This window comes from Myripristis murdjan, chromosome 17 (genome assembly GCF_902150065.1).
Source record: "Myripristis murdjan chromosome 17, fMyrMur1.1, whole genome shotgun sequence".
Taxonomy (NCBI): domain Eukaryota; kingdom Metazoa; phylum Chordata; class Actinopteri; order Holocentriformes; family Holocentridae; genus Myripristis; species Myripristis murdjan.
Window position 1 is genome coordinate 28,374,847 of NC_043996.1, and position 144,179 is coordinate 28,519,025.

Sequence of the window (144,179 nt, forward strand, 5' to 3'; positions counted from 1 at the left end):
TCCAGGATTGTCCCGGTTTGTCTAGGGTTGTCTAGTTTGTCCAGGATTGTCCTGGTTTGTCCAGGGTTGTCCCGGTTTGTCCAGGATTGTCCCGGTTTGTCCAGGGTTGTCTAGTTTGTCCAGGGTTGTCCCGGTTTGTCCCGGTTTGTCCAGGATTGTCCCGGTTTGTCTAGGGTTGTCCCAGTTTGTCCAGGATTGTCCCGGTTTGTCTAGGGTTGTCTAGTTTGTCCAGGATTGTCCCGGTTTGTCCAGGATTGTCCCGGTTTGTCCAGGGTTGTCTAGTTTGTCCAGGATAGTCCCGGTTTGTCCAGGATTGTCCCAGTTTGTCCAGGATTGTCCCGGTTTGTCCAGGGTCGTCTAGTTTGTCCAGGATTGTCCTGGTTTGTCCAGGGTTGTCCCGGTTTGTCCAGGATTGTTCCGGTTGTCCAGGATTGTCCAGTTTGTCCAGGATTGTCCCGACAAATATCTGTAAAACACTAAAATGTCCTGGTTGTCAACATTCATTGCCAAATTGTCCCAGTTTTTCGCTATTCACGCCTACAATTCAAACCAAACATTCACATATTATTTACCATATTATATACCATATATACCAAAAATATTCAACATTTTCTGCTAAATCTAATGATACCAGGATTGAAGCAATCTGACCTCGACTTTTGACACTGTGAGCCCTGGAAGCCGGCAACGTCATGTTCAACACAGATTTTGCCAACAGAACCACCCACATTTTTGATCAAACATCCATGTTATACGTCAGAAAAACTCATTGTTTTCTGCTGAATCTGATGATGCCAGAGTTGGAGTGCATACATGTGCACATGCAGGAACATGCGGTGCACTTACGGATCCCAGCTAGACCCTTCTCGAAAAGGAGTGTGAACTTGTTGCTCTGACCACCAAAATGAAAAGATTTGCTGGTTCCAGTTACCATTTATCAATTTGCCCTTTAAATATGTTAAACTGAGACATGAAGAACCACAGGATGGATTTTCTGTCCCCACCTGATGACACTGAAGAGGCGGGGTTGGACAGAGTAACTACAAACTGCTACTCAGGTAGAAGTACTGTTCCTCTGCTGGTGTTTGACTGCAGTAGAAGTAGAAGTTGTGCAGTAAAAATCTACTTCAGTAAAAGTAAAAACTGTCTCATTTAAAATGTCCTGGCAGTAAAAGTGACTGAGTAACTGAAATGAGGACCCTGTAGACTCAAGTTGACTCAGTTGAGTCAAAATTCTTGCTAAAGTTTTTCATGGTGCAGCTTTCATTGTGAAATTTGGAAAATGACAAAAAGTAGAACCAGCAAAGTAGAAGCAGGTTCCCACTTCTCATCTTTGCTGACTGAGCTTTTATTGTGAAAGGCCCCACAATCTGTCACTGATCATTTGTTCTCTGTAATGGATCTGATTAAAAATGTAGTGATGGACAAAACTCAAGGAAAAAAATGTACTCAAGTAAAAATACTGACTTTAAAAAATACTAAATATAATATATTTTTATAATATATTATATTTATAATATATTTATATAATAAATATAAATGACCATAAATAAATAAATAAATGTGTGCCAAGAGAGAAATGCCAAAGTTTTCACACTACTTGGCCAACAGGGGGCGTGGTACTGGGTGTGGCGCATGATAAAATGTCAGTGGATTAAAGACACGCCACAAAATGGTGACGCAAGATTAACACACCGCTCAGGCCATGCCCACTTCCTCCCTTGACCTCCTCTCTCTCTCTTTCTCTGTCTCAGCTGAGCGGTCGGCTGCCGGGAGCAGAAGCCGCCATGAGGTCGTACGCCGGCTCCAAGATGGCCGCCGGGCGCTACCAGAGAGCCAGACAGCAGTTTGCCGCGGCTCTGCAGGACGGAGGGCTGGGAACCTGGACCAGAAAACCGCCTGAGCTGGGCCACTTCCACGTCAGCCTGTGAAAGCAAAGCACGTGTGTGAAGGACTGTGTGTGTGTGTGTGTGTGTGTGAGGCATCGCATTTGAGCAATGAAAGTGTGTGTGAGTGTGTGTGTCGACAACAGCGGTTGCAAGCAAGGCAAAGATTGTCCACTCATTATCTCTGAGCAGCAGCGCCACGTGGACGAGGCCTGACGGGACGGCTGACGACGTGACCCAGATATGCAAATTTATGCAAATGAGCACCACAGTCTTGCTGAGGGGGAAAAAAAACTTGAAGTTGTGCCCTGCAAAACTGCCAAAAGCTGATTGAAACGACGACCGTTCACACTTCACAGCTGACAAAAAAATGCAAATTAAATCAGCTGTCATGCTAATTGGATGTTTTTGTGAGCTGAGTCAGTTTTTAACAGCGCACCTGAAAAACTGTCGCTCTGTAACGTTAGCTTAAACTAGCTTTATCTCTGTTAGGCTAAACATGTAGCCTCATATTAGCTTGCTAGCCTAACCAGTCACATTTAAATAGCTGTAGCCGCTTAGCTAGCCACAGCAACTTGAATAACTCTCATGATTAAGATTAGATTTTTAATAACGTACCTTCAATGAGGGTAAAAATTAATGAGAAAATGATAAAATGCAAGCTTGACCCTTATCAGTCATGTTCAGCTGCTCAGAAAGACTGAACCTGAAACCGCCAAAATCCAGCAAAACACCCGCAACCGACCGCGACGCAACACAGAGCGCTTCGTCTGCGTGCGCCGTGAGTGCTAAAGGAACAGTTCACCCAAAATATTTACATGAAAAACATATTTTTTTTCCCACTTACTCCTCGTCCAGGCTGGCCATGCAGATAGCTGCTGTGTGATTTGGTGAGGTTTCCGCACACTGGTCATTCAGAGGTGGATGGATACAGCTGGTGTTCTCAGGCAGAAAATAGTTCCCAACTAGACTCTTAACCCCCGAGGGGTGGGGTTTATGCCGGATATCCATGCCATTGTTTTTGGAAAATAAACAACAGCAAAAAAAAAAAAAAAAAAAAAAAAATCCAGCTCCATTGTATCAAGGTGAAGAGGAACAGTGGAAACGCCGCCAAATCACACAAAAAATGAATAGATTGCACTAAGTGGGAAAAGATCTTTTTTTTTTCTTGGGTGAACTGTTCTGTTTAAATTTATGTGTGTGTGTGTGTGTGTGTGTGTGTGTGTGTGTGTGTGTGTGTGTGTGGACAGGGCTGAAGTTAGGTTTATGTGAGCGAGTGAGTGAATGTGTTTATATGTGTAAAGACAAAGTATAGGGTGTCAGATTGAGTGTGTATGAGTGTGTGTGTGTGTGTGTGTGTGTGTGTACATGCTGCCCCAATGCGAATAGCAATAGACGCCCAAAGATCATCCAGTCTCACCTTCACACTCCAAGCGCCAGTCTTTCAGTGACATCATCATCAGCCTCCTCTTCCTCTTCCTATTGAATTTCAACGGACATTTACATCCTGTTCTTAATTTTTTTCCGTTTATGCTCTCTCTCCCCTGAACCGTCTCACTAATGTACATTTGCTGTAATTGGATGTCTCGACTTTCCAGTGTTGTGTTAATTTCAACAACAGTGTTATTCTACCCTCTATCCTGCATCTGTAACAGCTTTGAAACCTGAGTGCATGAGGCTCAGTCTGATCGCACAGCACCACCTAGTGACAGAAAGCCTGCATTACATGTCTCAATATTTGACTACGAGGGGGGAGGATGTGCATTATAATTTCACCAAACCTAAATTTTGAAGAATGTAACCCCTCATTTTCACTCCTCCACATCTCTGCTCTTGTTTCTCAGCTATTAGTTTTGCTGCAAAAAGTCCTGAAGGCTGTTATTTTACCAGAAATCGTGTGTTTCCTCTTTTGTAGCCCATATCTTCTCAATGTTTCTTTCCAGATATCTCACTTTCCTGAGCTAGAAAATGTACATGAATGCAGTGACTTCAACAGTATTACTTATTACGGTGACATTTTATTAGATATGCGGAATGTATGTAGCCTATATTGGTCCTATTTTTACCATATTGGAAATAAATTTACTAATTTGTGTTACTTGTTGTGCCTCCATCTGAGTGAGACTGTCTCTGAGTGAGACTGTCTCTGAGTTCGACGGCTGCCTGCAGGATTTAATGACACCTTTCAGCAAAGATTGTCTATGTTATTAAGATGGATCACTCTCCTCCTCATCCTCATGGTCAATACCACAGTGCAACACTTATTTTTCACTCCTGACTTGGTCACTTGGTGGATTTTGTTTGGTGAAATGGATGAAGAGGATCCAAAACTTTGAAAAATTGTGAATATATCCAGACAAGGGCTGAACCATTTATTGCATCATAATTTCCACTTTCTTTGAAAAAACAAGACCTAAAATGATCAAAATGATTATGTGACTTTTGTTGTGGTATGAATCAAACCAAACCAACATGTTTATTTTTGGAGCATTTGTAGAAGAGGATGTCTCTATAGTAACACAATACGTCACTTATGCTATTCTATCATATTTTACCTAAACTCTTAATTCGCCGATCCGATCAATGATGTCATTGTTGTGTTCAAACTTTTTGCAGATGCTCCTGTTGCATTGTTTTATCTGTCTCATTTACTCCAAAGAAGTTCCACACCACCGCCATGTTAGTTTTGAGCCTTGTCACTATGTGACGGACAATCAACTTTTTTGAATCTTGAATCATTCGCTGTCGGATTCAAACAAACATGTTGGTGGTGTGGGACTTCTTCAAAGTGTCTGAGAGAGATAAACTCAAGCTCAGTAAACTGTACATAAGTATATACAGTAAATAAACAAGTTATATAAATAGACATATTGCTCCCTCATGTGATCGGTTTATTTAAACTTACTGATCGGTGATCAGCCCCAAAAATCCTGATCGTGTAAAGCCTAGCAAAAACCATCAGCTACAACGAAACTGGCACACGAGGCCCGCCCCAGGAAAGGAAGACCAAGAGTCACCTCTGCTGCTGAGGATAAGTTCATCCGAGTCACCAGCGTCAGAAATCACAAGTTAACAGCACCTCAGATTAGAGCCCAGATAAATGCCACACAGTTCTAGTGGCAGACCCATCTCTACATCAACTGTGCAGAGGAGACTGCACGAATCAGGCCTTTATGGCCAAATAGCTGCTAAGAAACCACTGCTAAGGAAAAGCAACAAGCAGAAAAGATTTGTGCTTTGGTCTGATGAGTCCAAATTTGAGATCTTTGGTTCCAACCGCCGTGTCTTTGTGAGACGCAGAAAAGGTGAACGGATGGATTCCACATGCCTGGTTCCCACTGTGAAGCATGGAGGAGGAGGTGTGATGGTGTGGGGGTGTTTTGCTGGTGACACTGTTGGGGATTTATTCAAAACTGAAGGCACACTGAACCAGCATGGCTACCACAGCATCCTGCAGCGACATGCCATCCCATCCGGTTTGTGTTTAGTTGGACCATCATTTATTTTTCAACAGGACAGTGACCCCAAACACACCTCCAGGCAGTTTTATTTTAAAAAAAAAAACAAAAAACAGGTAGAACACAGAGGTGAACTTCAGCAGGTCTGACTGCAGGACTGATTTTTTTTCTCTCAGCTGTGAGCGGTTCTTTCATTTCACTTTTCTCACCAGGACTTGACATTATTTTTTTAAATCTCAGGCTGGCCCAGCTCTTCATGAGGTCATCTCACTCAAATTAAATACTTTCAAGTACAAATTAAGGCTTTTATTTTGATAAGTACATAGAAAGATGCAGACCCCTCACAGGTTCTGGTTCAGTCCACACTGACTGTCACCCCACCATAAAGCAACACAAAGTTCATCATAACCCGAGTCTGCTGCAGAGGACCTCGACTAATTCAGACAAAAATAAATTAACAAATAAAACCAGACATGTTTCCACTGAAATTAAGACCCCATAATTCAACTTTAAGACAATCTAATTGCTTTAAAGTCCGAATATTTGTAACTTAAAACATTTGAACACTTTTTTTCTTCCAAATTTACACCTTCAGATGTAAACTTTAACTTTGTAGATGATGCGCCATTTTTTCTTCTCTTGCTAGTTTGCTGATCACCAGAAACAGTGACTTTGCGCAGATTTCAAAGGGTTAATTTATTGGCTATCACTAAGAATAAAAATTAGTTTGGACAGTTATTTTAACATCATGCTTTAGTGTCACCACTTTGAATGTATTTGACAAGCAGGTACATCACACACAGTACGACGGTGTATTCATGCTGCTATAGGGACAAAAAAATACTATTCCAAGGAAAAAAAAAAAATCAGAATTAAATCAGATTAAAGTTGTAAATTTACAACTTGATATGGTCTGAAAGACCACATCAAGGAAACCCAATAATTTACTGATATGGACCATATCAAGGAGCTGCTGATGACCACCAAGTCGCCGCTTGCTGAGCTTAACATCCTAAATAAAAAAAATAAAAGAAACTGACCACCCAAGGATGCTTTCTGCTGCAGCCATCGCTCAGTTGGGCCTGGAGGAAAGTGTAGCTGAAAGCCAACAGGGCCAAGACTACCATATTGCCGGTGTTTCAGACAAAACACTGATATCAGAGTCCGGGAAGCTGGTGTTTCTGATCGCACTTCTTGAGAGGCTCAGGGAAGAAGGTCAAAACACTCTTGTCTTTGCTCACTTCAGGAAGGTGCTTGACATCATTGAACGGGTCCTGGTAAACAGAGGGTTCAAGATAGTGAGGCTGGACGGTACAATAACTGAACTTGCCGAAAGAGAGAAGCACATCTCACAGTTTCAGACAGACAAGCAGTATTCTGTCTTCCTCCTGACCACCCAGGTAGGCGGAGTCAGCATCACCCTGACAGCAGCAAATCGAGTTGTAATCTACAACCCCAGCTGGAACCCGGCCACAGATGCTCAGGTCGTTGAACAGGTGTACCGGTGGTTTTCATCTTGTGTGCTTCGTCCAGGATGATGTAGTCCCATTTAAACTCTGGGCCGTGGTAAGATGCCACAACCTGCCAGTTGTTGAGCATTTGGTACGTGGTGATGAGCACGCCGCCTCTTTTTTTTCCCCCAAATTCCTTGTCTGCTCTGCTTTGGTGGGGCCATGAAACTCCTCAACACTCATGCCAGGAGTCCACTTGGTGAACTCTTTGGTCCAGTTTTTGATGAGTGATGTTGGCATGACAAGAAGAGTGTGCTTAACCAGCTCAGCATCATACATGCCAGAGAGGAAGGAGGTGACCTGGATGGTCTTACACAGGCCCATGTTGTCTGCCAGGATGCCCCGCTTACGGCCATCTCTGTGCAGGCTGTAGAGGAAGGCCACTCCCTCTCTCTGGTGGTCGTACAGCTTGTCATGTAAATCTCTTCAAAGCATTAAACCGCTGTTGTTGACATTCACAAACTCTTCATCCTCGCTCTCGGAGCCCTGCTGTGCCAGGAGCTCTTCAATTTTCATTATTCGGTGTTAAAGTTTCTCACTTGGGTGAACGCTGTAAGCCAACTAGAAGAACTCCAACGCTTTGGATACGTCTCCTTGTCTGGCGACGTCTTTACCATTTTAATGTGTCTGCAACAGAAATGAAACAGGATGTCAGTGGTTGAAGTAATAATACTTAAGCTGCCAAAAAAAAAAAAAAATCATTGTTGTGCATCCCTATTTGTTGGTACCTTTGTTGCTGTTCATTGAAGTCAAGTATTTTGGCACAAATTTCCCCACTGCTCTGGCCTTGTCAGTTCATTCTGATTTGAACAGAAGCAATACAACTCAGACATCAAAGGTGTTCAAGTCAATGACGGGTTGTCACTGTGATAATCCTCAACTGTTTTGAGTTGTGTAGTGGGTGGGGTCTTAAGTTTCACAAGAACCTTCAAGCAATAACAACGCTACTACTACCACTAATAATAATAATAATAATAATAATAATAATAATAATAATAATGGGTGTCCACAAAGTCTGTTTACAATTTAAAAAATGTATTACAAAAGCAATTGATGAGATATGTTAATCAGATTTGTTCTATGTACTCAGTGGTTATCAAAGTTTTTAATCACATTGCATTTGGGTCATTCCATGTCAGATCATCAAATGGGTGTCACTGTGGCGACTCAGATTTCAATGACATTAATCCCATAGTTAGAAAACTATGTTTTATGAACACTTCACATTTCACCCACTTTGGACATTTTTGACATGCATGGTATGGCAATTTGCATTTTGGCACACCTTCAATGTGTGTAACTATTTATTTTGATCCTAGAGTAGTGAAACTTTGCATATTTACTAAATGAAAGGTTTTCAGTGAATATCCTAATGTTGTATGTGCAGTAAACAACCAAATATTGTGAATGTGTTATGAAAATTGTAAATGAAAATTGCTCAAACAAGCTATAATATTGAAGTCAGCTCACTTTACCATTTAAATTAATTCATCTTCATTTTTCACTGTTAATTATTGTGTGTTGCACACTAAAGTTGAAAGCTTCTAAATTACATGAATTTTCAATATATTCAAATTATTATTTTATATATATATATATATATATATATATATATATATATATATATATATATATATATATATATTCAATATATCCAAAGTGCTGTAAAATTTACAGTTTTCATAACACATTCACAATATGTGAACATGTCATTTCATTACAGTTCTACAGAATTAAAAGATGGAAAGGGAAAACAATTAAGACCAAATGAAGACTTTGCCTTCAAACTGAAAACACATCTCCAAAGGGTCTTATTTCAAACCACACCCTCTGAGGTGGCTCACGCACTGCAAGGGCAGAACAGTTCTTTTATTTGATTGATTTGATTCATCCCAGTGAAGCTGGAATCACACAGCAGCTGAGGTTACTTCATAAATAACAAGTCATTTTCTGATTATTCAAATTATAATAAATCAGTCAATCTATTGATTACATGAAACATACTTTTATTGGAGAGCCTTTCCTGACTTTACTTGAGTTTCAACTCTATTTTAACTGTCGTTTATTGGTTTTAATTCTCATGTTTTCTTGATTTTATGACTTATTTATTGTGTTTTATTTTTTGCTGCCTTTGTAAAGCACTTCATAATGTTGATTTTGAAAAGTGCTCCAAAAATTAAGATTATTATCATTACTGACTGACTAATTGATTAGTCAATCAGCGTTGCCGATCCAGCCTCGCGAAGTCAAGCCATGTGTTTCCTCCATTAAGAAAAAGAAAGAAGAAAAACTAGTGTTCCGAGTTTTCTCGTTAATTTGTAGGGTTTAAATCTCAGAATTTGAGTTTTTGTCCCCACAAATTTGTGACTTTATGGAAGCTAGCTCCGTCTCTCACCTCTGCAGTTTCTCGCTGATCTCGTCCAGCCGTGCGTCCATGTTTTCCTGCCGGAGCCTCGTTGCTCTCTGCGGGGAGCAGCAGCAGCAGCGGCAGCCGGGGCTCTGGGTGTGTTCAGCGGCTGGGTGAAGCTGACTCGGCCGTCCTGTCGGAGCTCTCTGCGGGTTGGCCGACCTCCGCCTCCGTTGCTTTAGCTTTGAACTCGCGGTGTTTCACCTCGCCACAAAGTTCCCAGCCAATCAGAGAGCGTTTCCACCAGCTGATTTCACTGATCAGTCCCTGCTCTCTGCTTGAAGGTGAGGTAATAAAATCACCTGGTGGAGGTTTTGGTTGGAAAGAAAACCTGCAGCCTCTCGGCTCTCCATGGCACATGGTTGCCCACCCCTGTTCTACATTGTAGATACATACTGAAGACATCAAATATAAGAAGCAAGATAGGCTATATGGAATTATGTAGCAAAGAAAAAAATGTTAAATAACTCTAAATATGTTTTATATTTTAGATTCCTCAAAGTAGCCACGCTTTGCTTTGATGACAGCGCTGCAAACCTTTGGCCTTCTCTCAATTAGCTTCATGAGGTAGTCACCTGAGATGGTTTTCACTTCACAGGTGTGCCTTGTCAGGGTTCGTTTGTGAAATTTCTTGCCTTCTTAATGGGGTTGGCACCATCAGAGGCCTGTACCATAAAGCTGGATTTGGGCTTAGCGAGGTAACTTCAGGGTTAACCCTGGGTTTTCTGTACCACGAAAGTGGTTTACTCTTTATCGGGGTATGTTGCCGTGGTAACATACACTGAACACCTCACCTGCTCTGGAGCAGGTTAAGTTCAGGACAAGAGCTCAGCAGGTATAAAAGCCCCACCTACTGACCAATCAGCTCTCTTGGAAAATGGCCTGCCCATTTGATGAGAACCCAGTGGATCTAGGTTCCCTTTCTTCTTCTTCTTTTATAAAATTAATACATTTTACTTAGACTTCTTATTTTAATTGTTTGTTTTTCTCTCACATTTTTTTCAAGAAGAAGGAATTCTTCGTTTTTTTTTTTTGTTTGTTTTGTTTTTTACTCATGACTCTACAGTGTCCAACCAAAAATTGATCTTGTAGACTGATGTAATGATTTTTTTTTTTTTTTTTTTTAATTGAAAGTAAATGAGGGGAATTTAATTCAGAGGGTTAAATAAAAGTCTGATAAAATACACACCAGCCTCTGGGCTCCTTTAGGTTTCCATTAGTTTGCTCATATTTAGTCTGGGTGTCTGCCCTGAAAAGTCCACGAGAGTTGATGCCAAATGTTTTACAGTCTTTAAGTGACAGTGAAATAATATTTTAACCAGCAGAATAAACACGAGGCGTTAGATGGTTTATAAAATGAAATATCAATATCAGTTGAATCAAAGTGACGATTCTGACGAAACTCAAACTGAGGGCAGCGGTCCAGCGAGGGTCGACCCTCACTGTTAGAGAGGGCCAGTTCCTCTGCAGGAGTGTATGGCTGAGTGGGAGACACATTAATTTATTGAACACACAAACGTTACTGTAGTCAGATCTACTCGTGCCGTCATGGTGGGGAAGTAATACAATCGCACTAATTTATTGACCATATTGTACTTTCAATAATATTTAATTGTTTAGTCCTGTTTAACTGAGTTATGCTAAACTCTCCTGGCATGAGGAACTGCTTTCTGTCAGATGTCAAAATCTGTGTTCCCATAAACCCTTGAGCTGTGTGGTAATTTCCCAATTTCCTCTGGCCTGGATTAAGTTCTCATGCCAAAAAAAGAAGGATTTAGATGCATTTTTGTGCGTCTCACTGCTGTCATTCAGTGGAAGACTGTTCCCAAACAAAGTGAACTAAACATGAAATAAACCATTCTGCATTCTAAAGTCATAAATCTGACTTCTGATCAGTTGTAGGACAAATAATGTGAAGCCAGTCCACTGTCGTTTGCAGTGATGAAATAAATACACTCATAAAAAACAGTCAGTGAAAAAGAGTGAAACAGCACAAACGGTTTATTTTGATTTCACAAGCAGACGCTTGTTCCTCCATCTCACAAAACCGCTGTCGAGTCCATACATTTTATTTATTTTTTTTATAACTGCGCTGTGGTGTTCTTCGTTTCTATACACAAACCACTTCGACCACACAAAAACACCTCTAACACCAAGTAGCCACAGTTTGACAAGGCTTCAAGACGGCAGGTTTTCGGAGCGAGACGCCCGATGATCTCGTGAGATTTAACGTGAACGAGTGTTAAGCGATGAGACTGAACATTCAGGTGAAGTCTGAGGGTGGCAACACGAGGCTCAGAGGCCGCAGAAAACACACTCAGTGCAGTGACACGCGTTTGAAACTGTAACAGAATCAGCAAACGTAAGGACAGCGTTCACACACACACACACACACACACACAGCTTTTGATCTTTCCTCCTGTCAAAGTCACTTACACCAGGGATGCGGACTGCTTTGTGCATCTCACACAGATTTAACAGGAATGGATGCAAAGAAAAAGGTCCACTGTTGATATCAGAGTAAACTGACTTGGTTAAAAAAAAAAAATAGTGTAAGGTTTTTGCTGTACAAAAATTCTGCACATTTCTTATTGTCCATCTTAAAAAAATATTTAGCATACAAGGCTCTAAACATATTATTTCTGTACTGGCTATCTGCCTCCATGTTGCTTCAATACAAAGCTTCACGGTGCTGCTGCAGGAAGGGGAGGGGTTAACTTTCAAAATAAGATGTACACCATTTGATTAAAAACATAAAAGCGGCGCCTATTCTTCATGCTGATAATGAGAACCACGCAGACTCAATCATCCCATTCAAGATTATTCGATTAGTTTTCCCTCAGTTGAGTCCACATGGTCCTCACTCTTTGCATGCTGCACCTTTAAAACGAAGTGTCGCTTGTCTGCTGACATTTTTTACAGTGTATCCTGTACAATTCATTTGGACGTATTTCATCATGAGCTTGATGTAATTTTTCCCCCAAAAAAATGTTTTTTAGAGCAGTTTGGAGTGTTCAGCTGAGAAACAAAGACGAAGAAGAACAAAAACAAGTCAGCCATCCCTGGTGTGAAGGAGAAAAAAACAACACACACACACACACACGATGCCGTCCGTTTCAGAAGCGATCACACCTACTTTAAAGCAATAAAACAGACTTGCACAAAATCGATTTAAAAAAAAAAAAAGAAAAGAAAAGAGACAAAAGAAATGCAGAACCACCTCATCGTGTTATAAAGGCTAATAATAAAACGCTGCAGCTGAAATACACTATGGGCTATTTTCTTCATATATTACAATTTGTATGATACAAATGTTATGGTTTTAAAGAAAGAAAAACAGTAAGACTTCACACTGCCTTATTCCACCGTGTTAACATGTGTATCCATCTGGAGGAAAATACACAGCAGCTTTCATTCAACGTTAAAAAAAAAGGTAACTCCTACTGCCTAAACTCACAATTGCATTCATTAAAGTACACACACACACACACACACACTCCTGCTGTGTTGCCAATACCTTTCTATAGGTTAATACACATGTTAATATACAGGAATAAGACAATTATAAAGTGTTACCCAAATATATATACATATACATATCTATATACAGAAACTGTGGGCATCCACAAACAAATGTGCACTTTTCTGTTTTCTCACACACACACACACACACACACACACAGCAGGGAGAAATGTTCCTCAACACTTAATGCTGCAAAATACCACAAATGTAACGTCTGACGGTGAGAGAAGTGGTCACTTTGTAATAAACTGTGCTTGTTGTCTGTTACGTTACGGTTACACTGAATCGGCACATTTTATTCATCGACATCGATTTGAGTGACAGGCTGTGTTGCCATGACAGCAAACACAGTACAGGATCCTCTCCCATTCAGCTCAATGCAGTGTGTATGTAGTTTTGGCTGATGGCGTTCAGTGGCAGTGGGCAAGCGAGCGGGTTACAGCTATTGCATCACGACACTCCTAAGAGATTGAACTCGTTAAAGTACCATAACAAACGAGACACTGACATCATCCCTGTTAACAGTGTTTCAACACGAGAGACTAAAGGGCACTGCGAAAAGACTGGAAAACACATTTTACTACCACGTTGTGTTTTGTTACGACAGCAGGGGCTGGGCGACGCGGGAAGCACTCTGACTCCAGCGTCCCATGTTTCACATTCGACACTGGCTCCTGCGTGCCTCTTCACAGATCCCTTTTCTAGCTGAATGAAAACAGATCTTACTCTAAAGTAAAGAGTTTTCTGTGCGTTTTTACAAGCCGTGTGCTTTTCTAGATCCAGACTGGGCTCCTTTCCCCTCAGCATTCCCTACAAACGCCCTGAAATGACAACAGAACTTGCATTTCAACACTTTCTCAGACTTTAAGAAGGACTACAGCAACTTAGACGGGTTAGACCCACGTCACTTCACCCAAAATGAGAAAACTCATGGCACCGAAATCATCTCCGTGTTTCTGGAGGACAGCTCTGCCTCATGTTAGGGTTATGTACCTGGAGACAAACTGCACTGTCCATGTATTTTTACACTTTAATAATAACAGCTAATCACCTGCAATACCAGACTGTATGTTTTTGATAGAGGCTGTGCACATAGAAACAGACATGCATTTGTCACTTTGGATTAAAAAAAAATAATACTACTACTACTAATTCAAATTTGGCAATATGAATTATGTGAATTTTGTGTAAACCCTCTTGTCACATTTTGGGTAAAGTGACCAGTGGGCTAAACTCTCACTAAGTCAGAGCAGTCGCTTCAAAATCAATAATATCAAGATATTATTTGCTTTTTTTTTTTGGTACCCAGCCCTTTGAAACAGCCAGTTCAACACGTCTCGCTCAGAGTCCCAGGTTTTCATTCCCACTCACACACAGACGTTACTGAAACACTGAGGTCACAATCACACACACGTGAGTCCTTTAGATGGAGTCCTGTGCACTCGCCTGTGCATTTCAGACTCTGTCATCTACATGTTGTCTGTCAACAGAGCAGAAAATTCACTTTTATGTCTACCAAACAGCAGCTGGCGTGCTTCTAAATACAGTTTGTTTTTTTTGTTTTTTTTACCAGCTAAGTAGATTTTTTGCAACAGAACAGGACCATGAAATCCTCACAGGTTTCCTTCCAAACTGTCTGGCTGTGCAGGGGAAAAAAATTTCAGCCGCAGCCAAAACTCACCGGCGTTTGGTTTGTTGGCTTTTGGCTGGTGGGAGTTCAGCCAGCCTGTCTGTGAGGAGTGTGTTCACTATGTACAAGAGCTGCAAAGGCAATTTTTTCTTCTACAACAGCAACAAGAACAAAGTCTAACAGCTAGTGGCATTTTTTTGTTTGTTTTTTTTGTTTGTTTTTTTAAAAAAAAGGTGCGGTATTGGATCACAGAGACGCTGAACAATGAGCAGCACTGAGCCAAGTTTCATTCCAAAAGCCATTTAAAAACATGACACTTTCACTTAAAAACAAACAAAAAAACACAATGGTTGGCTCTGCAAATTACTGCAGTTTATGAGCTCTGAGGACAATAAAACAAGACAGGATTAAATGCATCAGAGACATTAAACTATGAATTTCAAGTGGGATTTTTTTTTCTAAAAACTTTGCATTTTGGAATGAAACTTGTAAAGGAAAAACCCACCCCCCCCAAAAAAAACACATTTCAACCGTGTTTAAAAACACTGTTGCTATTGGTGATTCGCTTTGCATTTGTGAACCCATTTGTTGTTTTTGGTGCATTTGAAGGTTTTCTATCTAAAGCCGTCATTTTGCACCAACTTTTAGCAATCATACAGGGAGAAATCAATCCTAGAGACACTGACACCTAAAATTAAAATGCACTGAACATCACGGATTGATGATATAAAACAGTGTAAGTATCTGAGGGAGGGTTTTTCCTTTAAATTACAGGCCTGTGCTCTACATAAAACCATGTCTCTGCTATCAGTGGCAGATGTTAGGGAGATTAGGCTCGCTCTGTTTTTGGTTAAAAATCAACGTAAAGCAGATCTGTGCAGCACTTCACTTCGCAAGTTCCTCAGTGCCAGCAAAATGCACTCAACCCTTTTTTTGGGGGGAGGAAAACAAGAAAAGTTGTTTCTTAACACTCTGTACCGTCCGTGTGCTCTTTTCATCAGCAGCAGATTCATAAAAACTAAGTGGGGGGAAAAATAAAATAAAACACGACTAATACGAAAGCAAAAGGCGTCCCTCGCATTGTGGTGACACGGCTGTAATTTTTGGGCGGGGGGTTGCAATACATGCACGCACTCGAAGGTCGTCTTAACACACACACACACACATACACACACACGAGAGGGGCTAGGTTTCATGCGTCAAATGAAAGAAAACGGTTGAGGCGAGTGCTTTTCCTGTCTGCTCCCTCCGGCCGGGTGATCAGGCGCGAGCTGCGGTGTCGCCCGGTGTCCGGTCGCGCCGGGTCGAAGGTCACTTCTCCTGCAGCAGGGCGGCGATGTTGATGTTCCAGCCGATGGCCTGCCGGTCGAAGCCGCAGCTGAACAGGTTGCAGGAGTTGTTGTCCTCGCACCAGGCCGAGCAGCACACCATGCGGCGGTGACCCTGCAGCAACAAGGACGCATGAGGAAGGAGAAGGAGAGGGAGAAGAAGGAGAAGACAGGCTGATATCTGTGATAATAGTTAGACCAGCTTTCCAAGGCCAATCCTGATATCTTTGAACTGAAGGCCTGATATCTGACATTAAACACCCATAAGGTTGACGATTTTCATGCCAATTTCATTCTTATGAGGGCAAAAGGGGATGAAATGTGTGCAGAAGCTGCGAGGGGCCAATCAGAGCGAGCCGCTCCCGCACCCACCTGTCTGTTGCTTCGTGGGAGTCGAGCGAGACGCACGCCGGACATGTCGAACAGCCGGACCTGACGATTGTCGTGAGGAAGAGCGATGATTCTTTGGTTGACCGACACGCTGATCCTGCACAGAGAGAAAACAACAACAAGGCGAGACTGCAGTTACAGCACATGCAAACATTCATGACGCAACGTGGCATTAACACTCTCGCTTTAAATAAACAAATCTTTTGCCTGTGTCACCGACTGATACAGCCTGACAGTGATTTGACACATGGGAAGTTCATGGACACCGTTACAATTTCTGTTCCACCTCATTTTAAGCCCAAAAAATTAAATAAATAATGTATTGTACACTACTATTTTGCAAATTGTGCCTCTGTGACGGTTATTAATCAGAATCATTGGTTGTGTTTTACTCCACTTTCTTCATCTCATATGATAATCTTGATGTTTTTAACAACAAGAGGTATTAAAAGTGAGTAAGTTGTGGAGAAGTGGGTAATTGTAGAATAAATACAGTAATAAATAAATACAATATAAATACTGACACAGCCAATACCATTACATTCCATATGTATTAGTGTTGCCAGTGTCAGTATCCTTCAGTTCTCCATTACAGAAGCTAAAACCACATTACACAGCTCTTCATGGATTTGCATGCAGTAGTGAAAACACCTCGAACACTGGCTAAATAAATACATTGTTATTCATCTCTTAATGAGTTTTCGTGCAGCTCGGGTCTGCAGCTCTCGCACCTGTTGACGGCGGAGTCCGTGCGGATGGTTGCTATGGGCGACCGCATGTTCTTCAGGTCCCACACTTTGACGGTTCGGTCGTCGCTCCCCGACACCACGTTGTCTCCCACCGTGAACACAGCAGACGTCACCGTGCTGAAACGGGAGATGGAAACAGCTCAGACTGGAGTGACAGCAGGGAGGGATTTTCATAACTTCCCAAGACCTGGAAGTGATCAAATACTTTCCCGCCAGACTTTCCAGGCCTGTAGAAACCCTGTTTGTTCCTACAGACCTTCCCTCCTCTTTATTTTGTTTAGTATCTGGATATAATGTCCCATCCTGCTCCTCACACACCAGCAGCTTTCAATCCATCTCACAAACCGCACTCGGTGATCCTTTAGTTCTGGTTACCGGCTTTAATGGCTAATTTTCCGTGCCAGCAGCTCGTGTGGCAGAGCACATCGAAATCTCCAATCTAAACTGACATATGGCTTAATTAGAGCCAATTAACGAGATAAAACTGGTGTGAAATTTGCTCTTCCGTGACGATGTATGGTTTTCTGAACTGGCTGTCTCTATGACTTTGAAGATGGAGAGACTGGAGGTTGTGACGTTTGTCAGTTTCTATACAGACTGAATCATATCAGTGCATCAGAGGCGGCAGCTGTGAACTGCAAAGATAAAAGTTAAAGGCTGTTTTTTTCATTACAAAGGCAAAAAGCTTTCCTGGGCTCAAAATGTTGAAATCGCACTACATCATTTGACAGTCAAATAAATGCATCAGGATTCCCACTCTATGTCAAATGAAAAACTCCCTGACTTTCCCATGTATTTCCATGACTAAAATGTTGACCATTACAAATGTAATACGAGTTTTTTTTTTTTTTTTTTTTTTTTTAACCTTGTCCAACATTTGAAACACACCTTAGATTCAGAGGTCTTAGTAAAGTTTATCATTATGTTTTATTCTGCAAGAAAGTGAATATAAAGTCAACACAATAAATAAATACTATGTTACAATACAATATTTTAACAGTGGTTTCACTCAGAAAAAAACACCTTCAGGTAGCTGTACTTTTCTATTGTTCTATCATTTTGTAGTTTGGGAGATGGGTAGGGTGTGTGTGTGTGTGTGTGTGTGAGAGACTGACTCGGTGTGTCCCTGGAAGACGTTGACAGAGTGGATGGACGGGTCTCTGAAGTCCCACAGTCTGAAGGTGGTGTCTCTGGACGAGGTGACCACCAGCCGCTGGGTGGGGTGGGTGCAGCAATGCGTCAGCTCCTGGTCGTGGCCTGCTCACACACACACACACACACCAAATCAACATGAAGGGTTAAAAAGACGAGTTTATTTGTAGCAGTTACTCTGCTCATTCTCTTAGATTCATCTCAGTCTGAAAGAAAGGAGAATAAAAGTCTCTGAAGGCTGATAACAACAATTTTGGCCTACAGCTGCTAGCTGACAACATTTTTTGTGGATCTTCAATATTGTTACATTTGACTGTCATGCCAAAAAAAATCAGTACAGTGTTTAACCTACTATTTTATTTGTGTCAAACAGTGTTCACACCAGTCAATACCCAAACCCTCCACTGAAGCCAAAGATAATACTGATACTGCTAATGATAACAATATTCATGCATGGCTGTGTGGATTTCAGTGAAGCTTTTCCATCAGAATCAGCTGAGTTGACAACCAGTGAAAAAACCGATCAATTTTACAACAAATAATGATCAAACCACTGTGTTATTATCCATCACAGCAGCAGCTGACCACACTGACTGCCTGAGATCATTTGTAATAAAAAGGCCACTACTGTCAAATTCATATTTCAGTCTAACCCTGATTAAAAGGCTCATTAAGTTGAATACACCCATATATCTCCATGAGAACCTGAGGATTTCAAACTGGCACAGAGTCTGTAGCTTATGGAATATTTTTTAATGAAAAAACAAACAAACAAACAAATACTGTGGCCAGCTGAGGTGTAACAGCGCATCTTACCAGTGAGGGAGTGGACGAGCTCGGAGGTTTCCACGTCGTACAGGTTGGCGGCTCGGTCCCAGGACGCCGTCACCACCTGCTTGCCTCCCACCAGCCAGTCGGCGGCGATGACCACGCCCTGGTGGCTGCGCAGCGTGGTGGCGGCCGTGCGAACAGACGGGCAGTCGTTGGGGCCTTCGGCGTCGCAGTCGGCCTCGTCCTTGTCTGAGAAGTCCACGTCGTCTTCGCACGGCGCCTGCTGCCGTCAGGAGGGAGGAAATCAGAGCCACAAACAGCCAAAGTCAAAAGAAATGTGTATGCACTACAGTTATGTTTCCCAAAGTGGGGTCCACAGGCCTGCTGGGGGTCACTGACAGGATGTTAAGGGGTCCTGCTGTAGGGATATTTAGATTTCCCTTCTTTCCTTTTTTTAAAATGCTTTTTTACTGCTATTCCAGTGACAAAATGTTAGTACAATGACAAAGGAAAGAGAACTGGGATTATTTCCTTACAAGGATCAGTATAGTACAACAATATCACATTTTTCTGGCATACAAAATTAGTCAAATCAAAATTTAATCTAGCCCAATATCACATAGTATGTCTCAATGGGCTGTACATGTAATAAAACAATGATGGACAACAATAGTAAAATATATATAATTGTATAAAAGTGAGATAAACAACATATAACAATAATGAGCAATATTAGTAAAATATAAAAATGTAAGAAAGTGAGAGACCACATATAAACATTATAGACAAAATATCTAAATTGTTTAAAATAAATAAAAAATGAAATAAAACACAGCACAACACAACGTGGATATATCTCCTGTGCAGTCCTACCTGAATACAAATGAAAACACATATACAAAAATTATTCAATAAAAGAACGCATATTCAAAATTATTCACAATGTTTTTAGTAAGGCACTTTGAATAAAAGGCGTCCACCAACTGTTGCACTTAATACTAATATTAGTGTTGTCATTATAACAGAAATTTCAGTCCTGCATGGATAACATCCAAGATTGGATTTGACAGTCCTCTGATGTCTTTCTACAAGGGCAAATTTATTTCAGCATCACCGCCAGCGGGTGAAAACATGCAGACTGGAATAAAGAGGAGACAGTATTGATGCAGACAGAGCTGCAGTCTGGAAGCTGCCTGCATCAAACAGCTGAGAGCAGCCGACAGCATCAAACAGTCCACCACATGTTGAACTGAATCCCGCTCCGCCTCACCTCGCTGACAAAACTGGAGCCAGAAGTGAAACGCAGAACAACTTCACTTCCACAGTCGATACAGACAAAAACACCCACAAGTTCCTACAAAGCTGTCTGAGTCAAGTCAAGCTAACACATCGCTTGATGCTTTTGTGCTGTGGAGGCGTAGTACTACTGACTTTTTAGATTTAAACTCTGTATTGAGTGGAGGTGAAAATTTGGTACCCTAGGAACACCAGTTATTATTACATGATTATTTTCACCGTTTTCTCTTTCACTGATTCGATTTCTATGATGTTAACAGTTTCTATAAATCATTCTTTTCTAAAACTCAGATCAAGTAACTCCCAACAACCAAACTCCTTAGAGAAAATCTTGTGCAGTCCTATGGAGCCTTATGTGCATCTGTCTGTCTTTAATATGACAAACACTGGGAACTCTTGCAATAATGCACCAAAATAGAATAGAACAGAGAGCTTTTAGTGTCATGACAAAATTAGGAGCGCTACTCCTGATCAGTGCGATATATATATAAATATATTTACAAGATGGATACGTATTTAAAAATACACACAAAGACATGCAAACATGAACGCAAGCGTGGCAGCATCACAGTCACACACACACACACATGAACACACAGACTGTGGATTGTAGAAAGACTTACGCTGATGTCAGCTACAGGCTGTGGTGTTGGCAGCTGCACCATGTATCTCCAGATATGAGCGGTCTGGTCTCCAGAGGCTGCAGGAAGCGGAGGCAGAGCGTCACAACCGAGACAAACCTTCCTCAAAACTTCACTTTAAAAATCCCTTTTCGGACAGGATTAGTTTCCAGGACAGCGACCCTTATTCATCAATCAACTACTGACCACATCTGGCTCATCAAGATGTGCTACAGTACGATGCCAAAATGAGAGCAGAGTACATTCCAGGAAATAACACGCAGCCACTGACTGGACACCACGTGCAAAAAGCTGTTTACATGTGAAAAACACACAATGATGTATTTTCAGTGACTCCTGGCCTGTAAAAGGAAGGCCTGGCACAACATTAAGGGCTTCTACGATCAGTAGTTGTTACCAGGCTTCACTGCACTGGTCTGAATGGTAAGTTAAGAAAGGAAGGAAGGACGTATGTATAATACAGTTATTCTGACAGACAATGGAATTGTGATGTTTCACAATTTTAGCAAGAAGAATAATTTTTACATAATGAATTTCGGTTTCACTGAAAAAAACTACTGAAATGGTCTTGATGTGATTTTTGATGAGGCTTACAGCAAACACACATATTTTAAATGGTATTTCATAATACACTTTACCTTTATCAAAAAGTTGCAGCTTCTTTGATTTGGATATTGCACTTGGCCAAAGTGCAGTTTTGATAATATTGCAATTAAACATTCAGCTCTGGTCTGTATACAGAGAAGCACACAGCATCCTCCACTCTTGCATAAAGCTCTTGGGTCTACTGAGGCATTCAGTAGGCCATTTATTCGTAATTGCGGTGCAAAAATCCACAATAAGGAACAAATATTATATTACACATCTTAATCATGATGAGAAAAATGTTCATGTCATTATTCATTGTCACAGAGCATGAGGAAATCCTTTCCATTCATAGTTTCCATCAATAACTCTAATATGCAGTCCCTGAAATAAGAATTCATATTTTCCAAGCAGAAGTGTGATTGATTATTATGCTACAACCAAGACTGAATTGATAAATAGCTACTTTTGCTGTTAAATTAGTGCACACCCCTTTAGGATTAGACTTAATTGTGCCTTAACTAGATGAATGAGGGCCAGTGTGTCTGTAAATTGACCGTTAACACAGTACAGCTGTAATGTTAATGGGCAATTTGCAGAGGCTTTTGCAGTCTGAGATTGGGTCTTACTTGGAAATTTATATCTTAAAATATGGACAAGTGTGTTGTAATTGCTATCATAAATTTTTTTTCCCGGTGCACAGATGTCATCGCATTTACATTTTTCTAGCCGCGGGGCCGTTTTCCATCTGTCAGCCACCACGGCTACAGTAAAATCATGTAAAAAGAAGTCTGGAAGTGGCGGCAGAGTCAGGGAGATTTCAGGACTTTTTAGTTTTGGATCATTACCTGTTAGAGCCATCTGCTCGGTCGGGTGGAACTTGATGGAGTTGACTGGGGAGAGAAGAAGAGGAAGATACAGCATGTTTTAAAAAAAGGATATTTTCTATGCAGTATGTTTCCTCTCCAACAGTTGTTATTTACCCTTACTTCCTATTTTTTGATGCTGGTTTCCAATTAGCTGCTATGAATGAGATTCATTTCATACTAAACAGTTTGATTAAAAGGGAATTAAGATACTTGGAACTCCTAGTAGCAAGAGAGTGTGCAAATATTAGGAGCACCTTCCAAATAGTGAGACACTGGTAAGAACTTGAGCCTTGACTTGCATTTATCTAGTCATAATGTTTATAACAGTGTTTCTCAAGCTGTGGTTCAGGAAGAGTTGCAAAATTACATCTAGAATATAAAACAAACTAATGAACCGCTTTATTATAATGCTTAAATCTATGTGATAGAAGGCTTTATTTTACGTGAAATAATGAATATTTAGCATCTTCCAATTATAATTTGGTGTTATCATCTATCTATGTGATAGAAGGCTTTATTTTACGTGAAATAATGAATATTTAGCATCTTCCGATTATAATTTGGTGTTATCATTCAAGTTTAGTTTATTATTCAAGGCTTTAGACTAGCAACAGAGATTATGTGAAGGTAGTACTTCATTTTGGCTTTTTTGTAAATAAAAAAATTAAATTGAGACTGTTCTGTAGGCTCAGTATGAGTTAATTTGATCAAATCTATTGATAAAAATGTGGATGTCCATCTGGTCATACCTGATCCCTGATGGCCCATGTACTTGAGGAGGCACTTCCCCGTCTCGATGCTCCACAGCATGGCAGTGTGATCTGTTGGGGCACATTAGGGAAACATTAACAAATAATAACAAAATCATAAACACTACTATGTCGCCTAAACATTTTGCAATGCTGGATGTGATCAGAAAGAATCTGATGGGACAAAGCTGGTGTAGCAATATGATTTTCAGGGATTTATTTCCTGGAGAGGCCTTCAGTTTCTTCCTGTGGCTGTCAGCTGATTGGTAGGTAGTTGAGATGACAGGCACAATTTAAAAAAAAGAAATATGAAAGCTCTCATTCTCAAATAAAAACAGTGACAAAAATGACTTGGGAGAAATAAGTCAAAGAAAAAGCAAGAAAAAGAGACCAAAGATACAGAAAAACTTGGCGAGAGAGTTGGAGAGAAAACGTGTAAGAAGGAAAGGAAAAGATTGAGAGAAAATAAAGAGAATAAACGAGAAGAAGACAATGGAAGAGTGTTTGAGAGTTATACAAACAAAGAATGAGAAAGACGTATTACAGGAGCAAGAGAGAAAGAGAAACAGAAAGATCAAGAGAGAGAGAGAGCTTTATACTGACTACAGAGTGCAAAAGAGAAGAGAATGAGAGTAAGACAAAAAAGATAAGGAAGCAAAGGGCAAAATGAAGAAAGCGTGAGAAAGACAGACAGATAAAGGGAAATAAAGAAATGAAGAGACAGAGGGGTGTACCTGCGGATGCGGTCCCCAGCACCACAGGCTGGCTCCTGGTGACGCTCAGGTCCCAGATGCCGTCCCGGTGGCCGACGTACTCCCTAACCAGCTGGCACACCGCCCGGGACGTGGTCGCCTTGAAACTGGAGACAATCTGACGCCAGAACACCAGCAGCATGTTAACACACCGCCCAGAGGCCACAGGGACACACCGAACAGGGTTCCTACACACTCCCCTTCGCAAAATTACACACTTTCAACTTTGTTCCTTGAGTGGTTTTCACGATTTTTTTTGACAGTATTTTGTGTGACGTGGTGTGTGCCAAAGTTCGCACACTCACAAAGATATCAAATTCAATGACTTCTCAATGACTTGTTTGGTTTGGTTCAAAGTCTCCAAATCGGCATGTTTTGGGGTAAGATACAACATTAGTCAAAATGAACTTACATGCGAGACAATTGATGCCTCAGGTTTTTACTTAGGATCTTGAAATCAAGTATGTTCATGGCCATTTATTTCAATTTTAGAAACTTTTAAGGCCTTGTTTTGAAGGCTGGCCTCAATTTCATAACGTTTCAAGGACTTTCAAGGCTTGCGGCTACTGTGGCCTGACTTTCAATTCCATCAAATCATGCTACAGATGATTCTTCTTAAATTTTTCAACATATTCCTATACTTTTCCACTCTTTTAAGTGCAACTTTTTTTCAAACCCTGGAAACAATTTTTCCAGGTTTTTCCAGGATTGTGTAGGAACCCTCGTCTGATCAGGGGAGGAAGCGGGATCAGCAGAACTGAGGATCACTGAGGAACTGGTCAGCAAGTCCCTGCAGTCGCCAAGGCTAAGAAGCTTCAGTTGACATTGGTATAATTCATATCAATCAGTCTTGGGTTCAATAGTACTCACACATAAAACTTTGATTGTGTTTGTTTTAACCCACTTGGAGCACCAGATGGGTGGGATTTTTCTTTCCTCCTCACATAGGACAATACACTGAGCTCTATAAAGTTTAAATCCTTTATAGAGCTCAGTGACTCACAACTTTTGCAACACTGAATGAATTGCCCTATTGAGGAAATCCCCACCCATCTAGTGCTCTGCAGAGATTAAAACAAACACCAGGAAACAGTGTGAAACTACTATTCAAGCCAGAACTGCTGTCAACACAAATGTAGATGCATGTATCAGTACCGTCAAACTGCTTTTTATTAAAAAGTAGATTACTGTAAATGCAAAACTGCAAAAGAAAATGCTAGAAGGGGAAGGGGGGGTAAAGAATATTAAGTTACAGTGAAACAGAAGGAAATCGAATAATAAGAGTTATCAGTGGTATCAACAGCCCGGCGGGTCGAGGTGTTTACATTAAAGATGGGGATGATACAAACTGGACTTGGGGTTCGCTTTGGACACAGACCACTAAACAAGTTCCAACTGAAAGGAAGCAGGACAGCATAGAGAAGGACGTCATACATGTGAAAATAAACCTTAATCTATACAGATGACAAAGAATATCATTTATTTTTTCCACTAAATTAGCACTGTAGCCAAAATTTATTAAAAGAAAAATGCTTTTTATCAAAATGCTACTGATGCGCCCGGTGGGACTCAGTTCTATCGGGGGATGCTGGCTGTTAGCAAGCAGCATAATTAGCTAACCTACAGCAGCTCTGAATTACCCTGCAGCAAAATGAGGGATGAGATCTGGTTAGAGAGGTGGATTCACTTATAAATCTATCATAAGATATAGATTTCAGCACTATATGAATGCTACATACTGTGGTTTTCTGTGCTATGTGAATGCAACACATTTTTGTGCAATATAAAGACAACATGAGATGATTCTGTAGTTTTGGGCTGTGGAGGTGGATGTCAAGTGGTTCATGTAATGGAGGAAAAGTAACTCCTGCAGCTCTTAGCGCCTCCTGCTGTACTTGAACATGATCAGGAATCCAGAACTTGTTCAAATGTAACACCGGTGCAGCATGTTACATTCAACAAATTAAGCAACAGGCATGGGGAAGGTTTAAGGAAATGCAAAGCATTGCAAAATAAGCTTGGAGGAACCGTCTTGGTAGTGAATGAAACGCACCCAGCAGTTAATGGGCCTGTAGTCTGCAGCTTGAATGTGCAGTCTGCTGTGACCATATCAAACTTCTGCCTATGTTTCATAACCATTATAGATGCTGAATTTTCTGAATATGTTTTTGTGAAAACAACTACGAAGGAGAACGATTTCAAAAACGAGCACTCAATTTCAATTCAATGTAAGCTTTTGTCCAAAACACTTGGCGACACACAAGCGCATGCAATTTAATCACAGACGGCCTCACATGGAAGATCTTAGTACCACACTCCGATCAAAGGGTTCCCTAACTTTTCATGCTATGAACCCCGAAATTTAAGTCTTTTTAGACAACATACTATCAATATTTTGCATCATGGACCCCCATGAGAAAAGAGATTTATAGGACGTGAGGAGATAAAAGCAGAAAGAGAGAACTATGATCATAATACATTCTCTCTCTCTGGTTTCTATGCGCTTTCTTCATACTTAGTTACAGCAAATCATAGCAAAATGAAACTAATCCTGATCTTGACGGGGACCCTCTCGTAATAAGAACTCTGGGAATAAGACCACTAACCCCTCAGTGTCGGTGTCTTGCTCTACAAACTGAGCTAAAGGTTGACAATCAATCTATTACTGTGAGTGAAGCCACTTATTAAAACATCTGTCTGATACTGCTAAGAGATATGATGTAACGTAATCTAAGCTCACTAATCTAACGTTAATGTGATACGGCCAAGCTCTTTCCAGCAGACTGCACACTCTTGCCATGATGGAGCAATGTCGATCTAAGACAGCTGACAAATGCCCTTCCACCTTGAGTCCTCATTAATCAAGGCACAAAAAGCATTTGTAAGTAACAGCTGCTGAATAGAGATGATGTCTCCATTGTGTACCATTATGTGAATGCCATCAAGTAGCTAAATTAAAACCAAGAAGGTGCAACTGAACAAAGCCTGTTAGTGAGATAAAGAATGGCCGTTTAATCTCACGTAAAAAAAAATTATAATATAAAAACTCAACTCCTACATTTGAATGACCAAGTGCCTTGGGGAGGGAGGGCTGACCCCCTGGCTGGGCTGTTCATGCATATTGGCACACGGGGAGAAATCAACAAGTTACCCATGAGTCTCCACCCCACAACTCCCAACTGGTTACGCTGAAGTTGCGGGATCCACCTACTCTGGCATGGCAAGAATTTGAACGCGGCTAAGAGCAAAAAGGTGAAAAAGACAGCAGTTCTTCTCTTTAAAATTCAAAAGTCAAGTTATCTTAACCTGAGGAGCTAGACAAGACCCAAGTCTCGGTGCAAGTTGTTACAGTAAATTATCAAATGCAAACTTACCAATACAACTGTTTCATATAATGTGTTACACCTCAAGTGTTTCATTACCAATGGTCATTGTCAACACAACATATTTTCACCAACATCCTCAACAATGCCTTCATTAAACAATACTCCATTGCTAAAATATCCGCAAGCAGACTTCAACCGAAAAATGTTTAGATTACAATAATGCAATAAAATGTTTAAAATGTATAAATAAAAAGACAATATTTACCTTGCTTGTGGATGCTTTGTAGGTTGTCTTTAATTTTTGTGACAGCTGACTTGTGCTATGACTCGCTATAAACAAAAACAACAGAGATGGACACTTTATAAGCCTATAACAAGAGGAGGAAGAAAAACAAGCACGACGACTAATATAGAGAGTCAATATAACATGTATCACTGACCACAGTCATACTTCACAGTGCTAAAATAGCAACGCCTGGGAAATATAAAAAGCCCATGACAGAAGGTGAATTAAGATTTTACAGTGTCACCTTTCGTTTTAAGTGCTCCCTTGGCCAAATCGCCCCCGTCGATAGTCTGTCCTTCCGCTGCCAGGCGATCATTCAGCGTCTCAATTTCTCTGCGTACTGAAAGTCAAACAGGTTGCACGTTTAAGGCTGATAGTCATTCAAGCACAAAATGCTGCCCTTCAGCGGCTCACCGGCTGACAGTGGAAGACTGTGGTTGTACTGAGCAGCTCCAATTATATCAGTGTGTGCAGGTGTTAAAATTTGAAGCAGAGTACTACTACAATTGCTCGATCAGCCTCCCTGATTAAAATAAAAGTTAACATGCAGAACTAATGCAGAAGGATTTGTCTAACTGTTTCTCTGATGAACTTACATTCCATGTTTTCTATGTAGAGGTTCTCAAACTCCCTCTCGATCTGACCAAACAGGTCCAGCAGATTGCTCCTCAGGGACAAAGGCAGCTTAGAGTCCTGCAAGGGAAGAGAAGAGTCCATCAAACAAAATAAAAAGGTGAGTTTACAAATGCAATGAGGCACCTGAAGGGTTTGGGAGGGATGATGGAAAAGAAGCCTGACTAACACCAGACTCTCTGAGGCTATGGCCATGTCCACACTAAACCAAGTAAATTTGAAAAAGCCACTGCTCCATCCATACTATGCCACGCGAGTGTTTAACAAAAGCCTGCTTTCCACACTAAAAAGCCCTTAAGTCGCCATTCTGACCCACAATCCTTTGGGCAGTGGACGTTACGTCGCACTGACTGAGTTGCGTGTATAAGCCACGCCCACATACTGACGACAACAAAACACACATATCGCACAAAACTCGCTCAGTGACAGCAGAAGCAACAGGAAGACAGAAGATCAGAAATATGACAGACGACAGCGCAGTATGAGACAGCACCGGCATTTTGACAACAACATTCAAATGTGGAGCTACGGACGGCAGCGGAAGTGAGCAAGAGGGTCGGAGGTCAGGGATGATGTATGTAGTGTGTCCCAATTGTATGCATACGCGTGCATATTTCATACTAAACTACATGCTTTGTAAGGGCAGCTGCAGTACATACTAAAAGTAAAAAGTAGAAGTATGCAATTTGGAACACAGGGTGAGTTTCTCTTTCCGTTGTTGTCTTCTTCTGTCTTTCAAGACAAAATGGAAATGTGAAATGCATCACTTCCTGTTGAGCAGTCCACTATCGAGCATGAACATGGCCCAAACATAAGTGATTTTAGACTGCAGACCAGATAACACGACAATCTCACATCAGCATTTTCAAAAAGCTCAGTTTTTTCCCCATTCACACTGCACCACACCAACGTCTTCAAATACACACTTTTGAGTGTGTTTCTGCAGGTGGAAAACACTGCCTTAGTGTTGACCACAGGCCAAAATGAAAAAAAAACAACAACAAAAAAAACACGTTTTCAGCTCATTACCCACACAATGGGGGGTGGCGTCCACTGCTGGTTGGATGTCACCAATTTAAGAGTAAAGAATCACAATCACAGCTGGTGGCACAGCACTTAGCAGGCAATGCACATTCATTTCCTTGGCAGGCAAGGAGCATTGCAAATCTAGCCTAAGAACCAATTAAAACCAATGTTCAAAATTTGAAGAAATGAATGGAGCCTGTCAAGACAAGTACTGAGAAGTCCTTGATGTCCCACGCAGTCAACATCAGCTGGGCTGATGAAAACCCTGAAATGCAAATAAAAGGCTGCTGATTTGAATGCCTAGACTGGCCAAGGACAAATGCCACTCTTTTTTCCCCCTCAACAAATACTGTGAAGGCTCCCCTGAACAAGCCCAACTCCATGATGTGAATGCAACTAAATGTGTGAGAAGGCAGGTGGCACTGACAAGAAAAGCATCCTGGTGAGGCAGGGGGCCTGACACACACGAAAACAGGGACATGTAGGTGTAAGAGAGACTGAAAGATCATGGGTTAGATCCCTGTAACATGTCACTGAGTCACTGGACTCCACCTGCTCAGCAGGGCTGGGTATTGCAAACAACTTCACGATACGATACCCATCACGATACACACTGATACTGAACACTGTCCCACAGAGAATTCAGTACAACAGCTATCTATTATAAACTGCATACTGGTTAAACAGAACAAGAATAATAATGGCCCACAGAGCTCTTAAAAGTAAAGTTAAATTAAGTCTTTTTCTGTGGCTTTTTCTTCTGCCTTAGTCCAACAATAATACATATTCACTTGTCTTTAAGAGCACATCATGCATAATGCATGACTCATGTCCAAATCCTGACTGTCTGACGTTGGAAAAAAAACAAACTCCCATATTTTTGCCTTCAGTGTTGCCGGCAGTGAATAGACTTTCTCCTCCTCCATGTCTGCATATCGCTTTGAACTGAGAATTGCCATGGTTAGAAGCAATGTATTTGGCCTGTCCTGCCACCTATTAGCTTTTTTGTGCACTGCGCAATGCCTGCCTTTATTTTTCAAGACTGCTATCATGGCATTTGCTGCCATATCGATGCTGGACCATCTGTATCAATGCATGCTATATCGCTGTACGTTTAAATGTAAGTGTAAATAAAAATTTAAGTCACTGTGGGGAAAAGTGTCACCTACATGCATAAAACAGAAAAGTATACCTGATCAAATGAAATGGAGTTAAAGGGAATGGGTTAACGAATCCAAATGCCGTGTATAGGGAAGCCTATAGGACTAGATATCCAGGTCTGCTTTTGCTGCCTTCAGACAATAGGGACAAACCACTGGGCCGATACAGGGCATGTTATTGGAACGAGGTGGCAGAAATCGTTCTTATCACATAATAAAATGCCTGAGGAAGGAAATAAGAGTGAACTCCTGTTTCATACCGGAAGAAAAGAAGAATCAATAAGAGGAGTACTGGCACAGAAACACTGACTCCACCAAAGCCCTGACAATGTGAGCCAAATATGGAGAGAGACTCGGCCTTGAATACAGATGCAGCCCTGTGTACAGACATAATGTCCTGCTGGTTGTTGATGCAGTGTTTTTAAAAAAGTTCAGTGAAGTGTGATGTTAGCATTCAGGGACTGATGTTAAAGTGCACACAACATATAAAAGTATACATAATACATAACATAAGCATACAGCAAAAGAACTGGTGAAGAGGCAAGGCCACAGCTCAGGGCAGAATATAGTATGAAATATGCAGGCCTAGTAGTTAGTGTTGCTTACACTGACATCCATGAAAAACAGACTGTATCTGAACATTTAACTAATGGCTCATTTCATACTTAGCACTTCTGGAGATGTTTATTGAAACTATTAAGTGTTAATTCCTTTTAGTGCAAAAACAATTAATTAAATGACCAAAAATGTATTAGGATTTCAACAATAAATCATTTTTTCTCATTTATCAAGTAAAAATCCACAAAATTTGAGGATTCACACTTCACAAAGAGCAAAAATATTGTCTTAACTTTTCTCCGTTCATGCTATTATAAATTTTGGTTTTGTTTTTTTGCCTGCTGATCAGACTAAAGAAGACATTTGAAAACATCACTTTGGGCTCTGATCACTTCAAATGAGCATTTGTCCTCATATCTGACACTTTCTAGACTAAATTTTTTATTTGCCAGGAAAGGACAACACTATTTGGCACGATGCAGCACCAAATAGCTGCACTGAAATGTTTAAAAATGTCTCCATCATCTAACAAGGGAGAGGCAACATGGTCTGATATATACTCCAACCCGTGCATAGGAAACTCCCCCCAAAAAATCACAAGGTTTTTATGGGTGTGGGGAGACTGACATTGACATCTGATAGCCAGTACTTCCTCATGCTTGTGAATCTTTGTATAATAAAAAGAGCCTACAGTGTAGTCTGGAATGATAGTCATACTCAGCTTTTTCACTACATAAGCACTAGAGGAGATAAATTACTGCCAAAAAAACATATGTCTGTCATACTTAGCCAATTTTACAAAGGCTGGAATCTGATTTGTTTTGACTTCCTCCACTGCTAAAATCTCAAAAATTGCAGGATGACGGATTAATGAAACTCAGTCTTGTGAACAAGCTACAAGTCTATCTATCTGACTCTTATTTACATGCTTGGGGTTAACTTTTAATTGGGCAGCATGAATCTAAATCAACCAAACACAGATACAACAAGGTGAACTGGCTCAGACAAAAGAAAACTAAATGCATGCTGAGTGAAAACATGGATTTGAAATATCACACCTATTTCTTTAGGGAAAAGGATAAACTGAGCACAGAAAAAAAAATCACTTTCGAGATAAATACAAATACACAATACACAACACTGATGTAACCAAGATTACAGCCAAGTAGAAATTTGGCGTGTGTGTTAAAAGGAAAGGGAAAGGGGAGGGTTGAGAGAAGGAGGGTCACTAGGGGTTGCCAGGTGGGCTCCTCCCATCACAAATACTTGGTTTGATTAGATCCACAACACCATTAGAAGGCTGAGCAGTGAAATCTGGCATCCCAGAAACACTTTCCACCACTTCCAGCTCTGATCACATCTAAACTACACTAGCATATTACTAAAGCTACACTTACACAATCTACCAAAAACTATTTTTCAGTAACACTAACGTCTGACACATTGAACACTAGACTAGACACCTGAAACTTACCTCCATTCTCAAGTAGGACTCCAGATTATCAGAGGACTAGGACCAACGGGGCCAGAGTGAAAAAACAGAGAGTCATGAGGAAGGGATTAAACCCAGAGCACCATATCCAGCTTGAAATGTCTCTTTGCAACTGGCCACATCCAGAAAAACAGAACTACAGGGTTTAACATGGTCCACTTTGGAGTAGGAGGGTACATTTAGGATATTCAAACTCAATTTCATTCAGAAAGCCAGCTGTATCCAAGAGTTGTCAGCTGATATTTAATGCAAATCACTACCTTTACCTTTAAAACACCACGAATAATCATGATTAATAAGTGTGATGTCAAAGAATAATTCAATTTATCATTTTAGACACAATCTTGCAGCCTTACATTGCTCTGTCAGAATAAAATGCCGCTACCTAACAAATGCATTGTGAAACAAAGCAGCACACAGGCTTAGCTGGTCCCTTTCCTTAATAAGGTGTTTGTCTCTGTTCTTAAGAAAGCAGCACCTCATTAATCAGCAAGGAAAGAGTTCAGGAAGTGAGATCTGTGGTTTAATCTGCTTGTTCTGCAACAGTGTGAACATTTTGGCCAGGATTAACACCTATTAAGTTTCATATACAGCACAACAGCAATTTACCACAACACTTGAGTGCTTCCTTCTATCATATCCGCGATGCAAAATGCTTGTCTTGTTGCATGATCAGACAGTTGCACGTCAGTCTGTTTTGTCACGATGCACTGCTTTAACCCTTTGAAAGCCAGGCGCCTGTGGCCAGACTCTAAACTCTTCATTCCTTTTTTGGGGGTATTTGTTGCAAATTTAATTTCCTTGTATTTTTTTTTTTTTTTTTTTTTTTAATTTTCTGTTTTTTTTTCCTGGCAACTCCTTTTTGCTGATTTTTTGGGGTCATTTCTTGCTAATTTTCTCCTAGCCTTTTCCCCGTGTTTTTGACAGGAATTAAATGAATTTGCCCTTGATTCAAAGTGTTGAATCAATTACTGTTTGTAAAAAAAAAAAAAAAAAAAAAAAGTTCTAAGTAAAAGCTGCCTCTACAGAGTGATTTGGCTTCCCTTGAACAACAAATACACACATATCATCTAATATAATTGAACCCACTTAGCCATTTGTAGATCGATAGCTCTGTTCTAATTGAAACTGTTTCACCAGAGTAGACAAAACCTTATGGCAACCTCGCAACAATAGTGGCACGCTTAGCCAGCAACAATACAACCCATTATGTGCCCTCTGCATGGGTGCATTGAAAACTAATTGGCTTAGGCTTAATACTAGAGTGCTTACAGGTACTGACAGGCAGCAGGGAAGTGGGCTAATGGTGACAGAAAGGTCAACAGCCCAGTTTGAATCTTTCAGACCAGCTGATGGAAAGTTTTTACTGGGTCGAATCAACAAGCCTTGGCTTTTGTTCTGTTCAAGCATTGTTTTAGCATTAACGTGCATATGCATGGGTCATCACCTGTCCTTCCAGCATCTCTCTCTGCAGGCCAGAGCGCTCCTGCTCGGTGCTGTTGGTCCTGCGGATGGACAAGCTGTGAGATTTCCTCTTCTGCTTGGCCTGGCGGGCGGCAGCGCTGCTCCCACTTTCTACCGGCATCCCTCCTTCCAGAGCCACACAAGCTGATGTCTGAAACTGGAAAAGGGATGAGAAATGGTAATCTGTGCCTGGAGGGACCACTCAGGTGAATCCTAATTGGGACAGGTTGCGGGGAGGTTGGGGACATCGAGCTGCCCTTCTGCAAGGCATAGCAGCTATCAGAGTGCATTTCTTACGATGAATTGGTATCTGTCAACACACTACTGGCCAGTGTCTCTTTGCCTAATCTATTTAGGTGGAAAGACACTTAAGATTTCAAACATGTCTATAAGGGATGCACTGCACTGTTCATTTCATTGCCTAAAACTATGATGAATTATCAAGACATTTTCATTGACAAATAAAAACAAGATAGAAAAAAAAAAGGCTACCTAAAATAGATTAACAATAATTAACTCCTGACCTCAGTTTGGAAGGAATCTAGTCATTAATTTTGCAAGGCACAAAGGTGCAAAGTACTGAATAACACCAGTGTGACAGAGGACACTGAGCTAATTTTAGCTGGAAGTTACCTAAACATATCTGTGCACCTGTGTCTTCACAACAGCCTGGTTTTGGGAGGACAAAAGAACAGACAGACTGGGCAGTATGGACAAACTTTAATTTTGACACCACAGGGAAAAACAATGTGAAAATGATTTATTTTTCATTGTCTAAGACCAACGTAGCTTTTGTTGACAAAAACTAGACTAAATCTAACTAAATTCAAATGACTTAAAAGTGTTTAAATGTAAAATGAATTTCACTTAAAAGACTAAGACCAAAAATGTAAACAAATTGGCTGTCAAAATTAACACTAATGCACTAACACCAGAGTAAAACAAAGTACCCATGTTGGAGAGTGTACTCAGTACCAAGGGCTAGTTAGTTAAGTTATACTTAAAAATGCAAGCTAACTGTCTTGATTTCAGTTTTGGCACACAAACACGTGTATTTCTCGGAAAGAAAAACATGGAAAGACAGATTTAATATCAATTATATTGCCTGATGATTCCAAAATAATGGTCCTTCCCTACACTGCTCAGTGTAAGTGACTGATTAGATCACTGTATATTTTAACCTTGACAGCTCCCTTTGCTCTAATTGGATGTTCCTCCTAAGTTGTCCTTGTATGTAACCTTGATGTATTTGTTTTTGCCTCTTGGCCAGGACTCTCGTGCTGCAGAGGAGATTTTAATCTTGCTGAGACTCCTACCTGGCACTGCTAAATAAACAGTAGAGGACTGACATTGTAGTGCAGAGTGCTGCTGAAGAACATAAATGCTCAGCAAATCATCAGTGGCCACATAAGAAGAGAAACTGGGAAATGTGGAAATACAAAGAACTATCTCATTTCTAATATTTACTACAGCACTGTGTGTCTTTCCCACACCAGCATTGTGTTGGTGAGAGGAGTTCAGAAGTCTAAAGTATCGAGTATATATATAATATCGAGTAGCTTTCCTGAGATTTAACTGCAAGCAAAACAAGTTTATTTGCATATCTTGTAGGGCTGGGCACTATGGACAAATTTAAATATCACAATATCTTTGACCTAGAGACATTAAAAGAGCTACAAGAGCCTAATAAGTTTAGAAAATTACATTTCTTTACTGTAATGCAGCCTTTAAAACCAGGAAAAGACATTACTTCTGCCATATCGCAATATTACAAAATCTGAAATCCCAGATATCTAGTTTCATATTAAAATATCTGTTAGACAACGATATATATTTATATATCCTCCAGCCCTAATATCTTGCAGATCACAAAAACACTATGAGTTGCTGAGAATGTTTTGATGCGTCACTACCCATTTACACAGCAGAAATCCCGGCCTAACAATTTGATTTACGGGATGACACAGAGAGGCACCGTCTCTATATAATTAATATAGCCGGCTGCATGTCAAGGAATTGAAACCAAAGCATTTTACTCTCCTATACTTCCATAATGAGATGTAACAACAGAGACTCTATAGCAGCGTGTCAGCATTGGGGGGGTGTCTCTCAGTAGGGCTGGGAGGATATGCTTATGTCCTGATTTGGTACTATCACCATACTTTGATATGTACTGCGATCCTACAAATATTGCAATTTGATCATTTCCGTTTTATTTTTTATAATCTACAGTTGTAGATGTAAGGTTTCATGGAACTGTGAATATTCTAAAGGTCATTATAGGTCATTTTATACAATGATGTTAAGCTTGAAAAAACTGTCTCACTGGAATGACACAGCTACTATGTGCGCTGGCATCATTACACATGAATAAAACAGGGCTCACTGAATCCATAAGAGTCTCAGCTTTCCAGTCAAACCCAATGTATGCAACTCCAAGACTGTTTAGGCCCCAGTATGCACAAATACAACATTTCACAATAGGTGAAAATAACACATTTATAGGCCACTGCATGCAAACAAAAAACTGCATGGTTTGTGCCCCAGACTGCATGTGATTAGCATAAGATGGGCATGTCTGCAAAGGGGAGAGCCGTGGGAGCCCAGAGAACCCATTTTCAATCTGTAATCTTGAGATCAGAGGTCAAGAGACCCCACCTTGAAAATTACCATGCCAAATTTTCCCTCGCCAAAATTCAGCCTTTCAACTTTAGAGCAACATTTAGTCTCCTTACAGTTTTAGTCCAAATCTTCTTCTAAATCTGCACATTGACAAATTTGCACATTGACCTACCTCTATGCACATTTTATACACCCATGCACACGGTTTTTTCTGGGGTTTTTTTTTTTGTTGCACATTGCTTTTTGCACACTGGGTTGTACTTAGGTTATTCTGTTGTTCTGTTGTTAGGTTATTCTTATTCTGTTATACTTAGATCTTATTCTTTATTTCTATTTTTTTATTATTATTATTTATTTACTTAATCTGTAATCTGTGGATACTGCTGAAGAAAATGTGAATTCCCTGCGGGATGAATAAAGTATCTACCTACCTACCTACCAACAACCTAGTATGGCATGCGTGGTTCCACTGGATTCCTGAAGTCGTCCAGTCTCATATCAAACAAATATCTGTCTGTGTCAGAGGAATGACAGACCTCAAGCCTGTGGATAACAAGACTGCAGGCTGCAGCTGCCTGATGAAGCCGGTGTGATAAATCATATTTGCCCTTGAGCAGACAAGGGAAGGTCTTTGTAAACAAAACTATGTATTTCACCACCTAGCTGACAACCAAAAATAAATAAATAAATAAATAAATAAATAAATAAAAATCAAGTGCGACTGTTACCTGTTTATGTCTGTCTCCCTTCTGATCATACAGAAGAAACTACAGATAGCTGCCAGTGAGATAACTTGACTGATGCTGTCACAGAAGACGTGAGAGCAATGAAGTTACCGTTAGCCTTCAGTATTAGCAGGGAAAAAAAACACCAAGTTCAGCAGAAAACAACAGCATGAATACAAGTGAACACCGACATGAGCGACACCAGACACCGTCGTCTTATTGTAGTGCGTCGCCTGATATTAGCTGCCGATCCCTCCGTTAAGCTAGCTAGTGCCAAGCATGCTAATAAGCTAGCGGCAAGACGGAATCCTCCTACTCACCAGAAAGTCTAACAATACAAGCGTCTATTCCAGGAAATTATGCAAAATGTTCCCCTTTCGACCATTTTTCTTCAATGTGCGAGAAATGTTCGCCTGGTTTTGGGTTATTATGAAGTCCGTGTTGACAGTTGCCGAGCGCCGCTACATGAGAAAAGATAACGAGGCCAATTCCGGCCGACGGCTTTCCAAAATAAAAGCACACAGACAAGTCATCTGGTCCCATTCTGTACTAGTCCAGTCATTTTATGAAAAAACCTAGGACAAATTGCAAGAGAAGCAAACTCAACTGATTTTGGATCCTCAGTTTGTCCTGAGTGAGGGGAAAAAAGTCCCAAGAAATCCCATTGGTGGAAAGTTTTGAAAACCACCTATTTATGACCATATAATACCAGAAAACACCCTTTTTAACACACAGGGGAAAGGGGTTCAAAATTTTACTTTCAGATATCACTATAAAAATTCACAAGTTGATTACACACACAAAGACAAGAAAAAAAGTCAATTACAAGTTCTTTGAATTTTTCTGTTTACACATGCATATCACACATTATCTGATTTGATATGCGCTAATAAGGAATATAAGGAATAAATGCCAGAACAGACATTTAAACAGTGAATTCAAAGGTTACTATATATATAGTAACCTTTTAATTCACTGTTATATAGTAACCTTTTAATTCAAGGTTACTATATACATAGTAACCTTTTAATTCACTGTTTAAATGTCTCCTCTGGCATTTATTCCTTATATTCCTTATAGCGCATATCAAATCAGATAATGTGTGATATGCATGTGTAAACAGAATAATTCAAAGAACTTGTAATTGACTTTTTTTCTTGTCTTTGTGTGTGTAATCAACTTGTGAATTTTTATAGTGATATCTGAAAGTCAAATGTTGAACCCCTTTCCCCTGTGTGTTAAAAAGGCTGTTTTTTGGTAATATGTGGTCATAAATAGGTGATTTTCAAAACTTTCCACCAATGGGATTTCTTGGGACTTTTTCCCCTCACTCAGGACAAACTGAGGATGCAAAATCAGTTGAGTTTGCTTCTCTTGCAATTTGTCCTAGGTTGACCCCAATTTTGGCCTAAAATTACTGGACTATACTGGTAACACGGAAGGACGCCAAACTCCATTCAAAATTTGTGAAGTTTAATCAATCTTTGCGTATTGGTACACAGTGAGTAATGGCAGAACTATTGAAGGTATTTTTCGTATCAGTAGCGTCGTCTGGTTAATTCGGCATCTTCATGATCAGTACAGTATCAGCTGACTTAAATAAAATCTTAACTTTGTGAAGTCGACTAACGTTGGACCTGCTGCCCCGACTTACATCTATTTTCGTGGTAGTGATTAGCGGAAATACCCAAAGAACCGTTTCTAAAAGGCAGATCCCTTTTTTCTAAATACACTCATAAAAAGTTAGGGATATTTGGCTTTTGGGTGAAATTTATGGAAAATATAAAAAGTTCACGCTACAGTGATATTATATCATGAAAGTAGGGCATTTAAGTAGAAGCATACACTGGTGATTTCCTCATCTCAAACAATTTCTTGAAACAAAAGCCAACAACAGTGGTGGATATACCACAACAAAAAATGTCAATGTCTCAATAACTTGTCATGTGCCCTTGAGCATCAATTACAGCTTGACAGCGACGTCTCATGCTGTTCACAAGTCGACTTATTGTCTGCTGAGGCATGGCATCCCACTCTTCTTGAAGGGCGGCCCTCAGGACATTGAGGTTCTGGGGTACAGAGCTCCGAGCCTCTACACGGTGACTCAGCTGATCCCATAGGTTTTCTATGGGATTCAGGTCTGAGAAAGTGCAGGCCACTCCATTTGAGGTACCCCAGTCTCCAGCAGCCGTTCCCTAATGATACTACCTCGATGAGCTGGAGCATCAAACACCTGATGTGAATTTTGCCGTTAAACTCCTTGTTAGAGAACAGCAACTTGTGCAAAAAGTACTGAAACATTGAACAGTTGGACATGTGCATTCAAAAGTTTACAGAAGGTCACATTAAGTTCACCTGTAAAAGTTATAATGCATTTTAGGTTCATCCTGAAATTTCACCCGAAAGCCGAATATCCCTGACTTTTTGTGGGTAGTGTATATACTTCTTGATAAATTACATGCACGGGACCCCAATGATTCGTAAATCGCAACCAGCCATGTTTTGTCAGATAACGTTAAATGCATTTGCAAATAAAACGATGCAAGATTAACTTGCAAGATTTTGAATACGGTTTGGCGTCATTATGAGCATTATTCTTAAGTACGAAACATTTACTTTGGATCAGAAGTACACGATGACGTATGATTAACACACACACACACGCACACAAAATAGTGGCAAGATTTCATAAATGTTGAGTAAAAGCAGCTGCAGATGACTGATATTTCCACCTGGCAACAAAATATGATGCTGTGTCCAAAGCTGATCAGAATGCATCCGCCCATTCCCTGCTCTGTGAATTACTTGCTTAAATTTATTTTCTTCATTTATTGTGTTTTCAGTGGCGGCTGGGTGTATAGACACTACTGTCCCTTTACAGGTCAGTCAGTGTCCAGCAGCTGCTGAAGTTTCCTTGAGCAAAGCACTGAATCACCTCTCTGCCCTGAATAAGAGCATCAGTGAAATTATTACTTTTTAAATGCAAGAGCACAGTAGATTCAATTTTAGTTGAAACATTGTGAGACAACCTGACAGATGGTATTTCAGTTCAGTTCTATTTATTTGGCTCCCATGTTAGAGAATATTTCAGAGGACAACAGCTGTAAAAGGAAGCATCATCACTTTATCATGTTTTTTTTAGTACAACAAGCATTACCTGATTCACTTCTGGACTGTAAGGCAATGAAGGTTCAATTAGCAGGCATCACTAATAGAAAACCTGCACAACTGAATTCAGACGATTTCCAGTTGTACAACTGAAAACTGTTAGACATCTCAGACTCTTTTCAAGCCTCTTCAAGTCTGATAATGGCCTTTAGAGTAAATGACAACAGTAACACAAAACTACTACAATCAGTCAGTGATAACTGGGTGTATTCATTTCTATTGACAAAAATAAGCATTTCCACAGAAGCTTTAAGGAGTTGAACACTGCCTCCACTGTGAAGAATGACTCCTGTGTTTGATAAATACTAAAACAACCAGTTTCCTGGTTAAAAAAAAAAAAAAAGGATAGATAGGTCATGTTCTGTTTTGGTGGTGTGGGAAGCTGACAGGTGAAAGTACAAAAGCCAGATCTGATTCTGGAGAGGCTCAACAACGCTGAGGCCTCGTGCTCTGAGGCAAATGTCCAGGTCACAACAGTCCAGACGGGGCGGTTTATCTGCGGTCGGTGGTGCCAGACTTCCTCTTCCCGGCCAGCAGGTGTTTGGGTTTGAGGTCGAACACGTGCCTGTCGGACTCGCCCTTCTTGCCCTGCCGGTTCATGTCTTTCTGGGAGTTCTTCATCATCTTCTTCGCCTTCTTTGCCATCTGAGGAAATAGAAAATAAAACAAAATGAAGATACTTCACCATGAATCATTCTCCAGAGACAAGGGTTCATTTCATGGATCAATTTCTTGTTTGTGCAGCTAAACTGTGCACCGCTCCATTGAAATGACTACTGACTGTATAAATGTAGGCTGATATTTATGGTGATTTGTCCATGGTAGGGATTCAATAATCAATTATCCACTAATTATAAGCAGCTGATAGACGCTTTAAATGGGTCGTCACTCATCCGCTGTGCACCGTTTCAACAGCCCTGTCACATGATGGATCTCAATGTATTATTTATCTTCATACACATTTAGACAGGGATTAAATGTTTTTATTCCATACAGTCTTTATAAAGCCTTGTTTTCAATTTCAGAGAGAAAAACTTGCTCCTTTCATTTCATGCTTTTCTGAGCAGAATGGCTTGACGGTGTGAGATTATGGTATCAATTTGTTATTTTCAGCTTTTACAGGCTGATGAAACCCTCAATCCTTTATGGGAGGAAAGCATCGTCGCATTGATACCAAAAGTGATGCAGCACTGTTGAATGTGCAAAATTACATCACTGCAGCAAGGCATTTCTGACACTGGGATAGCCTGTGTCAATGACAAATAGTTGTGCTACCTCCAAAATAAGAGCCACAGTAACATGTAACAGGCATGCTTGGATATAAGCTTTACAGGGTTAAACCACTAATGTCATGCTGCATAAGACCAATCTGTTAAACATATTACTTCACTGAAATTATACTGTTAATACTCAAAGTGCATGTATACTGTAATATAAACATATATATAATATGGCAATTTTGGAATAGTCATGGCAAAATGCAATTATTAATTGGCAAATTAATAGGAATGAGCCTAAAGAATTAACCCTCGGTCGTTTAGATGTGATCATTCTGCCATGATTCCATATGCTACTAATAAATGCTATGAAATTCTTAAGTTCTGGTTGGTTTCTGTGCCAGTGACAACAAAAAATCCTGCAAATTTACTGTAATTTGCAAAGAATTCTGACATCAGGATTGACCAAAAACCAACCAACCAAAAAACCCAAGCCTGTACTGGCTTTCCTCTAAACTCTGTCTTTATGAAATCCTGGACCAGCAGCACAGCAGGAGCAGACGCCGTGTCACGTACCTTTGCGTCTCGTAAGCCGGACTGGTCTCGGGGCGGCCGGGAGGCGCTCTGGCTGCGGGTTCTGGAAGTGGGCGGAGCTGAAACCTCGCGCTTGCGCTTCCTGGTGACGCTGCGGGAGCGTCGGGACTGCTGCACGTAGTGACTCTGAAAGCACACAGCAGACCAACGCTTATGAAGATGGACTTATGAAGACAATTTAAGTGTACTTTCCCACATTCACTTGGACATCAAATTCAAAGCGTTAAAAGAACATGAAGGTGTCTGATGAAATTCAATGACTCAAAATTAGCAGTGGCCTCAATTTTTAATATCAGTAAGTTGTTTAATAACAGCTAACCCACATCCCCCTAATTTATCCTTCATCCCACATTATCAAATATTAACACAGCCATATATTAACTAGGTGTGGAAATCACTGGGCAACTTGTCACACAATACTATCACAATATTTTACCCACAATAACAATGATATCATAGCACAGGCGATTCTGCATTACGCAATATACTGTAAGATAATCAGCAGTGATACATCATGATATCTGTAACTAAAGAAGAAAAAATACTGTGGAAAAGGCACAACTATTTTTCAATAAGCAGGAACCAATCATGTTTTTCAGTGGCTTAATATGCATAGTCACTGCAACGTTACCATGTAAAATACATAAAGGCAGTGAACAAATACGTTTCTGTGCAAATGACATGGAAAACTCAAATAAAACTCACAGAAGGAAGCATTGCGATACATTGTTTCATCAATGTATTGTTTCATACCCAATATTAAGACACCATATAAAAAGAGGAGAGCTTACCTCGTCCTTGCCGGTCATGTCCAGGCCGAGGTCGCTCATCTCCTTCTCCAGCGTCTTTCTCTCCACCTGTGAACATCAGACACACATCAGCTGATCAGCGGAGACGACACAGATCCAATCATGTGGGCTACAGGTGTGACGTTCACTGACATACACACGCCGAAAATACACGATACAAAAAAGTCATTACATAGAGCAGAAATTATGGATGTAATTGTAGGTAAGTAAGAATGCTAATCTACAATTAATTTCAAGTCATGTGCTGAGAAAAGTAAAAGTGCACACTTAACAGAGTACAGTGCCCTGATATGTTTATGTATCTACTTGTCATTTAGGCTTCATTCAGACTGCCAACTTCCATGCTCTGTTGTAAACTGTTGCTCATATCTGACTTTTTTAGACTATAGTTCATATTTCTGCTTGGATGTAACTCATTTAAAATTCAAGATTGCTTTATTGTCATTTCTCGTGCACTTACATACATAAAAAATGAAATATTGTCCCCCCCGGCCTCTGTCAGTACCACAGAAAAGACATCAATAAACAGCTAGACAAAATAAAACTAAAATAAAAATAACAGTAAAATTTGATGAAAATGACAGACAGAAAATTGGAGCCTGAGCACAATATGTTAGAGTAGCTCCATATAAATAAATAAGACACCACATCTCACCTTGGTGGCGGTCCTGGGCATGCGAGGCCCGTGGATGTCTTTCTCCTTGGAGGCGACGATCTTGAGCTGCTTCTTCTCGCGGATCTGTTTGGCCAGCATGCGGATCTCCTGCATCTCCTCGTCCTCGCTCTCCTCGTCGGAGTCGTACTCGCCCGCCCGCTCCTTCAGCTCCTCCTCCTTCTCCAGGTCCTCCAGTTTCTGTGGAGAGGGATAAAAACTTTACATACTATTTTACAAGAAACAGGAAAAAAAAAGTCCTTTCCGTTTTTCTCTCCTTCTTTCTTGTTCTTTATATTGTTTCATCGTCACTCAAATATTGTATGGAACAAAACTGTAAAATAAAATTATGTTAATTAAAATGTGTTTTCGACTTCTTAACAAACAGGTTTACTGAACAAGACAGAGGGATGGAGGCATAAACTGTTAATACTAAACAAATACTTCAAACATCTATATCATCCTTAAAATACACTTACATTTGATTTTTAGCATTGCATAAGTTTAAATTTATCAAACCTTTTTGGAAAAATAAATCAATAAACATTGATACACTGAAACACTGATCACTAAATTCTTTATCAGCCAATGTTTCCCAGTGAGGACATTTCTTTTTGTTGTTGTTTTGTTTGTCCTTTTTTACTCTATTTCTATTTTAAATCAGTGGATTTAACAGTGTAATTCTGTAAAACCTGTGGCCTTAAGGAGCTGTTAACCCACTTCAAAAAACTGTTTTTAATGGTTTTCAGTTGAGTCGTGGCTTCACATGATGGTCAAAACGCCATTTCACATTTGGATATAGATTTTTTTTTCACCCTGACAAAATTTAAAATGCTGAATCTTAACTTAAAAAAACATAAAAACTGCAAGACAACAGTCAAATTAAAACTTTTGTTGACCAGCAGCACCTTCAGTCAAGAAAAGCCTTCAAAAACAAGGATCAGTCAGATGCCACAACACACCTGGGGGGTAAATATTCCAACATGAATCTGAAATGTAAAGTTGCACTCACAGTCTCTGAAAATCTGTGCTAACCAGCTGCCAATATCATTCAAGTAACTATCAGCTTTTGTAAGGGGAACATGGGCGTCCATGTCTCCTCCCTCCCTGAAGGTGAGTGGGTTGTGTTTTACAACCTGCCAGCTGGAAAATTACCACTTCAGGCTGTGAATGAGACGCAGGATGAGACTGACCTTCATGATGTCAGGATCGATGTAATCTGCGATGTTGTGGCCCTCCCAGACCTCAGGGATCTTGTCGTTCTTCTCCTCGCTGTTCATCAGATCCCAGTATTCTGAAAGAGCAAAAGAACAGGCCTCAGTGTTTTGTTTTGTTTTTTTTTTCCTTCTGTGCGTAAAACAGAGGCGGCCTGAACGTGGAAATGAACACAGCTGCTTACTCTGCAGGTCCAGGATGTAATCGTCCCCAAGCTCCAACTCCAGATCTCTCTCCTGGGGAAAGTGAAAGGGGGGAAATTATCATACGGGTCTCTACCAAGAGCTGTTAAAATGTGTCAAGTCTCAGTTTCACAGTGAATTTCAACTGAATTCGCGTCCCTTTCGGCTCTGCAGCTGGGAAACGCAGGACGTACCAGTTTGCGTTTGGGTGTGTCCACATCCATGGCTTTCCTGCGCATCAAGGCTCCCTCTGGGATGAACGGCGGCCGCTCCTGGTGATGATCCAACAATCAATAAATCCATCAGACTTTATTTATATAGCACTTTTCATACAAATACATGTAACGCAAAGTGCTTCAAACAGTAAAACAAAGACAATAAAAACAGGAGGTGAGGAAACGCTGTCATAAATCTCATCAACTTGCAATGAGGAAACATCAGAGACCAATAAGAAATAGGTTAAACTCAAAACAGTAAAATAAAACGAGTAAACTATGACAAGCAGAAAACAAATACATAAATCAGCAAATAAATAAGGATATAGAAACTCAAAACAGTTAACAGTAAGTGAATGGTTAAGAGCGCAAAATAAAAAATAATAAAATAGTAGAAGAGAAGACATGGATAGAAGTTAGTAAAACCAGAATACCAGGGGTACTGAAACAAAACAACTGAGAGAATAAATGGATAGACCCAGAAAACAGGCTTAGATACATAAATGAATATATAAATAATTAATCAAGATGCAATTAAATTTTTTAAAAAATTAATTAAAAAAAATGTTTTTTAACAACATGGGACGTGTTGCTTATGAACCAAAATTTGAAATGCAAGTAAATGAGAAGTTTGATTCCACAACTAGACATGTACTGATGGGAGGACAAAGTGATAATATGTGCTCAATATGTACAATATATACACATCAATGTGATCAACAAAAAATGAAGGAAAAAAATGATGTGAGGGTGGCTGGTAACTTTTTTTTGGCAACTGTACTCGAGTAATTAACACCGTGTTCACAAGCAGCGTTTTTGCCTCAGCTGCCGCCGTCTGTATTTACACAAAATCCTGTTGGGAAGCGGCTGTGAAACATTCAGACAGCGGCCGTGCTTTGAAAGAAAACGAAAAACAGTTTGCGACATCAACTGCATTTTTTACCCCTTATAGTTCGATCAGTCACAGCGCTGACTGGGCGGTTGATGCTGCATGAATCTTCTGTAATCGGCCAAAACAAGGACATTGAATAGACAAGTGTTCCTACATATTTACCATTTAAAAATCCCAGACTCTTCCGGACGTACATATCACCGAGATCACCAAGATCACCGTGCTTTTCCCCTTCCATGATGCCTCATCCGTGTTGGAGATGTCAAATTTTTTATTTTATTTTTATTTAACCTTTATTTAACCAGGAATATCCCATTGAGATTAAAAACCTCTTTTTCAAGGGAGTCCTGGCCAAGAGGCAGCAAAAAGTTACATTTCCAGTTTCAACACAATTAAAATGACATACAAATTAGATAAAACAGTTACAAATTATTTCATAAACAGTTTGTGCTGGGCTATTTTCTCTGCAATTTCCCGTCTTGTGGTCTCAAGATGCAGCGGCCACCGTTGATATTTGCGCGCTGCAGTACGGAGGTGCTTTGAATCGCTCTGCCCCGCTCGCTCAAAAGAAAACATTCAGCTCACTGCTCCAAATTTCAGCAAAATCAAGATGTGCTGCTTGTATTATTCATTTATAAATGTAATTTCTGAATTGTGCTTTTTGGAAAATGCAAGCAATAATCTGGAAACACATTTTCCAGATAGTGTAGGAACCCTGAAACTTGAAAGTTATGACTTCCTAGTTCCAACATGAATAACAACAACAACAACAATAAATTAATGGGGTTTTTTTTTACCTTCTGGTCTCTCTTGGCGGGCACGGCCAGGTGCAGCCTGTTGAGAACATCATGGACCTTCTTGCCCTTCATCTTGGTGTCGACACGGTGGCTGAGGAGCCGGTCGCAGGCCTGAGAGACACACACAGAGAAACAAGAATCACACCAGGACACGAGGGAAAGATACAAACCCAGGTGACAAAAACACATTTGTGACCTGATCAGGTTAGTAAACTTATTTTTCCCTAAGTCACCTCACAGAATCAAAAATTAACTGTAAAACCTTATCTAAATCTAACCATTTTAAAGAGGAAAAATGCAGTAATATCTGTATTCAGCTATGTAAAGCCAGTTGATGCTAACAGGTGACATTTGTTAAAGCCTCCATTCACTGACTGTGCCTCTCACCTCAGTTTTAACCTGCATGACTCCCTCCTCAGTCAGGGTGCTCGTCTCGATGACGGGGATCCCCTCGGCCAAGATGTCGGCAAAGATTTTCTGGACGGAGCAAACAGAAAATCACAAACTTGTGAGCAGCATGAGAGCTGATGAACCCAGTGTGGCCGGGAAAGACCTTCTAAAGCTTGATGTTCGACAGTCAAGCTCTTGTTTTGACAGTTGTTATTCGTTTGACTTCCTTTAGCTGTGGGAAAATGTTGCTTTGGTTTATGTGGGTTTTCACCAGGGAACTGAAGCTCTCAGGCTAAACCAACCATTAACCTCACTGTCAGGTGAAAAAATAACACACAGGATTAGACTTTTTGACGAGATTTAAAAAGGTTTTAGGCAGACAGAGCCCAGACTGAGATGGATTTTACATCATCACCCACCTGGTTCTCCTCAGACAGCTCGCTGATCTTCTTCACGTCACACTTGTTGGCCACGACGATCAGAGGCTGCAGGGAGAGAGACAACACTTTCATTTCAGATTCACCTTTTCTAATCCTTTATTAATCCATGCAGTTTTTGTTGGCTATGCATGCTGATTGTGAGCCCAGGTTGATCATCAGGTGTCGACCTCTGACCTTGTTGGCGAACAGCGGCCGGATGTTGTTGAAGAGCTCGAGCTGCTGCTGCAGGGTGTGTCCGCACTGCTCCGACACGTCCATGACGTACAGCACCGCCGAGCGCAGGTGAGCCAGCGCCGTGATCGCCTGCATCTCGATGGTGTTCCTCTCCTCCAGGGGGTGGTCCAGGATCCCCGGGGTGTCCACCACCTGCACACACACACAAACACACACACACCAAAGTCAAACCTACATAAGTATATTAGCCAGTGAGACAGAGTTTATTTCTCACTAAAGAAGAATCGCTGATCAAAAAACATTTAGTCTCCAAAATCATATTTACAATTTAAAAACTGTATTCTGGTAGACTTCAAAGACAAAATTCTGCTTAACATTTTTTTAAGTAACATGAATTCATTTTCACCGTAATGGAGGCATTTATTTTCATTTCTGCACTTTAGAAAGAGATAAACCACTGTAATCCATTTTCACACTTTGCAAGAACCTGCTGTCACCTTGTGGATATAAATAACATTTTGTTTGGATATGCGTTCATACAGCTTAAGATAGATTATGATATCAGCGTGAATGCTGTCCCCAAACACAAACTCTTATCGTGAATAAACTGAATAACACTTTAAGGATACTGGTACTGTTGAGACACCGTGGTGAAACATAAAAACTCTAGACAGCAGTGTATCTGTGTGGCCAAACTTAACTGATAATACAGACAAATATGAAGAAGACATGTTTGTGGTGCAGGCGGCGCTCCAGTAAACCCTGACATGATGTCCAACAGCGTCAGAAGCAGCACGTTACCTGCCAGCGGAGGTACTTGTAGTCCATGTGACCCACAAACAGAGACTTGGTGGTGAACGCATACGGCTGCACATCAACATCTGCTCTGGTCACCTGCAGGCAGAAAAAAAAAAACAGTTTATACAGAGTCAGGGGCTTTAAAATGAGCTGCAACATGTCTTATGAGGGCCTGAGCGAAAAAATTACTGAGCAACAGGTTCATGAGAAATGGAGTCTCAATTCTGACAGACACTAATAATAATGATAATAATAGATTTATTTATGTAACAGTTTAAGCAATATGCACAATGTGCTTAACAAGGTGAGAAATTTCAAAACAATAGCAACATAAAAGAATACTTGCAACAGCTAAACTCATGTACATACACGCAAATTAAAAAGATAAACAATGTTAGGGATAGTTGCAAGAGGTAAAAAATGAAACATGCATACACACACGAACTTGGATTTAGTGTACATCCACACACATACATATAAAAGGTAAGAGGGCAAAAAAAAAAAAAAAAAAAGACACGATAGCTGTTGAACCAGGAAAGTAAATCCTATCAGTTGTTAGGAAAACAATAATAACAGCAATATCACTGATGAGACAGAGGGTGACAATAATCCCAACCATGATCTGATTTATTTACAACAGCGCTGCAACTAATCTATCATTTTTTTTAATAATCAAGTAATCGTGTAATCTATAAAGTATAAAAAGTTTTTCCCCCATCAGTGAGGTCAGAATTAATGACTTGTCGGGGGAACACACCGCCTGTTAATCTCAGGTGAGCTGTGTATTCAAATGCTGCGCTTGTTATGTGTCATCCTTCCCATTTGATAGATTATGCAGGACCCCGTGGAGCTTGTTGTAATTTTTTTTTTTCCCCAAAGGTCACTGGAGGGGAATCAAAGCTCTTCCAGGTGAAGGATATGCATTTCAGTTCCAGCTGCCCCGTGTACAATCTGGTTTCAGGACTCAATCTTATCAATTTACAAAAGCATTTCACTGGAGAACACAAACTGAACAAGGAGTGGCACCTGACTGCACACACACACACACGCAGTGTCATGTGTTTACCTTGTTGATGAAGCTGGACTTGCCCACGTTGGGGTATCCACACAGCAGCAGGGTCCTGGTGTTCGGGTCGATGGTGGGCAGACGGGACAGATGCTGACGCACTGAGAGAGAGAGAGAGAGAGAGAGAGAGAGAGAGAGAGAGAGAGAGAGAGAGAGAGAGAGAGAGAGAGAGACAGAGAGACAGAGAGAGAGAGAGAGAAAGAGAGAGAGAGAGAGAAGAGAGAGAAAGACAGAGAAAGACCGTGGCCAGTTATTTTCTCATAATGACAGACACACTAAGAAACTATAATATAAGGAAAACTGGTGATAAATAAGGCTAAGTTCAATTAACCGATTTTCCAATTTGAATTGATCATCATAATAATGATCTGATAAAGAGTCATAGAGTCATTTAAACCCTGAATCAACTGTTTCATATGCTTTTTTTCCCCATGGATGTATGAAACATTACAGACATATGGGGGCGTTACACAGGCATTAATGAGCAGCATGAGTGTGAGAGCTAATAACTCACTATGTATGCCTCTCTCTCTAAGTGTATGTGTGGTGTGTGTGTGTGTGTGTGTGTGTGTGTGTGTGTGTTATTGGAAACCCTGTTAGCCGTTGTATACACGTGAGTAGAGCGGGCCACAACAGACTACATCTCAGTAGGAATAACACTTTTCCACTGAAGCCACCACCAGCAAGCCTCAACGTTCGAGGATAATTACGGTATTTTTCAACCTGGGGTCCTATTTTTCCACCTTTTGAGGTCCAAATGACTGACAGAGACAAATTTCCTTTTGGAATTAGTCGAGAATTGAGACGGATCGCTTCAGCCGGGAGCCGCGAAACAGGTTGAAATGTAATCACACAGGACATTTGCAGCTGTCAAATGACATTCACTGTCAGGCTCAGACTGTTCTGTTAAGTATCGGACAACATTTCAACCTGTGGAGGAAACACCGACTTCTGAAAACCTCTCAGCTCTTTAAGAAAAAAAAAAAAACATACTGAAACTACAGCAGACTAAAACCAGCATGACGATGCTGATAAAACATGATATTATTACAAAAATCATATTCATTCATACATACAAGAGGACATTTGGCCCGTTTGAGTGCAGACAACTGTAATACTGTAATGTCCTTGCAAATCGCCTGTGTGATATCCATGAGCTCGCCTTTTACATCTGGTTTAAACCTGAAATATTGCCATGCAGACAATGTCACATTTCTCTTCGGCACCAACTCCATCTTTGCTCCCAAAATGATGGATTATGACTCGTATCTCTGGCACATCATTTCCCATGATAATAAAAAGACAGAGAGGTACAGTCCATTCTCATTTTGGTGGCAATCTCAGCCCGAGCAGACAAACATCTGGCTGCCGAGTCTCTACCGAGTTTGACTCAGCACATCAGAATCAGAAATACTTTACTGATACCCGAGCAGAGATGGGGTCAGCTGCAGATTCTCCAATTCTCAAGAGAAAAATACATTACAAGCATGAGTGAAATTGTAAGAAATAGAAGGTGAAAAAAAAGAAATAAAGTTGTGCATTAGAAAATGTATTTAAAAGCTGTGTATTATGTATAAATAGGTGTTTTCATCCTAGTTGTAAAATCATAACTGCTTTATGTGCATTGTGTATAAATATGTGCATGAAACCTACAAAAATACAGGGTGGCCTACAGTCCCAACCCTAGTGTTTACTACAGTTAATATGTAAACCAAAGTGCATCATATCAGAGGGAGACAACGTAAACCAGACTTGATCGGACTTTTTAAAAAAAGGCCTGAAATATCTAGCCTAATGCCCAGTGTTTCCTGGTGAAAACACCTGCGCACACACACACACACACACACACACACACACAAAGCAGCATTTAGTGTGTCACCTTGCTCCAGATATTCCAGACTCTGTTTCTGGCGCTTCAGGATGGTGCACATGCGGCCGAGAGCTGCTCTCTTCAGCTGCTTGCAGCGGTACAGAGAGTCTCCGTACTTCATCAGCCGCACGTAATCTTTGGCAACACTGAGCGGGACAGAAAAAGTCACATCAATTCTTTTGGTTCTTTAAAAGGAAAATACCTCTTCTGGACACCTGCATTGCATTCCAGTCTGTGTGTATCTCTACAAAAAGAAGGCCTCGCTTTTTGATTCGGAGGTACTGACATCTCTGAAACTTTTTCTGGTAAAGAAATTTTGTCGTAGCTTATGGAGAAATTTGAACATGATGTCGCCTTTATTACTGCTGGCCAGTTACCCACATGAAGAACTATAAAAACTACTAAATGAAATATAAAATCAACTATGCAATGTTTATTACCAATAGGTGTTTCTAGTAATGTTGGTGTTTTGGGGTGAGTTCTTCATTAAAAAGTTTAAATCCACAACATTTCCATTCCCTGTGAGTATATTTCACTGAGACTTACTTATCGATCAAATTCTTGGCGATGTTTATCTGTCCCAAAGCCAGTTTGTAATGGTCTTTGTCGTACAGCACGTTCATTAAATCGGCGTAGAATGGATGGATGTCCTGAAGAAAACAAGACATTAATCCGTTTAAGAAAGCGATCACACAAACAGCACATAAAAGATGATGCAAAACTTCCTTGTTGAAACAATTTTTACATTATAAAAAAGGGTTTTCATGTAAACATACAGTTCAAGTTAACTGCCCTGCTGAAAAAATTGTCCTTTACAATGCGTTTTCTTATATTGACTGGTGAAGTTTTGTGGATCATGACTTACGTCCAGCTTGGGGAAGTCGGTGAGGATCTGGGTGAGCCTGTCATGGTAGTTCTGCTGGGTGAACTTCACCTTTCTCATGTAAAAGTGTCGGATACGGTGGATCTGGTAATGCTTGTGTATCACCGTCGGGGTTTTCCTTTGAGTTTTGGATAAAGTGATATCGATGAAATCCTGTGAGGGGGGAAAAACAGCACACCAGTCAGGGGGTTTGTATGAGACAAGAGTGAAGAGGATTTCAAACAAAGGTTCATCAAATATGAATGAGGTCCAATAAAGTCCAATCATTATAATCCATCATTAGCTAAATAATCACCAGTAAAAACTAAAATTCTATTATCTTTTTAGCAAACTAACAGCCGGTAGAGTCATTTCACACTTACTTCTGGCAGGTTGACCTTAAAGACGTATTACATTGCCATTTATTGCCATACAGTTGTTAGTTTGTCATGATGATCATCAGTAACACAGCATGTGCTAAAAGTGGTATTTTGAATTCATACATGTTTAGCTTACAATAAAACACCAGCGTTTTTACACAGGTGGAAATAAGCCACTGACTCACAATTGATAATGTTTTTTCCCCATCAAATATGTTTACATCGAACAAGTCCAATAAACAGAGATTGACCTACGACACTCCAATCAAAAATCTGGCATTTTAATATATCCTTGATTAATCGCTAATACAAACACAATTGCAACAAGACGAAGTCCATTTAACAAGTCGACATGCTCTTCTGGATAAATCGGCGTAGAAACGATCACCCAAACAGCGTTTATTTTCATAAAAACTCTTTTTTTATATACTTGGTTCACATAACTCACTACGGCCCACGACTGGCTATTTTGGTGGGCCAAGGCTGGGATACTGACCGAAGAAAGCGTTTAAGTTGTATTTAAAAGTGATGTTTGGTATTATAGATGCATGCCGGATTGAAGACTGGATCCGAGTGACACATAAAAACTAAAAAGTCATGTCCTACCAGCAATGCACCTGCGTCGATAAGCGAAGGAGGCAAAGTTGGCAGATTTTTTAACAAAAGTTTGGCCAGCGCGTTCTTTACAAACAAGAAAGCGGTGCTGTCCAAACTTCGGGTATCACATTCAACAAAATGCGCCTCTATCGCACTCTTTCTTTACTGACCGAGGCTCATCTGCCATTTGCAGGTTAAAATGTGCTTTTCTGGGGCCACATATCACAAGTCACACAGCGGTTAGACGGAAAGCTCACGGCGTCCCTTTACAGCCGCACGACACGTGTTTTCTTCCCAGCAGATTCCCACCGTGTTTTCCAATCTTCCTCCGTCGCTCGGAGCACAACAACCGAGCGGTTTCCTTACATACCGTTTAAAAACTCAAAAGAAGAGAGTAAAACTCACCTTGGCGGTGGGAACCACCATAATCTTCTTGAAATTATAAAGTGCCATTTTGTCCGGACACGTTGAGGTCCGCTGACAGCACGGGGAAAGGAAAGCTCGCTGTTACGGAAGAGCCGCTGAGAAACTGGGAGGCGTTTTACCCACACTGCCCCCTGATGGCCGTATTGACACATTGCATTAATAATAGGTCGGCAACATCACAGAAAAAAGTATCATAAGTATTGCTACTCATCAAAGAAATTTCTGTTACTCATTAAAAAAAAAAACTAATTTAAGCCTTTGAAACGCATGAGCCTGCGGGAGGGCTTTTATTTTGAAAGCTGTTGTCTAACCTTCTGAATAAAACTCATTTATGTGGGATTTTTTTGGTGATTTTCTTTTAGTTGATCATCTTTGATAACTGAATGGCAAGTTTATGTGAATTTTTTGGGGTTACTTTTCTTGTATTATTTGTTATTAATTTTCGATTTGGTAATCATTTTTTCCCTCATATTTGCTGAGTTTGTCAATTTGCTTGAGATTCAAATGGGTCAGGCTGCTTTTTATATCCTTTTTATCATTGTGCAACTCTAAAAATATGCAGGGGCAGAGTTGGTTTGTGTGCTGCCCGCGGCGAGGTGACACATGCCAACTGGATAGATTATAAGTACAGCCTATCTACCTGACATTACAGAGGACATTACACATATCACACAATACAGCACACCTGTCTACTTGGAGAAACAAAACAACCAAAAAAAAGTCGGCCAATAAAAAAAATCACCCTCAGTGTTTTTGTTTATTATCCTATAGAGGAATCTGCATTTACAACATGCAACAGCTATTTCCGTGGAAGTTGCACTGGGTAACATTGGCCTTGGAATTTCAGGTGTTTGCATCTGGTCACTTTGGAAATAAAAGTTATGCAGATGTGCATTCAATTTCTATAGTATCAACTTAAACCTTCAACACAGCCTATAGTAAAAAAAAAAAAAAAAAAAAAAAAAAAACACATTCAGTCCACTACCCTCCCGTACAGGCTTCACTTTATTTTGAAGTGTGAAAAATGAACTAGACCCAGCTCTTGTAGAGAAAAGGTTCAATTTCCCTCCATCAGTGTCTGTGCTCATCTCGTCCCTTGCTGCCAGTCTGCTTGTAGAGGACCATCGAAACCACCATGGCTGCAGCCTGAAAGACAAAGGGTCATGTGATCATTATCCATGAAGCTGAGACACAGCCTATAGGCTCTTTATTGTAAGAACTGGGCAATTATACGATTTATTTTTTCTGTGATGTGTCAAAACTGCCATATTTTAACCTTTATTATGTAGGCTAATATATGCACAAATGTAAGTAGAATAATGCATAACTGAAAAATAATCATTGAAACCTCACATCACATGCACATGCACTTCCTCAGCCTGCTGCCTTCACATCCATCCACACACACACACACACACACACACACACACACACACACACACACACACACACACACACTGTGATCGCTGGAGCTAGTGAGTTTCTCCTGGAAAAAGATCACATGGTGTTGCAGGTTCACTCTGCTGTCCCACTGTTTTGAGGCCTAGCATGTCCAGGACTATGCCCACATTTTACTCTGCAGAAACATCGGTTCAAATCACAGCTCCTGAGCTCTGAGGGGAGAGAGGAGGATCGCAGGAAGTGGAGATCTGAGACTCGGAGCCAGATGTTCATCAAGTCTCCTCTGTCAGGAGATGAGCTCTGCTTCAAAATTACAATGGAAGGAGTCTGTGTCCATCTGTCTGTCCGCTGATTTTCTCCACAACCGTTCATCCAATCAACTTCACAACTTGCCAGTGTATTGCTGAGGACCTAAAGGAAGTGCACTGTGGAGTGTACACACACACACAGACACACACACATGGACAGAAATGCACAAACACATATACATGCACACTTTCTGTCTGTCCTTTGCTGTTCTCCACATCCATTCTTAAATCAGTCACTTTGCCAGTGTTGTCAAGGACCCAATGAATGTGAATTGTCGAGTGTACAAGCATGCACACACACACACACACACACACAAATGCACAAACACACATACATGTACATTGTCTGTCTGTCCTCTGATTTTCTCCACAACTGTTCATCCAATCAACCTCACTCAAACTTTGCCAGTGTATTGATGATGACCCAAAGGAAGCTCATTGTCAAGTGCACACACACACACACACACACACACACAAATATGCACAATCACACACACACACTCTCTGACTGTCTGTCCTTCGATTTTCTCCACAACCTTTCATCCAAACGACTTCACACTTTGCCGGTGTATTGCTGAGGACTCAAAGTAAGTGCATTGTCGAGTGTAAACACATGCACACACACATACACACATACACACACATTGCTAAGGACCCAAGGACTTGCAGTGTTAAGTGTGTTTGAATGATGTTTAGTGCGAGTTTATGTTGCTGCCATCAGGGCGCAGATATATTCTGCCGCGATGCAGAACAAACAGACTGAAAAGGTAATTTATTCCTGCTGCTATCACCATCGTGAATGCAACTTTGTAACCAGTCTGTGTTGATGTCTGTGTGATGTATTTGATGGGATGTTTATGTTATTGTTGTTCTTCTGTTTTTATCTGCTGCTGGCTGTAAACCAAATTGCCCTACGAGGATAATAAAAGTTACCTTGAACCTTGAATCTTGCATCAATGCCCAGTCTAAACAGGCACGTTTTGAACGGGCACTACACTACATATTTAAATAAGCAATAATAGATGAAATAAATCAGTACATTAAATAAACAACAATCCATGAAATAAACCACTACATTAAACACAAAAGCAGAGTTTAGCAGTGGTCGAATATGGACTACATTAGGGCAGTTATAATCTAATTGCGTATTTTAACAAATTCCAGTGGGCTATTGTGGTGCAAAAAGCAAGAATATGAGTACATCAAATGATGAATGACAACAAAAAATGAAGTAAGAGACATTTGGGCAGGGGCGTCGTAGTGGGGGGAAAATCGGGACTGATTACCCAGGGCCACAATGGGGGAGGGGGCCCTCGAAAGGCCTGAAATAAAAAGGTTTGCCTATTGGCCGGCAATAAAGGGGCCCAATAAGATTTCTTTTCATGGGGCCCAACTGCACCGGCACCGTAAGAGTCCAAATGGCAAAGAAAACTTCCAGGCTACAGCAGCGCACTGACATAGATTGTCTAACAAAGTGAAGAGTTGCCACTCCGCTCTATTTTCACTGGCTAACAGCAGCACACTGACAGCTTAGCTTGTCTATTCAGAGAGGAGGTATCACTTCGGCTTATTTTTCATATTCAATCTATGTTATCACAGGCATACTACTGCTCATTCATTGGTAGTTGAATTGTTAGGTCTGTTTCATAAGTAATTTACATTTTTAAAACAAACAATAATTTAACGTATTGTTAAATTATTGGAGTCAAGCTTACTGGTAAACATCTACTCCTTCAAGGTAATTTATTATGTTCTACAACTCATAAACATACACTAACACTACATTAAACTAACACTAACTAAAAATACAAAAATGTATATATTTGGAACTGTTATTGGAACCGGTAGGAACCGGAATCGTTAAGAGGGAATCATTAAGGAATTGGAATTGTTAAAATCCAAACAGGTCCCAACCCTAGTGAACTGTAGGGCTGAGAAGATTAAAAATCCCTCTATGCTGATGATAATGTCCTTTCTGCTCCTCAAGAGCAGTGATCGCAGCGATGTCCCTGTCTCAGCTGCAGCATTTTCTAAAAAAACACTCATCAATCACCTGACAGAGGAACACCAGCTTTTATTGAAGGTTAAGGGAATGGATTCAATACTTTATTGTTGATTTAAACTGAGTAGTTCCGGTCCTTGATTGTGATTGGCTGAGTCACTCTCGAAGCTGTTGCAAAATACTTAATAATACCCTGTGACCTCATTACTGTTTCAGTAGTAAGGCGCCAAACAGTCTCCAGAAGTATGCAACACTGTCACTCAAGAAATGCACAAAAAACAATAAAGCTGCCAGCAAAAAAAAAAAAAAAAAAAAAAAAAAAAAAGACAGCCTACGGGGATTCATGTTTGATGGAACCGACTGTGTCCCATCACTTCGTCTGAGAAACACCACTCATTGCTGCGGCTCAATCCACCAGCCTTTTACCTGGACAAACTGGACCAATGATCTGTGGTCACTTAACGATGCAACTTTAAGAACCTTGCCTGTTTTTATTTGTATCCTGTCATGGTCAATGTCCTCTATGCAATATGCCATTTGCAAGCGATATCAGTTTTTTACAGTGTAGCTTGGCATCTTGGCAAGTCACCAGACTGCACTGCAATAACAATGATATCGATGGCAAGTGGCAACAGCTCAGGGAAAGTGGGCATAAATAGTTGCCGTTGTCAGACACATATGTGGTTATAACATGACTGCAACGTGATGGGAACATTTTCCTTCTTCCTAGAGGCAAGAGAAGATGCTGGAGCAATATACCTGTTTCTGGCACTTGGCGGTTAAAACACACCTGTCCAGAGTCAAACATCCCTGTACCGGCAAAGAGGAGTGCTACTTTAATTGAACACAACTTCAATAATTGCACAGTTAATAACAATATCCAGATAAATGTTAATAATCACCCCAGTTTTTAAGCATGCGTACCACCACGGCCACACACACTGCTAGTGGCTTGTAAGTGATGATTGACAGGGATTATTTCTGTATGACTCTATGCAGTGTTTTTTAGGAAAATCCTCCTCACTCTGCCTTTGACCAATAAGCCAAAATGACAAAACAAAATGTGAAAAATCCCATTGCCTACTAGTTTTTGTTGCTGTTGTTGTTGTTGTTGTTGTTGTTTTCGCAAGGCAACAGAATTTCTAATTGACTTACATTCATTCATGCCTTGCTTTCCCCAACCTTAATCATAACCGTCTTCTGTTCAGCCCTAACCCTTAACCATAACCCTAACTATAACAAATAAGCCATAGTTTAGCTATAAGACTGTGAAAATATGAATTTACAAAGATTACACACCCAAATGTCATGCAGGTGATGTCAACTTTCTCTGCATGTCACACTGAGCCCTGCATTTATTTATTTACTGAAAATGCTTTTATTTAAACCTCACGGTCAACCAGATGTGTTTAAAAGACATTGGAAAGAGCAGAAACAAGATACAGTTTCTGTTCTGTGTGTTTGGGTTCAGATGTGAATCAAAATTCAAAGTGAAACCGGAGATTCTTCTTCGCTTTGGGGTTAAAAGGTACCAGGATTTAGGGTGAACACACCTAAACTTATTTCACCTAACTCTATATTGCCAGAATGGATTTTAACCACCACTGCTTTGGACAGACATTAAAATATATGACATTAATTCATAGTAAACATCATGGCAGGTCATATCAAATGAAACATTACATGAGGACAGGCTCTTGGATTAAATGAATTAATGCTTCTCTGAAAAGATAAAGGGACACCAAATCCTGCCAATATTTTAGATAATGATTTTTCTTTTTTGTTACAAATGTAGATGCTGGAAATATCTCAAAACACAATGTTATGTCACACTGTCTACATTTGGCCAGGTAATTGCATTGAAAATATGCACACCACATGCCACAAAATATAGATCCAGAAAAGGTGTTGTGTTTTAGGACAAATTCTTCTTTTATTGCAGCATTTCTCAGAAGAAAGGTTGATTTTTTAGCCTGTAAATTCATTTTTTTTTTAATGGCATTGCAGCAGCCCCACAACACAAATGTAGCTTTTATGTATTTTTTTTAAAATTATTATTCTTGCTATTATAAACCTTTTACTGAACCTCAAAATATAAAGTGAGGTAGAAAGTGTTTTTTTTTTTTTTTTCCAGTTCTAGCAGCAGTGGGAATCCCTTCACTCCCCTCACTTCCGGGTTGGAGCTCCACTCTGCCGCCGCAGACATATTTGTTGTGGTATACGCAGTGGTCGAGGATCAGCCAATCAGAGGCCGCCGTTGTCTCCGGGACACACCCACCCCGCCGATCACGAGTGGATCCGCGTGCGCCCGCTGTGAGCGTCGACCAATCAGGACGGCCCGCTGTGAGAGCGAGGGAGTGGGAGGAGGCGGGGGAGGAGGGAGGGGGGGCCGTGACAGCTCCGGGTTCACTGCTGCACCAGAGAGGGGCTTAACACGAAGAGCTCCCACTCTGCACGCACTGTGTGCGGCTCATTGATGTGTGCCAGGAGGAATGGTGTTTCACTGCTTTGGGTGATGTCCACATTATGAGATGAGTGCAGTTGTGCTGCAACATGGACCCACAAATAGGTCAAGGGATAAAAAAAAGAATATTTAACAACTATTAAGCACATTAGTTTTGCTTTCTCTTGCATTAACCTTTCGAAAATATTGTCCCTTTGCAAAACCCATGAATCCCAACTTGTGTCACACTTTGCTAGGCATTCCCTCACATGTGGGCTGTTTCCTACATTTTGAACACATGTATGATCAAATCAGTGTAATTACATGGCATGCATCTAATGGCCTTCGCCTACTAAAAAAAAAGGTAATTGCTCATTTAGTGCATAAAACATCAGCAGTTCAACATATGAGCTTCAGTGTGGAGGTGATGCTGGGCGTTGTTTTCTAATCTCAGACCGCTGGCTGCTTCAAGCTGCAGTAAAAAGAATGCAAAACATCATGCTCAGTGAGTGTGCCCAAAACGACTGCAAAGGAACACAAAACATTTATTTATTTATGTATTTGTTTTACAAATTTATAAGGCACTTATTTCTTTTTCTGTTTCTTAGAATTTAATTCTTCTTTTGAGAATTTGAGCAACTGCAGCAAACTCAATTTCTCCTCAGGGATCAGTAAAATATCTCTTACTCTGAAAACAATTACAGAATGGTTCCCTATTTAGTGTTAAAGGCACCATACAACCAAAAGTGGAAAGGTCTTGTGAAATTTAAGGTTTGGGTCTTATGGGAAAAGGGTGGACTAGAAAGCATGGAGGCATGTTTGTAAAAGTCAGTCAGTTTTAAAAGAGAGAGGCTGGCAGATCCACCGGACGACTGCTCCCAACACTCAGCAGCTGCAGCACTGTAGACACAAAGTGGACCACAGCACGGTGACAGGCACAGCAGACGATACACAGAATAAAACAATAACACACACAGCATCCACCAGTAAAGTACAAGTGTTGCATAAAGCGCTGCATGCAACAGCTTCAAATACATGCTTTCATTGTATTTTCACATCTTAAAAGGAGAGTGAGTGGAATTAGTCGTCTGTCACAGTTTGTAAACACAACATAACACACACTCCATAAGTGATGACTGAGAGCGATTATTTTTGTATGAGTCTATACAAAGTTTTTGTTTGTTGTTGTTGTTTTTTGTTCGAGAAAATCCTACTCATTCTTTAATTATCTTACTTCAGTCCATTTCGTCATACCCATGACAGTTTGCATTTGTAATTTTCTGGTAATATTAAAAAAAAAAAAAAAAAAAAAATTTAGCAGTTGTGTAGTAATTTTCTTGCAAGTTTTTATTTTTATTTTAAAACAAATTTTCAGTTAATTTTGTGCATTACACACACACATATGTGAATGTATATTTAAGTGGCTCTATAGATAGATAGATAGATATTAGGGGTGTAGAGGCAAATCCTTAAAAAAAATCAAACCATTTGGTAGACAATAGACACTACAAAGTGCAGTGTTTCAAACACATCCACTGTAGAGAGACATCTATATATCTATATACGTCTATATCTATAGCTAATCCAATGTTTAGCTATATCTATACATCTATCTATCAATCTATATATATACACACGTTTACATATATACACATGTATACATATATTGTGTATACACGCACATAATTATATAAACACCTATATATTTCTATATCTATGTCTATACACACATAGGTGTATTGATATTATATTTGTTCATTAAGTTTTCCACCACACATCAGAGCCTTGATCCAATCCAATCCAATCCACTTTATTTATATAGCACAATTTAACAAACACAAGGTTTTCCAAAGTGCTGCACAGCAAGATAAAACACCACAAAATAACACAACAAAAGCAGAATAAAAAGGTAAAAAAACACAGTAGGATAACACGATAAAATACGATAAGATCAATTAAAATAAAATCAGATAAAGTAAATAATAATAATAATAAAATAATAAAACAAAATAGGGTAGAATAAATAAAATATATTAAAATATTAAAATAAAATAATAAATAAAAATAAAGTAAAGTAATAATACAATTATAATTTTAATAGAATAAAATAATGTAAAATGCACTGCCCGCACAGCATAAAAGAAAAACATGCACATATAAATCATAAAATCATAAATCCTACATGCTATCAAAAGCTAAAGAAAAGAAGTGGGTTTTGATCTTCTGCGGGCAGCACGCGCTCGTTCGGTTTTTTTTCTGTGGCTGATTTTGACGCTGAAACATAGACGATCTTTGTGCTGCACACGAAAGGGAAAGGAAACGGCGAGCTCTCCATTCCGAAGCCCCTGACTGTCTGTCTCTCATCTTAACGGAACCGAGTGTGACACCGATCGGAAGCTCTGAGACGAACAACGTTCACTTCTCGATTTTCACGAGTTTCGCTGTCCAGTTTTATTTTTTACTCCTCCTCCTCCGCCGAGCTTCCTGGCCGTTGAGGGAATTTGCTTTCGGGTGAAATCCAAGGAGAATCCAGATTCATCTTATCGAGCCCGACTGCACAAAGTTGATCGGCAAGCTAGCTAGCTAGCCACCTAGCTAACACTCAGCTAGCTTACTTGCTAACTAGCTTGCACGGCTCGTTTTTGGGAAGCCCATTTTTTTTTATCCCAGCAGTTCAGTTTTGGGCGTCGTTTTTTTTGCCATTGCGCGGCAGCTGGCTGTGGTCCATTTCTCACACGGCTGTTTTGCGGCGAGGTTTTGCTAGTTGGCGGCGAACCGGGTTGTTGTTAGCTAGCGTGCTCGATATAGCCTGCTAGCTAATACCCTGCGTATTTAGCCTGGAAGCCAGTTCAAGGCCTCAGTCCAGCTCCACCATTAGCTGCCCCTACAGTCTTTGCATTGCCGTGCAGTGAGAGTTGACAGGTGAGTACGAAACCATATTCACACCACTTTGCTCCAACAGGCAGCGGATGTCCGTACGCAGGGGCTCTCGTCCTGTAAACAATCAGATTAGCTTGCTTGCTAGCTGCTCGCTAACGCCAGCCTGATTCAAAACGATGGGGGTTGGGGGAATCCGCGAAATCACGCCGGAGGTCGCCATCTTTCATTGGATGCTGCTGCAAGCCAGCTAGACTTTGGCTGCTACTTTTTTTTTTCTAGCGTGAGTCAACTTCGGTGCAGCTGTTTTGCACGCCGCTGTGTTTGGTGGCAGTCAGAGTTTGCTTTTTATTGCGGTTTGTTTGTCTGGACTTAGCGTGGATTTGTCCCTCTGGCTCAGTGTTGGCTACTTGTCGCTGTGCCTGGCCTTTGCCATGGGCATGGCATGTGAGCTGCAGTCTTCCTCGGCTGTGTCAGCTACTAAACACGTCTGCATTGCGTCTTTTAGTAGAAGTTACACCCATTAACTAGTAAGCTGACATAACCAAATGTATTTGAAGAGTGCAACAGACAAGTTTGGGGAAGGTTATATAGGTACAACCCCTCAATAACGGGCTGTCAAGATGCTGGCGAGCCATCCATCCTCCTCTTCCAGTGGTATCCGACTTGCTAAAAATAAGCAGTCGTTGGCCCACTGTTAAGTTCTTCATGTTTGAGGCTGAACCTCGGGTTTATTTTTGCACAGCAGAATGGTTTCAGCAGTGTAAATCATGTCTTTTGTTTGTGCTGTTGTGCAAACTGTGTGTGTGTTGTGGTCCACTGTTGTCTTGTCTAGACTTTTATGATTGACTGAGACAGTGCATCTGCTGAAGACTTGGACATGTACTGTGACCTGACCTGACTCAGGGGTTTTCTGTTTTTATGGGAGAGATCAGGGCAAAGTCTGGCAGGAGTCCTGTATAAACCTGCAGGGTAGCATATAAATACCAAGGCCAAGTTACATGCTAAACAGTTTTTTGTAACAAGACAAGGGGAATACATGTTTGTCAAGTTGACTGTGGATTCACTAACAATTTGTAAAATCTTTTAAGTCATGATTTAAGTTATGATACATAATTGTACCCTTCCAGATATTAGGCCTGGGATGAAAAGTTTATCTCCCAATTCAGTACTATCACAATAGTTGCACACTGATTTGATATGCATTGAGATTCTTAAGTTTAGCGATTTGATATTATGATTTATTGTGATCTTTGTTTCTTGAACTGGACTCTATCCTTTATGTATGTAAAGTTTCAAGAGGCTGTGATCATCCTAAAGATCACAATAGGTCATTTTATACAGTGATGTCAACTTACCAAAAATTGTTTCACTACAATAGAATGGTTACTATTGGGGTTATTGAATCCACAATAGTCTCAGCTTTCCAGTCAAACCTAATTTATACAACTCCAAGACAGTTTAGGCCTCAGTATGCAGAAATACAATATTTTAGAATATGTGGAAAAAAAATAACACATTTAAAGGCTACTGCATGCAAAAAATCTGCATGGTTTTGCCCCAGACTACATGGCATTAGCATAAGGTGGGCATGTCTGCAAAGGGGAGACCTGTGGGTCCTCATAGAACCCATTTTCAATCTGATAGCTTGAGGTCAGAGGTCAAGGGACCCCGCTGAGAATGCCAGTTTTTCCCTTTCCCCCTTCCCGATAATGTAACTTGACATGCTTGGTATCAAAGGATTCCTATATTGATACCAATATATTTACTTTAAATCGTTTCAGTTATAAAAAATCCATTTAAAAACATTAAAAAAGAATCAATACATAAGTGAATCGATTTTCTTTTTTTTTCTCTCCCACCTCTAGTGACCTGACTCAGGCTTTTTTATGGGAGAGATTAGGGCAAACTCCATTGCATTGTCTGGCAGGCGTCCTGTATAAACCTGCAGGGTAGCATATGAATACCAAGGCTAAGTTACATGCTAAACAGCTTGTGTTTTGTTTTGTTTTGTTTTGTAACAAGACAAGTGGAATACATGTTTGTCAAGTTTACCGTGGACTCATAACTATTCAGAAAAGCTCCCAAGTCATAATTTCAGTTATGATACGTGATTATGCCCTGCCAGATATCCCACACAGCAACTGCTAGGCTTTTGAGTTTTTTAACCAAACATGACAGAAACAGGTTGTTTGCTCAGTTGGCTTATGAATGACAAACTCAACAAAAGTGTTGGGTGACAGACTCAAGCCTACAATCTTAAAGTGTTTATACAGGGGACAATGTGAATAATCATATTTATGTAACCTATCACTTCGCCTTCAGTATTCATATTGTTTGCTGTCGTGGTGTGTGCAGAGCTCTCAGGACTGTAAAAGCACACACACACACACACACACAGTTGGATACATCTCCTAAATCTGCTGTTTCTGTCACTTGCTACAGCTGTTTTGATAGCTCGACTAAGTTTGATGGAAAGCATCTGCGTTCGGCTCCATTCATCACAGCGGCGTGACACACTCACACACGCTCCGTCTATGGGAATCAGTATGTGGATCAAAGGTCACCAGCTTTACAGCCATGCCATTCTTTTTCTGCTTTGTATGCAAACACAGCGAGGGCCCATGTCAGAGACAGGCACTCGATTGTTGGGGGGGATTATCACTGCTTTACAAATGGCTCCCAACAGCACAGAAAAAGAGGTGTTTCCAGTGCTGTTTGGAGTCTGTTTGGTCATTTTTTCCCCCTCTGCTCATGTGATGTTTAGGTCAAATGTGGCAGCTGCAGTCCACCGGTCAGACTGCTGATTTTGAACTGTAGTAGTTGGAGATGAAAAAAAGTGACCCAGAACTGTGTGTGAGGACTCAGGTTGGACCGTGACAACAACATAGCCACATTTCTTGCTTTACTTGTTCAAAGAAAGTAGTGGCGTGGTGAAAATTATTCCTGTCTGCCTATGCTAATGTGGAACTGAATGAAAGTCAATGGTTGTATGTTATTTTCTGCCTCTTAGCAGTGTGAGGGTCAGATCCTTGTTGAATATACAGTCTACAATGAATTTGATGCTTAAAATCTAAAACATTTACAAATTAAATAAGACTTTAAGACATGGTGTCCATGGAGCCTTAAAAAGTCTTACATGCTGCAAAATAAGGCCTTAATTCGCATTAAAATGTCTTGAATCCATTCATCTAATGCCCTTAAAATGCCACAGACAATTAAAAAGTAAGTTTAAGGCTTTATTTTCAGATGTTGCATAGTTAAATCTCAGATAAGTATGGGTAACTGGAGGTTTTGGGATTTATAGCATCCCACATATTGGAATGGGCAGAACCACCAGCAGTGAGATCAGATTTGCAGGGAGAGCCCACAACTTAGCTTTAGCTTCATAGTTTCAGAGACGTTCAAATTCAACCGAAAATCAGTTGGATAAACCCAATTTCGTGACTTTGTCACAAGGAAATGTTCAGTTTTTTTTCACTCCTATGTAAAATGTAATATTGTACATCTGTAATGTGAGCATCAGCCAAAGCATCAAAATCAATGAACAGGTTGCATTCAGAATAATTCTCTTCTGAGTCAGCAGCGGAAAAAAAGACATAGATGGTCCCTGCAAAACCGTTTATTTCAAGCAATTTAAGGCAATAAAGACTGTGGCCAGGTTATTTATCTCAATCGCAGCAGAAAATTGTGCACCTGAAGAGGATGATGTTTGCTCAAAACTGAACTAAATGGAGAGTGAAACTCACATTTGTGAGACGGAGAACCTGTCCTGCCACCTGATGTTGTCGTGCGTCATTTATAATTGATTGGACAACGTGTAAAATTTGGATTTCAAACAACCCCATTATTATCCAGGTGTTTTTATTTATTTGCAATAGTTGACAATTCTCATTTCAATGTGGACCAGTCCTGCCTCCAGATATCACCTCAAACCCCAAGACCTGCCACAATCACTTTGTTTGAATAATATAAATGCAGAGAAATTTATTGACATTGGTTGCTCGGTTATTCTCACCGGGGACATTAAATTAATGTGTTTAATCTCATTTACATGGATGTTCCAACAGAGACTGCCGTTAGATGCTGTTCATTTCACTTGAATGTCCCTTCTGTGCTCCTGTAGTTTCCTTGCTGACACAGAGACTCGCTCACAGACTCGCTCATTTGAACATAATAGATCTTTATTTCATCCAGAGTTGCTGCACTGCAGTTAAATCTGACATAAAACTTAAACGTAGCCAGTTAAATCAAATTTTATTCATCTCTTCTACCGCGGATTGAAATTCCCACTGGCCAAATACCAGTAAAAGTTGTCTGTGGATGACTTGGTTATAGTCGCCCTCCTCCACGCTGTCTGCCAACTTTGTGAGACAATAATGTGTGAATGCTTCGCTTCATATTCTCTGTTTAATCTTTTTCTGTTGAAATAACCTTGTAATTTGAATTCTGTAGCATTTAATAGTGACATTAACTTGATCCAGGGTGTAAGAGAGGGAGCAAGTTGTAGGTTAAAACTCAAAATCTATTGTCTTTTTATTTCTATTGTTTCCCACATTGAAACACTCAATTTGTATGCATGACGGTATTAAAAAAAATAGCTGACATCTCTATGAAAAATATCCATTACTTATTTTCATTTGTAATTTTTATTGTTGGCAGGCAGTATTGGAGCTGAAAGGTTTATTTCTGTCAATGCGTGCTACAGGAAAATGTTTGTATAGGCTGCAGTTACACGTCTTTGTCCATGCCCTGATCTGATCTTGTTTGTCCCCTCTCCCCTCCTGTAGCTTACTTGGTGACACAGAGACTTCTCCCTGAGGAGCCAAGAAGCAGACGGCTCATGACTTCTGACCAGGACACGAAAGTTGTAGCTGAACCACAGGTGCAGCAAGTACAAGAGGCAAAAGAGAACTCTCATTTGGTAGGCACCACATCCACATACACCAATATACATATACACATACATACATACATGGTTTATCACTCTTTAAAGGGGCAGTAACCTTTTAGCCTGTTGTCCTGCAATTTGCATTGATTTCCTTGATTCTACAGAACTCACCTCTTATGTTAGTTTAAATTGGGATAATCTTAAAGTGATTTATGAATATTAGGGCAGTAGTCTCCCGGTCGGTTGATTGATTGGTTGGTCGATACGCTCATGTCGGACAATCATTGGTGTTTCCGTCATAAGCAGAAGCGTGTTCCCTTGCAGCGTAGCTCCCCTAACTAATAATGGGATTAATCCGGCGGGAGGGATGTATGTTTATGTGCCTCTCCCTTTATATCTGTATGTGACGTGAGCTTGTGATGTAATCGTTTTCGAGAAGCGTGGCTTAGATGGCCTCTGTATGGACCACAAACAAAAAGTTTCTAAAGTTGAGTCTCAGACGATGACAGTGGCCGACGACCTGAGCGAGGGGAGGGACATCGAAGCCGAGGTCAGCGGTTACTTTTCAGATGAAAACAACACTGAGTTAGAAGATTCAGACCCAGATTGAGATTATGATGTAACTGCTGACCCGCCAGCCGAGGCTCAGTGGGTGAGACATGTTTGAGGAGGATGAGTTGTGTTTTATCCCACGCCACAAGAGCGAGTATCGCTGCAAGTCATCCTATCGGTATAAAGTAATTAGGTTAAATATGATCTGATACACTACTTCTTGCTTTTTGTGTTTTATATTTATGTTTAGCTATAATTCATTTAGTCTGCCAGGTCGGCGGAGATTTTTTTCCACCAATCGTCCAGTCGATTAGTTGAGGAGTAGGTCGAATTTCAGTCAACCAAGACATTATTTGGTTGACTACAGAACAAATAAATATTTCTGGCAAGTTATTCTCAAGTGTCCCTCTCCAGCCTAAATAGTTACAAACACTTTGGGGGACATTTCTAGTCTTTTTTTTTTTTTTTTTTTTTTCTGAAAATGACCAGGAACGCTAGGGGACACGTCTGAAATGTAAGATTGTTTGACTCTGTCGCCTCTGTTCTGATTGGCCTGTTTGGAGGTTCCAGGCGTTTTCATCTAAATGCAACTTTAGCACAACTTTGTGTTTTCCCTGTGAACAAGGAGCATTCCAGCGTGTAAAACCTATGAAAACATCAGATTGTTAATCTCTAAAAATGTTTCGACTGTGTTTTTGGAGCCAGATGACAACATATGCTGATTTGCATATTGATGGCATCAGCCAAATACACATTGAAGTCTGCCTGCAAGTACCAACAAGTTAATTGTAAGATTTGTCGACATGTATATAATGGCAATTCAAATGGAAAATGAAAAGTTTTTGCCACTGAAACAAACACATGAATATGTCCTGTCAGCACGGGTCTACACGACTAGGTGGATTTCTCATTATGTACACTACACTACACTCGACCACTACAACTGAATTCTCAATTTAATGTCTGTATTTCAGAGCACACAGTGAGACTTACGGGAGCTGCAGATATCCTGATTGCTTTTGGATTCAACCTATTATCATTTATTCCCCTGAGATTAGAGAACAATGTTGTTTGTTGCCTTTGAGAAAGTCACTTAGGAAGTTTAAATCCACTGATAAAGTTGGGAAGAGTTTGTTTTTAGTTAAATAAGCTGCGTAGTGGGAGGTCTCCTCTGCCCAACAATGAGACGTCTGCTGCTCTTTCCTCTTTTTAGCCAATTAGCACTTCTGTTGTTATTAATGTACGCCATCTGTTGGTCGGATGACTATGTTGCACCAAAATTTGAAGCAGTTTTTCCCCTCTTCTTTTTCACACTGAAGGAAAACGCTTTGATGGCTGCCAAATATATCCCTTCCTGGGAATGGCCCCACATGCAGACACACAGAGGATTATTTTGCATTACATTAACGCTCAGATTTTCGTCATTCGGCTGGCATTTTTACACAGATTGAATGAATTAACGAGCGCATCAGTGAGACCGGGAAGTTGTAGCTTAACTACAGCTGCGGCACATACTGTTCTGATTTGATGGGATCTACCTAAATCCTTGTGGCACTTACACCTATCACAGGTCTTAGCTGGTGTTTATTGATCACTATTTCCTAAAGGCAAGTGATTACATGCTCTGATATGTTGCGGTTTTCTGAGCAGGACTACTGCAGAAGGCATTAGTTGCATAAATTGTTTCCTGGTCGTGCTAAAAATCATTTTGTGAGATAGGGGATGTCAGCTGTTGATGTGAAACTCAAGTTCAGTTGTTGGTTCATTTGTATGTTACGTGTTGCATCCCCAGCATTTGGCTAACAGTGCTGTCCAGACTGGTGTGAAATAAATGCAGCATTAGTTTCAGTTCCCACATCACAAGCAGCCAGTATTAAAGCACACTAAGTAACAAAAAGTAGATACATCACATATTTCTTTGACCTCCGAGCAGGGTAAATGTGTTCAAACCAGGAGAAGCTTTGTTTTGTTGATTGTCCACAGTGGCCGAGAAGTTAAAAAGTCACCACTAAAAAAAAAAAAAAAAAGAAAAAGACATTTACCTGGCAAAGTGGCTTTTAGAGTAGAAATCATTCCAGCCACGGCTCAAGCTGATTTCCCACACTGATTATGTATAATGGAGAAGTGCTAGTTGAGGAAATATGAGCCAAAAAAGACGGAGAGAGGACCAGCTGTTCTTGTAACCAAATAACCATGACCTGTTTTTGTTTTTATTTTTTATTCTTTTTCCCTTTTCATAAGTGTCAGTATCGGCCTTATTGATCATAAGCTTGACATTTTCCTCCTCCTTGGACCGTGAAGGCCAGGGCTGAAAATAGAGCTGTAGATTTCAGGTGCAGCGGCGCGACACAAGCTGAGATTTGAACCCATGCATTGGCATGTGACCTCAGGGCATGATGCAGTGTGCTGACCAGAGCAGGACTTTAACTAGTGGGTTTTCAAAATGGGGTCCTTGGACCTCCAGGGGTCCTTTACGGGTGTCCATGGGGTCCTTAGCAAAATGACGAGTAGTTTAATTTCACTTAAATGTAATTCACTAGAAATTGTTAAAATGCAGAAACTGTACAAGGGATTGTTTTAAGATTTTCTTATCCCACCACAATTTGTTTGTGTTCAAGTATAAGATTTTATAACAACAGCTAACAACAAAATATCACAAACAAAAATATGTGTTGATATAAGCGTCTGTATAAGGCAAAATCACTTCATATGGGGGGTCCACAGCTTATTGGCAGTCATCTTCGGGATCCAGATCATGAAAAAGTTAAAAAAACAAAAAAAAACACCTTTTTCTTAAACTGCTGATCGAAAGAATTTGTGCTGTGGAAAAAAAAAAACAAGCTTAGGGGTCCATTATTGCTCCTGAATGGGTCTGTCCCACACCAGATTTGTTTGTGGGTATATATCTTAAACCCATGGCAGATCCTTTTTGTTTCCTCGCTGTTTTCTATCTCCCCATCTCTGTAGAAAAAAAATTAATGTTTTCTCATCACTTTGCAGTCCTCTGTTGCTCCTTGAATTGCTTCCTGGCTCATCAAAGCAAATTCTGATCTAACTTGCTTCTTTTAAAAAAAAGTGCTTTATAAATAAATCAGACTCGACAGAAACGCTATACTCGGTTAGTTCAAGGAAACGTCCCAGAAATGTTCAAGAAATCCTATACTGTTGACCCGCGCTACGCCAATAGGATCGATGTAGGTTAAAGTCTGGGGGTGGCTAATGCTGCTCCGCTGGGGGACCAGCTTTTAAAGAAATGCAGGAAAAACAATGCAGTGACTCCTGTTGTGAGAACATAAGCACAGAAATACCTCTTATTAATATCTTATTAGTATGCTTCCCTCCTAATGCCAGGTTACTACTGCAGTTAATTTTTTTTTTTTTTTTTTTTTAGCAGGGGACGTTGCTGTCAGACCTTTTCTTTTTTTTTCTCCCATGTGGTGATCAGGGATATCATTAAAACAGATCCATAACCTTGTTATGTGATTTAGGACTAGATTTAGGTTGATTGAAGTGAGGACTACTTTGGCTCAAACGATACAAGAAAAAAAAAAAAAAAACATGACATAAGCACATATTTTCCTGTTTTCTCTCAGCTGAGTCTAAATGATGCTCACTTAAGCCAACCCTCGGCAATTTTGTGCACTGCACCTTTAACTAACCACCACACAGATGCCAGTAAATAATGTTTTTCTGTCCTTTTCACCGCTTTGCCAGGCAAGTTGTTTGCTAAGTTGTTGCTGTTAAAGAAATTAGTTGGGCTGTTTTTATATCACTTTGGTGACACTATACAGAAAAAAGCACGCCTGTTTTCTCTGTGTTCTAGCAGAGATGAGGCATTTAAAGTCACAGCGAAAAGGCATTTTGAGAATGTCTTTTTTTTTTCTCTTAATTTGTTGTATTTACTGTTGAAACAGGATATTGTGGCAGAGCGTAACAGGAAGAGGCAATAGGTGATCAGTTAGGGAGAGAAAGGCAGTTTTATTTGAGGGAAGGGATGTGACATTTTATTGGTTGAAAATTTTCATTCATGTCTACAGGTTAAGCAGGAGGTCACTATTGAAGAATTCTTTACAATACTTTTGCATTTATTGTTAAACAGGTGAACCTCTGACATGGACAACTGTACTGTAATTTTAAAAAAGCCACTTTTTTACATTATGTTGCTTAAACTGGCATGCGCCTTTACTGTTTATTTAAGCATTTCATATTATTTGTTTTTAGTATTTCTCCTTTATCTGATTTATGGCAGACATCAGCGACTGAAAATACATTCTTCCGCATGACACCTGCTTATTTAGGTAGCTGTAACAGACAAAACAATGTGTTCAGGGCGTGGCGGGAATAGAGTGCTATTTTTAGGTTGGTAGGTAACAATCTGACACCAAGTCAAGTTGTGCTCGTTGGGTGAGCCGGTTCAGTGTTGCCACACGTGTTGATCAACTAAAGTGAAACCACTTGGGGCTCCCAACGGTGAGCAGTCATGCAGCACACCAGGGATAATGTTAATGCATCTGTTTGGAGATGGTTTCTAACTGATGGGCGTGTCTGGAAATTGAGTTGTTTCACCACAGGGTTTCAGGCACCATCAGCTTTGGCAAGGCCAGATTTAATGATAATGGAAAGTAAAGAATTTTTTTTTTTTTTTTTTTTTTTGAAGGCACATCTCAAGCAGACACATAGGGGAAATATTCAGGACCCACATTTCCTTCATGCTAATAGTTTTATGATGTCTAAATGATGACTTTAACCAAGTAATACCAAGTCATCATTTGTTGCTCAACCTCTTCCCCCAAATTTAAGTTGACATAAGTGGGTCAGTTGAAGTGGGTTGTGGTGGCAAAGGATGGATACACCAGCAGTGTCCAAAACAAACCCATTTGTTCAGAGAGATATTCCTTCCTGGCCAAAATAATGACTACAGATTTGTCACCCTAACCATCTCAGTGCAGTTCTGTATGTGGAAATAGGCTTTGTGTGAAACATTCAGTGAGGACACAAGCAGATTTAGACTTGATATTTAAGTTGGCCCCCTCACTGACACACCAGCGCTTGTTTTGTTGTTGGTTTTTGTCTTGGTCCTCATGTTTCGCTTTTCAGCGGCCTCACACCTGCAAAGTGTCACCACATGGGAATAATGTGAACTTTCAGCTAACGTTCTGCGACCCAGCCATCCAGACAGCGGGTAAACACAAGTGTAGAGTTTGCCGCCAGCCTCCTGCACAGCCGCTTGCTCTCTTCAGGCGCTGGTCAAGCGCAGGAAATGCAGATGTGATCAAGTCAAAAAATATTGCTGCATGTGCACTGCACCGCGATGAGGATGTTGCTGCTTTGTGTAGAGCGTAATATGTGACATGTTTCTTGAGTAATTATGTGATGAGGTTTTGGAATTTACCTTTTTGGTTAACCCCCTTTCCCACAGTCTGGCTCATTTACATCTACCTCAGTCACTGATTACCTATACTCCCAGAATGCCTTTTGACAACATGCACAGAACAGGCCTGGGCTTTTTTCATGCATTTGGGTTTTATGTGACAGTGGAGAGAGGGAGGATGATGACTAGCAGCCAGTGAGTGAGAGTTTGAGTAGCACCACTTTACTGAAAACACACATCTTGATGCTGCAGCATTACATTCTGGTCTATCTGCCGATCCTTTCTGTTCTCTTCTACGTTGGATTTCTCCCTGTATGGTTGTTCAACACAGATGCAAAATGGCGACTCTAGAAAGAAGATCTCGCTGTTTGATTGTGAGGAACGCTAAGAACCGACTTTTACCGTCAGTGTTTTAGATCGCTGAAACATTTCCTGACTTCAGACTCCATTGTAGCTGCTGGAAAAACCTCAGTGTGATGTCATATATCACTGTTAAAGCAAGTGGATTCTTCCATTTCTTCTTTTTTAATTTTTTCCTCTTTTTTTTTTTTTTAAATTCAGTGAACCGACGGCCCTTAGGCGCCGCCACAAGCTGTGTACGGAGGAAGCTCAGTTCATAGTGATTATTCCTCTGCGGATCTACTTATAGACTTCCTGCCTGCCTGGGTAATCCTGCGTGTTCTCCCCTCACACTTCTCAGTTCGTTTGCGCGATCCGTGCGGCTCGTGGGTGTCCGGGGGCGCTCCAGAGCCCCTGCACAGCTTTTGATTGATGGTAGCACATGTGACACTTCAGCCGCCCCGACTCGGAGGGGCTATATGCGGTCACCAGGGTGGGGATATCACACTAAACACAAGCCAGATACTGGCAAACCTGCTTCAGCTGATCAGATTCTCTCCTCCAGGGCTCCTGCAGGTCCTGGAACTTCTGGAAAGCCATGGAAAGCAGTGGAAATATTCCAGACAGGGAATGTCAGAGGGGTTATTTAATTCTTCGGGGACAAGTCATGGGATATCATGAAATTTTGTGAGCCTCAATTTAAAAAGTGAGAAGTAGTTATTTAACAAATACAGTAGTCATTTTCTATTGGGTTCATGTTCATGTACACTTTCTCCCACAGAATAATAAACTCAGATAAGATCTCTGAATCCAAAGTGTGTTTAAAATTTACACTCGGATTAAAGAGATGTCACGTTACGTTGATAAAGGTCATGGAAATTCAACATTTTAGTCACGGAAAAGTCAGGAAATTTTTAGAGAGTGGGAACCCTGCAAATCCAATTTTGAAAACAAGCACTACTTCTCCAGTCTTATGCAGTGCTGGTGCTTCAGGGTAATATTAGTTCTGGTTTGCACATCCTTTTGTTTTGATCCCAGTTATGTTTCTCGTCCAGGCTGCAGTGCTTTAAAAAAAAAAAAATCATTGTTCCTCAGATACTTAGCCGTAGGAAAAACCCTGAATTGCAAACATCAGTGCCGTGCTGCTATGTGTTGTTAGTGGAAAATTTGTCTAGATTACACTGTTACTTTAATTTCACGTGCTTTCCAGCAGTGGCGGCAATTTTTTCGTTGCGCTAGAGCACGACTGCCACATGAATACAGAGGAAATGCAGGGAAAATGAATCAGGGAACGAGCTTGCCTGTAAAACAGCAAGCGTGGGGAAGTGTCTCCATCATCTTCCCCCAATCAGCCTCTTTGAGTAGTTGGAAAGAATGTAGAATTAAGGAAATGGTAGGAAGTGAATGGATGGCCTTGAGGCAAAGAAAGAAGGAGAGAGAGAGAGAGATGGAGAGAAAATCTTATTTCCCTGAGAGCGCCAAAGCTAGAAAACGGAAAGAGCCTGTCGTCTTTTTCCAGTGTCATTTACACGTGCGCGAGATTGGAAACAAGATTGTCAGTGAAGGAGAAAAGGGTCAAATTCAGCGACGAACTGTAATTCTTCAGGATATCGGTGTCACACCAAGCAGGGAAACTGATTATAAAACCGCAGATGATCAGACCGCATCAGAATCAAGTTTAATTGTCACTTCCAAAATATACATTACAGCGTATGTCGGAGTGAGATACCGATCATGGTGTTTTTGTCCTGTTGTAGAAACATAAAAACACAGACACATTTCAAAAGACAAGACACCTCAGATCTAAAAAGAGCAGCAGGTCGGAGCTCTTTGGATAAATTCAGAATCCTCAGCAAAATCCGAGTATGACTGAAGGAAGATTCTCCAGGTTTGGGAAAGTTAAAAAAAAAATGCATAAAAGTTATAATCCAGTGCAGGTATCCTCATGCACTGCAGCATTTTGTTACCCTGTCCCTGTCACGCGTACATCACACTTAAACACACCAAAACCTTTAATCCTGTTGAGACATCTCGGGCTGTAAAGTTATGTAATTTGAAAATGAAAGTTGTGTGGGAACCAGAGAAGTGAAGCGGCAACCCACATAATAATAATAATAATAATACTAATAATGAAAAAGGTTTTTGTCCTCGGTGTTTTCCTCATAGTTTAGATAGAAGAATCTGTTATTTGGCACACACATGCAATCATTGAACATTGTCTTTACCGCAGTATTGAAATATTTTGTTGCACGTAGAGAACCTGTTGAATCTGGAAAAAAAAAAATCAAATAACATGATTCACCATTAAAGGAGACTGAGGATTGTGAGTAGTAATCACACAAATTGATTGGGATTCTCATTTTAAGCAGTCATGTAGAAATCCATGGGAACAGAGGCCGCACCACTCTCTCCATCTCATTCTTTATTAACCCTCCACCCCCACCACACACACACACACACACACACACATGCACACACACTGAAAGCGATGCACCATATGCCTTGTACATATGTCTACAAACAGATCATAAATTGCACATGACCTATTTATAGCTGTGTGTGTAAAATTGTATCAGTGACGCACAAAAGCAGGATAGAAGGGAATTTCAAAACCGACTGCAGCACACATCCATTTCTTGTTCAGGAAGCTTGTAGAGCAGGCGGGCAGAGGATTGGCAGGTGGTGTCATTTGGCCCTTTTTCATCGGACTGTAAGGCAGTGATTTGATCAGGTTTTTAACTCCTCTGTGAGAAGTGAGCCTTGAATTTGTCTGTCCTCGCTGAATTTAGGTGTGTTAAGAGGATGGTAAACATATCATATTAGAGACACACCCGCCTGCAGCTGCCCGACATGTTCGTCATTTTAATGAAAACTCAAACCTACATCTGCATGAACTCCTTTGCATAATGCTAGGAGGAGCACAGGATGGGGAGAAATGAGCTAATTTAACAAAGAATATCCTTCTTTACTATTGTTTTAGTCATTTCATATTTTGCGACACTGCCCCCAAGTGAATTTCTTTACACAAAATCCAGGAAAAAGACGTGAACATGTCTGAATGACACTCATGTGCACATTCAGTGACGTGCTCTCTGGATTGTTGAAAAATGGCAGGTTCAAACCCTAGCTCACATGAGAAACACTGTATTGCTAATGTGTTTTTATCACCGTCACCCGGTTTTGTTTGTAGGAAAAGTGCCCACAGGTAGGCGTGGGCGCTGTGGACAAAGCATTTTCAAGGCGTCCTGTGTGCTCAGCAGTTGTCTGGCTGTCTGTTTGAGTCCTGTAGCTGTCAGAGGAGAGGAGCCTCAGGCCTGCGCACACACAGATCAGTCCAAATTCAGCTGTTTTGATTCCTCCCTCCTGAAGGACTCTTGTGCGTCTGCCGTCTCTGTCTTTCCTGTCTGCTGCTGACGGGCCCATCAGACGGAGCAGAGCAATAAACCCACGCTACGCCGGCTGCCCTCCGATGACACCGACAATAACTCGTCTCTGTCCGCAGCCCGCGATGAATCACATCCTCTCGTCTCCTCCCAAAATACTCCCTCAAATCGGGGAAGCGGCAGACCTCTTCCTCCTCTGTAAAGGAAGGGAACTTTTTTAAATTTCGAAAGGTCAAATGGACCCGGAGTGAGCGCAGCCGGTGATGTCAGCAGTGGTTTCTATGGCAGCCAGGTCGGATGCAAGTGGGAGAGGGTTTTACATGAGCGCAGGCCTGGATTATTGGGGTGTGCGTGTGTGTGTGTGTGTGTGTGTGTGTGTCTCTGGCCAGACGCATCCGAAATGATCTGGTAATGCAGCGTTTGTGAAATACGACCCAGGAACGCTGTCTGTCACTGCTCATCGTGTATCATGTCAGCCTTATCCCCCGTTCCTTTTACTCTCTCTCCCTTAATCTCTCTTGCTTTATTCATCTCTCTCCCTCTCTCTCTCTCTCTCCCTCTCTCTCTCTCTCGTGCTCTGTCTCTGTCTCTCCCTCCAACTTGCTTCTTCTTGGGTGACACACTTGCAGGGTACCAGAAGCAGATTTTCCCAGGAAAGCCTTTGTCGTTTTCTTCTATTTTTTTCCTCTTTCCTCTTTTACCTCGGCGACTCAGCTCGTTAGCAGTATAATCTATTAAAATCAAGGCACAGGAGAGCTGAATTAATTTGGGTGATGCCACGGGGCTTATTTAGCATGTGGGTGATGGAGTGCAGACTGTAGCTGAGCCGAGCTCAGGTGCGGCTTCAACTCTGCCAAAACCTTCAGAGGCCTCGGAGCTTCGCAACAGGAATGACTCAGTGCGGCGACGACTGAACAAAAGCAGAGAGGGCCGATTAACAGAAGCAAAGGCAGCCAGTCAGCTTCTGCCACGTCAGCCTGCTTCCCCGGGGGAGGGGAGCCTCAGCGGTGTCATCATATTTGTCGACTCCACGGCGACCCAGCAGCTCGAGTTTGATGGGCCAGACAGGGCGCATCGGCATCGGCGGTGGCGGCTGAGGTTTGACGGGAACAGCAATGACTTGGAGAAGCGTCGAGGCTTGAAGCAGAAAATGTTGGCCAGGAGTTTTCTTCTTCCCCCCCTGTGGAGATACTTAAACAGTGTTTGAGTGTGTGTGTGTGTCTGTGTGTGTGTTAATCATGGACTGGATGCACTGGAGCTTCCTCCCACCGCCTGCAGGGAGCAGCAGGCCCACGATGCCTCAGGACTTTCAGGAAACGCTGGCGCTCACTACAGCCCTGGGTTACAGTCTGTTAGCCTGCGAGACGTGCATGCTGAACCGTCGCTTTGATCCTGTGAGTATGACCGGCGGCAGAAAGGCTTCCTGCTGCCTGTCAGGTCGAGGTAGCGTCTCTGAGCTCTGAAGCAGCTGCTGTCAGATGCTGTTGGGCCGAGGAGGCGTGCTGGCACATGGGGCTGGAGGGGGGGCACAACACCTGACTGATGGGTGTCTGTTATTGGATGTTTGTTGCTCAGGCTTGTAAAATTTGGGTTGCGCTGGTAGCATTGCTTTGGGTGATCCCGACTGACTTTTTTTTTTTTTTTTTTGTAAGCCAGACTTGCCGATACTGTCCCCAACCTGATTTTCTTACATACAAGATAATTAACAGCCTTTTAATAATTTTGCTTTTCAAGTTTTAAACTTTACTTTGTCACATTAAAACAAATCTTTTCTTATCAAATAAAACTTGTAACAGTAATCATGTGCACAAAAATACATTGACAAACTCAAAAATCAGATGTAATGTTATGTGATTTGTGTCACATAATGGGCATGTCATGTTGCGTTAGTTTTTCTATTTTGGACCTCAAAAGTCCTTGTTAAAAATACAAGTGATTGTATATAGTCAAATATCAAACCCTTTTTTTTTTTTTTTTTTTAATTTTTTAATATTATTTAGTATTTTTTGCAAAAAGCAGACAGGTTACTGGCCAGTTGATGATTTTTTATGTTTTACTGTATAATTGAATTATTTTGTGACAAATTGGTGATAAACCACAATAATGAAAGAGTGACTTTATTGCAAAGGTCCATCTAAAGTTTCATAAAGGCAGTTTTTGTTTTAGAGCATTCTGCAAAAGTGGGACTCACCACCCTCAGATATTTTGTCCTGTAACACCTGTAAAAGATGACCAAATTACACCTCAGTTAGTGTGCCTTGTCCGGTTTAAATGTGTTTGAGCCTTCTCTTGGCTGAGTTGTTCAGTTTGCACACAGGTTGTTGGACGCCCAACACAGCCACACTGCCCTGTCACACATCTCTGATGCAAATCACCAGCTCACCTTTTTCTGCAGTGACTTCACTGAAGATGAACAAACTGCACTACATGATAGTCGTATTAGTTGTCTGGCTTGCAGCTAACACTATGGAGAAATGCCAATAATGTGCTTGGGTTCTCCTTAAAATTAGTCACTGTTGCATCCCTCACTGCGGTGATAACAAATAAGCACAGACACACTGTCACTGCTAAAATATTTATAATTCAGGGAGACTCCTCGCCCAGCAGGAGGTTGCTGCCTGACGGCCTGACTGAGGGAAGAGAAATCCTGTCTTGCTAATGAGCGTTTCATTCTCCATTTGGTTCACATTTTGGGGCGGGGGTGGGAGAATGTTTGCAAAAACACTTTTTACTGATAACTGCACTCGAAAGCACAAGCTAAACTGGCCTCGCCACAGTTTTACTGACTGAAAACAAATGAGAGAGCAGAGGGGGCTGCACTCGCTGCCTCTTGGGAACTATGTGAAAGCTGGAGGGGTGTGTGTGTGTGAGAGAGAGCTGTAGGGCTGTGTGTGTGTGTGTGTGTGTGTGTGTGTGTGTGTGTGTGTGTGTGTGTGTGTGTGTGTGTGTACCGTCTGTTTTCCTCTGCTGAGCGTTGTTCTCAGTGACTCTTATTCAACGATTTTGTTGTTGTGGTTAATGGCTACATCGCGAAAGCAAAATGTCGTTTCCAAAACATTATAGGGATGAAAATTAGTCACATCATCACTGACACAGACAGTGGACATTGATGTTGTGTGAAGTTGTTCAATGGTACATTGGGAGTTTACTCTGAATTTAGTGAAAAGGCAGATTGTTCAAAGAATAAAGAGTGGTCTTAAAAGCACGGAGAAAAATGACATTTCTGTAGGTGACATAAAAATGGGGCTTGTTGAAGTAAGATGTGACAAAATAAATAAAGTTGAAACCAAGCAGGTCATAAAATCACGGTGCATCTGTCCGATTTGATCAGCCGCATGAAAACAGCAGATTTGACAACAGACCTCGCTCCGCACCATAAGCTGCGTTCCTGTGACTTTCACTTGGCGACAACAAGGTGCCCGGGTGGCTCGAGGATGTCCTGTAACCAAACAGCGACAGGTGTAATTGCAGAATGCGCTGGCATGTCCGTCAGCAGCTCGGTGTCCTGTCGAACCGTCATTGAGCAAAAAACACCGAACCACAACATGCTCATCGATTGAGTGAGTCGGTGTGGGTAAGAAGGTGCCAGTTCAATGCCTGAAGTGTGAAATACAAAAAAAAAAAAAATTAAAATAAAAGCCTTGAATCACAGCTGAGTCCCATCCAAGACGGAAGCAGATGGAAAGCAGGAAAGATGTGTCACTGGAGTTGAAGTGAATTGCTATTGTTTTTGGTTTGTGTTTAGTATTTGTGGGCAAGACTGTGCAGTGAAATCTGTTGTATTTTCCTGTTTTTGGATGTGTTTTCATCTTTTTTTCTTATGAGGTTTTAATCAAAAAGTCAGCTGTTGTGTTAGCATTTATGCTCCACTGATGTCAAATTTGTCATATGCCCAATCCTGTTGATTGAACTTATCATTTATTCAGATTTGATTGACTGGAATCCTCGTTGATTTTTCTTTATAAAAATGTAGTCATATTGGTCTTGTATATCTAAACGGGTAGAGCATGAAACATAAAACCAGGCTAAAACATAGGAACACCTGCTCATTCATAATAATATTTCTTATTTTCATTAATCAGAACCACATGAACCACCGAGTACAGTGAATTTCACAATATCTGTGTGAGCTAAAATCTACATTCAAGATACATGCTGATGAGTCTGCCTGAACTCTGTTGTGTTCCCAGGAATCCGCCAAGGTTTCAGACCTCAACCCCAATGCGAAAGCATGGGCCAACCACATGTTTAGCCTGGACCCCAGTGGGAGCGCCGACACCACACCTGCTGCCCTCCAGCCATGGAAGGAAGGCTCCGATAGTTCGGCCGACCCCGGCCCAGAAGGTCAGCCTGTCAGGACAGGAAACTCACTGACACACTTGGCATCAGCCTGCAATTCTTGGTGATGGGAATATGTTTGGATAGAGAAAAAAATAAAGCACAAAGCCCAGTGAAGATCTGATCGCCCGGTCCATCTGGCAGTCTTAGACGTTTGACTGTGTTAAGCAGCCAAAGTGTAAATGCATTGCTTATCCACATGGAAGTACACACTGTATAAGCACTAGTAGCCCATTTTGACTACCAAACTAACCCAGAATTTTCCATATGTTTGAACTGTACAGAGTCCATGAAAGTTAAGGGGCTTGCTTGTGTTTCCATTTGACTGTATGAACAACCAAATGCGAATTGTGCGATGTTGAGCCATAAACACTGCAAAAAACACTGGGAAATGTTTAAATACAGTTTCCATTTCTCCTAGCCAAATCAAACTTCTTGATTCTCCTGAACATCTTATAAGTGCATGCTCCTCACCATTTGTCCAATTTGTAGTTTACATCGTTTTGCTGTTAGTTTAGTGTAAGTTTGTTGTTTGCTGCTCTCTGCGTTGTGTTGTAGTCCTATAACGATGAGTCACGTTTACAGAAGTGTCAACACATCAGTGCTTGACCAGTGCAGATCAACAGGCGGGGGTTTTCCTCCTAAAGATTTTTGTATTAATTGCCTGAACAGGTCCAGAATTAGGTCTGGAGAACTTTACTTGGAACCGTACCTGGAACCAGCATGCCTCATGTAGCTAATTTCCAACACTGGTACAGAGCTTTGAGAAGAAATCTTAAATTAATTTGATCTAACCAGGAAGCACAAACAAATCAATTGGAAAGCTTGGGCAATAACATAGTTACTAAAAAGGTATTGCGAGGTCATGATTTGCAACGACTGGAAAGCAGAGTAGGTGCTCACCACCAGGTCTACTTAATGATTACTTTATGGACATTTTTTTTTTTTTAGCACAAACCACATTTTATTCCTAGATGTAAGGACAAGAATTTTTCTTTTTTGTCAACCTAGCCACAGTGACTGATCAATACCAAAATGTGTCAGCTACCTAAACTAAAATGTCTTGATCCAAATAGGAAAAAATACAGATGATTATGTATGGGAGTGGACAAATGGACTCTGAGCTCTCAATGGCACATGGTCGACTATCCCTGAACTAGTGGAATGAAACTGGATGGAAATTGTCTAGCAATGCTCTTTTTATTTTAACCACTTTTTCTTCAACCTTTATTTTTCCAGGTCAAACGATATCGAATTAAACCACAGTTCAGCCTTGTATTCATGCAGTTATATACATTCTCAATGTGTGTAACCACAGCTCCACTGGAGAAATTTGGGGGGTTTCTGTGCTTTGCTCAAGGGCACCTCAGTCTTAACTGTTGGCAGAAAGGAGAACGTTACTCGTTGTCACTTCCTTTGTCTTGGTTTTTCCTGCTGGCTCTGAGATTTCGACTCTTGACCTCGCAGACTCACAGACCCCTCTCTTACCTCGTGGGCTGCCACCGTCAATTCTTGTCGGTTCCCTCGTCACACCGAGACACCTCTTTAATCATTCATACTCAATTTAGCATGAGCTATGAATATTCCACCCACAGCCACTGTTCCCTCCACACAAATGAGCGTAATCACTCATTTTAATGTGCCCAGGACTCAGCCAAGTATAGCCGTTGTAGAGGCAACAAGGATGTGGCGGCGAAACAGAAATTATTGATTAGTCTACGTTTTGGATCGGACTGACGTCTCTACGTATTTCGGCTCCTACGTCTGTGAGGATATTTATGGAAAAAGTGTTGCAGAAGGCTTAATATAGTCTGGTGATTCTCATAGTGGCCTCTATTTGATGCCAGGGAAGGAAACTTCACTTTTTTCAAAAATTCCACCAGCTTTAGTAGCTGTGTGCTGCCGCCTCGAACTTAAGTTTTTAAGCGAGAAGAGGACTGGACCTCCGCATGATGGTTTTCAGTTTTCACGCCCTGGTGGATGTTGTTTCCTGTAGAGGTTAGCTTAGATCTGACCAGTGTTGAGAGTTTACACAGGAGGTGGTTTAAGGATGACGGAATTAACTGCTCAACATTGTGAAGGCGTTATAGGTTTAATTCAACCACACGTTTGTAATGGAAACTGCCCACATCTTCACCTCAGTAGCATTCGTTGATTTCCTGTAACACCCAAACCAGGCTGGGATTAGTTGTGTTCACCAGAAAGTGAAGTTGATAATTCTCTTGTAGATTTCTGTTTTACTTTATTTATTCTTTTCTCTTTTTTTTGTCTCATCAGTGGTGTTTTTGCACCTCAAAAGCGATCTCACCTGTTGACAACCACTCTAAAATAACTTTCCACAGCAGCTCAGTAAGTTAGCCATCAGCAGACAAATTAGTCAAGTCAACTTTGTTTGCAGATGGAGACAGATCAGTAAACATGGGTATGAAGCTTTCTCCAAATGTTAATACACCTGTGGATTGTGTTCACACTCCCTTCATGTTTTTTTTTTTTTTTTTTTTTTTTTTTGTACGCTGCACGGTTTCCACTTCAGTGGGTGCACCAGTATGGCAGCTGACCCACTTCCAGAGCCTACTGCCTTACTGGATGATTTATTATTATGTTATCCATCCACAGTATGTTTTACATTAGATCTCATCTGATGCTAACTATCCAGTTTTTCCTCTTCTGCTTATTCCAAACAAAATAAAAACATTTAAATGGATCACTTACTGTGCAGCTTAAGATTTTTCCCTGGAAAGAGCTGCCTTACACAGATTGTTAAAAACAGCAAATGGAAAAGCTTTCATAAAACGGCTGTAGCTTGAATCATTATTATTGTGTTTCATCAATCATTAATAGTACCTAAATAGGCATTTATTGATATCAAAATGTTTTGGGGTGTTACTTTAATTATTGCATAATAAATTGGAAGTGAAACACTCACACACTTTACTTCTCCATGCAGGCTATGAAGCCAGTGAAGACAAGGCTTTCAAGGAGCCTCTACTAGCCGACCCGGATGAGCCTCCACCGGTCCCAGTGATGCTGGCCGACCCGGCCCCCGACGCCTCCGTCACCCTGGAGTGCCCCGAGCCAGCCTACACAGAATACCCCGAGCCTGGGCAGGATGCCGCGCACACAGGTGGGCCGGGCGGTGGTCAGGTGGAAGAGAACAGCATAGAAATGAGGCGAGGCCTGAGAGTCTGCATGTTTTCATTCCAGCCAAACACAACAGCGGCAGCCGCACACAAAACTCATTCAGCTAGAGAGAGAGAGAGGAACATAGTCAGTGTGCTCACCTGGTTTAGTGATTGTTTGGAATGGAAACCTGCAGGCTCTTCGGCCTTGATGGCACATAGCTGATGATTTTCATTTTAAAAGGACAGGGCTGGAAACTTTCCTCTCCACCAGCCACAGTCGCTGCCTTGTTCAAAAATGCATTCAGTTTTACATTTTTCTCAGGCAAGTTTTCAGAATAGAATAGAACAGAATAGAAATGCCAGATGATGGTCTTGTATCTGCGGAAATGACTAGAAGAGCAGACTGAACAATTGGAGATTATTTCTCCCAAGGTAAAAGAATAATTCAACTGACTTCACAATTGAACAATTCTTGACGGTGAAAGTCATCTCAAGGCTGAGGCAAATTGCACTCGGTTTCCTTTTTGTTGGCACGACTGCTTCTAAGGAAATGGGGGGAAAAGTAAAATTTAAAGTGAGTAAACTCTGTAACACTGTTAGTGTTTGGTGAAGCTGCTGCTGAGTGATGCTTGCAATATTGTGTCTTTACTTGACCTTTTAAGTCTTGACTGTTGGAAGGTAAATTGCATCATGTCGTTAAGAGCTGCACTCTGTCCAGAGTGGCATAACTCACCATCTGGAGGCTTGGAGCGACTGTTAAGGACTTATTTGTTATTTGCAATGTGCTTTTTTTCATTGCAGTATTAAAGTTTCATTGACTTTAGCCAAGCACTATCTCTGACAGCACATCGATCTCTTAATATTCTCCTCCTAAAAGCAATGCTAGACAAATAAGACAGCTGCAGGTACGGTTAGTAGCTGTAGAAATGCATAACCAGACTTTCTCAGGCTGGACTTTCCATCACGCTGAGGTGAAATGAGGCAGGTGAAATGATGGATTTAATTTTCATTTGTTAGCTATGGCACTAAATACTAAATATCTGGATTTTCAGTCAGTTGTTTTAAGTAGTAATTAAATTAATTAGTAGTGAATTTGTTGCTATTATTTCTCTCTCTCTTTTTACATTGTTTGGGAAATTGGTGGTGCAGCACCTTCAACTTTTGGGAGATCTGCTTGTTTTTTCTTTTTTTTTAAATTTACCAATTAATTCAGCACAGATATCCAGATATTTTCCCATAAAACTCAGCAATTATTCAAATATCTTAATATTCAGTACATTGATTTGATGGCAGTGGAACTGTAGAGGTTACAGAAGTAGATTTGTGATCAGAACGTTGCTGTTTCACACCCTGTATCATCCAGGAAAAAATTGAGAGCAACAGCCTCAACTGCTGTCAAGGTGCCTTCGAGCATTGTGCAGTGTCATGTTTGTGATTGTGAAGCAAAATGTTGCTGAGAATGAACATTAATGTCCAGTCAGCTCTCCCTGGATAAATAAACTTACAGTACTAAAATAACAAGCAAGCTTTTTATGAGGAAATGACAGCGGTCAAGATGTTTTGGAACATTTTTATATTTAATAATCCAGGGAATATTTCTGAGAACCCACTTTTTTTTTTTTCAGCAACATCCTGCATCATGTACGGCTCATTTTGTTGAGCCAAACATTTCAGTGGTCTGAGCAGCCTGTCACTAAGGGTCAGGGATAATTCGGGTTGTACTCTAATTTACCAAGACAGCGTTTCCTCTCTGTGTCAGCAGGCAGCGACCCCCAGCCGGAGAATCCCCAGGAGGGCCTGAGGGAGCATCTGAAGAAGACGCTGGAGTTCTGTCTTTCCCGGTGAGCTCAACATGATAGTGTGACGCCCCAAACAGGAAAGTGCCGGGGTGCTGGGTTAATGACCTCACAAAGAGTGGGTTTATTCAGTGTTTTCAACAAACAGGTTTCTTGCAAAGTGAATTGCCAAAGTCAGAAGACACAAAATGGTGAAATATATCGTTCAGTATCTCTACAGTACAGAGGAAGTACAGAAGATTAGAGCCCTGTTGACTTGTCACTTTGTTGCTTAAATGATCTGCTGTCGTTTAAAATATACTAAAATAAATTTTAATTTTGTTTTATTAAGCATTTTGTTTAAATTTTACAATCAGTTTTACGAAAAATAGTTTTTTCCCCCCAAATTCTTCTCATAAAATCTCTTGGCCCAATCCTAGTCGTAGGCAACTATTTTTTTATTTTCATTTTTCAATTTCATGTTTATTTGATTTTTCCTCTTCAGTAAGTATGTAATATTAATGTTTTAGTAAGTTTCTATCCCATATGGATTAACAAGACACAAAGCAATAGTAACCTTCAAATGGTGAATATTTCACTTTGAAACAAAATTCTGCAAATGTTTTCTTGAACAGTGTGACACTGAAGGGGAAGAACAAGCAACTAAAACTTAAAATGTGCAGGTATCCCTGTAAAGCACCGCAGCAACAGGCGAGATACACACTAATCTGGCCGTCCCCATCTCTCCACCTCCCAAGGTCCACTGCTCAGCAGCTGTTCCACACTTGTTAATGGAAAAGAAGCACTTTAAATGCAGCACAGACAAGAAAAATAGTTGCTTTTAACAGGTCATTAAAGAAAGCCAAGACCAGGGAAGAAAACTTGTGGATGACTCAGTGGAATCCCAACTCCATTTGTTCTGCTATCCTGGTTACTGTTGATCCAGGTTTTTAACCGCAGCACCTTGGGCTTCAGGAGCTGCAGTTACTATGTTCATGATGCCGAGAAACAAACACTGTCACACATGGACTCGTACACCACACAGTCAGACACTGTTCGACTGTGTGGTGTCCAACTGTGTGGTGGACATTTTTCTTTTTATGTGCAATAAAAAAATTTCAGCGAAGAGAGTAATTGAAAAGTATTCAGTCTGAGTCAACAATACTTCTTCCATACTTCATTATATGACTGCCATTATATGTAAATTGTAAGGAGCCTACAGGATTTGCAAGATGATTTGTTGCAGTGTGAAACGTGAGGAAATTACACTAAATGTGCCAAACATTCAGAGTCACTGGTATGGTCCTTTAGGCTGCTAGTATGTTGGTAATGTCATCTGTTAAAAAATTCACTAAACCTTGGAGGCCATGCAGCCTACTGTCAGTGTATTCTCCTTAGAAAAGATGGAGGCAAGTAATTAACCAGGGAGCCAGAGAGCTGAGATCACATTAAAATAAATTGATCAGTAATTAGAAGTTGTTATCATGAATCTGTCACAGGACTGTACAGAATCTGTTCTTGTTTTTGATTGTGGATGATGCTGATCAAGCATTGCCCATGTCGCAACGTGCTGAAATATGTGTGGTATCATCTCTCTGTCTCTCTCTCTCTCTCTGTCTCTCTCTCTCACTTACTCTCTGTGGGCGTCAGGCGTGGTCTGAATGAAAGCCTTATTTCATACTGACAAGAATGCCTTTGCGGTGGCGGCGGTTTAGCTGCTGTTTTGGAGGGAATCAAGGCCTCAGAGTTGATTTTTCTTCTCTGCTCGTGTTGATCTACTTGGAGGCATCATAGAGTGCACACATTACCGTCTGTTTCTATCACTTACTTGTCCTATGTCGTCGTTTTGGACAGAGGCCAGGAGGTTGAAGAAACTGGCTTATGACCAGAAAGCTTGACTACCAGAACTGCTAAGGAAAATCCGTCTGGGGAAAGTGAAAGAAAAAACACTTTGCTCCTCTTTCACAGTGGGCTTGAGCTTCTGACATGGAGCTGCTCGGTGCTCATTAGTTGCAGACTTGTGGTTTTACTTGGAATCTCCCAGGTGTGAACACGTGTAATTGTACGGCTGGGATCCAGGAAGGTGCTTTCAGGTTACTCTGGATAAATAAACGCTGAAATTTCACCGCCACACAGTTGCAAGGATGCAAATTGCCAGGAAGTGTCACTAGCCACCTCAGCCTCCTCCCTTCCTCAGTTTTCTCCTCCTTCCGTCCTCCATAGGGAGAATCTGGCCAGCGACATGTACCTCATCTCCCAGATGGACAGCGACCAGTACGTGCCAATCGTGACGGTGGCCAACCTGGACCACGTCAAGAAGCTCAGCACCGACGTGGAGCTGATCGTGGACATTTTGCGATGTGAGTAACGCCTCATTCTGTGGCGTAAAACTAACTTAATGACAATAATGTGACGTGTTCCAGCCAAGGTAGGAGGCTGAATCGTTGTCCAGTGCCTGCAGTAGCCACTTTACACTGTTGTACAAGCCAGCTACATAGAAAGATATGAAATGAGTTTCTGGTTTAGTAGAGAAAGCAAACTTACCAGCCACAGTGAATTTGTATCAGCATGTGGCTGGTGCTAATTTCCCATGAGAAGCTGTTAAAGTGCTTCCAGCAGAGCTTTACCTGCTTGTTTGGTTGATTTATTGGTACCTACTTAATTCACTACAGTGTCCACATCAATTAATCTTTCTTGGATGGATGGATTCTGCAGTCTTATTTTATGGTCCAGTGATGTCTGTGATGCCAAGGTTTTAAATATGATGCTGGCCAAGACTCTGGAAGAGATCATAACTTACTTATTTGTACATTTATTAGGCCATGTGTATTGCTGTTTTACCGTTCTCAGTTAGATTTTATGCAATGATTGAGAATTAAAATAGGCAAAAAATAAAAGGGAGTTGAGGTGTAAGGCTACAGTGCCTGGACAATAGGTGCTGTTGTTTCGTGTCTTGATTTTGATTTTCTTTAGCAGAAAGAGCAGCTGTGGACTAAATACTTGGAACTTTGTACATTTTATGATTGTATTATACTTTTCTTGCCAATCTGTTGTTTGTTCAACACTATTGTTAGCACTTTATAACTCGCTTAGCACTTTATAACTATTTTTTGAAAAGTGCTCTATAAAGTTACTCTTAATATTCTTATTATTTGAATTGCTAGCTAAAGACAAAGAAGCCAGTTGAGAAGAGTCTTTTTTTAAAATTATGGTTTAAAGAGAAAAAAAAAGATAACAATGAATGCAAGGCACGCATCAAACTTTGAAAAGATGCCCGGTGCATGGATGCCTTCTTCTCCATTCTTGGAAATGCGCCCATGAATTTATAACTTTGGAGCCAGAGAAGCCCTTTTCATTTATTTGTTTATTTACTTTTTCATTTTTGAAGCTCACCTCTCCATATCTGTCTCCAGCTCTGCCATTGGTCCAGGTGGATGAGAAGGGGGAAAAGGTGCGGCCCAACCAGAACCGCTGCATCGTCATCCTCAGAGAGGTTCCTGAGAGCACGCCCATCGAGGTCAGTACCGCTGCCCCAGAGATGGAAAGCTGGAATCAGACAGTGTTTGGTATTGTTATCGGATAAGGTACAAAACCAAAATGATTATCACAACTACAACTGAATAACTTTATGTCAGTTAATTGCAATTGACTGTAATTAATTGATTAATCCAGTGGTTTTCAGCATGTGGCTTGGAGACCAACAGGTGAAATCAAAGAGTGAAATCCTTCTGAATTTCACTCTTTGATTTTTTTTTTTTTTTTTTTTAAGTGTCATTATTTATTTGAACAATATGTTTTAATCTCACCACTTTGGATCTGTTGGCGTTTAGATATGGCATGTAAACAACTTATGACTGAACACAAACCAAAATATATTTTCACTCGGAGGTCTGGAACATGACAAAGTTCAGAAACCTGCTGGTTTTTGATCATGCATATGGCTGATGAAGGCCACCTGTCATCCAAAAGTTGCTAAATAAATCATTCCAATTTTACGAGGCATAAATTTTGCTCTAATGCCATCCCACGCTGCAGCACCATGTGTGGAGTTTGAATTTGTGTCCATTAAAGATAAACCCTGCTGATCAGAGCCCCACCAAACACTGAGCCCTGAGCACACAGGAAGTAGAAACACGGACAGGATGGCTCTGATTCCAGTAACACAATTACCTGCTTCAGCATGACAGGGCATCATCTGAGCAGCTGACTCAGGGCAACAGGAGGTTATCACAGCATTACGTGATCACAACAGTACACCATCAACTCCAGGGTCTCATTGTAACAAGAACATCTTGTACGTGTCTAGACTAAATAATGATATCAAGGCATCACGTTGTCTCATCATTAAAGAACCTGACTTCTTTTTGGAACAAAATGCCATTATGATGTTGATTTTTAGCTGCACTCTCTGGTCTTTACTGATTTGGGTCTTGAGAAAACATCTGTGGATCTGCAGCTACAGACCCTGGATGATGTCTTCAGCACTTTGTTGGGCTGCTAGTCTTCTTTCAGTTCTCCGTTATGCCGCGCAAGATTGAATGTTTTTCATGCCCTGCAGCTTGACAACCTCAAATCACCCCGCTTTTCAAACCAAAACTGAAACGACGCCGTGTTCCCTCACCATCTTTGTTGCTCTGCTCCCTAAAAATAAGAGTGACAGTCATGTTTTCAAAAGTCTGAGCGGCATGCTCAATTCAAAACCAATGAAATCATCAAAGCATGAGGGGGAAGAGACGCATTTTTTTTTGTCTGTCAACAACACAGCCTGCCACATCCTTAAATGTGTCTGCCACTTCAACTTGTTTAGAGCCAAGTTATTCATTTCAAATGTGACTTCCATATTATCATAAACTTGCGTGATGCTTTACAAAAAAGTTTCAAAGTGTCTGTTGACCTGCGAAATTGGTTTCTGGATTGTCCCAGTCTGCTGCCCAGTTTAAACCACAGTTTGGCTGGTGTTAATTTCCCAGGCTGGTTGTGATTCGTCAGAAGGTTTAGTCTGATGTTTATTGGCTGTGGCAAATAAGCTTGTGGGTTTAAAAGGAAAGAGTTTGGGGGAAAAAAGCTCTAACAAGGCTGCTTTATTCAGGCGACATTCATCTAAATTTCTCGAGTTTACCGATGCACTCATGTCAGGAATATTGGGCCTGTAAGACATTTAAAAAAAGCATATCTGTATCAGAGAATTCCCCAGGTATTGAAATTTTCCATGGAAAGCTGCTTGTAACACAACAGAAATCAAAGCTAAGCCATTTGATCTGCTCATGCACAGAAAGATTAATAATGTTTAATGATCGCTCTTAATTGTGCATGTTTGGTTTAATGAGTAAAAAATGATGGATCAGACTTCTTGTTTTCCTTTTTTTTTTAAGTATCCTTACTTGGTATGATGCTGGTCTTATCTGAGAGTGGTTTTGCTGAATCCCCAGTGTAACTCCTTTATCCACTCACTTCTTCTGTTTTTTTTTTTTTGTTTTTTTTCTCCCAGGAGGTTGAGGCTCTTTTTAAAGGGGACAACCTACCCAAGTTCATCAATTGTGAGTTTGCCTACAACGACAACTGGTTCATCACCTTTGAATCAGAAGCAGATGCACAGCAGGTATGAAAACATCTGGAAAGTTAATATTTTATTTTCTCACCTTGAAATCTCTGTACCTTTCCCCCAGTTTCTCTTCTGTGTATCAGATCATGCCCGTCTTTCACAAAATCTTTTCTCCTCGACTGTTTTTCCCCTGTTGCACCTCAAACTTTTTATTGTATGCTGGTGTTGTCAGTTTGCTACTTGTTTTTGTGTTGTTGTTTTTTTTTTTAATGAGATTTAAATTCAGACTGTATCTAATGTTCTGTTTTAACCTCCTCTTGTTAAAGGCATATCAGTATCTCCGTGAGGAGGTGAAGACCTTCCAAGGGAAGCCGATTAAGGTAGGTCGTCCAGCAAAAACAGATACTGACTTTCTAATGGTGTCATACAGAATGATTCTGAGCCTTATGGTACTTTGCAAAGCTCAGTTGCATCAAATACTGTTGTAATTTTATATTTAGTTGCTTTATTTGCACTTATTTCAGTATCATTCAGTTTTGACAGCATTGTAAATGAAGGTGGTTATCTCTGTGTGTTTAACAGAATCAAATTACTAAAACTAAAAGTCAGACAGATAAAATCTGTATCAACAAAAACCTCTACCAAACTAGACTATCCACTTCCTGTGTTAACAGTACTTGTTGCTGGACAGGAGAGGAAATTTTGATATTTTCAAGGGCTGGATGATGGCACTGATTTTCGATTTCAGTTTGTTTTATTTACCCAAAGTGTCGTGTCTTCTGGTCAAATAACATATAGCAAAAAATCGTTGTAGATCCACTGAGAAAAGGCACAGATTAAAAGATTAGTTTGGGGATTTTAAGAATAGATTTTGGATCATTCAAATGAAGATTGGTCCTTACCAGAAAATTTATATTTTACCCAGCCGTGTTACTTTCCCAGCGTTGCTACTTTAAACAGTTAAAACTTTTTCTCCTTGTAGGACAGTATTGAAGACAGGTCATATGCAAACTCAGAGCTTCATGTAGTGTTATAGTCAACACAGAGAGACGCCCGTCACCACAGGCTAAATCAAACACACTGAAGTTCTCCTTTATGCCCTAAACCTGCTTAACTCTGGAGGATCAGGTCTCCAGCTCCCAGCTCCGTTTTCCTGTGTGTTCGGTCTGCTTTTTTCTGTTCCACCTAATGTGTTTGTTTCGAACAATTATCTTTTTGTTTGTTGTGATTATGCCTTGATCCAAGCCAAACACCCCATTAGCAGCAAAGTCTTAAACACTGAATTTATTAATGAGGAACAGGATAAGGATATCCTTCCTCATACATAATTTAACGCAGTGTCTCCTAGAAGAAGAAAACCCACAGAGCTCCCAGGTAGAGGAATCATGCAAATCTGCACGTAAGGAGTTCGTTTAGAGGTTATGTGACATCACACTTTTTAAGTAGTCCCACTAATTTATGGAAATCTTCTTTTAGCGGCACTTAAGAAATCGCCTCGCCTGCCAGGGCTCCTTCATGTCTTTTCTCACCTTTTTGAATGCCATCCTGCCTGATCGCACACAGATGGAGGAAGTTGAAAGCCAAAGTGTTTGCATGTGATCGTCTCCCTGCAGTGTGTGTGACTCCCCGACGTCACTGTGCCATTTATGTTAATTATGCACTATAACTGCATGTGGTTGAGCCTGACCGATAATCACTTTTACCAACATCTGTTGGTAGGTGGAGTGAGTGTGAACAGAAAGAGACGAGATCTTTTGTTCAATATTTATAGGACAGTTTATGAAACAGGATTTTTGTCTGTCACCTACACAAATATGACCAAAGGTACCCTCTCTCCACCAGTGTGTCTGCAATATGTATATGTAATTTTTTAATTTTGTATTTTATATATCTTGCTGTTTGTTTATGTATAAAATTTCATTAGTTACTGTAGTTTTTTGGCAACTAAAATAAGATTTTATTTTTTTTAAAAACAAACGATGCAGAATCAAAATGCCTTATGCTTTGTTTTTAAATGCTTTAAAAACAATATTGGTATCAATCCAATATTTTAATGTTTCTGAAACTGGCGTCTGGCCTTTTTTTAAAAAAAAAAAAAAAAAAACTTAATTTCATACAAACTTGTCTGAAAAGCTTGACCTGTTTTGCCTTGTATTAAACTATTTTTTTGGGACGCCTCTGTTGCAGTAAGTGAAGATAACTTTTGTTTGCAGGCCACATGGTCTGGTGCATTTTAAAACTAAGCAGCTGCTTTCACTGATATAGCCTATCGGCCTCATACGCTTTCACAATATAACGGGATCTCAGAGTCGTGGCTGCCAAGCGTCCACAAGGGAAGACAAATGTACACAAGCTGCCACCAAAATGTATTAACTTGTGGCTCAAATCAAACCAAGAGCTTTAATAAAACTCTTTGAATCAACAGCTTCGACACACAGCGAATATTGACAAACAAACGGCACAAATACAGATGAAACCGACGCCGTAAAACAAAGACGGCGACGCAGAACTAGCACACGACAGACTCTGAGAGACTCCGTTCTTCTTCCCTCCAGGCGCGGATAAAGGCGAAGGCAATCGCTATCAACACTTTCATGCCAAAGAACGGTTACCGGCCGGTGGAGGTGAACCCGTACGCCCAGCAGCGCTACACGTCCTACTACATCCCGCCGGTGTACAGCCCGCAGCAGCAGTTCCCCCTGTACAGCCTCATCACGCCGCAGGCCTGGTCAGCCACACACAGCTTCATCGACCCCACGCTGGTAAGGACCGCCGGCAGCCTCTCACCGCCACGAGCAAGAAATCTGTTTAGCACCAGCTTTACCAGGCTGGTAGAGCCTCGTGCTTGTAATTCAGATTTTAGTCTTTCAAAACCATGGAAATGTCATCATTAAAACTCAGACACATCAAAGGAGTTTGGACTAATTCTGAAATTAGCAGTCAATTAATTCACCAGTCGATGGACAGTAAATTAATGGATTAAAAAAATATTAAATTGATCAGTTGTCCAAATGATTAATTATCTAAATTGGTTTTGATCATTTAATCATTTAAGTCATCTGTGAAGGAAAAACACCAAACATTTGTTGATTCCTGCCTTATGAAGATGCTAAGGTTGTTGGTATTAAGTTTTACCAGATTGTTTTATGTTTCTCCGTTCATATCATTATAACATTAATACTTTGGGATTTTGGCTGCTGGTCAGACTAATGAAGCATTTTGAAGAAGTCTCTTTGCACTCTGATCACATCCTATGAGTCTTTTGTCAATTTTCTTTTGACACATTACAGATTAAATGAAATAATTCATGGTTTAATTGGGGGGAGGGGAGTAAATCCATAGACTAATTGAAAATGATAATAAAAATCAGTTGCATCCCTAATTTGGACCATTTACTACAACAAATGGTTATAGATTTGTGTTTGGCAGAAATGGCTCTGCTCTTCCGGATGCTTCCCAGAAATAAATCCAGCCAGGGTGGTAGAAGTTCTGCAGGCAGCGCAACAGTTTTAATTGGGTGGTGTTGTTGGTTTTTTTTTGTTGTTGTTGTTTTGTTTTGTTTTGTTTTTTTAATTGGGTGTTGGGTGCCAATATGAAAATAGTTATGGGCAATAACAGATTGGTTCACTTGTGGTCACGTCTAGTCAAGGCAGCGATGGGAATCTCGACAATGGTATCAATTTTATTTTCTTGCGCCTTATTTTGCATGATTTTTCCTTACAGTTGATAGTGGATTCACAATAATACAGGACAGGCGTTCACGCTGGAGACAAAACATGAGTTGCTTTCATTTTTCTTCCCTAAGAAACCCAGTTGGACACCTTAATTAATTTCATATTGTCCTCTTTTCTGATGCTGAAGAAGAGAGGATTGACCTCAGTGCTGTTGTTTCCAAGAAGTGAAGTTTGCTGAAGTAAAACTGACAAAGAAGTATTTATTTAGCTCTTATCACCATTAAAGAATCGGCTTTAGTTTAGTGTCAGTGTCAGTGGAAGAGATTTAATATATGAAAGAATACAGGTCCAAAACATATCTGATATCTGTCCTGAGGGAAATCATCATCTCGGGTTCATTCCTTAATAGTGTCATCATTTTATCAACCAGGAATTTAAGTTAACCTAATACTGTGTAAAAGTACCATGCTTTTAGAAAAGTGCTAAAAATTAGTTTGTAGGATTTGGTGTCAAAAAATTGGGTCAAAAACAAACTTTCATTTTTGAGCAAAACCCGCTGTTGTTGTTTCTTCAGTACAAAACAAGTGTGACAATTCAAGGTAGTGGAGGCCAAAAATTTCAAGTCTCCTTTGTCATCGTTGTCTCACTGCAAACAATAGTGTGTTTGTTATTTTAGTACATAAATCTGTCTCATGTCTCCCGTGAATTCCCCTGATGGACCTCATGTCTCTGTCTGCCAGGTTACTCCATTTCACAACACCCAGTTCATCAACGGATTTACATCACACAGTTTCAAACCAGCGACGTCTCCTCTCACCGTCAGACACTACTCACCCAGGAACAGGTTTGTGACCCAGTGTAACTTTAAAGGAGCATTTCACCCAAAATACAAAACAAAAAGATGTTTTCCCAGTTGTTCGTAGTGGATTTTATCCATACAGATTGGGTTTCTGTGTGATTTGGCGAGGTTTCCAGTTTCCCCTCAGCACAGTGGAGCTGTATGGGTTTTGTTTTCTTGAACTCAAACAAAAAAATTACTTGTGGCAAACAGACAGGCAAACTGGCAAACTGTATCTGTCCTCCCTGAATTCATAGTCATTCAGTGAGCATAGAAAGTTTGATGACACGTGTAGCTGTTTCTGCACTGTTTTGCACTGTTTTTTTTAACTGTTAATTTCTTGAAATAAACTTCCAACTTCCGTGTTCACAGGAAATTACAAAATAAAAACAATAGAACAAATATAAAAATCCAACATCCACATGACGGATCACATGTGTAATCCATTTGTACTGCAGTTCATTTTCAGTTGGATTATGTTTATACAAAAAAAAAAACAAAAAAAAAACCTCTGTCCAGTGTCCCGGAGCTCTTTTTTATTTTCAGAATTGTTTGAGTGAAAGTGAGAGAATTTGAGGTAACCTGGTGCAATTTTGGAGGAAATGCAAGTTTAATAGTCTGCTGTCTGTTATAGTTCTTAGAAAGGACGAAAATAAGAATTGGCATGTCAGACATTTCAAAGATCAGAAATCTGATCAAATCGGCCAAGAAAATTGCTGTCGCTGCGTCTCTATTCACAGAGTCTTCAAAGAAACACGGTCCTTTTGCACCCATCCCAAATGCTGAATTAGCATTTCCACTCTTGATTGTTGCAGGAATCACAGTAAGCCTCACCTGAGGCCGACCATCCCCACGGCGGACCGCAGCTCTGGGCTCCTGGACAGCCCGGGCCTCTTCTCCAGCTTCCCCAGCGAGAGGCTCCTCAACGGGGTCCGCAGCAGCCCCCCGACACGGCTCCCCACCAGTCAGCCCAGAGCCAGGTTACCCTCCACTGTGGCCTTCCCCCGCAGGGACGGCGTGGGCACGGGACGCGTGGCCGAGCCCGTCACCACTGACTACTCCCTGGGCATGGGCCGAGGAAGGTGAATCACCGTCACTCTTCAGAGTTTTACTTTTACTCAGGCACCACGATGGCTCCCTGATGGACCTGCCATATCAGTGCCATGATGTACCGACTCCCTGCTGTACATAAATATGGGCTCACTGGGGCACAGGTTTGGTACCATATGTATTAGATGTCCAGTATGGGGATGCACCAATATCATAAGCCATGTCACATATAAAAACAAACAGTTCCTATATTTTATTCCCCATTTTTGATACACAGAAGCCAGTGTTTCTCAAATGGAGGGGAAAATAGTTGTTTTATCAATTACTTTGTCAAAACTGAAGTTTTATATTTGGTGTCAGTGTTTAAAAAGTGGAATTGGTGTATCCCCCAGTTAGCTGAACTGAAGTTGCGCCTACTTTGGCACATTTTTGGCTAATTCTGGAAACACAATTTGGTCATTTATACCCCAAAAAAGTCTAAAAATGCATGGAAATGTACTCCACTCATACTGATTGTTCTCGTGGGTTGAGCTTATTGTCAGTGCCCATGATGTTTTGATCACATTGATTTAATATCATCAGCATAATGGCAACGTCACTGTTAGCTGACTGTAGACTGGACTGCCTGTGTGTCTTGCATTTCCTAAACCAAACCAAACTGTGCAAATGGAAAAACATACCATACTGTGCCAGTGTGAGTAGATTAATGCTGTGCCAAAAACATGTTTATTCACCAACTACAAAAACATGTTGATTCACCAAGTGCAACACGTGCACAGGATTTGCTTTTGGCGCCACTGACGCCGAGACATATTGACAACAGAATCTGTCCTGATATAATACAGTTTTATCACATTTTCATGTCCTGTATGGTTAAAATGGTTTAGAATTGATATTTTCCCCCATGTGAATGTTTACACTGACTGTTATGTAAGACGAAGGCATGCTTCAGGCAGAATGGATGGCTGTAAATTGAAGGTGTTCTCTTTCTTAAAGGAAAAATGTTTCTGCTTCTAGGAAAAAGAGGGACGAAAAGTTTACAGTAAGTACTTTTTTATGTTTCCATCTTGTATTATTAATCTGTCACTCTGTATTTCTGCTTTGATGATGTAGCTTACACTTAATGAATGCAGCTATTTTCTATCATTAAATTATCTCCTTTACATCGCATCGATCACTTTTCATATCCAATAAGGACAGAAAGAAAGCCTGACTAGTCTTTTCCTTATGCGAGTTCAAACTCTCTGAGCCGTAGTGGAGCTGTTGGCCAGACATCTGATCGACTCAGTATTGCTGTGGTTTGGGTTTGTGTGTTTGCTGTGCGGGGGAGTTTCAGTTTCCCTTTCTGAGCGTTGTGCTGACTCTGTGTTTGATGCCATCATGCAGAGAGTGACGCCTCAGTCGCCTCCTCCTCCCAAACCGCCGTCTCCGAGCTTCGAGCTGGGCCTGTCCAGCTTCCCCCCCCTGCCCGGAGCGGCGGGCCAGCTGAAGACCGACGACGTGTTCGACAACCGGCTGGCCAGCAGCGTGGTCGTGGGGAACACCAAGGAACGGGTATGGAAACACATCGATATAGAGCTGACACACCGGACACTTTCATGTTCAGGATTTATTATATTGTAGATGCACAATCTTACTCGTCCCAGAGCCTCATCCACTCACTTATTTCCCCCTGGACACAGAATTGATCTTTTTACGTGGAGTATCACAGAAACCTTTTTTTTTTCTTTCTAGTTTTAGCATGTTCTGGGATGCTATTTAAATTATTTGAAAAGATGGTAGTCGGACTCTTTGCTATTTAATGAGGTTTTCTGTGGGAAATGACATCACCAGAAAATTAATCTAATCAAAGATCAAAATCAACAAATCATTTCAAGCCTTAACTTAGCATCAGCTGCCAGCCAATCAGCAGCTAGTGGCTCATTAATAACAGATGAATGTCTCCAAAAACGGCTTGTTTGATTCTAAAATACAAGATGAGGCTCGGTTAGTTAGCCTTATTATTTCCTCTCAATTTTCTTTGATTCAAATGTGATGGTCGTTTTTTTTTTTTTTTTTTTTGGGGGGGGGGGGTAACAGTAATCATAAGCGATTACCCAAAAAATGATGAAAGCACCCCCACTTCAGCTGTACAGATTAGTTTGAAAGTGGGATCCCTTACCTGTCCAAATCTCACAATTATAAGTATATATGTAGTATAAATAAATTTATATTGAACCGCACATTCAAAATGCATTTAAAAAGAGCATCAAAGTGATGAGTCAGTGGATTTGTAAATATTGGGTTTGACAAATCTCTGCATCTCACCTGCTTAATATCTGACTTTGTTTCTCCTTATCTTGTAACCTCCATGCGTGTCGGTGTAAATCACCTTTTAAAGGATGAGCCATCCATGACAAATTTCTCACAATCTTACAATACCCATTTGTATTTATCATTTTATGCAGTCTGTCCATCTTGTGACGTCAGCTGAATTGTACAGTCTTTTTTTAGGCCAGTGGCTTTTTTTAAACTAGCTGACACGGAATCATCAGCTGATAGGGATCCTAATCAGGAATAAAAAAGGAAATTGAACTGTCACACTGCTGCAGAAAAGCTGTCAGTACTCTAACAAAAGCTTTTGAAAACCCCAGTTTTAAATAACCAGTGACTGATGAATGCTGTGACATCCAGCATACTAATTAGTTTTGTCACAATAAGCAATAAACTATAGGAAAAATTTCCTGCTGTCCACTCATGTATAATGTCTACACTACAGATATTGAATAAATCAGTATCCACATGTCCAACAAGCAGTCTCCTTCATGTTGTCCAGTTAGTTCACAGGAACACAGCAGAGCCCGTTTTCAGTCTTGTTCAGCACTCATCACATTAGCTGGAGGTTTTCAGCCCGGCTGTTGTTGAAACCAAACTGTTCAGCCCTCCAGAAAACAACAAACCAGAGATGAAGAAACATTTAAGGTCATGGTAGTGCTCCAGCTCGGTTTGGAAAGTCATGTGATTTTACATCAGAGCCACAGTGAGCATCTCTCACTGTTAGGCATGCGGCCAAAGCTCGGACTGAATTTAATATTCAGTTGATCTTGAGTGAAAACCTTCGAAATCTGACTTCTTCAGCAAATTTCAACACCCATAACAAGAAAAAAAAACTCAATTGCGCTGTTGTCAAACTAAAAACATGGCCTCTCTCCCTGAAAAGCTGATGTTGGCGAGGCAAGGTTTTCAACAAGTTTCAGTCACTGGGTTGCAAAACAATACAAACAAACCATAATAAACCAGAATCAGAATCAGAAGTACTTGTTTGATCCCTAAGAGGGAACATAGCCAGTTGCAGTTGCAAATAAAAAATTATAAAAAAATATGTGCAATTGACTATAATACTGTAGATAATAATATTACATATATACAGAAAAAAACCCAAATGTACACTGGGTTACTGCACTATTGAATTATTGCACAGTCACACAGAATCCAATCCAATCCAAATTAGACAAAAAGTTTATAAGTCACCTGGCTAAGACACTAGATATTAGAAATACTCCTATCCCTTTAATCTTTATGTATAATGGAAAGATACAGGGCAGAGAAATGAGCAGTGGAGGAAAAAGTATTCAAATCCTAAAGTAGCAATAGTAAAATAAAAAATACTGTAAAGGCTCTGCATTCATATTGTTGCCTCAGTAAAGGGACAGAAGTATGAGACCTAAAATGAAAAGTAAAATTAGTCACTGAAGAACGGTTCCTCTCAGAGAGTAAACTCTGAGTAGTAGAGTGACATGCCTCTCTCTCTCTCTCTCTCTCTCTCTTTCTCTTTGTGTGTGTGTGTGTGTGTGTCCCCTACAGAACGTCAGTGTTGATGCCAGTTCAGGAGGCACTCTGTCTCCTGGGGGCCTCAGAGAGCCTCTTCGCACCTCCTCCTCTTCCTCCTCCTCCCCTCTGCCCACGAGCTTCCAGGCCTCGCCGGCGGCACCGACCTCGACCTCCGCTCCGACCCCGGCCTCCGGGCCTCCCCATGGTCCCGCCGCCCCCCTCCCCGCAGTGTAAGAGCCTCACAAAACACATTTTTACACACTGCACGCATTTTTAGCCTAGATGCTTACACTTTTAATACTTTATAATAATTTATTTAACTTTTAATAATTTATTTTATTATTTTATTTTGTTTTTACTTTATATTTCATTTTATATTTTATACATATTTTTCTTTTTTGTCTTTTATAATAAAAGCATTTTGTTTCAAGTTGTTACATTTTTTACACATTACACACATTTTTAGCCTAGATATTTTTACTTTATATTTCATTTATTTTATTATTTCACCTTGTTTTACTTCACTTTTCTCGGTATATTTTATTTATTTTATATTTTTATTATTTATTTATTTATTTTTTTGATAAAATTTGTTTTTCTTTTACCACACCCAGTGTATGGGATGAAGCATTAGACGTATTACAGAAACAGATATACAAACAGCAACCAAAAAACAAAAAAAAAAATATTTTTTATTATTTTTTGTATTTTCTTTTTTTAAACTTCTTTATTTCCCCTTTTTTTAAATAATAAAAAATCATATTATTTTGTTTCAGTTTATTTCATGGCCTAAGGCTCTAGCCACGGCCCGTTTTGATTGTGTTGCGTCCTCTCTCTCTCTCTGTGTGTGTGTGTGTGTGTGTGTGTCTCAGGGAGGTGAAGGTGTCGGAGGTGAAGCAGAAGGAGGTGCAGGTCACTGTGGAGCGGGTTCCCGGCACTCTGTCCACTGCGAGCAAATCGGTGCAAGTCAACGGTGCTGCCACAGTCAGTATCGATTTCTTCTGTTCCTTGTTTTTTTTTTTTCTTTCTAATTTGCCCTAACACAGCCTTTTTAAATGCTTACTGCTCCTCAGACGTCTCAGTCACACAGGAATCAATTTCAGTACGAACAAAAGGGGGCAAATGCACAGCGTCTTGAATCTGCACCGTACTGAATCGATTTTGACTACAGACGAGTCAGTTTCTCCTTAAAGAAGCTGTAGGTGTTGCATGCGGATACAAGAATATTATTATTCTGTCCTTTTTAGGATTGTGTTTTCTTTATCTTGTAGCTCAAATCTTAAAACGTGAGAGGAGGTTAATTATAAGGATATTTCTGCTGTGTGTTTTGTGGCATAGTGACAAAACACGTAGTGGAGCACAGTGATGAAAGTCTGATAACACCGACTGAACGGGGAGCATAGTACAGATTTATGTAGGTCAGAAATTCCCAAAGGTTTTAGGTTGGTGTAGATGGAATTTAAATAATCCCACAGGGGAAATGAGGTAGCTGCAGCAAATAGCAAAACGATATATCAAAAAACGTAATCTATGCAGTGATAAAGCAAGAGGGTGTTAGATGAATATATTGTCAGTTTTGGGTAGGAAGCTTGTATCCTGAAGGTGTAACTTTTTAACCTGATGACGTTGCACTTTCCAGTTTAGTTGAGTGCAGTTTGAAAGGGTTTCACGAGTTTTTCTAGGGGGGGAAATGTTGCTGCTGTCAGGTGAAACCCCCATATCTACAAAATATATTTTTTTGTTTTGTTTTGTTTTTTCTACTAACTAAAAAAAGAAACTGGCTTCTTTCATGTTCACTGTTGTGATTTTTGAGTTTCTTTAGGGTTTAGAAGGCTTTCATCATCCCAAGGCATGACGATTTTGTTTCAGCCTGTAGTGAACCGTGCAGTCTGTCAGCTGAAAATAAAACAGGGAAACACCACGCAGCATCATTATGTGGTTATAGAAACACAAAGCCAGTGAACTTAATGAGAAAATGAATGAATGAATGAATGAATAGGAGAACAGAGAAGAGACGTGCGGTAAAATGTCGGTGGAAACAAAATGCATCACTGAACGTCAGAGATGGGACAATAAATCAAAATGCACATTATTTTATGAATTCCTTCCCTGCTAAACGTGAGTTATACTCATAATATCAAATGTGTATAAGTCCATGCATATTTACAGACAGTTTTGAGGGACGAAGGCTAGCATTATGGTAAAAAAAAAAAAAAAAAAAAAAATGAACAACTTCACCTGTGGTCAGTGTATTCACTTTACAGGTGCAGATAACCCAAATGAACAATGAGCCAAGTTGGAAATGTTTGTTGCTACAGAATCAGAAATACTTTATATACTTTATATATCTATATATATAGATAGATAGATAGATAGATATAGATATAGATATATATCTTATATATATTATAATATAATATAATATATATTATAATATTATTATATAATATTATTATTATATATATGTTGCACTGTTGGATCTTAAAAAGGTTCTAAGTAGAGCTTCAAAATACAAAAAGAAGAAATGGGAGTGAGACGAAAAAAACTGAGTAAGCAATTTATTGCAAACAACCATTAAACTGAAATAGGCTGTTCATCAGCTGATTAAAAGTTTAAGACCACAGCCTTTAAAAGCCCAAATCTCCGCAAAAATGTGGATTCAGTGTCATTTTCTGTCAGGTATCCACACTGTCATGACCTCCTGATGGCAAAGGCAAAAAAGCTTTCTTGTTAATCACCTCAAAAATTTGTTTTGTTTCATATCTTTTTTTTTTTTTTTTTTTTTTTTTTTTTTTGTGTTTATTTTTATCTTTAATTTTATCTTTAAATTTATCTTATTTTATTGCACAATGCTGAGTAGTTGCCACCACATTTCACTGCTGCTGTACACGTACATGCATGTGACAAATAAAAATCTTGAGTCTTGAAATTGGGTCAGTTACAGTGAGAAGAATGAAGTTATAAGAAATATGAAACCATGTGCCTTAGAAATTTGTTGAAAAAAAAAAAAAAACAGAAATAAGAAATTGAGAAATTAAGAAATAATAAACGCTGCCAGAGAAACCCCCATTCTGAAAACGAGTGTGTGTGCTGGTTTTGCTCCCAGGAGCTGAGGAAGCCCTCCTACGCTGAGATCTGCCAGCGGATTAAGGACGCCCCGACACTACAGCCGCCGCAGGGAGCCCCCAAGGAAGCCAAGCCAGCCTGCGCTGCCCCCGCAGGCGAGGAAAGGAAGTGCCCCGACGCCTCGGCCCCGGCCGGCGAGCCCAAGCCCAGAGAGACTTACCCGCCCTCGTCCAAGCCCGGGGCGGCCGCCGTCACCCCGGGACGACCCCCGCGGGAGGCCAGGAGGCCGCCCGGGCGATGGCCCTCCCCGCCCCCACACCCAGGGAAAACCCCCAGCAAAGATCCCCACCACACCCCGCCCAAGTCCCCGCAATAGGGCGACACCCCTCGGCCCCCTCCCACGCCCTCCTCTTCTTCTTCCCTCCTCTTCCTCCACAAATGCGTACAAAAAAAAGGAAATATAAGTCAGGGCTACTCAATACTTATATCCCAGAATCACCAGTCACAAACAAGCATAGAGGACGCCTTCTTTTCTGGATCAGGGCTTGCAGACAAAAAAAAAAAAAAAGCACTTTACTGTGCATGTAGAGCACCGTTTCATTCTTTTTATCCTATTTATTTGGTTTTCTTTTTTTTTTTCTTTTAATTTAAATTTTATTTTGTCCTGTTTTCTCTTTTGCATTACGCAGACGTCGGTCTGCAGCTCAACGCAGACCGCAGCGGAGCTCATTTATCCGTCGTGTCCAAAACAAACTGCCTTCCGGGATTAAATTCAGTGTTTTGCGAGAAGCAGGGCATTGGTGGAAGCCGCCCCCCAGTGGATGATGGGAAGAAACCGTGCATATAACAACAGACTCCATCGTGTGTTTGGCTCCAACAGTGAGGAGGGGAGTGTTTTTTTTTTTTTTTTTTTTTCTCTCGCTTGGTGAGCGGTCACGTGGCACTGTTGTGTACTTTTTTATGTAGCTGAACTGTAGGTCATTAATTAGCAAATCAGTCTCTTTTTTTCATATTCACACCCATATGCAAAACTAACACTCAGATCTCGACAAGACTCGATCCTTTCGTTTACACTTCCTCCGAGCGATTTTGCTGATTTCTCCTTTACTCACGCTAGACGATGACTTTTGTTTGCCAGTTGTGGAATCTCACATCCTTACAATTTTTTTTTTTTTTTTTTTTTGCATACCGGTGCAGTTAGCAATCAACATTGGGTGGTTTCAAGAGCGCCTTCGTGTTTTCTCTCTCTCTGGTGTTTTCCTCCGTAAAGAATCACAGCTTCCCTCCACTGGACTCTCCCAGATCTTCTTACTATGCTACCTTTTTTTTTTCTGGCTGAAGGAAATGTGCAGATGTGTGGTGAGTGGTTTGGTCTGGTTGCTGGCAGTGTGTGTGTGTGTGTGTGTGTGTGTGTGTGCGTGTGTAAACTGTACATGGTAAATCATACAAAAAATAGCGCCGCTTCTCAGGCTCAGTTGCATTTTCCTGGCAGAACAGCAGAGGGAGCTATTAAACAAAGTCAGCCAGTTCCTGCACCGCTCTCCTCTCTCCTCATTTCCTGTTAAACTGTGGAATAATATTTCAGCAGGCACATACTGTTGAGGGAAGACGTTTCAGGCGTGATTCAGACTGTATCTTTACAAAAAAAAGAGGAAAAAAAGGCCGTTCTCGTGTGAAACGGGCAGGTTTGCTGTGGAGATTGAGCTCGGATCAGGATGGGAAAGTAACACCAGCCTCCATTCGGTCGCTCGGTAAATTTTTCCCTACGGCCGCCGAGCTTGAGAGTCCGATCATTTTGGAGGAGGTGCTGTTGTTGTTTGAAGTGTCTGGTAAAGTACTCAAAGTGACAGGTTTAGTTTTGGGATTTTTTTTTTTTTTTTTTTTTTCCTTTTTCAGCCGCTGTGTTAGTTTCCCACCCTGCCTTAAACGCACCGAAGCGGCGCGCGCGTGGTTCAGAAACGTGGCGGGGATGTTTCTGTTCAGATCGGTTCAAGCAGCGGCTTGTCTCTGGTTATTTCTCCTAGGTGCTAGACGTCGAATCCTGGAATCTGTTACTACAATTCACCTGGTACTGTATACGTAGAAAATACTTGATTTATGATATTAACAAAACGTTTGCACTGTTGGTCTTTTTTTTTTTTTTTTTTAATTCAAATGTAATGTTCGGTGACTTGCAGACAAAATGATTAGTCGATCTTACCTGAATCAAAAAGGGAAGATTCTTTCCTCCTGGAGGTAAAGGAATAAAACAGAATAATTTTGTTGCTGTCTTTGAGCCTGTTCAGTTTCACGCAAATTCCCGGAGCGATTTCAGCGCATCACCCGATCTGACTTAAGGATAACCCTGCAATATTATTACACTGTCGGCGCGTGTCCCGTTTTGTCGGACGCCTGAGAAACATTTTTGTCAAAGCTTTCCGTTTTGTTTTGTTTTGTTTTTTGTTTGTTTGTTTGTTTGTTGGTTTTTCCCCCAGCATATTCCCGCTGTGCATTTGCATCGCTTGCAGGCAGTTGTGTTTTTGACAGCGCTGTATGCTCATCTTAAATTTTGATTTTTTTTTTGTTTTTGTTTTTTATTTTATAGTGAAGGAATTGGTGTACGCGTAGAGAGATGCGGTGGCTTGGCTTTTTTTGGCCTCTGATTCAGTATTAAAGAAAAAAAATGGGTTGTGTAGCTGATGACTATGAGAAGTGAGATGGTTGGACAGACCTAGAATATTTAACCAAAACTAAACAGATGAAGGTAAATGGCGAGTGGGTTGTTGTTGTTGTTTTTCTTTGGAATGTAGGCGTGGCTTAGCTTTTGCTATGATGGACTATGAGCGAGTTTTTGTCGGCAGGCTCGTTTGGACGGAGTTGAATCAGTCGTCCCTCAGTTTAAACCCTTAACAGGGACGAGAGCAGGGAAGTTACAAATTGTAAATCCTGTAAAATCCTTTCATCGCTGTCAGTTTGTTCAGCTCCCGCCTTTTGGTGTTGAGTCGTTACCACTAGAGTTTCTGTTTCTCCTTTTCCCTTTTCTTCTTCTTTTTTTTTTTTTTTTTTAAAGTGTCCGTACGACGTACTCCCTCATCGGCCTCTTCTAGCTCTCAAACACTTTCACTCATCGAGTTTGCACACATTTTCTTTTCGTCCTGAGTTAAAGCTGTTAAAAGATTCACCAAAGCACGCAGACCTTCTTCTTGCCACTTCACATTTATGCGGACAAAATCGAACAGCTGTTCGGCCAACAGATGTTACAGTAAAAGCACATTTGAGGTCAAAGGAACTCAACATCCTTGACTCGCGTTGAGCCGACGGTGGTTTTTTTTTTGCTGTTCAGGGTCGAGAAGTTAACACTACACCAGCCGAATGCAGATTCATGTGGACGTAAACCATACGTTGGGTTGTTTTTTTGGTTTGGTTTTGTTTTGTTTTTTGTTTTTTGTTTTTTTTTGGACAACAGACTGCTGTTTGGGCCTCGGCGAAGGCGCGGCAAGCAAAAACATGATTTTGATTTTCACATTAATGTGAAGCAGCAAGAAAACAGATGCAGGGTGGGGATTTGCCACCGACCAAATGTTGGTTAAAAAAAAAGTCGGAAAGTCAGGCAGAAAATCAACTGGAGCTCCTGTTCTGTGTTTAAAAAACAACAACAACAAAAGAAAAAAAAAAAAAAAACAGGTGAAATAGGGAAACTAGCAGCATTAGGCGACTCCAAAAATGTAATCGGCGGATTAAGTCAGGAAGCGGCTGGTGTTAATTCTGGGATGTAACGGCCTCTGCCGGCTGCGGACAGGAAGTGAGTCGGCCTCCCTGCTCCTGCGTGTGCTCGGGTCGGTCTTTGTCACCTCAGATGCTCCCTAAAAAAAAAAAAACAACACACAAACAACAACAACAACAAAAAAAAAAAAACACTGTACTATACACGAAGCCTGTTGGGGGCAACCTCACCCATGCGATGTGGACCTTGCATGTACCGGTGTCTCGCCGAAGTCTTCCTGCAACAAGAAGCATTCTGGGTAATCCCACTAAGAAAACAGGAGCCCATCTGCAGAAGGGAAAGCTTCATTTAAAAAAACAAAAAAACAAAAAACAACAAAAAAAAAACAACAAAAACAAACAAAAACAAAGCCTGTACTCACAGTCATAGCTGCTTTTGATTTGGACGCTAAATCTTGAGTTTGCAAAAAACTTTTTTTTTTTTTTTTTTTCTTAATGTTTTGGATCCTGAAGGACTGAGATGCACTTGGATGGGTAGATTTTTTTTTTTTTTTTTTTTTTGGTCATTGGTGGAAATGGTAATCAAGATGAAAATACACCATATCCGCTTATTTATAAACCAATGCTGTTTATTCCTAGAGAAATATCGTTAAGCTTTCTTTTTAGGGAGAAGAAAAATAGAGATGCATCTAGGTCTCTATATATACGCAAAATGTAAGATTTCCATCCAGTGTTTGAGAAACTTGAATTTTATTTAAACTTGAAAAATGACTTTGCCTTAACTTTTATACAAGACGAGCATAGAGTTTATTTCTTTTCAAAAAAAAAAACCCCTAAATGTAAACTAAGCGTGACACATGGAAAATATTTAGTCCTACCAAATGTCACCAAGTCTTACTGAGAGAGTACAAATCTAGCAGCGTTTTTTTTTTCTTTCCCTTTTTTCTTTTTTGTAAAATGTACGAAAAAAATCTCATTTGATTGTTCTTTTGTCTCTTGTTTAATAGTTTTCAGGTTGTTTTTGGGGGAAAATATAAACCTTGTAAATGCAAAACTAGTCAATACTGTATTAAATATGTGCACTTTGAAGTGTGTGCTTTGCTTGTACAGTTGTAAATACTGAGAAAAATATAAGAGGTACCTTAAAATGATATAAAAAATATATTGATCTCGTTGAACTATTAATGTCGCTATCAAGCTGGATGTAGGATATAAAAAAAATTAATGTTGTGGTTTGAAAATATTTTTCTTTGATTTTTTTTTTTTTTTTTTTTTTTTTATTATAATTATTTTTTGTTTTGGTGTGCAGAGTTTGAATTCTGCCCCGCTTTGTGACGTGGGCAGGTTGTCTGATTGTAATTTTTTTTTTTTCTCATCATTTTCATTCCATTTTCCTCCCTGTGCCCCTGTGGTATTGACGAACATCTGATCGATGACCGTGATCAAGCCGCGTGTCCACCGCCGTCCTCTTGTCAACGTTTGTCTTTGTTAGAAAAGATGCTCTTCTGCCTGTTTTTAGCACCGAGGGCGCGACAAGTTGGAATAATAAAGGTGTTTCGGCGAGAGAAAAAAACACCTACAGTCAGATTTTCGATCATCGCATAACAGCAGTCGCCACAAAAGTTCGACTGATGTGTTTTTCTAGACTGTAACCGATGTTTTTGGATTGAAAATGCTGATATCTGATCATCCAGAAGCTTAAATTGCCATTCAATGCCAAAAAATACAGCAAATATTCAGGATTTCAGTTTGGAAAAGCTTCTGAAGCTTCTTTTAGTTCCATCAGAATCCCACGAGGACCCAGTTTGTGCAGGCGGATGGCTATGCCTGATAAATTTGTAGGTACATTATTCTGTTTTAATGCCAAAAAAACAACTAATATTCAACGTTTCCAACTGAATTTAGTTCTTTCCATGGTGGGAAAAGCTGCAGAAATATAATTTAGAAGTGTGATGACACTCAAAATCTCCATCGAAATCCCACGATGACCGGGGTTTTGCAGGCAGATAATGACATTTTTTGGATCGATCTCTGATATTTTGTGATTAAATATCACTGTTTAATGTCCAAAACAAGCAACATTAGAGTTTCCATCTGATTTTTATTCTTTTGTGGCTGGAAAAGCTTCTGAAGAATCATTTAGAAACATTGAAATCCCACCATCATCCAGCTTCTGCAGGCTGATGCAGATAGATTTCTATTGGAGATGCCAGTGCCTGATGATAATAAATTATATTTTGCTGTTTTAAAGCCAAAAAAAAAGTTTCCAACTGAATTTTTCAGGGAGGAAAAGCTTCGAGAGATACCATTTATAAACGCGATGACACCCAAAATCCCATGAAGAGTTTTTACAGGCTGATTATCAACATTTTTGGGTTAAACTTGCTGATACCTGATATTCTGTAATTAAATATTGCTGTTTTAATGGACAAAACAACTAATATTAAGGGTTTCCAGCTGATCTTTACTCTTTTGAGATTGAAAAAGCTTCAGAAGCATCACATCGAAACTTGGTGACACCAAAATGCTCCGTCGAAATCCGACAGTGACGCTAAAAATCAAACCACATCACGTCCATATCGGAGGCAGACAACATGACGCGGCGATATCCGGTAGCATTAGACGATACATAATTTAAAATGTTCAGGAAACTAATCTGTCTGTCGGAGCGTCGCTCTTCCCTCCAGCGAGCGGAAAGTAAAGCCGGACGCCTGGTGGATGCGCGGCCTGAGCGGCTGCTGTCTCCGCCGAGGCAGCAGCACAAAGAGTCAGCCACAGAAAAAAGCACATGAGAAGCACAGAGTAACACCTCGCAACGTTTTCAGATCTTTGATCGAGCCGACGGACGCGAACCGTCGCAAAGTTCGGCGAAAACTTTGGCAAAGCGGCCGACAAGTTCCCTTTTTTTTTTTTTTTTTTTTTTTTTTTTTTTGGTTTTGCGAGATCCGACGCATTTTGTCCACAATCCGGTCAAAATGCCGAGGCCTCGGCGGGTCGAGTGAAGCTCAGTTTCCCCGCGGAGAGGTGTGTGTTGGCGCCGGACGAGCGATCCAATCGGTCAGGAGCCAAAAACCCTCCCCGCCTGTTCAGTGTTGATGTTCATGTCGTTTTCCTTCTGGTTCATCTCGTTTCCATCTGACTCGGTTTGTTCCTCATGATGTTTGTCAGCTTCCTCCTTCCCTTGAGAAATGATTCATGTACAAATGTTTTCTTTTTGTTTTGTTGTTTTTGTTTTGTGTTTTTTTTTTTGGGGGGTGGGGTTGAAGTAGACATGCCAGTGTTTAGGCTCCATTGGAATCATAGTGTAGTTGATCTTTTTTTACACTTGTTTCAGAGAGTTTTCTGGCACATAACCTGCGCAGCGTGCGTTGTCTTTCAAATCATCCCATCACGTGGACTGCACCCGATGTGGCCAAGAAAATACCAATAACTGTGCCATTATTATTATTATTATTATTATTGTTATTATTATTACAACTGTTGTTTTTTTGTCTGACTGGGCAGTTTGACTTGTACATAGCTGAGCGCTTGCCATCTCTTGGCTTTTGTTTGTTCTTTTTGTTTTCTTAATATGTGACTTTCTTGTTACTGACACACAGCAAAGTCCCATCAGAGACTTTATTTTATTTAGTTTTTTTTTTTTTGTTGTAATTTTGTTTCAGTTTGTTTTACATCTGGGGAAATTTGAAATGTGACACCACTCGACTGTAGGAGGGAACTCGTGCGTCGTGAGCGAGCTGAAGTCGACCCGGCGTGGCTCTTGCTTTTTGTTTTTTGTTTTTTTTTGTTTGTTTTTTTGTTTTCTTCTCCCGAGGCGTTCAAACACAGATGCAGACTGGATAATCCACGAAATTATCACAACTGTGAATGTGAAATACCGTTTACCGTCTAGAGTGAGTCGGGCCCCGCCCCCCACGGCGAGGATGGACGCTGCGGCCAGGGGCTTGAGCATCTCAGCACTGTTGATGGGGATTAAAAAAAAAAAAAAAAAGACGACGCAAGTTCCTACCCTCTCCTGGCACTAAACTTCATTTTTTTTTTTTTGGTTTGTTTTTGGGAGAAGCTCCTTTTCCTCTGAGAGCCGGAGCGACTCGCTGCATATCAGCCCGTCTGCCGCCCCGCCTGCCTCGCTCGGCCTCCTTCCTCCTCATCGCCCGTTCTGACAGTGCCATCGACTTTTTATTTTGTTTGTGCAAAGGTTGCAGCTTGTAAAAAAAAAAAAAAAGAAAAGAAAAGAAAAAAAGAAGAAAAAAAGGACCCCCCCCTTGTGTTTTTTATCTTCTTTCTTTTTCTTTTTCTTTGTTTTTGTTTTGTTTTTTTAAAGCAAAGATATAATGAATGCACACAAACTGACTGGAACGAGACTTGTCTCTCTCTCTTGATCTCTCTATCGACTCACTGTGGTTTAACTCATTAACACTCTCACCACGCTACGCTAACCGCTACGGACAATCGGCGACTCCGCCTCAGGGGTCGGACACGTTTCGGCTAACGACACCTTTAACAGATGTGGAACGGAGGTTTACGCTCAAGAGGGCTTCTGAGTTTTTCTTTTTTCTTTCCGTTTCTTTTCGCTCTTCTGTTTTTTCTGGGTCTTACCGATTCTTCCATCGAGACTGGAATCAAGCGTACATGTCAGCTATAGATAATTTAAGTTACTCTTGTGTCATGATGTAAAACTGTCTAATTTGGAGAAAAAAATGTAGCTTACTGAAAAATAAAGATTTAGGCACTGTTGAGGAGCCGGGCGTCACGTGTCTGATTTATTTTATTTTGCCAGACAGATGGAAAATCTCAAATCTCAGTGTTTTCTCTTCACTTTGAAAGATTATATTTCTCTGTTTGGTTTTTGACCTCTTTGTTTCTTCAAGCCCTGTAAACAGGACGAGGGTGTATGACAAAACAGGTTTTTGAGCGTGGATGTTGTTTTTATTTTAATGATGTCGCTTCTTTTTTTGACTGAAAACTGGACAGGAAGATGTCGAACGTCCTGGAAATGCTGTCAGAAAATATAAAGTAAAAACAAAAGGAGTCTAAAAGGCTGATCAGCTACTTTTAAAAGAAGAGCTTTATAGTATTTTTTATCTTATGTTATTTTTTTTACTGACAAGCCTAAGTGACTAATTGTAGAATTTGCATATAGAATAATGTAAAAAAAAAAAAAAAAATGTGTATATAAAATTGAGTACTAGTAAAATAAGATGTGTTCAAATAGAAATGATGTCACTTGCAAAGACTAGCCAATCAGAATGGTCCCTAAGCTTTTTTTTTTTTTTTTCTTATTTCCACATTTTGACCTCATTAAGCAACAACCAATCTTTCAGCGCCTTTTATTTGCATATGCCCGCCCACACTTAAGCAGTCAATGGTGACGCCAGGTAGGAGGGCGGGGCCACCGGCACCACAAGCCAATCAGCAGCCAGCCCTACACATCACCGTCACCAGGGGAGAAGAAACAGACGCTCCCTGATGGTCATCACGTTCAGATGGAAACCAGCCTCTGACCTCACAGGGTGTGTTTCATTTCCACGCCGGCGTGTGCCTGCAGCAGGCCGGGTGGGAGGGACACTACAGAGGCCTGGAGATTAAAGTCGTGAATTTACAAGAGAAAAACTAGAATATTCTCTGAGATTAAAGTGAAATCACAAGATTGTTTTCTTCTGAATCGAGTCACAGCGATGTCTCTTCAGAGTCCAGATGCTGATGAGAAGATTGTGATTCTGGGCTCAAACCACCAGGATTTCCTTCTGGCTGAATCCCACAGGAGGAGAAATACTAGTTTTCCAAGTTTTTACCTCATTAGTTTGTCAGTTTTTTCTCTCAAATTTACAACTGCAATCTCAAAACTTCTGATTTTTTTTCTCACAAATTTGTGATTTCATAATCTCAGAAATGTACCACACATTTCTACTCACAACAACATAACTGTGCTGAATTCAACCAACACAGACATGTGCTGAAAACAAAGGAGGAAGAAGAGAAGAAGACGCAGAAACAGAAACAAAATCTCAGTATCATATTGTTGTTTCACACTGATGGAGCTGGCAGTCTTGTATAAAGTATTTGAAAGCGATACTTGAGTAAAAGTGCAAGTATCTCACCAGAAAATGACTTTGGTAGAAGTTAGTCACCTTTTAGAATATTACTTGAGTAAAAGTCTTAAAAGTACCTGATATTTACTGTACTTAAGTATCAAAAGTAATTTTCTGATATTTTCTGTACTTAAGTATTAGAAGTAAAAGTATTTAAACAAAGTGAGTGGTCAGAATTTTGATAATGAATTTATTGTGGCTTCCTTACAGTAAAAGCAACCCGGGTACAGGAGAAAAAAGCTTCAACTTTTTAACTTTACCGTTAAACTTCTGTCACCATCAGCAGCTCTCTGTCTCTCAGCCTCCCTGTTTTTTTTATTTGGACAAACTGAACTTGACAACTGGCAACAACTGTCATGAGAGCGACTTATTATTTGAAATTATAAACGGATGCTTCCCATCCTTAAATGTGATTGGCTGAGCCGCGTTCCATGCCGTTGTAAAATCAGTGTAACCCACTGGCAGACCGCAGCACAAAATATCCCTGCGCCAGTGGAAACCGACAGAGCGTTGCCTAGCAACCAACTACTCTGCACTCCACTTCCTCGTTAGGTCACATTTGTTTCAAGACTTTTGTAAAAAAAATGTCAGACTTTGTGGTGAATTTTGATTTGCTGGGCGGCCTGAGCCTGGATGAGTGGTTGGAGGAGGTGCTTGGTGTCTGTTAAAAGACGCTGAATTCACCACCAGCAACAATGTTTTCGCCGGTGTGGTAAAGAAACTCCGCCGAGAAGGACGTGACAAATCTTCCCACCACCAAGCCATAACCGAGGCAGACTGCCAGAAGATGAAGCACTTTCAGGCACCAAGTTCAGACACAGCTTGGGGGCTTGTCTGTAAAGTCTGGTTTGACGTGCAGCTTCATATGGGACGCAGGGCGAACGAGGGCAACCGCCAATTAAAGCCCGACTCCTTCAGCATTCGCCACGACGAAAATGGCCTAAAATATGTCACCCTGTCTTTCAACGAATGCACAAAAAAATCACAAAGATGCTGCCGAAAAAAACATAGAAAGCCTGCGGGGATTCATCTATGAGCAGCCGGGTAACCCACTGTGTCCGGTGGCGGAGCTTCTTCTTCGCACTTGGCGGCCGCGGTTGAAACGATAACAAACAGGAATTACGTCACCAACTCAACTTTTATTTTGAAGAAACGAGTAACGAAGGTGGTTAAGAGAAAAGTATCGGAGTAAAAGTGCACATTTTATTTCGGAAATGTATCGGAGTAAAAGTACACATTTTATTTCGGAAATGTATCGGAGTAAAAGTACACATTTTATTTCGGAAATGTAGGCTAGTGGAGTAAAAGTAAAAGTTGTCAGAAATATAAATAACGAAGTAAAGTACAGATATGTGAAAATTCTACTTAAGTACAGTAACAAAGTATTTGTACTTCATTACATTACAACACTGGGAGCTGGACTGGACGTCTGCAGTCCGGTTACTTCAAAGGGGGAACATTATTGAACAAAGTTTAGACCAGGGACAGCTCATCCTGTAAAAATTTGCTAAAGCATGATGAAAATACCTCCAGACTTCTTTAAACTCCCCACAGGACAAACTGAAACCCTCACCGTTATCAAGATCAGGTCGTTTTTGTCATTTTTGATTTTGGAAACGTCACCTGACAAACACGTCTTCCCACTTTGGCTGAGGTTCTCAACTCAGATCTACAAAGACTTGAATCTGTTCTGAGAGGGTTTTGTAGTTTTTGGGGAATACACACTCGGCAGTTTGTGTCGCTGCTTTGCCTGCTGTTTTCTGACAAAACTAACTTGTAAGCGGAAGTCTTAGGAGGCTTGTAGCTGAAATGTGAACCTCAGACTTGCTTTATTTTCAGCCGTTTTGTCACGTCACCTTACAGGCTTTTATTGTGAAATCCAGTCTTTTTTTTTCATGTGATATTGCAGTGAGCGACCTGATGCTGCAGGCGTTTGTGTCGCAGGACTGATGGCGTGTCAGGCTCGGCGCTTCACTCTCATCTCCGCTCCCGAGTCATTTTCTGTGCCGCTTGTTTTTCTTGATTGCATTTTTCTTTTGAAGTGAAGTTCTGACCTCCACAATATACAATTTCCTCAGATTTTATTATCTCTAAATGGCCCAGTGCTGGAGCTAAACCAGACTAACCGAATTATTTTGGGGTTCAGGACGGGCCTGGTGGTTTCCCCGTCCGGGCTGCAGTGGCTGTGGATCAAAAGAGCTCGACTGACAGATCAGACTGGGAAGAGGCCAGTTTTCCTTCAACCGAGGCAAAGAAAATGCAGCCTTCACATGAGCCCTTGTCATTTTCCCTCTCAGAAAACACGCACATTTCAAAAAGAAACAGACCGCAAAAAAATCAAGAGGCCGTCTCAGTTTTCTAGCGTCCACATGTCTTTAAATCGTCCGGGATCCTCGCCGAGACCTGAGGAGCTTCCTCCTGAAATGAAAAAAGTGCCGCCTTTAGTCGTACAAAACGATCACTGACACGACAGTGAAGCTGAATTTGGGGAACTGTATCTTGTTTTTATCCCGCTTCCTCTCTGCCTCCTCTCTCTCTGTGGGGAAAAATAAAATCAGAATCGAAATACCGAACGCCGGACGAGCCTTGTTTCCTGTTCACCAGTGAAACCAGTCGGCTCTGGTTTAAATCCCATAATGATCAGGGAAATGAACCAGTTACTGCATTGAAGTGCCTGTAGCTGGGGCGAGCGCGCGTGGAAGAGGAAAATCAAAACTCCCACCGAGATACATCTGGAAAATGTGAAACTCCGTGTTTTAAAAGTAGATACACAAGTTTTAACGATAAGGTATCACAAATCAGATGCTTAAGTGATGCATGAATTAATGCAGGATGATGAATCCCTTGTGCTCACCGATTAGTTCACACTTAATAGACCATCAGTTAATGTTAATTCACAGTGACTTCATACGTCAATTGGATTCCTCTTGCATGAAAGTTTATTTCAGGACCATAAACTCACAATAGGTCCTGTTCCTCCCACTGAGCAAACGCATGGTCCTGAAATAAACTTTCATGCAAGAGGAATCCAGTTAATTTGGTTGCATATCAATTAATGTATGAAGTGACTGTGAATTAATAACCTTAACTGATCTATCAGGCGTCAACTAATCACATAAAGTCGTAGTGACTTGATTATTTGATGTGGAGCAACAGGAATACATCATGATACATCCTGCATTAATGCATGTATCACCTGAGCATGATGACTTGGCCCCTTATTGTAAAGGGTTGCCAACAATAATAATAATAATAATAATAATAATAATAATAGCCATAAACATTAAATAAACAATGAACAATGGACAAAATAACTCTTGCGCACTAGGTCACTTTACACATATTCAGATCTTTTACCTCGTCTGTTTTTTAAAATAATTTTTATACTTGCTTTTAACAATCTATACACACTGTGTTTGCTTTCAGAAATCTGTGTTGCGTGACTGTTTCCAGTCAGTGTGTTGTCGACTGTTTTTATGTGTTGAGCAACGTCAAAGAATATTTTCTGTTACGACAGACAATAAAGCTTTCTGAATCTGAATAATAATAATGATGATGACAGATTTCCACACATCACCATCACCACGTGGCCGGCTGAGTTTGGTGTGGAAGAACTTCAGCGGCCCTCACAGAGCCCCGACCTCAACCCCATCCAACACCTTTGGGATCAACTAGAACAGAGACTGTGAGCCGGGCCCTCTGGTCCAACATCAGAGTCTGAGCTCACAAAGGCTCAAAACTCCCACAGACACTCCAACATCTGGCAGAAAGCCTCCCAGAAGAGTGGAAGCTGTTCTGCTGCAAAGGGACCGACTCCATATTAAAGCCTCTGGGTTTAGGATGGAGCTCAGAGAAGCTCCTGCAGGTGGTCCAATATTTTATCCATAGAGTGCAACATGCTAATAAGATGAGGAAGTCAAGCCTGTAAGATCAGTTCAGTACGATCAAAAGAGGTTAAATCATCCATATCAGCAGTTTTTAGCAGGGATGCACCGATTCACGTTTCACACCGAGACCGAGTTCTTCTCACCTCTGGGTATTTTCCAAAACCAGGTACCAAATTACGCGCTTGATAAAACCTTCACCCTGCTGACATTTCTATCTCCGTTTTTTTTTTTTTTTAAGCTTTGTGGTTGTAATTCAGTGCATCAAGCTGTTTACATCTCGCATGAGCAAGTTTCTGTCCCCTCTTATTCGCTCGCTGATGCCGCTCTCCCAGCAGCCCCATCAGAAACCCGACTGCAACGCGTGTTAGCGCCTCGTCTCTCAGTCTGACGCTTCCGTTTGGTCCCAGAGGAAGATGGAAAGCGTCGCCTGTGTGATCTGGGAGAGGCTGACAATGAAAAGCACTTTTTGTTTTTATTGTCCATAATCTCCCAATCTCAGATACAGGCTTTCCTTAAGGATTACTGCAGAAACTCCTGATTTGTTTTCCTCGACTGATGAATGCAGACGTCAGTTCCTGTACCAGACAAAGTGTCCTTGTTAAACGCTCATCAGCAGCGTAGGAGGACGCTTCATGTTTAAAAGGGTTAAAGGTGCAGTCCGCGCCTCAGATGTGTCTCAGTTATGTTTTGGAGCTGTGAAGTCTGAGCAGCAGGCGTGTGTTCATACCTGGTTCGGACATTGTTTGACATGCATGGAGGTGTATAATATTTGTTCTTTCGCCCTCAGTGTGTTATTGCTCTTGTCTGTTATGTTTTGTGGTGTCTTGTCAGCCCATGGCGGCTGGGCACCTATTGACACCTGGAAAAATAAATGACCTCCCTACCTACCAGTCATAATGTGGTGATATTGAAAATTTTGGCATCAGTTTGTGTATCGGAGCATTTTTACATGTACAGAACGGTGAGTACAGCAGCAGAACCAGTGCATCCTGCAGTTAAAATCAACCTCATCATCAGCTGTGAGTAAAATCATCAATCAACACAACACATGATCAGTACAGCAACACAATTACACTTAAGGTTTAAGACTTTGCTGGCTATAAGCAAAGTGAAAGCGGCGCTGCTGCAGGAATCCAAGTTTTCCTCTCCTCGTGTGCACGTGTGACTCAAGATGTTAAAACTGTTAAAAATGGATTTTGTTCGGTGGTTACATTTGAAGTTACTGCATTATCATAAAGTAAATAATAACATGCTTCCAGAAAGTATCCAGAAGATGTTTCAGATCAGAGTGAGTAAATATCAACTGAGAGGGATTTGCATGTTAAAAAAAAAAAAAAAAGGCAAGAACAAATGTAAAACAAAGATGTGTAACAGTGAAAGGTGTAAATTTATGGAATAATTTAGAGATAGAAATGAAATTATGTAATACGCTTAATAGATTTAAAAAGCTATTTAAAAATAATAATATTAGTAAATATAAAACAAAGTACACTAATGTACTTATGAACTGCCTTGGGACCCTTTGTATGTATAATATACACATACTTTGTTTTTGTGTCTTTCATTTATTTTATTTTATTTTTCTAAGTGAGCTGACGAAAGCTTATTAATGTGAGAAGGAGAGGCAAAATAAGCTAAGGCTTCAGCCTATACCTTTACGGTCAGTGTTTATTTGTATATCATATATTTGTTTTGGTTTTTCAGTACTGAAAGGTAATTAAATATTATTTATTTATTGTTTAAAAATATGGGTATAAGATATTGTTTATTTATGTGTATTTGATTCTGCAAGTTGAAAATGACCGAAATAAATTCACTCACTTATCATACATCAGACGGGATTTTGTTGTTGTTTTTTTTTTTTTTCCCACAGCTGGGTCGGTCCTGAGGAGCTGCTGCCTTCAGCCAATCAGAGTCTGCCTTAGTCTTCAAACCTATCCAATAAACACTCCTCTAACCTGAGATGTGAATGAAAAAAAAAAAAAACCTCTCATGAATGACGGCGCTGTTTTCCTGAGCCAGAGCGGATGTGAAAACTAAATCTTGCAAACTGAGTGGTGACCTTCAGAACGACCTTTACCTCAGACTGGGATCGGCCCAGAGTGTGTCGGCGTCGGTCCTGAGGGGAGTGTCGGCCACCAGATGGCAGCGTGCTCACAGACAAGCTCACAGAGCGTCCTCTGCTCCTCTCTGCACGGCTCTGGTAGTCACTGTCTCTCCTTAAACACACACACACACACACACACACACACACACACACACCGCTGCCCTGCACCGCCCCTCTAACCAGCCACCATGCAGCCTCTCAGTCTTAAACACAAACTGAACGCCTCACAGTCACAAGCAAGATGATGATGATGATGATGATGATGATGATGAACAAAATGCAGCCACCACTAAATCCTCAATATCTCCTCCTCCTCCTCCTCCTCCTCCTCCTCCTCTTCCTCACCACTCCATCACTTCACATTCCAATCTGTGTCCAGTGAACCGGCTGAATTTGGTTATTTATCAAATATTTTTCCAATTAAATGAGTCACTGTTTAGTCTGTAAAGTGTGAAAAATAATGACAAACAGCCCTCCTGGGGTCAGAGGAGAAAAAAAATCTGTACTCTTGGTTTATTTATTTATTTATTTATTTTTAATCAGTGTCTCCCTCAGTCTGAATAGTAGCCAAAAAAAAAAAAAATAAAAAAAAATATATAAAGGTGTGAATAGAGAACAGGAAGACAGTCTGAGCATCTTTGTGATCTTAGTGATGCTGGAATCAGACAGTGTTTGGTATTTTTTACTTAAAAAATGACTGTAATGTGTGATTATTTATATTATAATCAATAATAGCGCTTTATTACAGATTAATTATGCTTAAAGGTGTTTTAGAAAGCCAGCCAACACACTGTCTGATGTCAGGAAACACAACAAACTGAGAACCAAATGAAACTGCTCTTGCTGTGGTGACCAAAACACAACGGGCTGCAGATTTTGTGAGAGGAAACGAAAACTCAGTCAGCGGATATCCCTAAGAAATTCATTTATTAAATCCATGTTGGGCGATGGAATCAAAAGACATCAGCGAACATCTGAAGGGCTTCGTTTCAAAAAGGCATCAAATGTGAGAGGAAAACACAACGTGAGGCGCTCGCTGTGTTTTCCTCTCACACTCTCTAACATCCCAAAGTCGCCTTTCTTTTTTTGTTTTTTTTGTTTTGTTTTGTTTTTTTACCTCCAGCGAAATACCACTCAACCTGCATTACATTGTGATTCTCCACACACACTCACACTCACACACACACAGACACTGGAAACAGCCTCCGAGTGTGTGTGTGTGTGCCTGAACAGCATGAGAATATAAACATGGACCAGATGGATGCTGGTAAAGTTTTCCACTCTACAAACCACCTTGGCAGCCAATTAACCGGCTGATGTCTCGTATAAAAAGCCGTTTTTCCACTAAAATCGTCAAAGAGGCTCCTGAATTTTTGAACGCCGGCAGCCAGAGAGGCTGCAGGATGAAGAGAGTTCACTTCGAGCCTCGCTCCTCCCGTGCCATAAAACAAACTCCTGGCTCTTTTCCCTTCATGTACATTCAGAAAAGCAGCCTCCTTTTGCTGCTCTGATAATCTCAATTGTTTCTTTGTAACTTTTTTCTTTTGTTTTTCCTCTGGCATGAAAACTCAGCAGCTTCAAAATGACATAAATAAATAAATAACTATTTGTGTAGCACTTGTGCTTTACAGAGAAAAATAAAACACAGGCAAAAAGGGGAAACCAAACAATACATTTTTAGTGAGTTAAAGCGACATTAAGCAATATAAGATTTTTTCTTTTACATTAAAATGACCCCTTGCAATGTGAAAGTCATCACTGTGGGTCGTCTTTCCACCAGACAGTTTGCAGCCTGTTGGTATTTCCTGGTTTGAGCTTTATAAATTTCCATATCGGCTCCAATAAGCGTCTCCTCTTCGCCCCCTCACCTCCTCAGCTTCATTCAAAACGTCCCTCATATCTAAATTTCAGATCGGTGGTGCGAGTGCCTCTGTCACTGCAGTCAGAATAATTTAAAGCAGCTTAACTTGTAGCTGAAAGTCTGGCACATTTTTAAATTGGAGCTCAGAGCAAAAAAAAAAAAAAAAAAAAAAAAAAAAAAAAAAATCCCAGCTAAAGCCCTGAGAGAGTGAAATGTAGCCCTCTTTTCCATCCCAAAAACACTTTTCATCTCATCTTTCCTTTGACGCAGGGCTGACAAACTCCCTCTTGTGGTCGGAACTGCTTGCTGCAGCTTTAAGCACGTTAAAGTCAATTCACAGCACGTCATTCACAAATAAAACTAAAAGGAAATAAAAGATCCAGTTCAACAATAAAACAGGTGTTTGCTAAAATGACAGAAATGCCTTAATGCCTCTCTTAAAAATGCAAATGTGTTTTTAAGAGATTTTTAGACGGTGCAGCAGGTTCAGCAGGTCTGATGGAGAGCAGGACGTTGTTCCAGGGGGCGGGGGTCCTGGACGGGCCCGGTGTCGGTCTTAAAACAGTCACAAAGGTAAGAAACCTCGGTGGACGGCGTCCGAGCTGCCAGCTGCTGCTGTTTGTCCTCCCTGATGAATGAGCCTGCAGCCTCCAGCCAGGCAGCAGGGAAACAGGCCGTCTGGGCCAATAATGTGAAAGTAATGATGATGGTGCTGCTGCTAATGCCAGGGGTGGAGAGGAGGAGGAGGATGATGATAATGATGATGATTTTTATGGTGGCGATGCACCTCAAATGCCCTACAGTGATGAAAGCAGAGTCTGGGAAACCGGGGGAAAGTGAAGGAGTAATGGAGCTTTCCACTGACCGTCGGAAGTTCAGACTTCCGAGTTGGAACCTCCGACTTCCTCCGTGCCGAACGTGTTCCACTGCCGCCGACATGCAGAAGACAGGAAAACGGTGATCTGTCCACTGACAGCAAATGAGTCGCGAACTCAATGACAACAGCAAACGCTCTCGGCTAAGTCAAGACGACAGAGAATGTTAGTTTGAAATCCAGTCAGAGGAAACGTTTGTTTCCAGCCAATGCATTTGTGTCCTTTGCAGTGGACATTATGGATTCGGAGCTCTATCTTCCAGAATGCATTTTATCAAGAAAATTCCTCATGGATAGGAGCAGGTGCCGTTTGTTGGGGCTGAGTCCCGATCGCAGCATCCTGGGTTTGAATCTCAGGACATTTGCTGCATGTCAGCCCCCTCTGCCTTTCCTGTCTCTCTACTGTGACTGTCAAATAAAGCAAAAATATCGTCAGTGATAATACTTGTTATTGGCCCCTACACCGTCTTTACTTGTATATACATTTATTCAGTTCATTCACAGGCTACGGTAAGCTTTAGCATTTGCTTGTTTTATCATGAGCGTAGGATTTAATCCCATGACCAGTTGCTCTTTGACCTGCTGTCATGTTAGATGGCCGTAACGTCAACAGGAACCAGTGGACAGATAATTTTCTCGGTGGAGCTGAGTCGCATCCAACCAGTTTCAGGAAACATTACAAGCTGATTTGAAGGCATGCAGACAAACACAATACAACATTTAAGCTGTGTTCATTCCAGCATGACAAACAAAATGTTATCAATGATCTCTCTATAAAAAAACCCTTCCTATCAAAATATTACTGTATTCATAGTGCAAACACGCTACACAACCCATCTGCCTGATACCTGAGTTGTATCTCAGGAAAATGGTTTAGCAAACCTTGAAGGTAACCCTGAACTCTTGAGCTGAACAAACCCAACGTGGCACAGAGTTTGGAGTTTCAGAGCGGCTGAATGCATCAAATTCAATCAGCTCTGAGTTGTGACCTCTTGTTTGTGAAGGGATTTTCGCCCTGCTCTCTCTCTCTGAAGGGCAAACCTCTCAGCGGGCCTCGGACTGAACGTCCCTCACAAGTTTCCTGGAGGTGATCCAGGGTCATGGCGTTTTTTTTTTCTGGAAGGTCTCGACCCTCCTCAAAGTAGAGAAGCACCTCTCTGACTCAGCTGATGTCGCTGGCGGAGTGATGACGATGTTGAGAAGAGCGACTCTGTGAAGGCGCTCTGAAGGTTGAAAATCTGCCTCAGAGGCTCTGCACAGTGGCAAGCCCTGGTTGTTCTCCTGGACGAGGGGGGGTTGTGTCTTAAGCCTGGCTTTGTTCAACACGAGGTGAGCCTGCGCTGTGGTTTCCGGTGCCGTCAGGTGGTGTTTGGTAACGGGATGGACGATTCCAATGAAATGAGTCACCAATGGAGACTCAGAGTAGGGTTGGGTACCGAAACGCGGTGCCAATAGGGCACCGGTTTCAGCGTAAACGGTAGTAACAAGACCGAATAAGAACGAAAATTTCGGTGCCTCATTTCGGTGCCTTGCGGTTATTGAACGTGATGTCAGTGCCACTAGTCCGCACACTTGTTGATCAGAACTGATAGTGAGAGGATCAATAAAGATACCGAAGGCAAGACGCTCCAAGGTTTGGCTACATTTCACGTCTAAGGAGGATGCAGACTCTGCGACGTGCAACAGACGCCTTAAAGCAACGTCATGCAAGGGAGGTAACACATCGAATTTAATGAAACATCAGGTGACACATGGAGTTTATTTAAAAGCCGAACAATGTTTAAATATTTAAGTTAATATTGTGTTCAATTTGGCCCTGGAAATAAAAGGGTATTGTTTTGTGACAAAGTGTGTGCGTTTTCGTTTTTTTAAGTACCGGTTCGACAACCGTTTAAGCACCGGAACCGTTTAAAAAATACCGAGTAGGCACCGGTATCAGATAAAACCCAACCGATACCCAACCCTACTCCAGAGTCCAGTCCAGACCATCTGCTTCCTGCTGCTCATCCATCGCCACATCGACGCTGACTGGCTAAACTGATGATGCTACGTCCATAGGTTGAGTCACTGATTGGCTAAGGTGTTGCTTAGGCCCTCCTCCGATTCGTCCATCATCCCAGTGCTGCTGAGATAAGCTAAATGGTAAATGGACCACATTTCCAATTGACTGACCAGTCAAAGTGCTTTATTATGCAAACCGTGGTGACTGAGGCTGCCATGAAACAGTTAGGGCTTCAGTGTCTTGCTCAAGGACACTTCAACACGCTCTGTGCAGGAGCCAGGGCTTGAACCAGCAACCCTCTGATCAGCAGACGACCGCTGTAGCAGACAGGCAAACTAATACTGCACATATACTTTGAGATAAGATCATGATTTTCTGTCATATTTTACATGTATTATTATTCAAAGCATGCAAATATCGAAAATGATTGTTAAAAAAAGGATAGAGATTTACACCCCATCGGTAGCTATAACTACACTGACAGGCTCCGTTAACTCGCAAACAAACTGGTCGCCCGTAGCAACAGTCAGATGATGATGATGATGATGATGATGATGATGAGGCCACATTTTATTCACGTAAACAGATGAGATGAAAACACACCCGAAGGATTTGATTATTTGCCTGGACTCATCTGAGAAACAGGTGGGTCAGTCTTCCTGGAGATTTACAGCTAGAAAACACACACACACACACACACACACGGTAAAACACACTGATCATTCACTGATAGATAGATAGATAGATAGATAGATAGATAGATAGATAGATAGATAGATAGACAGATAGATAGATAGATAGATAGATAGATAGATAGATAGATAGATAGATAGATAGATGGTGGTGTCTGGGTGGCTGTGGCGCCCTCTAGCGGCCGGCAGCGGCTCTCATGTTGTGTTCAGGTGCAGGTTCAGATCAGAGGCTGCAGCGGCTTTTTTCCCCAACATGAGAACAAGAACCTGAACCTGAACCGGATCACGAACTGATCTGATCCGGTTTGTCCCCGTGTGGTTTTCCTCTGTGTGTTTCCCTCCGCTCCAAACTCACACACACACAAACACACACTCTGAGTCAAGACACACACAGTTAGCCAGCACGAGACAGGAAGTTGGGCGATTTTCCCTTCTCAGTAAATAATTTATCAGTGCAGAGGTTTTTATACACAGAACAATCAAAACTGCACCAAACAGTGAAAGGGAGACTTTACTTTAAACACATCACCTGTATGTGATACTAAATAGAATCTCTTAAAAACTACATTTCATCATAATTTAGAGTTTGATTTATGTGATTCTTTTACTTTTGTATTTTTCATATTAAATCAATTTTACCCTCTGCTCTCATCCTTTGATTTTGTCTTCTGGTACATCTGTGTGATTTGTAAAGATGTTTTATTTGTTATTTTATTAGTATTAGTATTATTTTTAGTAGTAGTTGTCTTTCTGATACAGCCCAGCATTGATGGGTAAACTTAAAGTTAACAAATGAAGCACAAACATGAAAAAAAAAATTTAAGTCATTTTTAACCAATACGATTATAATCATTTTTATTATTGTTGTTGATATTGCTTGTGATGATGATGATGATGACAATGTTGATGCTGTATTTTGCTGTTGCTTTTATTGTGACTTTCTGTATTTATCTGTCTTCTACCTATTGTTGTCATAGATTATTACAATATCTGCAATAATAATAATAAGGGTCATCATCATCATCATTAACAACAACAACAACAACAGTAACAATCATAATAATGACAGTAATAAAAAAATCTGATTATCATCATCATCATTATTATCATGAATATTGTTATTGGATGGATAGATATACTTTACTGATCCCAAACTGGGATATTTAGCAGTAACAGTAGAAGTAGTGATAGTAGTAATACTAGTAGTATCAATGTGTGCGATAATATTAATAACTGCTATTATTAAAAAAAAAAAAAAAAAAAAAAAGTAGGCTTTTATTTTTAAATACACATGCCGGATATAGTATGTCTTTCCTCTGTGTAGTTTGACGCTGGTCTGCGGAGGACGAGCGGCGCTGACGCACAGAGAGAGAGAGAGAGAGAGAGAGAGAGAGAGAGAGAGAGAGAGAGAGAGAGAGAGAGAGAGAGAGAGAGAGAGAGAGAGAGAGAGAGAGAGAGCGCCTGTCAGAGGAGCTGAGAGCGGCTCTCCGCCTGCTGCCTCACTCACTGACTTGGGATTTTTTGGGCTTGAGCAGAGGGACTGGAGAGACAAACTGAGGCAGAAAAGTCGCGCAGAAAGTCGGGTTTACACGGCAGAATGGCGGACCGGGACCCGGTGCCGCTTCCTCTGGAGGTGCGGGCCCGCCTGGCCGAGCTGGAGCTGGAGTTATCGGAGGGTGAGTACTTTAATCCGCCGGAGAAACACGCTGGCTCCGCCGCCGGGCTCCGGGCTGCGGGGTCGCTGCTGTTGCTCTGCAGAGGCTGGAGCGACTCTGGAGTTTGAGCTGTGCGGGGAAAGTGTGCGGAGCGGCCGCTGCTGCAAGTTCACCTCCCGGTTTATCCCATTTATACACCCACATTTACAATGGACACGGCTTGCATTGGTTTATCTGGACGTGGTTGTGACTTGGATGCGGTGGATGTTGTGTTTTGTGGTTTTGTGATAGAAGTGGAGTCAGCAGCCTTGGCATGCCCTGATGGAAACATACCTACAGTAATCCTATAGTAAATTATAGAGACATACCATGCAGATATCACAGCAAAACCACAAGTTCACATTAGCAGTACTACAGTGACTCCATAGGACACACACATACCATTAGGCATCATAACACCAGTGGAAACTTACCATTGAAAACCACATAACACCATTAATCCTTAGAATATCATAGGAATATCACAGGAAATAAACCACCATAAGCTCAGTGTAAACTCACTATTGCGAATCACACAACATTATGAATCCCAATAAGAATATCACAGGAATATTATAGGGATATTATAAGAAACAAACCTGTTGTAGAGTGCAATTTTGTCCCTGTAAACTCACTGCACAACACTGCAAGTCTTAAGGGAATATCATAGGAATATTATAGACATATCACAGGAACTAACATAACATTAAGTACCATCAGCTCATCACTGAGCCTCAACACAGCAGTGCAAGTATAATAGGGATATCATGGGACTATTATAGAGATATCATAGGAGACAAATACACAATAAAGGCTCTGTAAAGTCGTTATTTAGCAGGACAGATGCACCATAGGAGTATTATCGTGGTGTGTTTTTTTTTCTTGCAGATGTCAGTGAGAAATGATTGTCAAAGGCTGTCAGGCAACCCCACTCAGGAATACACTGCATGCAGCCCCAGTTCTGTACACAGAGTAAGCAGCTGACACCAGACTCAGTTCATATGACACTGCAGCGCTTTCTGGATGCACGATTTCCTTATTATCCTCCCAGCTTTTTGCATAACGCCAGCATGGGAGCCGGGTGCCTCTTTTTGCACGAGGCAGAAATGCAGCCTTGCTATTGATTTTTTCATTAGGCCCCTGTTCAGATTGATATGTCACATTGTTGCAGACGCACTCTCAGCCCCAGAGAGAACCACAGTGTCATATTTCAGCTGCCTGCGAGCGGTGTTTTTCCTGTTTCTCATGCAAGTCTGGAGGCTTTGCAATGCTCAGCCATGTACGGCTAAAAAAACAGACAGGGAGAAAGAGAGAGAGAGAGAGGGAGAGAGGGGGAGAAAGAGGGGGGGTTTAACAGCTGACTGCAACTGCACACATCACATTTGAGTGTTTCCATCGCTGCTGCAAATGCAGTTTTGCCTCTGAGGAAAAAAAAAGGGGAGTGATGGGAGGAAAAGGTGGCACACATTTATTCCCCGTTTCTTTTTGTTTTTCAAACATCACAGAGCCACTCGCTGGGAGTCACTCCAACGTAAACAAATGCGTCTGAGGCAAAATGGGGTCAGATGCCCCGTTGCATTATTTACATGCTTAGTCGAAGCTGTAATGCACGGCGGCGGCGGATGCAAAGCGCTGCATCCCGCAGACTTTGACCTAATTTTTTGTCATTTCCATGCATCAGCCCTCCTTTTGTAGAAACGCCTGCAGAAACCGCCTCTTTACTATCAGCAGGCAGGGAGGAGGAGGAGGAGGCACGTGCCCCATTGAGGAGTCCTTGAGCAAGGCATCGAACCCCTCCATCCCTCCTACCCCCCTTCCCCGCCTCCCTCCAGTCGCTCCTCTTCCCTCTGAATCCTCCTCTGTAGTCTGGAGGAGTTTCAGATCTGGTTCACTTTGAGGCGGTCGGACTGAAAACCCGCAGCTGTGTTTTGGCGGCGAATGCTCCCCTCAGAATATCCCCATGTAAAAAAAAAAGAAAAAAAAAACAATCACCGTCCTTTCATTCTTCCTGAAAGGCAGCAGAGATGAGCCGAACCAGCACAAGCGCTCCAAACGAGGTGAAATCACACGGGCAGCTTTGAAACCAGAATCCCCTCAGATCCTTCTCTCTCTCTCTCTCTCTCTGTGTGTGTCTCTCTCTGCTCCGTTATCGCCGCTCTGTGATGTTCGTCTCGTCCCGGGAGTTATTTGGTGATGGAGCGCCCGCTTTCCCATCAGCCCGCCTTGTCTAGTTCGCTCAGAGGTTTCCTACACTTCCCAGAATGCCTTTTGACAGTCTTGAGAGAGAGGGGGTGTGAACTTTAATTCAGCGTTCAGCGTGAGATTAAAAGCAGGATGGTAAGAGCCAGGGAGTGAGGTTTCCCAGTTGATAAAAAGTGAGAGTTGCCCCCTTGTTGTCTTTTCGCCGCATTGCATTCTGGTCTATCGAGGCTGCCGCATTGCATTCTGGTCCATTTGCTGCTCTCCGTCCTCGTCTTCTCCCGGTATGGTTGTTGAATGTTTTAGATCGCTGACACGTCTGATGTTTGCCAGTCTGCTAAATGGATGCACCAATGTCATGTTTTGGGTGGATTTTCCCTTTAAACCCAGCCAGACAAAGTAAACACACACACACACACACACACACACACACACACACACACGCTCATTATGCAAATGCTCAAATACCCAGACAGCATCATACTCAATTTTCAAGACTCACACACTCTCGCATGCGTGCACACAGTATGCAAATGATGTGTGCAGACAGTGCGATACATTTTGAAGACACACACACACACACACACACACACACACACACACACACACACACTCAATGACACACACTTAATGCTCATGTTCACAGACTTGTCTTTGAGGCAGGTGCTCACTCTTCCTCTGTCACACACACTCAGAATATGTGTGAACACACTGAGGTAACGTTCAACTCCCATTGTCCTGGCAGAGAAACTGTACAGGGCTTCTCTGCATGAACACACACACACACACACACACACACACACACACACACACACACTTTCTACCATTTATTCTGTTGTAGTACAGCCTCGGGCCAACAGGTTGTCCTGAACTAATCTGGGCTGCTGGCTGAATATTAAGCTCTGTGGTTCAGCCCAGATAACAAGCTGTCCACCTCCACACACACACACACTCTCACACACACTCTCACACACACTCACTAGCCTGACCTGACCCATACTCCCCGAGCTGGAAGCAGCTGCGTGTACGCTCCATGTACAAATTGGCAGCGTTGTTTTGAGTTTTGTTGTGTCCAATCTGTCACGTCAGTGTCTCCGCTGCAAATGGAACCGACTTTTCCTACGCTTTCCCCCTGGCAGTGAATGCAACCCGCCTGGATGTGTCGCAAGGAAAGCAGCATCATGTGATCATGCTTGAGGGATTGTTTGGTTTTTGTTTTTTGTTTTTTTTGTTGTGTATTTTAATCTGGTGTCCACCTTTGCTGTTTCTGCACCTGTCAATCAAAGGCGGTGGGCGGGGCTTGGGCTTCCTGTCGCTGGAGTTTGATGGAGTCTGCTTCATGGAGGCGTTCGCTGCTCACCCGGACCGCCCAGCTCTTCCTCGTCTGTTTATTCCAAAACAAACCATGAAACATTTCATGAAGTCGATTATCGATTCGATCTCGGAGGCGGAGCGCCGCGAAAACCAGCCTTTTACTGTCATGCAAATGCCACAGAGTGGAATATTATCCCAGCTCTGGATGGAGGATGAGATAAAGGGGGAGGACACTCAATGGATGCGACGTTTGAAGAGTTCATTTCTCCGGCGCTATTGATTCATTTCAGACTAAAACCACCGGCGCAGCATTCGTTAATCTCTCTGTGAGTCAGAGGAGCTGCTCGGTAAAAGTGACACTGTTTTGTTTTTATCTGTGACGTTCAAACAAAACACCAACTGGCCTTTGGGAAAACCCCTTAATGTATTTTAAAGGGCAGTTTCCCCCTTTTTTTTTTATTTTTTATTTCCCTCAAACGGTAGAGGAGCAGCAGCGTTTTGATTTCTGCTAACCGGAGCTTCATTCTGTCAATGAGCAGGCACTTAAACGAAGCAGGACTTCCTGGCAGTGTGTGTGTGTGTGTGTGTAAGTGTGTGTGTGTGTGTGTGTGGATGCTGCACGTTGTTCTCATCAATGCAATCAAACAAAGCTGCTTCCTTATTCTCTGGGAGGAGACGGGGGCTTCGCGGGCTCTTCATTAGCAAAGTGATGCTGAGGAGGGATTTAGCTCCGGGAGGAGGAGAGTGCTGATTACCCGAACCTCTCTCTCTCTCTCTCTCTCTCTCTCTCTCTCTCTCTCTCTCAGTCTAGCTGCCTCGCTCGCTCGCTCTTTATGGAGATGATATTGATATGAAGCCCTGCAGCATTAAAAACGTGTGTAAATGGAACTCCAAATGAAGTTTAGGCGTCCATACTCGTTAATTACCGCCCTGAGCGTCGTGTGTGTGTGGAGTTTGGACTTAAATATTTCACTGATTTGAGCTCAAAATGCTCCCCAGAGCTGTTTGAATGTGAATTTTAATCTGCCACCATCTCACAAAATGAAGATTTTGTGCTCGGTTGAGGTTGAGGTTGACGATATAAACCAAATTCCTTCTCTCTGTCTTTCTTTCCTCCTCGCCTCAGTCACATCTGGTCTTGATATGATGCCTCTGCAAGACTCGGGCCATCTGTTGTTTTACAGCCTCCTCCTTTCAGGATCTTTCCGAACACGAAATGCTTCTTCTCCCCTTCCATCTCCGCTGCAGCTCTCTCTCTCTCTCTCTCTCTCTCTCTCTCTCTCTCGCTAATTACAGCCGAGCGGAGTCTGTTTGAAAAGGGACTCCAGCGTTGATGTTTGATTTATCGGCCTCGGAGCTCCGAGCCCTGGACCGAGACACACGTGGACTGTGTTTTTGCTCTGAGAATAGCTTTTAAGCGTGTCTCTAAGTTTGGGTGCTTTCAGGTTTTCGGTTTCCTTAACAAACGGAGGTCACGCCGGTTTTCCGGCTCGCGGCGGGACGGGGGCCGATCCGAGGGAAACCTCCTCGTGAGTTTGTATCTGCACGGTTTGGGACGGGCTGCGTTGCATCACAGCTGTTCACGTCAGCATCTCTTTAGCTGAGAACCTCGGGGCTGCTCATTTGTTTTTGCCCTGAGTGCTGTCTGTAAGGCAGCTATGGTTACACGCCTCAGGGTCAGGGAGCGCTGCCTTACAGGCGACCTTCAGGGCACAGAAAACACCGTGGACTCTGTTCCCAGCTGACGATACTTCCTCAGGTCGGCAATAAACTTTGCAGATCTTTATCCGCTGTCGTCGTCTGCTTTCGGTTGTTTTCTTACTGACATCAACACCAAAAGTCAGGACAGAAGCACAAGGAAAAAAAAAAAAAGAAAAACTGAACTTGAATATGAATTTGAACTTTGTCCAGTATGGATATTGAGTTGGACCATGAGGCCACAGGCAGGTCAGAGGTCAACAGTGCCTGGAACAGAAAGGCCTCGAGAATAATCCAGAAATTGTGACTATGAAATTATAACCCAGATTAGAATATGATGCATAGTTTTGGTTGGACTGATGCAGACTTTTGATATCAGCCACTATCGGCTTCTTTTCTTTGGCTTTTGACACCATAGCGTGTTGATTTTGTGATTTTTGATTTTATGCGTGCATGTTTTTTTATCTTGTGCGGGCAGTGCATTTTAAATTATTTATTTTATTTTATCTTATTTTATTATTTTATCCTATTGTGTACTTACTGTGTTATCTAGTTGCGTTTTATCTTGTTGTGCAGCACTTTGGAAAACCTTGTGTTTGTCAAAATTGTGCTATATAAATAAAGTGGATTGGATTGGATTGAGACCCAATATCGATATCTGTCCAGAAATGCATTTTCACCACCGATATTTGGCTGATTGTGAAATCTGACCTAACTTTTTTTATTCCAAGTGTGTCTTTTAATATAACTGTTATCCTAATCCAGTTAATATGACAAAACACCCAACAGAACGTGGTCTTACTTGTCTTTGGAGGGGCTTGTTTGAGTAGCTGAGCCTGTTTTGCACTTAGGGCTCAAAACATGGTGTTGCTCCATTTGAATCAGAATCAGAAATACTTTATTGATCCCTGAGGGGACACTGGGTAACCCTAAAAGCCGAGTATCCCTGTAATCTTGTGTATTTACGCTTAATTTCGATGGTTATAGATTAAACTTCAATCCACATTCAATTTTTGTCCTCTAAAAGTGAAGCTGAGAGGAAGCAATAAAATCAACCACCGACAAACAGACAGACAGACAGACGGATGGATGGATGGATGGATGGGCGGATAATTTATTAATGTATACTTGACATATTGATTAAGTCCAACAAAGACGTCCTGTGTCATTTTCTCGACTCCAAGCGCGGCTAATTCAGACATTAATCAAAGTCTAGAGCGACCGAGTCTCCCTGCAGGAGAGTTTTAATGTATTCAGGCGGTGACATTTCACGGAGGAACTTTGATTCGTTGTTGTTGGGTTTAAAAAAAAAACAAAAAAACGCCTAACTGCAGCCTGTGTCTTAGCCGAATGGAAAGTTTAGCATTTTGTGAAACTGATGAGCGACTTGTATGACCTTTGACGCCTGTCCGAAACTCTGAAAGTGTGCAGAAAATAAAAACTGAATTTAGATGCGTCTCCATCAGCTGGTTATGTATCTCTGACGCAATCATGTGTGTGTGTTTTTTTTAATGATTTTATTGTTAGATGGTGTTTTTTTAAATTTCCCCCAGTGGGACAATCATCCGATTTAAACTTGAACTCAATCAAACTCCTGAACATCAGACTCGGTGTTGAGAAAGTGGCTGTTGTTGTTGTTGAGGATCGGCGAGTGTTTGCCACATGTCCGGCCTGAAAACAAAGAAGAAACTGCACTCGGTCATATTGAAAACATCGACGACAGGAAACTGCGGACACGTGTAAACTTTACAGACGACATTTCGTCGAGCTGATGGCACTAAACCCGCGGCAGCTGCGGTTCCGTCGCTGTCGTTTATTGAATCGTTATTTTCACTGCATTTATCTTTTCTAATCTAGCCGTGAAGCGGTGAGCATTCTCATCTTCATTTCTGGAAAACCCGCTTCTCACAGATATTCATTTTTTTTTTTTTTGTCCAATGAGGGATCTTTACACACACGTTGTCGGCCTCTCTGCTTTTTTCTCGCTGCTCATTGGCTGTCTGGCGGCTGAAAAAACGGCTCGGGACGCTGATCTGGGCGGAGAAAACAGCAGGTTGTGTTATGCAGTTTGTCAAAAACATGCAAATAATATGGTTATCTTCATGTGAGCGGTCCCGATAACACACACACACACACACACACACTCTCTCACACATATTCATTTTCTCTCACACTGGCTTTGACACCAGTATTTTCTTTTCCAGTCTTTTTTTTTTTTTATAAGCAGAGGGTAACACTCCTTCCCTTTACACACACACACACACGCCCATGAAACACACTCAGACACACACTCACTTACCTTATCAGTGACACTGACTGTGAATGAATGCTGGATGATTGCCGGTGACTCAGCGATATAAATAGAAAGCATGTCAGTGTGTTTCATCAGCAGCGAGCGGAGTGCAGGAGGACGAGCGGCACAAACAGAAACCAGGCGGAGGATCTGCCTCTTCACCGTGAAGCGAGAGGAGGGCAGCCCCCTCCACTGGGGAAAAAAAAAAAAAAAACAGTTTATGAACTCGTTGAACTGCGATTTGCCCTTAAATGTCCCCTGAAGTCGCCTCAAAGAAATAATTTTCTCAACATCACACTTAAACTGAGTGAAATATGAGTTGCCGTCATCTACATAGTTGATCATCTATTTTTTATTTTATTTTTTTTTTTTTTAATTCAGCAACTTTGTTAGTTACATTAATATTGTTCATATGACGCTGCCGTTTCAGGCACGTGCAGGAGCTTGGCTGTTCACATCAGAAGCTTATTTTTCAGTTTCACAGACTCTCTCTCTCCCTCTTTCTCTTTTTTTGTGTTCGATAAATTTTCAACGTTTCCATGGGAACTAACGGGAATAAACTGGAAATTTGCAAAACTGCAGGTTGGCCAATAACAAGGAGCTTAAATGTAGTTGAAAAAGCATCTGACAGAATAATCGTGCAACAAGCAACAAGATTTAATGCAGATTCTGTGTAAGGTGGAGTTTGTGTAATTTACCCAGAATTCCCAGTTAATTCGTGTTTGTTCTCCTAAATTCCCATGAATTTCCTTTGAAAGTGTCCAATTTGGAACATTTCCAAAATTCCCCAGCTTAACTTCCCGTGAAGTTTCTGTAAATTTACCAGAAATTTTGCCGCCCCTTTGCCACCCTTATCCTCACTCACTCACTCACTCACTCATTCACTCCCTCACTCTCCTCCCTGGTCTGAGCAGCAGGCACCGTGTGTTTGGAGTGTGTGTGCAGTCTGTTTTCCCGTGTTTCGTCACCTTGGGGAAACACCTGTCCTTCTCTGCGGGATGCACTCTCACACTTTAAGATCCATGAACCGACACCGGCGGGGTCGCAGGTTCGATTCCCGAGGGGATGGCTGCGGCTGCACGAGGCCTGCAGGATAAACGGCGGCCGGCGTCTCGCAGCCTTTCAGCCGGCGTGACGCGGATCGAGGCCGCTCTCCTGCACCTCCTGAACGTCTCACCTTTAGACTGGCAGTTGCCATAGAGATGTTATTTTCTCTCCACCTCCCTGGGAGATTATGACCTGTTGGGAGGGAGAGAGAGAGAGTGAGAGAGAGAGAGAGAGAGAGAGAGAGTGATACCTTATTCAAGGTTCATGGGCACAGAAACTAGGATCACAGTCGGGCCATAAATTCATGTTTGTTTGCTCCCCTGAGCGATACGAGCGCCGATTCAGGACACCCAGCCGCTCGCTCATTTGACGTAAATCTGACCGCCGTCCCGGTTTGACTCCCGGCGGGGAAATTTCCCACCGAAAAGTGTCGCTTTATTGCACCGTGCCGCTGTCATTAAGAGCGAGTCTCCGGCAACCGAGGCAAAATCAATTTTATACGAGCATCACTTCAAATCCGGAGAAGTGACATCAGCCTGAGTCTCTCTCTCTCTCTCTCTCTTTCTCTCTCTCTCTCTCTCTCTCTCGAGCAGAACAAAGAGACGTACAGCTGCCGGGGGATGAAAACCTCCTTTCGGCAAGTTTTTCAGGAGAGGAAGGAAACATGTTTTTTTTTTTTTGGCTTATTTTCTCATTGGCATCTGTGTGTTTTTGAAGTTGTACATTTTTTTTTTTTCTTTTTTTTTTTGTTATTGAGCCTCAAAGCCCACAGGGTCACAGAACTCACTCAGCACACCTGGCAAGACGACCTGCTAAACTTTTCATTCCAGCAGAACAACAACAACAACAACAAAAAAACAAGAACAAAACAATTTAAGTGACTTTTTTTTTTTTTTTTTTTACCCATAAACCTTTTCTGCCTGACTGATTTTTACCTCCCCAGTTTTTTTTTTTTTCCGGTTGGGTATGGATGCAAATTGAGGATGGGAATGCAAATGGGACCGCCGCCAGTCTTTCCTCTTGTGGTCCTCGCCTCCCAAAATACCCTCCTGAGCCGCCACGGTGCATTCAAGACCTCGGTGTTGACGTCCAAGGCTGCGTGAGACGTCCACACCCCCATAAATCTACGCCCAGGGTCGGGCCCTGCACCCCGAACCCGCCCCCGAACGGCGCTGCCTCCCCCCCGCTTCGAAAGACTAAGACAGACAGGAAATGACAGAGATGGAAAAACTGAATCAGCTGTTAGTTTTAGCTGTGCGCTCTTTTAAAAAAAAAACAAATGACCACAATGTGACTCCCAGATAAAACCACAGCTAATTCATTTTTTTTTTTTTCTTCTTGTCTCTGTGTTTCTCTGTGTTTCTTTGAGATCGTCTCAGTTGCATGTCGACGTAAAAAGCCGGCGAAAAAAAACAAACGCCCGCTCGGCCCCGCTGACATTTCCAGTCCTCGGATTTGTTGTGCTGCGAGGCTGACAGCGAGGGCAAATGAATATTTATGCGGCTGCCTCCTGCGAGAAGCCACCCAGCGTGAGGAGTGGATGACAGCTGATGACAAACATGTGGACCGGCTGCCTGGAGGTGGAGGGAGGGAGGAGGGAGGAGGGAGGGAGTCCTGCCGGTTTTTCCACACTGTGTATATCTCAACCTTTTTGGTGTGTCATTACTTAATATATCAATTTATTTTTTTTTTAATTTAGCCAGGCGGGGTTGTTCACTGCATGCACTCATTCGTTCACATCCACACGTTCATATCTGAGAGCTGCAGCTGCAACTAATGACAGACTTCACCTGTCTTCACTTCATCTGTCCGTTACATTTTTGGTTAATCAGTTAATCGTTTAGCCGATTAAGTGATCAGACCCTGAAGTGATGTCTTCACATTCCCTCCTTAGTCTAACCAGCAGCCAAAAAAACCCCAAAAGTATTAATTTTTTAAAGATACGAACAGCAAAATTAAGCAAATTTTAGCCTCTCAGTGGAGCTGGAATCAGCAAATGGTTGGCAATTTTATCTGATAAACGACTGTAATGATCAAACAAGAGCCAAAACGGACTAAATAAGACTCATTATGACAGATTTCACCGACTAATTTTCTTTTGATTGCGTTATTGACTCATCATTTCAGCTCCACTGGAGGCTCTCCAGTGTTTTTGGGTGGAACTGACGATATTATTTCACTTTTCTCATCCAAAACTCCCCCGTCGGTCCAGGGTTTCACACCTCTGGTCCCAAGTTATTGCATTCAGCTTGACTGTGGAAAAAGAAATCACTTTCATTTTTCATGAAACTCTCAATACTCTAGTCTCTCGTATTGATATGTATTGCTTATGCACATTACCTACATTTTAATGCTCTGTTTTGAGAAAGTGCATTGTGCTAATTCAGTTTTAGTCACCTGGAATGGCAATTTTTTTTATTTAATTGTTTTGAGTCTGCACCCACATTATCATATGAAGTTGCATATTTTATTTGCCTACCCAAGTGTCATGCAGTGGGTTGTGCTTTAAGCTTTAATTTGACATTTTCAGACAGTTCTGTGCATTATTGCGGTGTTTCATTGTATTGGGATGTGTGTCGTGCCCCGATCTTCACCCCGACATGGAAATACACTTAATCTGTCACGTTTCATCACATGTCCTGATGAACTCCTCTCTGTTTGGGTGGACTGATCCCTGGTGGGGTTTAGCCTCCAAGCCGCCGCCGTCTCCGCCGGGGCCGGGGCGCGGGGCGCGGGGCGCGGGGCGGCGGTTTGTGCTGGCTCAGGCGGTTCAGACGGGTCCTGGATGCTTAACGTAATGGGCTCCTGCTGCCCCGGCTGCTATTAGGACAATCTGAAGACCCCAATCAGCATTTTCATTTGCCCGGCTCCCGTGTCAGTCGATCAATCTCGAGTTTTTAGAGCTCGGTTTTACAGCCTCTGACGCAAAAGCCTCTCGCTCCCCAAACTGGCTGCAGCACGCGGCAGCTGATCATAAACATCACATCCACCCCCCCCCCCCGAATCAAACGATTAATGGGCCGAATTTACAATTTCCCCACCGTGGTAATTATACGTGCTGCTTTGTGGCATCACTTCAGCCGAGCTGCAGGCATTTATTGGGAGGCCAAACCTAATTTTTCACTCCACTACATTTGTTTGTGTTTGTTGGCTGCTGCTGCTTTGCTTGTTAGAAGCGGTGTCAAGTCCCCGCTCACAGATTTTCTTGTTGTTCTTAATTTTCTGATGCAGATACTTGCCTCAGGCCGACATGTGAATATTATATTTGGGTTGTGATGGATTTTGCACATCAGCGATCAGTGAAAAAAACATATATCCTTATTACAGCTACTTGTACTTAATCAAAAGTGTAACTTATGGGAGTGCTTTTAATATGAAAGAGGCAAGTTCAGAACACCAGTTTTTAATGGCTGCATGTGTTTTATGAAAATGAGAAAATTAGTGTTGATATGCAAAGCTGAAATAGATTCCTGCACTTTTCCTGAACTGAAAATAGTTTCTTTTTTCCCACTTGTAGAAATCTACAAGTAATTAAAGTCATCAGGATACAGTTTAAGTAGTAATGTCCAACTGACTTACATTTTGATCAGGGAATATAAGTTTAAAGCTGAAATAGATTTCCAGGAACTTTTTCCCAACTAAAAGGTTTCACTTTTTCTTTACTTCCTTTAAATCTGAAACATGTCAGTGCAGAATGAAAGGAACCAGAAGTAATCAAAATGCATTACTGAGGTAACTAGTAATTGTAAAGAAATTCATTTTTAAAGCAACCCACCCGACCCTGCACATGATAAAGCTCTTATATGTCCAATCAGATTATTGAGATTAGAAATACTGTAGATGCAGACTGTTCACTCTTGGTATTTTCTGTCCTTTTGAACTAATCGCAACCACCAGGATGGAAAATAAACTGGCAATGCCCCTATCCATTTTTTTTTTTTTTGTCCAGTTCCAGCTGAGCAGCAATAAGAGGGGAAGCTGTGTGTGTGTGTGTGTGTGTGTTTGCGCCGGCTGGAAGTCGATCGCCTCGGCGGCGTCCAGACTTCAGGCTCAGCTTGCTCAGTGAAAGGCCACGCAGGGTAAATCCTATCGAACAGGCCGGCAGCGTTCTTCGCTCTCTGCCACGATGACAACCCTAAGCCCTGTAAACCCCCCCCCTCCCCACCCCGCCCCTCCCCGCCCTCCCAATCTGTCAGTCTGTCCGTCTGTCAGAGCGGCTTGCGGGCGCTTCTTGCAGGGCTGCGGATTGAAAAACTAGGACTTATCGGCGCCACGTGGCTTTTTATCAGCATCACGGTCTTAGACGCGGTGACGTAGCGGTGCATGAGTCAGGGATCATAACGAGACAAACAACCAGAAAATAATAATAATAATAATAATAATGATAAACCAACTCAGGAAATAAGTCATTTGCCTTTATGAGTTTTTTGCTCATTATCTTGCAGGATATCATGAATGCACAACATTGTTTACATTCATATGTGCCTGCAAATGTGACTAAACTCTGTTGCACAAGTAAAAATGTCGATGCACTGATTTTAAGATGGGTTTATTCCACATGACATCCCTGATTAAAAGCTGGCAAAAGGCAACAGAAGGCTTCAAAACATTGAATTCTGACAATCGGGTCCCAAGGCTTCCCATTAAACTAAAGCCATTTGCATTGAGGAAATGAATCGACCTTGGTCTGATTGTGTCCAGAATCATTTGCTGTGTGGCTGTGTCATGGACCGTGCTTTCATTCAGGGGACAAAAAAGAAAGCAAATCAAGAAAAAAGCGCGCGTCTGAAAGCTGGTCGGACTCTTTCAAGGATCAAAACTGGCGTCAGAATTGGGGGAAAAAAAAAAAAAAAAAAAAAAAAAAAAGTCTGACAACCACATGCAGCCCCGCATCCCTGCAACTGTTTCCTGCCATGTTGCTTCTCAGGGAGGTGATGTCATTCTTGGAGCTGTCAGGAGGCGGGGGGAGGAGGGGGGGGTGAGGAGAGGAGAAGGAGAAGGAGAAGGAGAAGGGAGGGGGTTGTTTCTGGCAGATTGCATCATTACGGCGCTCAGACAGGCACTTTCAGCCTTCGCTCTGCCTCCTTCTCTTCGTCGCCCTCCCCTCCTCGTTTCCCCCTCGCTGCCAGTTCCCGCCTGGCTTTGAAGCCGGCGCGCTGCGAGGGGCCGCCGTTCAGAAGGGAGGTCTCCAGGGTGAAGAGAGAGAGAGAGTGAGAGAGAGAGAGAGGGAGAGTAAAAATGAAAAACTCCTCGTCCCCCTCGCTGTGAAAATAAATGAAACCGATATGGAAACACCCCCCAACCCTCTAAACACAGACGACAAATATTTGCCTCAGATGATGCGTTTCCTCTGGCCGCTCCTCCCCGGCCCCGGTTTGTTGCAGCGATTAAAAGCACCGTTAGTTTACGGCGCCACCTCTGACCTCCTGACCCCGTCCCGCTAACCTCGACACCGTGATGAATATTTTCCTTTCCGTGTTTTGCTTTTCCCGCCCTGCTGGGCCCCCCCGCTGCTCCGCCAGCCGCCGGCCAAATGCAGGTTAAAAAGAAAAAGAACAAAAAAAAAAACAAAAAACAAAAAACTTACTTTTCACTTCAGAAGTTTTATTCGACTTTTATTTATTTTTTTATTGTAGAAATGACTTTGCAGGTGAATTTATTTGTGCGGTTAAAGTTGGCTTGTAGCCTTGAGGAAAGAGTGGCTCTGTTTGATTTAAAAAGAGGACCTTGTGATTTTGATCACACAGTAGATTATTTAAAACAACTACAAGGCGTTTCTAACTGGTTATGAAACAGTCTCAGTTTAATGCTGATGCCTCTCTACATGACCCACATAAGGAAAAGAGGCCATCAATGATAAGCTTGGCTGTTTCTATATAGTTAGTTCTATATAGTCTTTTTTTTTTTTTTTTATCTTAAAACCCATTTCTTTTCATTAGCTTTTGATACCATGTAGGATTTTTGATTTTATGATTTTTGATTTTATGTGTGCATGTTTTTTTTCTTTTTATGCTGTACGGGCAGTGCATTTTACAATATTTTATTCTATTTAAATTATAATTGTATTATTTTATTTTATTTTATTTTATTTTATTATTTTAATATTATTTTATTATTTTTATTTTATTTTATTTTATTATTTTAATATTATTTTATTATTTTATTTTATTTTATTTATCTCATTTTATTTGATCTTATTTTATCGTGTTATCCTGTTGTGTATTTTTACCCTTTTATTCTGCTTCTATTGTGTTATCTTGTTGTGCAGCACTTTGGAAAACCTTGTGTTTGTTAAAATTGTGTTGTATAAATAAAGTGGATTGGATTGGATTGGATTATTTCTGATTAATTGGATTTGAACTGAGGTACAGTAAGGATATTGGTATCATATGAAACGAGATGACCTAAGGAATCTGTTTGTACCAAGCATGTCATGTTAGGTTGTCAACTAGTTGGTTAAATATTGCTCCAAAGTTCGGTTATATTTTGGCGAGGATAAAACTGGCATTTTCAACGGGGTCCCTTGACCTTTGACCTCCAGATATCTGAGTGAAAATGGGTGGGTCTCGCCTTTGCAAACACGCCCACCTTATGCTATTCCATTCCAATTGTATACACCCATTTTTCATTTTAATGTATAGATCAGCATCTATGGCTGATTGTTGAAGGCAGTATTTACCTCAAGTTGGACCTCGGATCATTTTCGGGGGCTGTACCCTCCTGTTCGCCTCACTCCTGCCCGGCTCGGCTTCATCATTTCATTTGAACCAACTGTTGTATTTGGCGACTCCGCGGAGAACAATACTGATAATTAACGCTCCCGAGTGACACAGTTCCCGCACCGGCCGGGACGATGGGGGGGTCAGGTCGGGGTGGGACGGGGGCCGGATTGCTGATCTCTCCCCCCCCAAGCCGGGCTTAAGGCCTTTGTGTGCGCAGACAGTAGCTGCCTGTGTCAGACAATGAGGCGCTTAATCCGTTTTAAACAGTACAACTTCATTAGATTCAGTGCGGAGGAGCGAGATCGGGGGCCGCCGGCTGATTGATGTGCTCGGTCAAGGTTCGCCGGATTACACTTTTGCTTTTTTAGCCTTGCCCCCTCCCTCTGCCACAATCTCACCTCATCTATTTACCTTGTGTGTGTGTGTTTTTAAATCCTGCTCTCGTCTTTGTTGGGTTTTTAACGTCACTTGTGTCGTCGCTTTATCTCCGTTGGCGTCGCGCAGCTTTTTCAGAAGCACCTCGGAGAGTCTCACGCAGCTCGTGCCCTCTCCTTTTTCTTTCCCCCGGTGGTTTTTCAAGTCATTTGTGCTCTCAAATTAAACTAAAACCTCTCGTCTTGCCTCTTGTACACATCGCCGTGTCAACAGAGGCTCTGTGCTTGACATTTCTCCCCGCGGCCTGGTCGAACACGTTCTTCTCCGCTGGTGAACAGTGTAGCTTTGTCAGCCGGCTTATGTCAGTTCTTCTTAGAGGTGCACTCCTCTTTCCTGCCCTGTGTGTGTATAAGTGTGTGTGTGTGTGTGTGTGTGTGCGCTCTCGTTACACTGACTTCAGTCCTGCTCCTGACACTGAGGAAAGACATCTCTTTAAACACCGCTGCCCCGTGACTCACCCTCAGCAGCCAGCCGGCATTTTTCACGGAGAACGAAATGTTAGAGAACTTTCTGATACAGCCGTCGTGTGAAAACAGATTCGGTCGCAGGAGGTGCGCTTGTTTTTTTTCGGGCGTTTCATTTGGTTGCCTGTCAGCAAGTCAGTTAAGATAAACTGACCTGTTGAAGTGGCCTTGTACCGAGACACTAAACTTCTCTCTGCTCACGCTGTACCGACGTCAATTAAATGTTTAGACGGTGAAATACACACCCGAGAGTGCGCTCAGTGATCTGCGTCAGAGTTTCTGCTCTAAAATGCAAGATATCCACCGGTCATTGATATTCTGGAAAGAGATTATCCTCTCGCTTTTTGTGGAATATAGTTTGACAGCATCTCCCTCATCGTTTTATGGCCTTTCATTTGCAATATTCACTTTGTTCATTTTGTTTATTCAAACATCTCGTTTACTGGAGATTGTTTCCTTGTTTAATTTTCAAATGTAAAGACACTGAATGCCAGCATAAAATGTGAGCTATCGGCAGCTTCACTTTGAAAAAAATAAAAAATACTGGAATCAGTATGGGTCTTAATATGATCATATCAGCT

At 41.2% G+C, this 144,179-nt stretch overlaps 5 protein-coding genes and 1 long non-coding RNA gene across 22 annotated transcripts in view; 3 read left to right on the plus strand and 3 right to left on the minus strand.

Annotated features, from left to right (window-relative positions):
- The window catches only part of LOC115375783 (double-stranded RNA-specific editase B2-like), a 60,682-nt gene extending 56,698 nt beyond the window's left edge, over positions 1–3,984 (plus strand). Inside the window, exon 10 of the mRNA XM_030075323.1 lies at positions 1,755–3,984. Coding sequence (XP_029931183.1) covers positions 1,755–1,931 — 177 coding nt within the window. The 3' untranslated portion in view covers positions 1,932–3,984. The remainder of the gene's footprint in view (positions 1–1,754) is intronic.
- Positions 3,985–5,635: 1,651 nt separating this feature from the next.
- LOC115375631 (uncharacterized) lies at positions 5,636–9,477 on the minus strand. The gene is made up of 2 exons (XR_003929735.1): positions 9,251–9,477; positions 5,636–7,482 (listed from the first exon to the last, which is right to left on the minus strand). It is a non-coding gene; the product is annotated as an uncharacterized LOC115375631 (long non-coding RNA).
- Positions 9,478–11,245: 1,768 nt separating this feature from the next.
- On the minus strand, positions 11,246–37,478 carry LOC115375630 (WD repeat-containing protein 37). 9 transcript variants are annotated; one of them, XR_003929734.1, is made up of 17 exons: positions 37,310–37,478; positions 33,626–33,799; positions 32,161–32,196; positions 27,906–28,002; positions 27,554–27,649; positions 27,289–27,353; positions 26,849–26,935; positions 23,680–23,815; positions 22,946–23,017; positions 22,176–22,220; positions 20,725–20,801; positions 18,851–19,088; positions 17,998–18,139; positions 16,865–16,999; positions 16,116–16,230; positions 12,920–15,858; positions 11,246–11,665 (listed from the first exon to the last, which is right to left on the minus strand). XR_003929734.1 is itself a non-coding variant. In XM_030075096.1 (16 exons), exons 2-16 carry the CDS (start codon positions 33,761–33,763, stop codon positions 15,727–15,729), a joined length of 1,608 nt encoding a protein of 535 aa, XP_029930956.1. In that variant the 5' UTR covers positions 33,764–33,799; positions 37,310–37,478; the 3' UTR covers positions 11,246–15,726. The 9 variants fall into 9 exon arrangements, 7 of the variants coding, with proteins under 7 accessions (XP_029930956.1, XP_029930955.1, XP_029930958.1 ...); XR_003929733.1 differs by having other exon boundaries at positions 11,246–12,761; XM_030075096.1 differs by having other exon boundaries at positions 11,246–15,858; positions 18,851–19,085.
- A 2,553-nt stretch (positions 37,479–40,031) lies between these two features.
- On the minus strand, positions 40,032–53,852 carry gtpbp4 (GTP binding protein 4). The gene is made up of 17 exons (XM_030075094.1): positions 53,713–53,852; positions 52,334–52,504; positions 52,015–52,118; positions 51,478–51,614; positions 49,599–49,699; positions 48,536–48,628; positions 47,735–47,926; positions 47,540–47,605; positions 47,118–47,207; positions 46,731–46,841; positions 45,021–45,098; positions 44,829–44,880; positions 44,623–44,723; positions 43,433–43,630; positions 42,760–42,825; positions 41,951–42,094; positions 40,032–40,802 (listed from the first exon to the last, which is right to left on the minus strand). The coding sequence occupies exons 1-17, from the start codon at positions 53,758–53,760 to the stop codon at positions 40,650–40,652; spliced, it is 1,905 nt and encodes a 634-aa protein (XP_029930954.1). The 5' UTR covers positions 53,761–53,852; the 3' UTR covers positions 40,032–40,649.
- An 8,212-nt stretch (positions 53,853–62,064) lies between these two features.
- larp4b (La ribonucleoprotein 4B) lies at positions 62,065–112,959 on the plus strand. Of its 5 annotated transcripts, none has more exons than XM_030074381.1 (17): positions 62,065–62,809; positions 67,555–67,688; positions 81,491–81,644; positions 84,586–84,762; positions 86,520–86,601; positions 88,759–88,895; positions 89,949–90,052; positions 92,024–92,134; positions 92,404–92,457; positions 94,633–94,839; positions 96,492–96,595; positions 97,405–97,671; positions 98,636–98,681; positions 99,026–99,193; positions 101,483–101,679; positions 102,322–102,433; positions 104,556–112,959. In XM_030074381.1, the coding sequence occupies exons 2-17, from the start codon at positions 67,608–67,610 to the stop codon at positions 104,889–104,891; spliced, it is 2,337 nt and encodes a 778-aa protein (XP_029930241.1). In that variant the 5' UTR covers positions 62,065–62,809; positions 67,555–67,607; the 3' UTR covers positions 104,892–112,959. The 5 variants fall into 5 exon arrangements, with proteins under 5 accessions (XP_029930241.1, XP_029930243.1, XP_029930242.1 ...); XM_030074383.1 differs by having other exon boundaries at positions 98,657–98,681; XM_030074382.1 differs by having other exon boundaries at positions 86,523–86,601.
- A 14,216-nt stretch (positions 112,960–127,175) lies between these two features.
- Positions 127,176–144,179, plus strand: part of dip2cb (disco-interacting protein 2 homolog Cb) — a 283,750-nt gene continuing 266,746 nt past the window's right edge. For all 5 annotated transcript variants that reach the window (XM_030075067.1, XM_030075070.1, XM_030075068.1 and 2 more), the window contains exon 1: positions 127,176–127,408. In XM_030075067.1, the coding sequence (XP_029930927.1) occupies positions 127,330–127,408 (79 nt within the window). In that variant the 5' untranslated portion in view covers positions 127,176–127,329. The remainder of the gene's footprint in view (positions 127,409–144,179) is intronic.

What these genes read in the sequence shown, in the direction of transcription:
- LOC115375630 (XM_030075095.1), bottom strand. Translation starts at nt 33,763, where the DNA reads ATGCCGGTAGAAAGTGGGAGCAGCGCTGCCGCCCGCCAGGCCAAGCAG. An exon ending in GCTGGGGACCGCATCCGCAG is followed by an intron (nt 23,018 to 23,679) that starts GTACACCCCTCT and finishes GTGCCCCAACAG; the next exon opens with ATCACACTGCCATGCTGTGG. An exon ending in TCCCACGAAGCAACAGACAG is followed by an intron (nt 15,859 to 16,115) that starts GTGGGTGCGGGA and finishes TTGTTGCTGCAG; the next exon opens with GGTCACCGCCGCATGGTGTG.
- gtpbp4 (XM_030075094.1), bottom strand. Translation starts at nt 53,760, where the DNA reads ATGGCACTTTATAATTTCAAGAAGATTATGGTGGTTCCCACCGCCAAG. An exon ending in TGGTGGTTCCCACCGCCAAG is followed by an intron (nt 52,505 to 53,712) that starts GTGAGTTTTACT and finishes CCCCCCTCACAG; the next exon opens with GATTTCATCGATATCACTTT. An exon ending in ACATGACCGGCAAGGACGAG is followed by an intron (nt 42,095 to 42,759) that starts GTAAGCTCTCCT and finishes GTGTGCTTTCAG; the next exon opens with AGTCACTACGTGCAGCAGTC.
- larp4b (XM_030074381.1), top strand. Translation starts at nt 67,608, where the DNA reads ATGACTTCTGACCAGGACACGAAAGTTGTAGCTGAACCACAGGTGCAG. An exon ending in GCAGGATGCCGCGCACACAG is followed by an intron (nt 84,763 to 86,519) that starts GTGGGCCGGGCG and finishes TCTCTGTGTCAG; the next exon opens with CAGGCAGCGACCCCCAGCCG. An exon ending in CTGAGAGCACGCCCATCGAG is followed by an intron (nt 90,053 to 92,023) that starts GTCAGTACCGCT and finishes TTTTTCTCCCAG; the next exon opens with GAGGTTGAGGCTCTTTTTAA.